This window comes from Dermochelys coriacea, chromosome 5 (assembly GCF_009764565.3).
Source record: "Dermochelys coriacea isolate rDerCor1 chromosome 5, rDerCor1.pri.v4, whole genome shotgun sequence".
NCBI lineage: Eukaryota > Metazoa > Chordata > Testudines > Dermochelyidae > Dermochelys > Dermochelys coriacea.
In genome coordinates this window covers 128032384-128176047 of record NC_050072.1, presented here as the reverse complement: position 1 = coordinate 128176047, position 143664 = coordinate 128032384, and the positions used below count along the sequence as shown (strand labels likewise).

Here is a 143664-nt window from a genome sequence, read left to right as displayed (position 1 = left end):
TGCCCACACTGGCACTGGGGCTTATAATGATCACCCCCTCCTGGGTCGGAGGGAGAGACATTAAGCCTCCCTCCGTATTACTCGGTCCTCTACCATCAAGGGTCCATACACCAAATCCAAAGCCCCATCCCGGGCAGAGCGAGAAACCCTAAGTTCTCCTCCTATGCTCAGTCTTACTATGACTGAGGGTGTAGGAACCGAGGATTATTCCTTCCGCTTGGAGCAAGGGTCTCTAAGCCCTCCTCCGATTACCCGGCACCTCTATGGCCGGAGGTGGACCCACCTGCACCCTTCCCCTGCTGACTGGGGTGGAGAGAGGAATGCTAAACCTCCCTCCAGTTCTCTGTCATGCTACGACTGAGAGTGTGGCACATTTTTAAGCATAAAATCCTCAACAGGTAATACCATCAGTGCCAGACAAAGCAACCATGAAATGCCAAGGGCAGAACAGTTGGTGCACTCCACAGGGCTCCCCCCTCTGCAATTCTCCACCAAAACTGTGACAGATTTCTGTCACCAATCTGCCTGAGGCATCAGGTGATCAGGTTGAGGCCACAGGATCATTGGGGGAGGAGATGACGGAGCACACCAAATAATTGAGTTTTAAAGCTTTATTGATAAAATAATAAAAAAACAGTGGGGAGTGCTGGGGGGTGGTCTCCATGTCACTCAGAGGAAGGAAGTGTTAGTGCCCCAAGCCTTAACCGACTTTCATACTCACACCCACACTACCTGAGCCTGGCCAAGCCTGGGTGTAACATCAGAAGAAGAGGGAAAGGGGTGGATGGGAGTTCTTGTCATGTGCATGGATCGTCCAGGGTCCACTGTTGATCTCTGATTTGCCTCAGCTCCCAGGAGGGTTTTAAGTCCCTGGGGGGGCATCTCCTTCTGGGACCTTTGCTCCCCAAGCTCTGTATACCAGTTCAAACCGGCCAGCCCTGTCTTCTTCAGCTTTCCCAAAACACACCAGCTTCAGGGCCATGAGACACTTATTTTTCTCTCACTGACCTTGTTGGGGGGGGAGCCTTCTTGTAACAAGAGACCCAGGTTCAAGCCTCTATCCTGCCATTCTCCAGCCTCTGAGGGGAGTGCCCCAACCTCCAGTCTATTGCCCGTTCAGGAGTGGGGCTCTCTCAATTCTCTGAAGTCAGAGCATTTCAGCCCCACACTCCAAGATGCTGCCTGCACTGTGAGGTGGAACATCTCTTGGTTGAAGACCAAGGTCTAGAACCTTGGAGCTGGACCATCAGAGCCCCCAGTGCAGGTTTTGAGTACCATGGAGAGCGCTGGTGCATTCACCTGCCTAGGCCGCAAGCAGCGTTCAAACAGTCAAAGTGAACCAGGTGTCCTCTGAGGTCTCACTGCCTTGCGCGTGAAGTCCGTGTCTCACTTATGGGCGAAAAAACATCTTTGCACTGAGACAAAGTTCAGGATCTCTCAGCCCTGTGCACTCCTTGTATTCCTCTATGGGTCAGAATCCTGAACCCTCCCACAGGCAGACATGCAGTGGCTAGAGACACTCCATATGTGGTTTGACCGTGTGAAATGTCACACTCTCACACAGCTCTGGTCTCCCATCAATAGCTCATTGCGTTCCAAAGCAGAGTTGCAGTCTCTCCAGCCATGTCACCACCATGGACAAAACCACCCAGCACCCAGTGCTCTCAAACTCTCCATGGACACGTAAGATGGTGTATGCCCTGACCCTCCCAGGCACCACCCTAAAGATTCGTGGGTTCGCAGGATTGAGCCAGATATGGGAACTGCAAGGCCAGCACCCGTGGTCACTCTGGCTGATGCAGTAATACTCCGTAGACTATGGGAGTGTGATGATGATCTCTTTAATCTCTCCTATTGGGACTGTTCCATTTTGTATTCATAACTGGTCATTGGAGCTTGGTTCAGGCAGTGATGTGAGAGGCCCAGAGTCAAGCCCTGGCTCTGAATCAGGGACTTGGGTCTCCCACATCCCCCTAAGCCCAAGGCTGTTCTGGGGTCAGTCTCTCTCTCTCTCTCTCTCTGGTGCCCTGACAGAAAGTCCACCCTCAGAGAGCTTCCTGGGGGAAGTTTTGTCTAAACTGATACTTCCTGCAAAAAGTTTCCTTTCAACAAGTTGGGGTTTTTTCCAACTGTATAAGGGGGTCCTGGCCCTTTCAGACCAGAGAAGGTAGGTACCTTGTTCCATGGGTTCAGGGGAAGCGGATAAAAGCAGTGGGCCCAGTCACTGGGAGGGAGGAATTTGATGACCGGGAGCAGTCGGTGCCTGGGACAGGGATGGTACAGGCCATTCCTCTTTTAAGGGCCTGAGACCAGGAGCCTTGTAGAGTGGGCACGGCAGGGCTCTCCTCTTTCCCAGCCAGTGTAGGCACGTGTTTAGGGTTACTAGAGCCACCGTGAGAAGATCAAGAGATTGACTGACTGGTGGCTAGTCGTGTGACACAGAAGGAGGCTCCAAGGCCAGGCCAATGAAGGGAAGCTGCTACTGAGGGAGCAACTGAGAGCCCAGAGCCCCAGGGTGTGGAATGCAGCCCACAACCTGAGGGGAGAGGCTATGGCAGCTGAAGGATATTTAATAAACTAGCCATGAGAGCAGGGAAGCATTGTTTTAAGGACTCTGGGTGTTCATTATTTTTGGAGCCTCTGAGGAAAGCTGAGGCAGGGTGACTGAAGGGCCATGCCAGGCCATGACGGGGGCGCCCTGGGATGACACCTGTCCACACCAACAAAAAAAATTTGGTTGAAAATTTCTCAACTAACTCTAGTCTAACGGCAGAAATACAGCTGTTAATTGTTAGCGACTCCTGGAAGGTGTCAAGATGGTGGAGAGGATGGAGGAAAATGGACAGTTAGAGAGAGTTGAAAAACAGAACTGGAAAAGAAGTGAATATTTTTGTCAACTTTTTTGTTGTCATGTTTCATCACAATTTGAAATTTGAATGAAAAACTTCAGCCTCATTTGACAATGTTCACCCAGCTCTATGGCTGGATCCTAAAAAGATGCAATACATCACGAAAATGTCAATTATTTTCCTTTTTTTTTTTTTCATTTAAAGTCAGTATTTCAATGACAGGTTTCAGAGTAGCCGCCGTGTTAGTCTGTATTCGCAAAAAAGAAAAGGAGTACTTGTGGCACCTTAGAGACTAACAAATTTATTTAGCTGCTCACGCAAGCTTATGCTCAAATAAATTTGTTGGTCTCTAAGGTGCCACAAGTACTCCTTTTCTTTATTTCAATGACGTTTTTCATGGACATTTTGGAATTTTAAAATCTGAGCTGCTCAGAAAAGCTTTTGCAAAAAAGAGATTAAAGTGCGTCCTAATCGCTGAAAAGTGTTTTTGTGAGAGAGGCTCAGTCACTTAGCCCGTGGCTGCTTCATGGTCAGACTTTTTAGCTCACAGGCGGGACATGCCTATAGCCAGCAGTATTAACAAACCGGATCCTGCCCCATTAACAGCCAGTGAAAGTGCTGATACTGAGGAGAGCAGAATTTGGCCCCATCCTGGAAATGTATCAGCCAATCCTAGCACAGGAACCGACTTTCTAATGTGCCGGGGAGGTGCTCCCCACCCCCGGCTCCGCCCAGGCCCTGTCCTACTCTACTCCTTCCCCCAAGACTGCACTCCTGCCCCACCTCTTCCCGCCCCATTCTTCCCCCTTCCCCTCAGCACCTTCTGCACACTGTGGAACAGCTGATCGCGGTGGGAGGGAGGCACTGGGAGGGAGAGGGAGGAGCTGATAATGGGGGCTGCAGGTGGGTGCTCAACACCTACCATTTTTTCCCATGGGTGCTCCAGCCCTGGAGCACCCACGGAGTCAGCGCATATGCGTCCTAGCACAAAACCCTGCTTGCCTTGCTTCCCTGAGCAGAATTTGGCCCTTATAACATTGTGGCTATGTTTACACCACAAACGCAGAGTGACTGTAGTGCAGGTAGGCACACCCCCTGCAAGCGTTCATCTAGCTAGTGTAGCTAACAATAGCAGGGAAGAGTTTGAAGGAGAATGTGTTCATTTTGCAGCTGTTGATGGGGAACCTCTCAAGTGCGGGAGCTAGCCCAGGAGAAAGCACAAAGGCATTTGTTTGAAAACGTAACAAGCGGGTGATGGAGGCCTGGCATTGTGGGCTGATTGGAGGCTGGAGCTGACATCTCGGTGGTGAATGGGATGAGAGGAAGGGTGGGGTTTGACTGTGAAGGGCCTTGAAAGTGAAGATGTGTTTGCAATAGAGGAGGGGGACCTCATGAAGGGACGCAAAGAGAGGCGTGTCCGTGGTCAAAGCAAGGGGCTAGGGAAATGATCTGAATGGGGGCAGGGTTGCATTAGTCAAGGCTAGAAAGAAGGATGCTGCAGTAGTCGAGATATGAAATGACGAGAGCTGGGACAAGAGTTTTAGCTATGTGGACAGAGAGGAAAGGCCATATCTCAGACGTTGTGCAGAAAGAATTGGAAAGACTTAGATGTAGCTTGGATTTGAGAACCTAGAGAGAGGTCTAGTCCCATGCTGCCTGTGTGGAACATGCACATGTCTCACAGAGAAATAAACAGAGCACTATCTGCAGCTGTCACTACTAACTACATGGTTAATGGTCACTCTGCCGCAGCCAGGACAAACTGAACTATGTTATGGCAGCAGTAAGCACTTGCTTTGGACCACTTTCCCCGTGGAGGTTTGCAAAGCAACCATGATTTACAGCTCTGGATGCATCATTACAAACTGCAGCTGCTTTAGCATACTGTCATATGCTCAGGACTCTAAATTTGGCTTGGCTTATTTTAGTAGAGCCATTTCCTAGGTACATGCCCTGGTCACATCCTCAGGTCACATCCCCCAGACTAGCTCTTTTTTTGTGTTTGGTATTAGGTTTTTTTTGGTACAGTGACATGCTGGGGCGGGGGCTCCGGTGTTTGTTTGCCTCTCTGCCTGGTGACCACCAGGGCTCACGGCCAAGTCTGTATTCTCAAAGTTTTATCTTTGGAGGGCGCCAGCTAGGGAAAGGTTGAGTTATTGCTCAATGTGGTTTGGGGATACTTTGAGTGCGGTGTTTGGTACATCGGTGTTTTTGAAATACTGTAATAAACATGCCAAGAGAAATGGATGGATCGATTGTATAAACCAAAAGGAAAAAAACAACATGAGACTCCAGCAGCTTAGGGATCATACCCTTGTTGGATATTAGGAAAGAAATGCTGTACTTCCATTAAAGGCCATTGGGGGTCAGCGCTGTTCCACAGAACTAGGTACCAGCACATTAATCTGGCTGTAAATAAGGTGATGTTAAAGGTTGAGGGCTCACCTGGGCAGTTTGGAATATTAGGGCAGCAAACATACGCTTCTGCAGCTAGTAGAATTAGAGGGTTTTCAATGGAGGCCCCATTGTGCTTGGCACTGTACAAACACACTGATAATGGTCCCTACCCCAAGCAGCTTGCAGTCTAAATGGACAAGACAGAGGGAAGTGACTTGTCCAAGGACACATCTGGCAGGTCAGTGTCAGAGCCAGGAATAGCATCCTGGTGTCCTGAGTGCTAGCCCAGTGCCCTAGTCACTAGACCATGATTGTAGTTGTTCAACTTTAACAAGGTAGACTTAAGTGTCTTCTATTGTTAGTTCATTCTGTCACTGTTAGTAAAAAGCCATCATTCTGTGTGTTTGTTTCCTTGGTTTGTTGTTTCTTATCATGTGCACCATAGTATTATTCAACAATCTCTTGTCACCTTCCTTTAAAAAAAATACGGTACCTCCTGAATCCAACTCTTTGCAAAATGTTTCCACCCAACACATGCAGTCCTGCACCATACCACCCCAAACACAGTGATCAGCAGTAGGATGAATGCCCTGCATCCTCTCCTAGGAGACTGTGAGAGGTTAGAGTTAATGGGAATATCTCGTGGCACAGATTGCATAGATGCTGAAAACAATGCAACTCACATGATCTAACCCAGGCAGATCAGCAGCATCCCCAGAGGGGCTGCCACTCTCTCCATCCAACTAGTAAGCACGACCCTGTGGGTACAAGGCCAGTTCATTAACGAGGGCAAATGCACGTTACGGACACAACTGTGTAACATACACTATGGGGAAAAATTGCAAAGCCCTCCAAATTAATAGATTGGGTAACTTTAATAGAGCAGAACAGTAATAAAGCTTATAATGAATCATTAGCCAGCCAAACAAGTCTGTGGGGAAGCTTGTTTAGAGCAGAAGTGCTCAACATGATTTTAACCAAAAGGTGGGGGGCAGGGGTTTCTTGAAATCTGCAGATTCATCAAAAATTAACACCTTGACCAACCTGCCCCACACCCCCCCAAAAAAGAAAAATCAAAACAAGACTTTATTCCCTTTTTAAACTGGAGTTTCTCCTTCAGCTTGGTCTTCAAAAACCAAAATGAAACAAAAGTTTCATTTTGAATTTTTAGTTTAAAAAAAAAAAGTTAAATGAAAATTTTTAATTAAAATTTGCCACAGCAATAAAGTTGGATTTCTCAGACAGTTCCAGTGTTGAGATTTAGTTTTGCCACCTCTGACTTGCTCGTGAATCATCAGCCCATCCACCTCTACTCGCAGCACTGGTAATCCCAAAAGGTAACCTTCAAAAGCAAAATCTCCCAAAGGGTTTAGTCAGAGTAGTCAGTTTAGCACTTTCTTTGGCTAAAGGAATTTGCCAGAATCCACCTGAGGCATCCAGTTTGGGCAAAATTGTCACTCCTTTCACTTTGGGGAGGAAGTCATCCGGTGTTGGGAGAATAGATTTTTCTCTCCCAACTGCTTCACTGAGTCTTTTAAGATCCACACAGATTTTCTTGATGATGCCAAGCCATTCATTCCCTTTAACTCCTTTTCCACTTTATGAAGAAACTGATAGGAATCCCACCACAGGCACCGACTTTTCAAACTGCCGGGAGGTGCTCGACCCCTGGCTCTGCCCTAGGCCCCACGCCCACTCCACCCCAAGGCCTCACCCCTGCCCTGCCTCTTCCTGCCCAGTTCCACCCCCTCCCCTGAGCACGGTGTCCCCGTTTCTCCTCCCTCCCAGCCTCCCTGTATGCCGTGAAACAGCTGTTCGTGGCAGGCAGGAGGCGCTGATCCACAGGGCCACTGGTGGACAGGAGGCGCCCGGGAGGTGACAGAAGCTGATGGGGGGGCGAGGGTCTGCCGGTGGGTGCTCTGCACCCACCATTTTTTCCCCATGGGTTCTCCAGCCCCAAAGCACCCATGGAGTTGGCACTTATGAATCCTGTAATGTGTATACACATGATATGAAGAAAAGGAGTACTTGTGGCACCTTAGAGACTAACAAATTTATTAGAGCATAAGCTTTCGTGAGCTACAGCTCACTTCATCGGATGCATTTGGTGGAAAAAAAAAAAGTTTTTCCACCAAATGCATCCGATGAAGTGAGCTGTAGCTCACGAAAGCTTATGCTCTAATAAATTTGTTAGTCTCTAAGGTGCCACAAGTACTCCTTTTCTTTTTGCGAATACAGACTAACACGGCTGCTACTCTGAAACCTGTCATACATGATATGGTTCAGCACTGTCTCTTAAGGTTATTTGTACTGGGTTTCCTTTCAAAAGTCCATCTAGTTTTTCCACCTTTCTCACTCGGCCCATCATGGTTACCACACTGTGGCAAACAGTTGGTGGTCTTTGATCCTTTGATTGCATGCACTCTGAATGCAAAGCTTTTGCCTTTGTAAGTTGTTTCTGTGGTGAACTGGCCCATGCAGTGCAGAATCCCTCCAGTGCTAGTCACAGGTGTGTCATGTGACTTCAGCTCTGGGAGGAGTGACGGTGATTTGTAAATTCCTTCTGAGATGACTGTGACATCAGCTCCTGAGTCAATTTTAAAGTCAATAGTCTTGCAAGGAATATTCAATTTCACTCTCCCAGGCCGGCTCTGTGTCATCACAAGTGAGAGGTCCCAGAAACAGTAGCTCTTGGTTGTCTGTAATATGAGTTGATTGCTTTGGCATGGCAAACAGTTGCAAAATGTCCAGATTTCATGCATGTATTACACCATGTGCCTCTGGCTGGACATGTGTCCTATCTTGGGATGTGACTTTTTCCACACCTTGAGCATGTAGGTTGGAGTTTGTCTCTCTGAGCTTGGGAGTTCTCTCTTCTCACCTCGGGGGTTTTACGATATTGATCTTTAACATTGGTTATAGCTTCAAAACTAGTTTCAGGTTTTTTCGACTTGTCCCTACCATTTGTTCTGTCGTTTGACGAATGCTGATTGCTTTGCGCTCTGCATAACAGTGGCTACGGTTAAATCTCTCATCTGTGGTAGCTGCTGTTAATCCAATAACCAGCCTGTCTCTGATATTTTCCTGTTTTGCTTCCCAAAATCAGTTTTCAGCCGATATATGCAGAGCTCTTATAAAACATTCAACATTTTCTCCTGGTTCTTGAAGTCTCTGGTTCCATGGCTCCTCTTATACATAAGCACCCCCATGGCAGCTCTGTGTACTCCTGTCCTCCCCATGCCCCCCCTCCTTTCCTCTGTATGTGGAACACAGGCCTGGGCTAATTGGGTTAAGTTTGCACTTGCGCATCCATTCATGCTGCACACAGAAGGCCAGCAGCACACTGAGAAATCATTGGCTTGGTGCCGTGCAGGAGTATCTGCTTCCTTTTTCTCCTGGGCCTGACGTCCCTTTGCCAGACCTTTCAGTCGGATATGGGTGACTGTAGCCCCACCCCCTTCACTTCTTATGGCCAGAGCATTGGTTTTGGTGGGCTGGGATCCTGTGGATGGCTTCTTTCTGGTCCCAGTCATATCGGGCCTAGCATGGAGATAGCACATAGCAATTTCCATACAACCTTTCACCAGCATTCTACAAACAAATCTCAAGGACCACATCCATTGCCTTTAAACTCCTGGATGAGCAGAGCTGAACATTTGTCCCCTCTAGTATCAGCCCAGTAATTAATCCTTCACGTATATTTTTATTGCAATAACTGTGTGTTCCTTATCATGCTCCTCTTTGCTCAGAAACAGCTCCCCGGTTTTATTGGCAGTAAGTATCTCATGATTTATTTTAGCCATTAAGTGCGATACAGCTACAGTAACCGTGGGCTGACATGTCTGCTGGGGCCCACTCAGCCTGGTGTTGGGGGTGTATAAACCCTACATGGTAACACCCGCTAAGAGATTAACAAACAGAGACGCTCTTCCAGACCTGCGGCCGGTCAACTGACCAGCAACAGTTGGGCCGAAAGGCTGCAGCTGGCAGAGGGAGAAAGATGCCTCAGCAGTGGGCTGGCAAAGAGCAGCCCAAAGAATGGAACCACAGGGCCCCTGGGGTGAAATTGCAAAGAAGAGCAAAGCAGGTAAGTCCTGCTGCACGAGTGGGTGGGGAGGAGGACTGGACTTCTCAGGGCCTCTGGAAGATTACAGCATAGATGTTAAAGACTAGCCAGCATAGTCCAGCAAGCTCTCAGTGTACCATCAGTGGGGCTGGGACAAATCCTGTGCACAAGCCTGACCCCACACAGAATAGGATGGGATCACACCACTGCTCCCATTAACTGTCACCTTCCAGGGTCATTTTAACCACCGTGGCCTCCTGGCAATATGACCAGTTAGCCAGAGGATTCACTCCTCAAGAGCCTCATCAAGCTGCTTCAAGAGACGGGGAGCGCTGCGGGCACAGATGTGTCTTGGATGGCCCTTTCTGGAGTGGGGAGGACGGGCTCCAGAGCAGCATTTTTTCTCCACCCAGTGGTACAACCCAAAACTGGGTCCCACGAGTGTCGGAAAGTCCATGAACAAACTTTCAACATAGATCATATTTTGCATGCAATTATTTTTAAATAAATCCTGCTTGTGCTTCACGGTATGTGTGTAACCCCCATGGTCCTGGGGCTAGGTCCCTGTGGCTCTGTGTTCAGGTAGCTCAGGGAGGGGCACTGTCCCTGGTACGAAGCAGGAGCCAAGGACAGACTCAGAGTCTATTCGGTAGGGTGACCAGATGTCCCAATTTTATAGGGACAGTCCCGATATTCAGGGCTTTTTCTTTTATAGGCTCCTATTACCCCCCCCAACCCCTCTGTCCTGTTTTTTCACACTTGCTATCGTGTCACCCTAGAGGGCGAGAGGAGAGACACTCTGCAGAACCACAGGGACCACTGGTGGTCTGGGGAAGGATGGCAAGCGTGCCACCTCGGAGGAGGGGGCAGAATCAAATGATTGACAAGAAAAAAGGCGGGAAGAGCTGGCCTGACCAATAGGGAGTGCGATGCCCTCCCCTGGGAGCCCTGGAGGGGGAGAAGCCATGTGGGGGTCATCTGGAGCCAGCTGCAGAAAGGGCAGGACTAGCTGTGTGGGTGCCCAGAAGAACCCAGGCTTGTCCATCCAAACTCGTAAGGAGACTGGCACTAGAGGAGGTACCCGGGGGGATAGGGGGCATTACATGCTAATACGGTGCCTACCAATAAAGCTATCTGAACATGCAGATGCCGCGGATTAGCCAATCAGATGCAATGTGCAAAGGGTTATGGGAAAGATTGCTCTGGGGTGCAGGAGTCTCGCATCCCAGCCCCGCCCCCCAGCTGACTGCCTCAGGAAGGGATGCAGTGGAAACTACTGGGCCACCCGCCTATTTCTGCCATGTGCGTGGTTACTTGACGCTTACAGAGCTGCCTAGGGCATTTTGGATGCTCAGTTCTCATTCATTTTAAGGGGACCTGGATGGCTTGGAAGATCTTAGTCTTATAGAGTCATTTGGGCTGCTGTGTACAAGCTAGAGGGAAGCAAAATGTAAATCTCCATCTCAGGAGGTTTGCACATATTCCTCTTTAGAATTTTCACATGAAAAGCTCTGTGGCCCTGCTCCTCATTGTAGCAACATATCCTATATGAATTAGTTCTCACCTGGGGAGAATCTTGGTAGCTCATGAAGCAGAAAGTGCCCGGAGTCTGGTAAGTTTCCATTCTTGCCTCTTGGGTCAGGAGGTGCACATCTCCATGGTCGACGAGATGCCAGGAGTTAAAAAAAAAAGAAATCCCAGGCATTGCTTGAGTGTGACAAGAATGTCCTTTGAAGAGTACAAAATGACAGTCAGATTTTGGTACCACCTGCGGAACAATAGGGACAGCTTATGTTGCAACCGCAGGGGACTGCGGCAGGGTTGCCTCTAGAAGAGCAGAGCAGTCTGTTTATGCAGAAAACAGAGCAAGTGGGTGAGTGCCACGCCCTGGCAGAGATTGTAGTCTGAGTGTAAGCTGGGCTAGCTGGGAGGGCCTAGTGTTCAGCAGCAGGGTATACTCCGCTCACCTTCGGATCACTACCAAGATGAGACTGTTGCATCTGGATGTCTCTGCAGTCGATCTGGAATACCACCTGAATGAGGCCTGTCAGCAAGGGGTCTCCTTCCACAGGCCGTGCAGTACACAGAGGGCTGGTGCTCCACTCTGAGGCCCAGGCAAGGAGCCACTGAGCAGGGAGGATCTTTGGTCCCTTCCCCCTTGCAGGTCCAGGGAAAAGAGCACTGGAAGGAGCTTCAGCTGAGCAATGGGATGCCCTCTGGGCCCCTTGAAGGAGAGCCCCATGGGGAGCAATGACCATGGAGCAGCCCTTCCCCAAGCTGAGGTCTGGCACCTGACTGAGCTACCCTGACTGGTGTCAGAAAGGGGCCCTCATCCTTCCCCATGAAGTCCAAGGAGGAGAGCCCCAGGAGAAGCTGCAGTCGGTGGGGAGGGAGAACCTGGGATTCTGGTTGTGAGATCACTCCAAATGGTGTGATCGCATTGACCAGCAGCCGTGCTGAGTGGGTGGAGTCATCAATGGGGTGTCATAATGCTGATCACCTCATCTCTCCACGACCAATCCCAGCCACTCAGTATCAGGGCATGGCAAAGAAATGGGTGGCCAAGGGCAACTCAGTATTTTTCACACCATAGAGAAGCCTCTTTCCCAGCAACGGCCAGGCTTCCCCAGCCAGAACCTATTGCTAGGGATTTATATAGCTGTGTTGGTAAGACAGCAAGGAGAATTAGTCTCATTCTCTGGGGTTTTACCCAGTTGCTACAGGGGTCAGGAAGGACTTTTTTCCCCCATGCATAATTGGACTGGTGCATTATTGGTGTTCCCCCCTCCCCTGCTTTTGAAGCACTGGGCCACGTGGACAATGCCACTTGGACTGTAACCTGAGGTGCCTCATGATTCTTTGCTGCTGTAGCTCCCAGCCTGGGCTCCTTACAAACAGCATGCAGGTCACACCCTGAGTGTCTGGGTGTAGCTTCAGTCCTGGGACCCCAGCAGCATACCAGCCATCCTCTGGCTTCCTCCAGCCTTGGTTCTCACTTGCAGGGTGACCTCAACACACTCCCCATCCCAGATTTCCCCCAACAAACAGATATTCTGCACTGTCCAGCCCATACCTCAACAGTCCAGCTATATTAGGTCTGTTGCACATCTAAGGGGATCAATATACAACAGCCTGCTACCTTAAATAGAATTGCCCAAACAATTCATAATACTAGATTAGTTTTAATTAAAGAATAAAACAAGTGTATTTACTTACAAAGAGATAGATGTTGAGTAGAAGTAATGTGGCATTAAAGTCAGAAATGGTTACAAGAAAAATAAACATGAACGTCTTTCTAAATTTAAAAAGCTAGACTGAGTTCACTGTAAAGTCCTTTACCACATGTTTCCAGTAACATTGCTGACCAAACTCTCAAGCCAGGATCTGCTCCCAAAGTCCAACAGCTGTTTCTTTTTTCTTCATAGGTGAAAAGAGAGAGATGGGTAGGGAGAGAGAACCTGGGGTGTTTTTGCCCCTCACTTTTATAGTCCAGTCCCCTTTTGAGATGCATTTTCCCTGAAGGTTATCCCTCAAAACTAAGTTTATTCAAACAGTAAAGATGGCCATGTAATGTCTACTCATGAAAGAGGCTGCATGCTGTTTCTTCTCACTGCTGTTTGCTGACATGCAGATTTTCCTTGGCTCCTATCTGCCCCCTCTCGCTATCTGAGGACTCTGTTTACAACATATATGCAAATTGAGATAAGCACACATTCCTTTGTTTAAGACCTGCTTGACCAGTTCTGCCTAACTGGAGCTACATGGGTTTGAACATGTGCCACCAACATCATTTGGGGAATTTATAAATTTATAACTTTGTATATAATGTTGCTACAAATATTTTCTCCCCCCTCCCCACCCCCGATATTATTGACCAGCAAGTTATTAGTTTTCAGATGACTCCTCACAAGGCATATTATGCACAAAGATTATTACAATGGTGCGTAGGGTGTGAATACAGGGGCGCATTCAGTCACAATATTTTAGTCACCATCCCTGAAAAGGGCTCATGGCGTTTCCTCTGCACAAACAGTAGAAAGGGTGAGGATTTATTATTATTTAATACTTATATTGTGGTCATGCCTAGGAGCTGGCTAGACCAAGGCCCCATTGTGCTAGGCACTGTATAATCATACAGCAGGATGGCCCCTATTGCAAAGCGCTTATAACCTCCCAAGAAAGCACTGGTCCCTGAACAAAGGTGTGAAACATAGAGCCTCAGATTGAAAGTCTGATGTTCTACCCACAGGGCTACTCAGGGTCCTAATGAAAGGGGATGCTGCACAGCAATGTTGTGGGGAAACTGAAGGCTGTCCAATACAGAGCAGTTTGTGAGGATGGTGAGAATCTAAGCATGCATCTAACCAAGGGGCTGGCCAGCTGGCAGAGTGGTACAAGCAGCCATTGGGTCCTGGAAGGCATGAAGAACATAGGGGCATACGGGGGCAGCAATATGCCAGTAGGGGCAGCAATATGCCAATATGCCAACACAGGGGAAGCAATATGCGAATAGGGCCACAGCCCAGACCATGAGCCACCTCATGAACACGTAGCAGAGATCAGACATGGGCAAATACTTGCCCAGCCCAGAAGCAAAGGGGCAGCTGGCAAGGTCTAAAACGGGCCTTGCAGGGAATTCAGAGCCCTCCATACCCCCATCCCCAAACCAAGGAACATCTGTAGCTGGTACCTGCTAACAGGAATGGAGCACCTCCTGATGCTCCAGTTCTTCTAGCCCGCTGCAGCACACCAGCATGGAGTGTAGCTTTCTGCCAGTGCCTCATGGAAGCTGAGCCACAGTCCCACTTCTCCCCGTCTCTTTTTGGGGAAGCAGCTAGGGAGCAGTCCCTGCAACCCACTGAAGGCAGGACTGGAATTCTGATGGGTTTCCACATGGGCCAAGTAACCGGGTGGGTGCCCCATGTCCTTCCATGCTGTGGACAGCCAGGAAAAGCCAGGCAAAATCTCACCAAGACCAGATCTGAAACCCCTTGAAATCAACAAGCCTTTCCCAATTGGCTTCAATGGGCTTTGGATCAGGCCAAGACAAATAAAAACAAAGATGTGTTTTTAAAACATCCCCTCCCATTGCAAACAGACACCATCTATGTTTACAGGGATTGGCAATCCGGGACAGGGCAATCTCTCATTCTCTGTGTTAATGTCTAAATGAATATTTGCACAAGGCCAATAACCTTAAAACAGCAGCAGGTTTATGGCCATAAGGAGGAAATTTGCAACTCTGGGATTGCAGGAAAGGAAAAGCTATCTCTGAATCATTCATTATTTTTAATTTTTCGGGTTAAATAGTACACTGGTCTGTGTTATCGCCTAAGGGAGCAGGAATCCATATCAGTAACAGCAATCACAGTCATTAGCAGCAGCAGCTCAGAGTAGTGGTATGAGCTTGTGACTCAGAGGATCCAAGGTCTGTTCCCAGCTGCTTGCTGCATGTGACCTTGAGCAAGTCTGAAAGCTCTTTGATGCAGGGACTGTTTCCACAGTGCATTTGATGGTCTGCGGATGCTATTTTAACCCAATTAATTGCCTACAAGTCATTATTGTCTTATACAGATAAGATGAGACGTCCATTTTTCTGCCAGTTGCCTCACCTTCCAGCACCCTCATTGCTTATCAGACAGGCCACAACAGGTGCAAAAGACACTGTCTAGGGCAGGAATTGTCATCTTTGTTATTGCTAGTGAAGCACCTAGCCCAATAGGACACTGAATGAGTGAATGAGTGGCACCCCCATAATACAAATATATAAGAATAATACACAGGACTGACGATACACAAAACATTTAGCTTTGTGTGAGAGATGGAGTGTAGGGGAAAAACAGTGCAGAAAAAAATGCAGACAACTCGCTATCACAAAAGCAGTAATAAAAATAAGCTTTGTAAAGTGGGTAAAGATTAAGGCTGCAATACAGCAACACCATTAAGCACATGCATAATTTCAGACATGTGAATAGATGCATTGATTTCAAGGAGAATAGTTGAATGCGTAAGCATATGCTGAATTTTAAGTGTTTTGCAGGATCTGGGCTTAAATGCAAATGTTCCATTCGTTAAAGATAAACAAATTCTCATTCCTACATAAAAAAAGCCATTTTTACTGTCACTATCTGCAGAGAAATAATAGTAGCAGTCATGCAGGCAGCCCACTATGCCTACCCTGATCCATTGCTAGATTTCTTCCTATATTTAGCCTCTTTGGGGAGCATATGTTTTGTGTCCTTTCCATTTCCTTCTCAGATACTTTTAAGGGTGCATTTATTACCCTTTCCTGAATGTAGGATGATGTTTTTGTCATACAATTAGAGCCCAACCCTTTGCCCAGCTCTAAATGGTATGCATTTAGAATTACTAGCTACAGACTAAATTAGCTTGGGAGTCAATATGAAATTAAAGCCACTTTCCCAGTAAAAAATGGGAGTGAATTTTGGACTCCTGAAACATGCCAGCTTGAGGACTTTCACCCTCTTATCTACCTGCAGAACAAATGCACCAGCTGTGATGTAGGTGGTTCCCTGATATGGAAATCTGACCTTTAGGAACAGGACTGTGACCAATAATTCATTTTCTATGGGCCAGTGATTTTCAGCCATGATGGACCCAAACCCAATCAGTGACCTAGAGGTGAAAGGAAGCTGTATTGTCATTCCAGTTATGAATCCCCTGAGCCCCTGAGTTCTGAAAATTAACCTGTTCTAAGAGATTTGGAACCTCAGGGTGGAATTTGTCTAAGTTACCAAAACAGTGCAGGTTTCAGAGTAGCAGCCGTGTTAGTCTGTATTCGCAAAAAGAAAGGGAGTACTTGTGGCACCTTAGAGACTAACAAATTTATTAGAGCATAAGCTTTCGTGAGCTACAGCTCACTTCATCGGATGCATTTGGTGGATAAATCTCTCCTCTGTTTTTTCCACCAAATGCATCCGATGAAGTGAGCTGTAGCTCACGAAAGCTTATGCTCTAATAAATTTTTTAGTCTCTAAGGTGCCACAAGTACTCCTTTTCTTTTTGCAAAACAGTGCAATGACTCATTCTGTTGCTATTGAATCTTTTCCATGTGACTAATACAGATTTATACTAGGAAAATCAAACAGCATTTGCATGAGATTCTTGAGAAGAAATGATTCAAGCTGAGGTGGAGCCCTAAATGACTGCTGCCTTGAAGTCTATGAAGGGTACCTGCAGGGCAGGACTGGCTACAATGTGTGGGTGAGGAACTCCTTAGCAATCAAAACCATTTAGACCCAGTGCTAAAATAGGAATGTGACTGCAGAGGCAATGCTATGGCCAGGGCCATATAGACAGTCCAATAGTGTTCCTTGACCCTTTACTGACTTCCTGGGTAATCTTGGCACGTTGAAGCCACACAGGAAGACTGCTGCAGTCCTTCTCTGTGCAGAGATGAGCACTAGGGGCCCCGATTCTGAATGGCACTTAAGCACATTCTTAAAACCAACCACATGCTTAACTCCAATTGACACCTGATGAAGTGCTTTCCTCAATTGGAGCCTTAGACTATAAGCATCTTGGGGTGGGGCCGGCCTGTGATGGTCTGTTTGCACCAAGGCTCTGGTCCTGACTGGAATCCCAATACTGCTGGCAGAACTCAGCTGGCGGGAGCTCCTGTCCTCTAGTCCATGCGGTACAACAGGTAGAGGAAGATGCTCCTTGGAGGAAGGAGATCCTCTTGCTGCCCTCTATTTCCGGGAGAACAGCACTCTAAAAGCTAACAGACCATGGGTCAGAGCTGAGCTGAGGGGCCCACTGGTCTTCAAAACCCTGTGCAGCCTGAGGGAACTGCATGCTAGATCGCTGCCATGGGAGATCCTATGCCATTGCGCTGGTAGAAACCATGGGCGGGGGGTGGGGAGGTGGGAATACTGTGGAAAAACAATCCAGACTCCAGACCCTCCATCTCCCTTCAGCCCTATTTACAATTCGCTCCATGCCCAGCAAGGAATTTCCCTAGCCCCTGAGCAGAGCCCCCTGCAAGATACCATTAGATTGCATCTGTTCCTATTGTGCATGTAAGCAGAGTCAGGATGAGCTCTACCCTGACATCTGGTGGCGAGTCATGGTGGGTTGTGGAAAAGAACTTCAGGGGCTGATCTCATTTGCATAGGCACACCCACCCTGCCTAGATGGTCACTTTGGCAGCTGTAGGAGCCCCAGTTTCTCTGTTATTGGGGCAGGAATAAACTGTTATTATCCTGATTATGTGAATCAAGGACAGTGGAACTATGCTCGGCCTTTTGTTATGATGGAGGGACTCACCATCAACTAAGCAGCACTCGCTAGGCAAGGGTCATGGGTTCCAACGCCCAGTGAACGGAAAGAGGTTAGGGATAGGTATTAATATTTGGTGGTATGGGTTCCTTGGTGAGGGCCTTTACATGCTAATTACACTTCCTCCTCTCCACTGTGGAATATCAGATTTTGAAAATTAGAATTAATTTTGATTCTATTAGGAGTCTAGTTACAGGCTGTTAAGCTGAATTCACTTTAGGCTAATGGTGCACTAGCACTGAGGTGCCCTTACTACAAGCTGGAATCACAAAAGAACTAAACTTACTAAGAGCTGAAATCACTGAGTGTTGTGTAGTGGGAGAGCCTGAAGCTATATGGCGGAGCAGTTTGTGGGATGGTGAGCAGAGCAGAGCGGCTGGTGGAGCAGAGCAGTTTGCGGGACGGTGAGCAGAGCAGAGCAGCTGGTGGAGCAGAGCAGTTTGTCGGGTGCCTGGAGCAGCTCATAGGGGCAGCTGGCAGAGCGGAACCCTGTGGAGAGGTGGGGCAATAAGCTTTGGACCACGTAAGGTGCCCCTTAACCATCTCCACCCAGATTGGGAGGTAAAACTCTGCAGATAAACTTTTGAACTCTGGGGCTGCCCTGACCAGGGACAGAGACTTTTGGGTTGTTGGACTTTTGGGACTTTGGGTGATTTTGGGTTGCTGGACTCTAGAACCAAAGGGAAACGACATGCCCCAATTTGCTTAGGGTGGGTTTTTGCTCATGGGTTGTGTTATGAATCCTGTTGGTGGTGTTTCCCCAACATAATGCCACATTGTTTCTCTCTGTTATTAAAAGGCTTTTTGCTACACTCAGACTATGTGCTTGCGAGAGGGGAAGTATTGCCTCTTGGAAGCACCCAGAGGGGGTGGTATATATTTGTCCCAGGTCACTGGGTGGGGGCTCGAGCCGGGTTTGCATTGTGTTATTGGAATGGAACCCCTAGATACTGAACCCGACCCTTGTTGCTGCCAATTCTGACGGGCCGAAGGGTTACATACAGATGTAGCAGCGTGAGGTGGGTGAAAGCTGCTGGGCGGGCAGATAAAGAGAGCGGTTTCAGAACAATGCTGCCTTGTGTCAATTTTCAGCAAGCCACCCCCTTGTTTAATTTAATAAACAGATTTTGAATCGCTTCCTGACAACCAGCGCTGCTTGTTACTTTAGAAACCAATCCCTGGTATCTGAGGTTGGAGTTGGCCTGTGAGCTGTTCTTGTTGGTTTCTGGACTAGACTGGGTTTTGTAGGATTCCTTTCATAGCTGAGATGTCTATCTCAGAGCCCTGAAGGGGAAAGGCTGTGCAGGTAAATGGCCCAGTGATTTGCACTTTTCAATAGCTCCCACTTCTTCTTGGACATTAGTACTTGCTTTATTGGCCAGGGGATGGGCGCTTGACCTAGGGATGGCGTTGCCAACCCCAGGCATTCAAAAATGAGTCAGGCTCCCAGAAATTAAGACATTGGTTTAAAAATTGTGAAATGTTCTAAAGTGGCTTTTGGAGCTCTTAATTTATCTCCTGGTGTGAGAGTACTTTTAATTTTAAAAAATCAAAGCCGAGAGTCTCACTTAATCACAGGATTCCATAAGAACGGCCATACTGGGTCAGATCAATCCATCTATCCTGTCTTCCAACAGTGGCCAATGCCAGGTGCTTCAGAGGAAATGAACATAACTGGGCAATTCTTGAGTGATGAATCTCCTGTCACCCATTTCCAGCCTCTGGTAGTCAGAGGTTTAGGGATACCCAGAGCATGAGTTTCAGAGTAGCAGCCGTGTTAGTCTGTATTCGCAAAAAGAAAAGGAGGACTTGTGGCACCTTAGAGACTAACAAATTTATTAGAGCATAAGCTTTCGTGAGCTACAGCTCACTTCATCGGATGCATTTGGTGGAAAAAACAGAGGAGAGATTTATATACACACACACAGAGAACATGAAACAATGGGTTTATCATACACACTGTAAGGAGAGTGATCACTTAAGATAAGCCATCACCAGCAGCAGGGGGGGGGGGGGAAGGAGGAAAACCTTTCATGGTGACAAGCAAGGTAGGCTAATTCCAGCAGTTAACAAGAATATCAGAGGAACAGTGGGGGGTGGGGTGGGAGGGAGAAATACCATGGGGAAATAGTTTTACTTTGTGTAATGACTCATCCATTCCCAGTCTCTATTCAAGCCTAAGTTAATTGTATCCAGTTTGCAAATTAATTCCAATTCAGCAGTCTCTCGTTGGAGTCTGTTTTTGAAGCTTTTTTGTTGAAGTATAGCCACTCTTAGGTCTTGCATCCGATGAAGTGAGCTGTAGCTCACGAAAGCTTATGCTCTAATAAATTTGTTAGTCTCTAAGGTGCCACAAGTACTCCTTTTCTTTTTGCGAATACAGACTAACACGGCTGCTACTCTGAAACTCTTAGGTCTGTGATCGAGTATGAGGTTGCATCTCTGACCATCTTAGCTAATAGCCATATGGACCTATGCTCCCTCAACTTACCTAATTCCTTTTTGAACCCAGTTATATTTTTGCTCTTCACAACATCCCCGGCAATGAGTTCCACAGCTTGACTGTGTGTTGTGTGAAGAAGTACTTCTTTTGGTTTATTTGAAACCTGCTGCCTACTAATTTCATCAGGTCATGTATTTGTGTATTATGTGACGGGGTAAATAACACTCCCTTATTTACTTTCTCCACATCAGTCATGATTTTATAGACCTCTCTCATAATCCCCCTCAGTCGTCTCTTTTCCAAACTGAAAAGTCCCAGTCATTTTAATCTTTCCTCATATGCAAGCTGTTCCATACCGCTTATCATTTTTGTTGCCTTTCTCTGTGCCTTTTCCATTTCTAATCTATCTTTTTTGAGATGGGGCGACCAGAACTGCATGCAGTATTCAAGCTGTCGACATACTATGGATTTACATAATGGCATTATGATATTTACTGTCTTTTATCTATCCCTTTCCAAATGGTTCCTAACATATTGTTTGCTTTTTTGACCGCTGCTGCACATCGAGCAGATGTTTTCAGAGAACTATCCACAAAGATTCCAAGATCTTTCTTGAGTGATAACAGCTAATTTAGACCCCCATCATTTTGTCTGTATAGTTGGGATTATGTTTTCCAATGTACATTACTTTGCATTTATCAACACTGAATTTCATCTGCCATTTTGTTTCCCAGTCATCCAGTTTTGTGAGATCCCATTGTGTTAAAATGTGATTGTGTGTTATTGTGGAATTGTGTGTAACCCCTCTAGAGGGAGGCGGGTGGTAATGTAATTCATCCAGTTATCAGTTCTGTGAAGCCACCCCCTGGAGAGGTATGCATACACTAATTGAAATTGGATTCACCAGGGCCCAACTGACAAAGAAAGGATATTTGGATAAATAGCCTGTTTTTAAACAGGCTCAGAGCCTTCTTCCTGATCCAGAAAACTGACAGGATTTCTGGGTCCACGGAAGGCCCCAATCATTAGGGAAGGGTTGGAAGGACTGGGCCTATGGAGGGCCCATAAGACTATGTGCTAGTTCTGAGATGAAGCTGTGAAGAACTTGAAACCACAAGGAAACCATTATGGTGGGGTATGGAAAGATGGCTCCTGCCAGAGCCTATGTTAAGGTTTGGGTGATCTCTGGTAAGCTTATTAGTACACGTGTAGGTTCCTTTATTTTAATATGTTTTCTCTGTAGTGCTTTTACCTTAAGAAAAACACAGGCTTGCATGAAAAGAGCTGTGTGGTGTCTGTCACTGGGGGCAGGCGCACTGTTAACTGTCCCTGAAGAGAAAGCAAGCCAGTATGCTTGGGCAGCCTGTCTCTGCTGAGAATAACACAGGGAACTGTGCAGCCTCGAGATGCCCCAGTCAGGGGGGAGTGGGAATCTCCACCCAAGAAAGTAAATGGCTGGGGAGCTGGAAGACTGACCTTGGGTGCCCTTGCTGGACCACTGAGGGGAAATACAGGTGCAATTGCCCTGAACTTTGATGAACATTTCCCTGCTTTCTTAGCAAGCTGGCCCCCCAATAGCATATTACACCTTTGCTCTGCATTCACCACTGGCTGCCAGTCACCTTCTGGGTGAAATCTCAGGTGTTCATGGCTGTCTACAAAGCTCACAACAGACCTAGATCCTGGGTACTCCAGAGACTATCTCTCTCCCTGTAACCCAGCATGCAGTTTGTCTAAAACCAACCAGTTTCAGTGACCCAGCTCCTTGGAGCAGATGGCAGGGTATTCCCATTCCCTTCCCTCGCCCAGAAATATAATAATCCAAAGCCTGGCCCAGTTCAGGAAATGCTGTAAGAACAGATCTCTTTGACCAGGTGTTTGGCTACTGGCTAGATGGGGAATTCTGCTGTATACATTTTCAGTCTAGGCCCACGGATTATGGAGTATTTGCTCCCTATGCTTGGGGAAACTTTTTTTTTAACACATGTCCAGATATTATAGGGATGGGCACATTATGAATGAGGGGGAGAGAAAAGGAAGGGGAAAGAAATAAGAGGAGGAAACTCATTTTATCTCTTTCTCAACAGAGGGGAGGGAGGGTTGTGAGAGGTAAATTTTAGGGTTTTTTTCCTAGAGAAAATCCTTCCCACACTATAGAAGAGGACAGAACATTAGGATGCTTCTTCATTAAGGCTGCGGGAGTAGCAATCAAGCCAGTGTAATAGACAAGAGTCAAAAAACCCACACAAAGCAGGACTGTAGGTGTCATAATAAATGTTACTAACTGAAAACAACAGTGAGAGAAAAGTGGATCTCTACTGGGGAAGAAAACTAACTGGACTTCAACATAGAGTGCTTCCGCCGATGTGCACGGGCTGAAATTGTGGAAAAGCAGCATCACTTGCCCCATAACCTCAGCCGTGCAGAACACAATGCCATCCACAGCCTCGGAAACAACTCTGACATCATAATCAAAAAGGCTGACAAAGGAGGTGCTGTCGTCATCATGAATAGGTCGGAGTATGAACAAGAGGCTACTAGGCAGCTCTCCAACACTACTTTCTACAAGCCATTACCCTCTGATCCCACTGAGAGTTACCAAAAGAAACTACAGCATTTGCTCAAGAAATTCCCTGAAAAAGCACAAGAACAAATCCGCACAGACACACCCCTAGAACCCCGACCTGGGGTATTCTATCTGCTACCCAAGATCCATAAACCTGGAAATCCTGGATGCCCCATCATCTCAGGCATTGGCACCCTGACAGCAGGATTGTCTGGCTATGTAGACTCCCTCCTCAGGCCCTACGTTACCAGCACTCCCAGCTATCTTCGAGACACCACTGACTTCCTGAGGAAACTACAATCCATTGGTGATCTTCCTAAAAACACCATGCTAGCCACTATGGATGTAGAAGCCTCTACACCAACATTCCACACAAAGATGGGTTACAAGCCATCAGGAACAGTATCCCCGATAATGTCACGGCTAACCTGGTGGCTGACCTTTGACTTTGTCCTCACCCATAACTATTTCACATTTGGGGACAATGTATACCTTCAAATCAGCAGCACTGCGATGGGTACCCGCATGGCACCACAGTATGCCAACATTTTTATGGCTGACTTAGAACAACGCTTCCTCAGCTCTCATCCCCTAATGCCCCTACTCTACTTGCGCTACATTGATGACATCTTCATCATCTGGACCCATGGAAAAGAAGCCCTTGAGGAATTCCACCATGATTTCAACAATTTCCATCCCACCATCAACCTCAGCCTGGACCAGTCCACACAAGAGATCCACTTCCTGGACACTACGGTGCTAATACGTGATGGTCACATAAACACCACCCTATATCGGAAACCTACTGACCGCTATTCCTACCTACATGCCTCTAGCTTTCATCCAGATCATACCACACGATCCATTGTCTACAGCCAAGCTCTACGATATAACCGCATTTGCTCCAACCCCTCAGACAGAGACAAACACCTACAAGATCTCTATCATGCTTTCTTACAACTACAATACCCACCTGCTGAAGTGAAGAAACAGATTGACAGAGCCAGAAGTCACCTACTACAGGACAGGCCCAACAAAGAAAATAACAGAACGCCACTAGCCATCACCTTCAGCCCCCAACTAAAACCTCTCCAACGCATCATCAAGGATCTACAACCTATCCTGAAGGACGACCCATCACTCTCACAGATCTTGGGAGACAGGCCAGTCCTTGCTTACAGACAGCCCCCCAATCTGAAGCAAATACTCACCAGCAACCACACAACAGAACCACTAACCCAGGAACCTATCCTTGCAACAAAGCCCGTTGCCAACTGTGTCCACATGTCTATTCAGGGGACACCATCATAGGGCCTAATCACATCAGCCACACTATCAGAGGCTCGTTCACCTGTGCATCTACCAATGTGATATATGCCATCATGTGCCAGCAATGCCCCTCTGCCATGTACATTGGTCAAACTGGACAGTCTCTACGTAAAAGAATGAATGGACACAAATCAGACGTCAAGAATTATAACATTCAAAAACCAGTTGGAGAACACTTCAATCTCTCTGGTCACTCGATTACAGACCTGAGGGTGGCTATCCTTCAACAAAAAGCTTCAAAAACAGACTCCAATGAGAGACTGCTGAATTGGAATTAATTTGCAAACTGGATACAATTAACTTAGGCTTGAATAGAGACTGGGAATGGATGAGTCATTACACAAAGTAAAACTATTTCCCCATGTTATTTCTCCCCCCCCACCCCACCCCCCACTGTTCCTCAGATGTTCTTGTTAACTGCTGGAAATAGCCTACCTTGCTTGTCACCATGAAAGGTTTTCCTCCTTCCCCCCTCCCCCGCTGCTGGTGATGGCTCATCTTAAGTGATCACTCTCCTTACAGTGTGTATGATAAAACCCATTGTTTCATGTTCTCTGTGTGTGTATATAAATCTCCCCTCTGTATTTTCCAGCAAATGCATCCGATGAAGTGTACTGTAGCTCACGAAAGCTTATACTCAAATAAATTTGTTAGTCTAAGGTGCCACAATTACTCCTTTTCTTTTTGCAAATACAGACTAACACGGCTGCTACTCTGAAACCTTCCTCTGTTAATGCCTGTGGAGCTAACACAGGTTTGGGATCTGGAAATCAGGAGACGGAAAAAACAAATGGAAGATGTGTTTCTCTATTATCCGCTTCTGTTGAAACAGAGTGACGAATCTTACAAATGCTAAAACACAAAAATCCGCGAAGGTTGAACCCCTCTCCGGCCCGATGTCTTCAATGGGAGTTTAGCCTGTTGAAATACAGCACGGTTGGGCCCTGTATAGTTAAATAATTTGGAACTATAAAATAGATAGAATTATATATTTTATACCTGACACTGCCATAATCTGAGGTTAGCAATTTTACAGAACTATATTCCTCTTCTATAAAAAGATAAAGCTTTGTGACTACAGGAGATGAATGATTCACCTTCCGCTTTGTAATGTGTCTGTGTTTTCTTTCTGACAATCATGAAAAGGTTCTGATTAGATAATGTTTATGGTGTTAGGCAAGCCCTGAGAAGAAGAAAGTGTGGAAGTTAGGTTGCAGGTCCGGGATTACCTCCCCCCTTTTCTCATGCTGCTGTGAAAATAAAAAAATATACAGGGGAATGAACAGGGCTGAGAAATAGCCCAGGTTAGGCTCATAAGCATTAAGGCACATGCTTTAACCCCATTGATTTCAACTGGACTTAATTCCAGGTTTCAGAGTAGCAGCTGTGTTAGTCTGTATTCGCAAAAAGAAAAGGAGTACTTGTGGCACCTTAGAGACTAACAAATTTATTTGAGCATAAGCTTTCATGAGCTACAGCTCACTTCATCAGATGCATTCCTTTTCTTTTTGCGAACTGGACTTAAGTACCTGCTTAAAGTTAACCATGTGCTTACGTGCCTTGTTGAATCCGGGTGTAAAGGGATGTTCACCCCACACCACCCAGGGGTTAAAATGTCACCAGAATAGGTGACACCTGGGTGAGGTGGCTATCCAGCCCTAATTGAATGTGAAGCCCAGATGGGCTTGTATAAAGCTAGGGAGAGGCACCCAGCGAGGGGCTGCTGCAGGGGGAGATTGTTGGCTAACCCTGGATTGAGAGACGGGGATAGGAACAAGCCTAGGCAAAACAGCAGCAAGGGTGAGACCCCATGGACCTTGGCTGCTGATTGTAGGGTCCCTAGGCTGGAACCTGATGTAGCAGACAGGCCTGGGTTCCCCTTCCAGCCACTGGGCGAGTGGCACGCACAGGGCAGTGGACTTTGCAGGCTGCCTGAGGCAGGGTGTTTGATACCCTGATGGGAGGGAGGCTGGGGGGCCAAGCCACAAAGAAGAAGCACTGCACAGCTCATGGAGTGTGAGAGAGGCCACCAAGTGAAAGATTGGGGCAAGGGGCAGAGAAACCACAGGAGGAGGCAGCCAATCAGCAGCAAGCTAATCCCCAGATGAGCCACCAGGAGATGCCACAGCAGTGAGTGAAGCCCCTGACACAGGCCCGAGTACTAAGGCAGAGTTATTTGTGCGCGTTAAGTTGGGTCCTTTGCGTTTGCTCTGTGTCTCTTTTGCTTGACTGGGGGCAGGAGGAGGCTAGCAGTGTTTTGTTAAAAACTGCAGTATATACCAATGGCCTAAGCAGTTAGCTGATATTTTCATTGCACGTTATGAAAGATCCCACCCTGACATGAGCTCAGCCCCCTGGCTTGCGCAAGTCAAGACAGACTGTCACTACCCCACCACACAGTGCCACAATCCAAAATGCTGCAGCCACAGTTCTGGCGGAAGGGTTCAGGCTGGAGGCTGTGCTGTGTCCCCTGAGAGGTGCAGCCCAAGTCAGAGGATGTGGGAATGGTGGCTCCCTGTCATGCATGCTCCTGACAAGATGCTGGGTTGCTCCAGGGCTGCCTGTGGCCTAAACCAGAACCCAGACCCCCCCCCCCCCCCCGTAGCACTCAGGGTGACATACCAGCCTGTTCTCACCGGCAGCCTGCTCTCAGCTCAACCCCTGCTTATGCTGGCCCTATGCTGTTTCTTTACTGAAGGGAAATCTTCCCCCCGGGCTTGCAAGCCCCCATGTGGTCCCTACATGCCACCACAGTTGCATATAAGGGTCAGAAGCAATATTTTCACTTCTTTCCATTTCTGGTATTGGCCAAATAGCATGCACTGGTTGTTTGCTCAATGTCATGCAATCATGTTCTGTGTTGTAACCGTTTGCACAAGAGGGTGGGTAGAATTAGGGTCGCTATGGGAACCTTAACTATTCATAAAAACAACTGCATGCTGGGGTGTCTGTACTAAAACTGTAGCGACATCACTTCAAATGCTCCACAACCCTGGCCCTTACATATCGCCTTATAGCCTGGAATGCAGACATGACAAATAAGATTAGTGCCTATAGCAATTTACAAACATACTATAGAATCTAAACACTAAATACATTCTTATAAGAGTAATACCTATTTTGAGCAACACTAAGAAATAAGTGAACTAGCCTGCTCTCCAGCTATGAGTTTGTCAGTTCTTAGCTAATGCCTACAGCCTTGACCAGAGCCAGCATCACACACATCAACCAAAGCAAACCCCTAATGCAGACATGTTACACCTGTGTAAGGCAGCCTTCATACCCGGGAAGCTCACTCCCATAGAGTTACACCAGTCCATCATCTCCCGTGGAGATGGGGCCTAGAAAAAGACATCACAAGCTGTGTCTCCCTCAGCAAAGACACTTCCTCCTCGTGAAACACACACATCTTACTTCATTGCCATGCCATTAGTGACTCTTAGTCTGATTGAAAAGCTGGGTCTGGCTCTGCAGAGCCCATGGGCTCAGAAAAGAGAGCAAACAGAAGAAAACGGTCACTTTTTCTGGAAGAATAGGGGGGACCTGGCACCTCTGAGCAGCCTGCCACATGGCCCCTGAAAAATCCTGATCCTACAACAATAGTGGCTCTTCCAGAAAGCTATAAAGGGCTCTGTTCTGGGCAAGCATGTGCCCCCCCAGGTGGAAGGGGAACTCCACCTAGATCGCATGTGCTCTATTCCCTTCAGGGCCCTAATCCTAGATCTGTTGCTGACTTGCCTTCTGACCATAAGCAATCCCTATAAGGCTGATATTTGCAAACCTGGGCACCTAAAGTTAGGCTCCTAGATCAGTAATTTGGCAACCTACATAGAAATGGTCTGATTTTCAGAAGTGTTGAGAGAACCCACAAATCCCACTGAAGTTATCAGACCTCTTGAAAATCACACCCCTTCTATTCAGATGCCTAAATATAGTTCAGAGTCAAAGCATAGGTAGCTGGCTTTGAAGTAACTGACCATCCCCTCAGTGCCTTCATTTACCCTATAAAATGCATAATACTGATTACCTAGCTCTGAGGAGTGTATGAGGTTTAATTACTCCTTGTAGAAGGCTCAGAGTCCTTCCAATAACAGAGCCTATTGAAGTTCAAGGCGTTATTGTGATATGGCAAGTGTATGTGCATTGTGACAGGCTGTAGTAGTAGTATAGCTGCTATGCTGCATATCAAGACTCTTGCACAAAGTTTTTAGTTTTTCGTGGGCATGTAAATTTTTCCCCCACTTGCCAGGTATTTTCAGAAGTGGAAATAGTCATGGACTTCCTCAAAACAGAGGCGAGAGCAGGATTGGTATGTGGGCATCAAAGCGGTAGGATAGAATCTTCTCCTGCTGGAGGTTATCAAAGCCAGATATCACAAGGGACCTTCAAAGACAGACTATGTCCTGCCAGTGTCAGGTAAGGACTCCCGGCATTGTCTTTTGGCCCCAGCTAAAGTGAAAGGAGCTGATACCTTGAGAGCAATAGGAATTTGTGCTGTTTCATCCTGCCTTCTGCAGTCTCATCTAAAGAACTGAAAAGATCACGAATCTGAGGTGGCTGGAGTGAGCAATAAGACCTTGGCTGGATCCTCTGCTGTGTCAGAACAGCATCCAGCACAGGTGATGTAGGGATAGGGTGCCGAAGTTGCTGTATATTACCTTCCTTCCCTGCACCAGACCTGATTCTGGAATTAGCTGAGGCCCCATTAAAGTTACCTTGTGCCATCTTGGTTGCAGCTGAAAGTTATAAGAGCTCTTACTATTCTGCAGGCTCTTTAAACGATCACTTGCAAGTGTGTCTGATCGTCTGACTTGCCTTACAGTACTGGGTTAGTCAGACCTCATGATTGCTGCATGCAGTCACATGCTCTCGGAGAGCAATTTACCACTGGCATTACTTTCTTTGGGCTAAGCACTTATCTCTATCCACATATTTCTCATTCCTGTTTGCCTTTATCTAGCATCAAAGAAACAGCATAGCTGTAAGATACTGTCTATTGGAGTTATGCTGTGTTCAAAAGTACTATTTTTCAATAAACAAATGATGTTTTTTTTTAATAAAGCACCGAACTCTATTGAATCCTGTGAAGATAACTCCTGAGCAATCCTCTCATCCATGCTGCTTCCTTACTATAATATATATCTGTACAAATGCAGCATTTTTCACTTCCTTGCTGCTTTGGTGTATGCGATGAAGTCCAGCTCAGGCTGTGTAAGCCCTGGGAACCCCTCGTGAATGCGGTTTACTCAGGTACCTCTAGGTATCCTACAGGTTCAGATAGGGCCTAAAGCTTTTCAAATTAGTCACACAAGTTTAGTGACTCCTCTTTCTGGCACCACGCAACTTGTGTGGTAAACTAGCAGCATACATCGCTCTGGCAAAAATAATTGTGTATACACATTAAAAGGGCCTGATCCAAAGCCCATGTGAGTCAGTGGTAGGATTCAACTTCTGTGGGCTTTGGATCAGTGCCTATAGAATGCCTGGCTATTCTCAGTAGATCTAAAAGCGCTTTACAAAGGAGACCAGTGTCATTCTCCCCATTTTACAAATGGGGAAACTGAGGCACGGGGCAGTGACTTGGCCAAGATCACCCAGCAGGCCAGTGGTAAAGCTGGGAACAGACTCCAGGTCTCCCAAGTCCTAGTCCATGACCCAAATAATCTGATTCATGATGTAACCTGAGGGTGATTTCTCATTTTGACACAGATGTTTGTTAGCCAGGCTAATCGGTCCTGTCAGCTGTTAGAGGTTTTTAAGTATTTATTCTGAGACCTAAAAATCCTAGCATTTCTTCAGCTGTTTGAGGCCAACACAAGGCAAAAATGGGGTTGTAACCGGGTGTAAGCCAGGGCACAACTGAGCCCCACAGACCTTTCAGTGCCTTTACACTGAGTGACTAAGGTCTGGCCGTAGGCACCAGAGAGAACACTTCTAAAATACAGCAGCTTTCAAAGTAGGACCACAGAATGTGGGCTGTACTTACAGGACTCTACCCTGGGAAATAGTGACTCAGAAAAAGATTTGGGGGGGTAGATAATCTGTGGAACAGGAGCTCCCAGTGTGAGGCTGTGACCAATCCTGGGGTGCACAAACAGGGGAATCTTGAGTAGGAATGGAGAGGTTATTTTACCTCTGGATTTGGCCCTGTGAAACCGCTGCTGACCGGTTTTGGTGCCCACAATTCAAGAAGGATGTTGATAAGTTGAAGAGGGTTCAAAGAAGAGAATGATTAAAGGATTAGAAAACCTGCCTTATTGAGAGACTTAAGGAGCTCGATCTATTTAGTTTACCAAAACGAAGGTTAAGGGGTGACTTAATTAGTCTGTATGCACCTACATAGGGAACAAATATTTAATAATGGGCTCTTCAATCTAGCAGAGAAAGGTGTAACAAGGTACAATGGCTGGAAGTTTAACTCAGACAAATTCAGACTGGAAATAAGGTGTAAATTTGTAACAGTGATAGTAAATAACCATTGGCAGAACTTTCCAAGGGTCAGTGATGGAGAATCCTCCACAACAATTTTAAAACCAAGATTGGATATTTTATCTAATAGATCTGTCCTAGGAATTGTTTTGGGGCAGTTCTCTGGCCGGTGTTATATAGGAGGTCAGACTAGATCAAAATTGTCCCTTCTGGCCTGAGTATCTATGAATCGAAGTAGGGGGGGATTACTCAAATGAGTACAGGGCAAAATTAGAATGACTTGGGTCGGCCTTCACTGCAGCGCTAACTTGAGTTATCTTCACTCAAGTTACTCCTCTTGAGTTAGCCTAGCTCAAGTGAGAGTGGTCACACTTTAAATAATACTCAAGCTGCTGTGTTCACACTGGGGCTACATTCACTCAGATGCGGCGCAAAGACTTCAGAGGTGTACAGCCCCCAGTTCTTTGTGTTCCACTAAGCTGCACCACTCTAATTCTTTCTCAGTGAATTGTGGGAGAACTTGTCTGGGCACGCTGCAGTGTGGACACAGGCTAGATCCATAACTCCCGAGTGGTCATTTTAAAAGAGCTCCTTATGTAACTGTAGAACAGGGGTGGAGAACCTACGGTCCACAGGCCAGATCTGGCCTGCTGCTTCATTTCATCTGACCCGCAGCAAGTCTCTGCGCTGCAGGCCAAAAGCCCCAAGTCTTGGCTTCCCCTCCCCCCAAGCCCGCTGCCGGGCTGGAGCCGTGAGTGCTGGCTCGCCCCACTGCAGGGGGAAACTAGGGTTGCCAGGCCATTAAAAGTCCAGTCAGCTCTGCGCAGCTCCTGGAAGCAACCGGGGCATGTCTCTGTGGCCTCTAGGAGCAGGAGTGATCGGGGAAGCGCTGCACGCTGTCCCTGCCCCCAGTGCCAGCTCCACAGCTCCCATTGGCTGGGAACTGCAGCCAATGGGAGATGCAGGGGCACTACCTGTGGGTGCGGGCAGTGCACACTGCACAGAGCCCCCTGGCCCCTCCGTCTAGGGGCCAGACATGCCTGCCGCTTCTGGGAGCTGCACGGAGCCAGGGCAGGCAGGGAGCCTGCCTTAGCCCCACTGTGCCGCTGACTGGGAGCCGCCCGAGGTAAGCACCGCCAGTCCGGAGCCAGCACCCTGAACGCCCTGCCCCAGGTCGGACCCCCTTCTGCACCCTAACTCTCTCCCAGACCCCGCACCCTCACCCCCACCCCAAACCTCTGCCCCAGCCCTGAGCCCCCTCCCATGCCCAAACTCCCTCCAGGAGCCCGCACCCCGAACCTCCTCCCGCACCCCAAACCCTTTGGCCCCAGCCCGGAGCCCCCTCCTGCACTCCAAACTCCTCATCCCCAACCCCAGCCCAGAACCCACACCCCCAGCCGGAGCCCTCACCCCCTCCCACATCCCAACCCCCTGCCCCAGCCTGGAGCCCCCTCCCATACCCTGAACCCCTCATTTCTGGCCCCATCCCAGAGCCAAGGAGAAGCCCCACGCCTCCATGCCCTCTTCTCCCCCCCCACCCCGCCCTGCGTGGGGCTGTGTGTAGCCTGAGACTGATTTTTTTCTGTGGGTCAATGGCCCCGATAGAAAAAAAGTTCCCCACCCCTGCTGTAGAACATCTCTGTGGGGTTATACCCAGGCTAGTCTAACAAATGGCTTGAAGTAAATGGAAAGGCCTCCTGATTCAAATTACCGCAGTTGTATAAAAGAGAAGAGAACATAAGAATGACCATACTGAGTCAGACCAAAGGTCCATCCAGCCCAGTATTCTGACTACTGACAGTGGCCAATGCCAGGTGCCCTAGAGGGAGTGAACCCTCTGACAAACAGAGGTTAGGGACACCATTCCTTACCCATCCTGGCTAATAGCCATTAATGGACTTAACCTCCATGAATTTATCCAGTTCTCTTTTAAACCCTGTTATAGTCCTAGCCTTCACAACCTCCTCAGGCAAGGAGTTCCACAGGTTGACTGTGTGCTGAGTGAAGAAGAACTTCCTTTTATTTATTTTAAACCTGCTACCCATTAATTTAATTTGGTGGCCCCTAGTTCCTATATTATGGGAACAAGTAAATAACTTTTCCTTATTCACTTCCTCCACACCACTCATGATTTTATATACCTCTATCATATCCCCGCCCCCCTAGTCTCCTCTTTTCCAAGCTGAAAAGAAGGAGCTGGTCATAATCCAAATGTGCGACAGGAGTCAACCACAGCTTAGTGTCAGAGCAACAGAATCTGATTGAATCCAGTGCTTGGATGTTTTTCAGATGTATTAATACAGTGGCCACTATTAAAAGGTGAACATTTACAAACAGCTTTCCCCACAGAGGTCTTGGAATCTCCTATTTTACACACAGGGGAAAATGTATGGTGTTCCACATATCACCTCGTATGGGAACTGATTGCAAATGTTGGCTTTTAATGTCCTCATGGACTAAAGTCATTATTACAAATGTCTAAATTGTTCTCTTCAATAGACTCTATGGGGTTTTTTTCTCTCTATTAAAATATATTCCAAGCATAAAGGACCAAATGTAACTGCACTTCAGCTCATGGATCAGAAAAAGGCAAATGTCAAAATAATTTAAACAAATTGTCCTACAGTGGCAGTGACTCTTAGCTTAGAACTTACTGAACTTTTGTTAAAAATGCCTACGTCATTTTTAAAATGCAGTGTCACGGACCAAGAGAAATGGGCTCTCACAGGCCAAAGTGTGAGAGGAAAAGACAGGAAGAAAGAGCAAGGTTAATCGCAGACAGGACAAACTGGTGTTACAAGAAATGTGCTATCAACCCCTCACCTCTGACGTATATGCATAGTGAGTCAATGGAAAAGCAGGTTCTGGTGCTTCTTGCCGCAAAGCAAAGAGGTGTGCTGGTGTGGGGAAGCTGGCCCTGAGTGCTCACGCTGCACCATTTGCTGGCTAAATAGAAGGCTACATTCTCCAGGCCCACCCATCTAACACCATTCATGGGCAGTAAATAGACACCACGTGTGTCCCTTAAAGAGCAACACTGATATGAAGTGATGGCTTATCTTAAGTGATCACTCTCCTTACAGTGTGTATGATAAACCCATTGTTTCATGTTCTCTGTGTATGTATATCAATCTCCCCTCTGTATTTTCCACCAAATGCATCCGATGAAGTGAGCTGTAGCTCACGAAAGCTTATGCTCTAATAAATTTGTTAGTCTCTAAGGTGCCACAAGTACTCCTTTTCTTTTTGCGAAGACAGACTAACACGGCTGCTACTCTGAAAACTGATATGAAGCTAAGGAAAGGAACACTGAAAAGCAACAGCCCAGCTGTCGCACTGAAAACAAGAAAAGACACAGAACAGATGCTGGGACAGGTAGGCATCACCTGCAGACACACGGATTTGCTTTGAATCATTGAATTGTGCCTCCAACATTTGTATGTACTTATCTTTGTGTGCACAACAGGGGGCACTGCATGTGTAAACAGGTATTAAAGTGTTCAATTACCCAATCTGCATATACCAAGATGAGGCTGGGACATAGAAACACATGGCTGTGCCTGGTACGTTTTGCAAAAGCATTTTTTTATGCCTGTTCGAATCGCTGTTTGACTGGTTTTGTTCGATGTAAACCTGAGCACATTGAGAAAGAGACTCAAACCATGATCTGTGCCCTTTGACTTTCCTTCCTGTGAGTTCTGCCTTTCTTGGATCTTTGCACAGTCGTTCCTCTGACTCAAAGAACTGGAGGAGGCCTTCTCCAGGTGAGCTCAGGCTAATATGGCACTACTTCAAGGATCAAGGGCTGGGTCCCTGGCAGACTTACAGGGCAGAGTACACGAAACAAGCATTCGAGACAGATGAAAGAATTTACATTGAGGTAGTAACTTGAGACTGACGTAAAACTCCTGTAGGAGACAAATCATTGGAATGGCTGGAACTGCAGTTCCCATTATGTCAGATGAACTTTCAGTGGCCTTTGGAGAATAAGAGTCTTAACTCTGAGCCAGAGTGGGAAAGTATGTTGGTAAATTAGAGAGAATGGGTTTGTTTGTTCCTGTAATGCTCTGCTGGAAAACCTTAGCTTCAGAAGTCCTGCAGTTACTAGAATGATTAAATCATCCTCATGGTCGAACTGTAAAGGAAATTTTTTACCAAAAATCCACACTTTTTAATAGACTGTTTATTATGAGTCTGGGTCCAAATGCAGCTCTAAGTCTATTACACACAAAAAAATTTTTTTTAAATTACATAAATGTTAAAATACACACGTGTGCCTATGTATATGTGATGGGAGGAAAAAAACAGGGGTCCTGGACTTGGAGGTGGTGACCCCTAGGAGAGTTACAGACAGCTGACAGGGGTCATGAACCCCCTGCCCTTCCCATATTGCTAAATGGGAGGGCAATCCTGGCTACGTCCAGATAGGAAAGGGTCCTGTTATAGAAAAGAGGTTTGTGGTATAGAATAAACTGAGAACCACTAAACCTCCCCCAAACATAGGTGCTGGAACTAGGGGTACTGGGGGTGCTGCCGCACCCCCTGGCATGAAGTGGTTTCCATTATATCCAGGGTTTACAGTTTGATTCAATGGCTCTCAGTACCCCCACCATACAACTGTTCAGAGCCCCTGCCTCCAAATCATCCTCCTACAAATCAAAAACTTTCTCTCTTTATGCGGGAGATCCTGGCTGCTAGGTGCAGTTTTACAAAGGCTGTTCTACTCGGGGCCAAACTAGCTTTTGCTCATAGGTGAAAGAAGTCTTGGGCCCCAATTGAAATAAAGGGGAGTTTTGCCATTGACTTCAATAGGGCCAGGATTTCACACACTGTTGGCAAGAGATCCCCATTGCCTGTTGGTTGGTGGTTGTTTTTTGAGGAACATATTTAAGAATGCTGAGCAAAGTACCTTTTTTAATGTACACAGTATATTATGGTCTGCCTTCTTAATTTACATAATTAGGTGTGTATTAGTAGGTACTCTTCATATGGGGTGAAATTCACTGGGCAGAGAGCCCATTCATGTGCACTTAAGCCCCTTTTTTGTGTGGGCTTTAGTATTTAAATGGTGCACTGTATATAGTATTCATTGCACTACTGACCTTTTCATGATACGTATTTGTTCATATAGTATGAATGATTGTGTCTGTGTTTTATTAAGACCATTAAAAACAAGTGAACAAAGTTAAAGTTTCTTTCTAGCACTTCTTATGAATCTAGATCCTTCCGAGAGGTGGGGAACAGGGTTTGAGACATTGGAACAGATCACTCGACCAGTAAATCTGGGATCCTGCCTGGCCTGGTACACTGATACCTCAAAGGAAGAAGATTAAAAAATAATCAGCAAGATCCCAACTCTCACTCAGGTGCATAGTGAGGGAAGGTGATTTCCTATTCATTAGCCTGCGCCAAAAGGGCTTGCCAAGGTAACAGCTGGAAGGACATGTGTAGTTCACATAAGTACAAGTTATTTCTTCTTTGCCACAAGAAAGGAAATCGGTATGCTCTGCACTATGGCAATGAAGATGTTGAGATTGTCAAACGGTTGAACGTTCTGTGGCCGGAAATGTTACCAGGTTGTAAGGGGCCTAACCTGGGTTGCACTAGTTGAAGACAAGTTGAGTGAGGCTAGGCTGTGTTGGTATGAGCATATCCAGTGGAGACCGGAGAGTTCTATCAGTAGGATGGTTCTTGCAATGACTCAACAGAAGATGAGCAGAGGGACACTAAAGACTTGGTACATGGACTGGATATCCAATGTGCACGACAGCCTGGCATATGAGCATGAGTTTTGGAAGAAGGCTATAAAAGTCCCTGACCTCGACTGGGGAAGTGGCAAGAAAGAAGAAGACGTATATTGTAGCATCTAGGAGCTGTAATCATGGACCTATACTATGTGCTGTACAAACACAGAACAAAAAGTCCATGTGATTAATAGTCATAAAAATAACCCAGAGACAGAAGTAATAAAGCCCCAGCAAACTGTTCCGTTAGACTTGGACTGGCTCAAAAGACCATAGAACAGCCAATCCAATTCCAGTTCAAAGCTCTCTCTAGTCCACAACAATAACTATTGTTGTCTATCTCCTGTCAGCGCACAGATCCAAATCTTGGTCCTTTGCACAAAGCTCTGAGTAACACGAATGGGACCATAGCAAGGCATGGGGTTGGGAATGGGTCTGAGCCCAGACTTATCAAAATGACTGTCAATCCACCCATTTAAGAAGTGTTTGAACACATACAGCATCTCAGCACTGTCCAACTTAGAAGCTCTTAGGAAGAGGAAACAGCTCAGACAATGATACTAAAAATACCATTTAGCATCCTGATCAATGGCATTTTGAATTCCTTTTAATGAAGGAAAGAGGAAGCAAGACTAGCGCCCTGTGTTATGATCTCACAGTCCTGTCTCCTACTACGGGAGTTGGGAACCTGGGTGTCTCTATCATTCTGAACATAGTGCCCTGTCTAGAGCATCTCTAATCAGCAGTTATTGAGAACAGTGGTGGAGCTGAACTGCTAACAATGTTGGGCATGTCTCATAAACATTTCCCCCAGGTGCACGTCGTCAAAAACATCCTGGATTTCCCTTCACAACTCCTTCAGCTTTTCCTGTCGCACCACAACCAATGACCTGGTCTCTGCATTTGTTGAAAATGTTTGCACAATGTTTGTAGCTTTGGGTGACTCTACGTCCTGTTTTGGCCTGGGCAGTCCCTTTTTTAAGCTCTGTCCCAGCTGTCCCGACTTTTTTGGCAAAAGTGGGCCTTTGTCCCATTTGCTCTTGCTGACTTGATCCATTGGCAAGAGCAAACGGGACAAACGCCCACTATGGTGTAAAAAAAAAAAAAGTGGTATGAGGTGCGGGAGAGCAGAGACACCAACTCCTTGAAGGAGGGAGGCCGGGTTCTGGCGTGGGGGAGGCAGGGTTCCAGTGACAGCCTCTTGTGGGGGGCAGGCAGAGTTCCAGCCACGCCTGGAATGGGGGGGGGCCTCAGGCCAACCACACGGCAGGTTTGGGCCAGCCAGGTCCGGTATCCCATTTTCCCTTTGGGAAATATGGTCACCCTATAGCTGTGTGCACACAGGGTAGCTGTGCATTCAAATGGCCAGTTAAACATCTAGGTGCCCCTTTACTGCATTTGCCTGGTTGGCGTACCATTCCTGGCTCTGAAGGCACAAGTGTAGTCATGTACCTACACGTGGAGTGTTGTCTGCAGACCCGCATGCACACATCCTCCATTTTTGAAAATGGGGCATTTCAGATTTCATTGTCCTCAACTGAGACAGCCTTGCCTCAAAGGGAGAGACGCTGTTGCCGAGTGGATAGTGCACTGGACTGGGACTCGGGAAACCTGGGTTCTGTTACTAAGCTACTGTGTGACCTTAGATCGCTTGCTGATTCCCTGTTCTGTTCATTCCCTCTGGGGCACCTGGCACTGGCCACTGTTGGAAGACAGGAGACTGGGCAAGATGGAGCTTGGTCTGACCCAGTAGGGCCATTCTTACATTGAGGGAGTCACTTCTCCTCCCTGGGCCTCAGTTACCCGTCTGTAAAATGGGGACAGTGACCTCTCCTTTGTAAAGTGCTTTGAGATCAATGGATAAAAAGTGCTCTATAAGAACTAGGTGGTATTATGGTGTCCTGATGCCCAGCAGAGCATTGTTTTCTCTAGGTTTTTAGACGATTGGAAGCACTGCTGAAGGTTCAACGTGCCAAGGAAAAGCTCTGGCCCAGATCGGGCTGCAAATCTACAAACCAGGCTTGCTCAGCCAGCCAGCTCTCAGGAAAAGACCGCCTGGCATTCGCTGCTCCTTGGCAGATCCAGGCAGCTGAGGAGACGGCCATGACTTCAGTGGAAAAGTAAAATCGGCACGTGTGGGTGTGTGTGTTTCCTCCCTCCCCAGGACTGGCAGGGGGAAGAAGCGGCTCGGCCGCTGTCCAGCTGGCATGTGTGAGTGGCTCAGAGCCCCGGGCTGACTGGCAGAGGGGTGGGGCTTCTGGGCCGGGATGGACTCCAGGTGCCTCGCTCCAGCTCCACGCTGGCAGCTGGCGGCGGGGAGCCAGCAGCGGCTCTGCTCGTCGAGCCGGGACGCGGCAGGATGGGCTCGAACCTGGAGCCTCGCAGGCAGCTGGGCGTCGGAGGGCCGCACGTAAGTGAGAGCCCGCAGGCGAAGGGGGTCCCGGGGGAGGAGGGACGCAGGCTAACTGAACGTCTGCTTTAAACGTGGCTTCTCTGGCTTGTGTGGGCGGTGGAGCATCCTGCCTTTCTCAGCTGGCGCGGGGAAGCAAGGGCTGGTATTTGCATTTCTCCAATGGAGGCGGAACATGCATGAAGGGTTTGTGGGTTTTTCCTTCTGTTTGCTGCTACAATGGCAAGCCATGAATGGAGCGGGCTTTGTCTTCCTCACTTTCCTCTTCTCGGCCATGTGAGGCAGGTCTATTTCCAAACAAAGAAGCAATGGCCAGGAATGTATGTACCTATATACTAAAGGAGTGCATCTGAAGAAGTGGGGTTTTTACCCACGAAGGCTTATGCCCAAATAAATCTGTTAGTCTTTAAGGTGCCACCGGACTCCTTGTGGCTACAGACTAACATGGCTACCCCTCTGATACTTAAAGTAGTGAGGTCGCTTTTTTAAAAAAAAAAATACAGTCTAATTTGACGTGCTTGTTAAGTTATGTGGCTTCCTTAAGACCCTGGTGTCCTTGCTTCTTTAACTGAGAAAATCTGACACAGGTCACTGGAGTAAATTAATCCCCAGGCTGCAGAAAGGGGAAGCTCTGCCTTGTGCTTTGTGCTGATTTGTGCTGGGAGTTGTTTTTTTTCCATGAGTTTTATTATAATCTGTGGAAAGCGGGCGACTTGTGAAAGTCGCCTGTTTTTGTTACAAGCCATTTCCATGCAGCAACCACAACAAAGTCACAAGCACAAAAAATGCAGAGTGTTGCTATTGTGTGATCTGTCACTCAGGGAGATAAATCTTGTGAAAATATTAGAGGAGGAAGGATAGTCCTGTGCTTAAAACACCGACCTGAGAGCCGGAAGAAACACCAGCCCTGCTGAATTAAATGAGTGTTCCCATTGACTTCCATAGGGCCAGGATTCTTTCTTGCCCCTCCTTCCTCTCCCCCCCCCCCGCTCCCCCCAGCTCCTATCAGACTTCATGTGTCACCTTGGACAAGTCACTTGGCCTCGGTTTCTTCACTTGTCAAATGGTGACAGTGATTAGCTGCTGTGAGGTTTGGTTTGTAAAGCACATTGAAATTCTTGGATGAAAGGCACTGTACATATGCAAAGTAGTAGTCTTTTTATACAGCATCTATTTCCATCCATTTTCGTCTATAGCCAGATGTTGGGACATCTGGCAACTTCCTAAAGCTGACGTTTTATTTCTTATCAAGTTATTTCCCCACCCCACCCCCACTCCCCCACCTCTGTACTCCTTGGGTGGAAAATATTTCAGTTATGCTGCTCTGTTGATAGCACTTGGAGTTTAGGAGACTCAGATTCCAAGCGTGGTGTTAATAATAATTTAATAATAAATAGTGATGATGTTTGTTATGACAGTGCCTGAGGCAGAATGGAACCCCATTGTCCTAGGCGCTGTACAATAGTAGATGGTCTCTGCCTGGAAAGTTTACAATCAAATTCAACCAGACAGCCAGGGTGGGGAAGGGGTAGACAAATAGTGTAAGCTATATTAATTCCACAATTTATTTGGGGGGAGGGTTAGTTAGGAGGAGATCAGTTAAATGGGAAGGGAAGCAGGGTGAAGGGGACAGAGGAGAGGAGAAGAAGGTAAGAGAGGCAGGAGTGAAGTCAGGCTGAGATGAAGAGACTGGGGGAAAGAAAGAGTTGGAGCCAATAGCCAGTCAGCAGAGGGCAGGAGTCTAGGCTGTTCAAGACTACAGGAGGCGTTGCTGTGCCTTCCCTGAGTTGGAGATGCTAGCTGTAACACCCGGATACTGCTCTGTGCCACGTTGTGAACTGTACTGTCCCACTGAACAAACACTGATGGGCCTACGCTCAGCGTACTGAGGATGACGTTCCCTCCACCCATGTAGAGCCTGTGGGCCAGATCCTCAGCTGGTGTAAATTGGCATAGCTTCCCTGATACATCCGTGAAGCTACACCAATTTACACCAGCTGAGGATCTGACTCTGAGCATTCAGGATCTGTGTGGGGAGGTCAGGGAAGTGACATTCACACCCCCACCTGTCCTCCCAGAATCTGAATGTTTTGTCACTTAACCTGGAATCACCCCTCTCCATTCGCCGGTGATTCCCGCAGAAACATGCTTTGCTGCCTTCCCCCTCCCACCTCCCCAGCCAGCCTGGCCAGATTTGACCTCAGCTCTAGCATCCACTGGGTTAGCAATGTTCAGTTGTGTCGCAAAATGCAGATTCTGGAGGCTCCTTCTCCACTGGTGTTTGTTCACAGCTGCTCCCTCGAGTGACACTAGCATTGATTAGCCTCGGAGGAGATCATGGCTACAAATTCACCCCGGGTGTCCAGTCTGAAGAGAGTGCAATCTAAAAGAGGTTTTAGAGGTTCAGGAGAGGAAGATGTTTTTTCTAGCATGAATGCACAGGGAACCCTTCAGGTCAACCTTGGTGCCACGGCTCCAGCAACAATGGCCTTTGTATTCAATAAACACCTTGATCCCGCAGTTGGATCCATGTAAGCAGACAGAGAACCACTTCCACGATGCAGGCCTTAATTTATACCCCAAATTAGGGTTTGCAGAAAAAGCCTTCTAATGTCAGTGAAACTATTTCTGTGACACTTTTTTTTTTTTTAAACAATAATTCCAATGAAAACAACATGAAGTGCGAGTGGTAGCTTATATGATCTTCCCTGGTGTAGCCACTGTGGATGAAACTCAAGCCAAGCCTCTGCTCCATTGCATTAAGAGCATTTTCAGCTCCTATAGTGTCTGGCAATAGCGTTGGGGATTTAAACTAAGACAGCTCGTTTGATTTAGATGTTATATATCAGCCTCTGGCTAGTGCATAGAGCAATATTTAGGTCCTCAGGAGAGCTAGATCCATCCCTTTTCATCTGCAAGCAGGACAACAATAATATTTAGCATTTTAGGCCTGTTGTAGGGAGGAGGCCCAGGGATTCCCAACCCTCCATGAGAAACAAATGCCACCACTTGAAACATGACACGTGTTCTAACATAAACAACTCGTGTCTATGGTCCAGGCTCCCACATCAGAGCCTGTACAGCTGTGGATTTCCACTATAGTAATACTAGCCCACTGGAGGATCAGGGCTTATCATAGGACAGTAGTAAGTCAGGTGGGGGCGTCTGCTAAATACCTGCCATTACAATAATTCTAGTTAAGATCTAAACAAAAGCCAATCTTCCTTTAAAAAACAAACAAACAGAAAGGCCTGTTTAACTTGATACAGGCTTTGATGCAAAGGGCTTCAGCATGGTATCTGTCATTCAGGGCTTAATTTGTGCCAGCACCTCTAGGCTTGGCAGTTCTGAGACCCGGCACCTCTGGGCTTACTGCATCAGTTACGAATGAAAAAAAAATTGTTTAACCGTGGCACCTAATGGTGTGAACCCCAGCACCTCTTTCATTACAAATTAAGCACTGCTGTCATAGTTTATAAAACCAGTGTGATCTAGCAACACCTTTGGGATTTGAAAGTGATATGAAATTGGTTTCCTTCATAAATGATGTTCTCCAATAATAAACATTGGTTTATTATCATGACTTTGTTCAGAGAGGGGATAAAACACATCCTTACCCTAACAGTCCATTAAGGACCTAATCCAGCTTCCATGGACTTCAATGGAGAGACTCCCATTGATTTCAATCACAGCTGGATTATACCCTACTGGCCAGACTGTGGCAGTGAATTCCTGGCCTTGTTAGGAGCAATCTGAAGCCAGCATGCCCCACAGGGAGTCCCATGTTGCACACAGAGAGAGACACAATGTCTCCTAGAGCTCTCTGCACTATGCAGGGGGTACCTCCCATTGTGTCCAGCCAGCCATTAGAAATATGCAGCATGCACTACTCTTTGCAACCATTTTAGGTTGCCTAAGGAAATCCGGGGACTCAGAAGCAAAAGAGACATATGGGCAAAATGAAGATCTTCATGTTTTTGTGCATAGCCCTTTAAAAAAACAGGGTGTCTTCCACGCAAATTAAAGAGAGGCACGCATGTATTGCACTGTTTTGTTAATCGGTATGTTTGGAGAAAATCTTATAACCAGAGTAGGACTGGCAATATAGTTACTGACCTGGGGAAAGAAAATGAATACTCATAACTTTTAAGAAATTAATATAGCCAAGTAGACTCCTAATCCTGCTCTATCAACTGTGAATATATAATAACCAGCACTGGTTTTAAAATGTTCAGTGGGGGCCGGGGGGAAATTACCTTTAAAACTGGTTTCTTACTGGTCAAATTTGCTATTGACTGATCTTCTCTGATGTCTGCTAAATTATTATTATTACTATTTGTATATGAGAGTGTCAAGAGGCCCCAAGTCCACTGTGCCAGGTGCAGCACAAACAAATAGAGAAGTCCTGATCCTATTGAAGGCAAAGTCCCATTGACTTCAGTGGAGCCAGGACTGTGAGAAACAGTCCCTGCCCTGAAGAACTTATACGGTGTAAGTAGACACAACTGACAAAGGGTGGGAGGGGACGTGACTTACCCAAGGTCGTCTGGCAGGCCAATGGCAGAGTGAGAAATAGAACACAGGTCTCCTGAGTCCCAGTCCAGTGCTGCATGCACTAGGTCACATTGCCTCTCAGAATTGAACTACAGTTCACCAGGGTCCTTGGATCTGGGTTAAAAATGTGAAATATAAAATAGGGCAGCAAGACGCAGTATGATGCTGCATTTCTTATTATCAGCTTGTATTACCAGTAAGATCATTTCTTTTTCATGATTACTTGACAATTTAAACTGAAAAAAATAATGAAGAACTATCAATAGACGATCAGTTTCAGTTCTTCCCCCCTCAAGCAAATATGTGCAGTAATATCTGTCCTCAGAGCCTACTTTATTTAACATAGAGTATTTCCCGCTAGAAGCATCACCAGCCTCTGTTGTTTTGTTGATATTGAGAAATGTATTACTGTTGCTTCATGCTTTATACTGCAGCTGGACCTAGACTGCTCACAATGTTAGATTCCTGCGTGACTGGCAGCATGCTTAAAAGATAACACCAAGGTCATGAGCACCAGAGAAGATAAGTACAATTTCACAGAAAAAAGCTCTAACATGGATTTAAGGTCTGTGATGTCTTGTAGCATTCCTATTGTTTTCAACATAAAATAAGATTTAATTTTTGAAAAAAGGTTCTTGACTTCTATTTGTAAAAACTGAACTTCAGTGGGAGTACACTAATGCTTAAGTGGTGTGCCGGATAGGGGTCCAAATAAAGAGATAAAGGGTAGGAATGAGATACAACAAAAAGAATATTATTTATTAGGCACAGATCAAGAGCTGCAATCATGGACCTTTCGCTGATGCTGTACAAGCAAAGAACAAAAGCAGTGAAATTGAACTGCTGCTTATTAATTCACAGTAGAAATAACTTTTCTTTTTAATGTTCATTTTATGCGAGAGGTAATTTTTAACTCAGTGGAACTATCACATCCATAAAGCTACTCGTTATTAAGTTTTTGCCAGATCAAGGCCTTAGGATACAAATAGTTCTTTATAAAGCATAAGGTAGTGATTTTAATATGTTTTTGAGTTAATTTGTTTTTAAAAAGTCCTGCAGCCTTTCCCCAAGTTCCCATAGAATCTGGAGCAGAAATTCCATACGACCTGCTCCATCTGAAATCAGTGGCACCAATGGATGGAAGATTAGGCCCATTGACTGCAGTCTCAATGCTTTTTAAAAAATAAACACACTTATTTCTCTATTTTTAACATGCTGATGTTTTAACCCAAGTCCAAGGACCCTGGTGTCAGACTTCAGGGTGGGTAGCAGAGCACTTAAACATATAATGTCGTTCATTTTGAGAGACAGTGTGGATGATGTAGTGTAGTGTTCAAGATGGCATCAACTGAAAGCAATGAAAGAAAAATATTTCTGTTTTTCAGTTCTCTTTCCAAGTTTGACAGCACTCTGTATTGTTAGTTTCACTGTTTCTCCTTAGCTGTCAGTTTCCTTTGTTGTGTGACAGACCCTTACATACAGCCAGGCCCTGTAACCCACTCTTTTTTTAAAAAAAAAAAAAAAACTGACTAGATTCCAACCTGTTCAGTATTGGCTGAAGCACTCCTGCAAGAGACAACCAGTTCAGCACAAAGTGGAATTAATCACCTGTTTACAAAAGTAACTTCAAACCCTACTGCTGAGCTCAAAAACTAGAGCTGGAACCAATCCCCTGCTTGGATCTGATCTGTACACAAATCCAGCAATTTGCTCAGGTCCATATTCACACAAAAGTCATCTGAAAACAAGGGTTGATGATGGCCACTGCCATGAGGTGACAGCCAATGTTAAGTATGGTCCAGTTCTGCCCACCACCCCCTCACCTGCACAGCCTGCTTCCTGCACCCCAACTCCTAGCACTCATCTCCCACCCACACTTAGCACGCATGTTCCGACCTGCTCCATTTCAGTAACCAGATTAATTTGCTTAGAGAGACAGCATAGATAGCATGATAGACTGGAACTTAAGAGACGGGGGTTCTATTCCCAGCTCTTCTGCTGGGTGACCTGGGGCAAATCACTTCACATCATCTCTTCCCTCCATCATTTGTCTGTCTTGTGTATTTAGACTGTAATCTTTTGAGGGCATGGACTATCTCTGTGTACAGCCCCTAGCACAATGGGGCTAGGAATCCAGTTAGGGCCTCTAGGTGCTATTAGAAGCCCTGATTCAGGAAAGTGTATGCTTACATTTATCTCTATTCAGCAAAGCACATGCTTAATTTTAAGCATGTGTGCTTTGCTGAATAGAGATGGACGTAAGCCTATGCTTAAGTGCTTTGTTGAATAAGAATGACATCCTAAACGGTCACAATACAGATAATAATTCTCTTCACTGATAGATACAGAGGTCTGATATTTGGAATTTGGTAAAGATGATTATCCTACCCCTACTGCATGGACAAGGTCTTGTTTGGTTGGTTTTTTTGCGGGGGGGGGGAAAGAGGCACAATCTTAGTGCCAGAGTCCAGGCTACATTATGGGTTTTGTGCAGGATGTAATCATGTCAGTTTCTCAATATCAAGCTGTATCAGAATAGAGCTCTTATTTGGCTTTTGTCCATTGCATACATGCTTTGAGTAAGGACAAGTAGCTCCGTTCGTTCCTGTGCGGCTACAACTAAAGATTTATTTTGCATTATTTTCAGCATTAATCATAGTTTGAACAATGTAAACAAGCAGGAAGTTTCCCTAAGTCAACTGCAGGGTGACATTCTTGTAGGAGTATATCCTGGTTTGTTAGCCAGATTTCCGTTAGCTGTTCCATTCAGGACTGAGCCAGGGTTGTGGATTTTGACTCATATGTTTACCAAGTTTATTGAAGCTAATGAAAATTAAGGCTCTAAGAATATTGGTGTGGGTCAGGCAGCGTGCAAGAGGGTGCTGTACATCCGTTCTCACACAGCAGTGCTAATTCACCTCAATAAGTGCGACACACTGGCAGGGCGGCTCTACAGCACCTCTTGAGCAGATTGCCAGTTGTGTCCAGGTGGGTTTTTGATGTGCACAAATGAGGACAAGACAAGACCATCATATCCATCTTCACTTGTAACTAAATGAGCCTAGGGCTTCCGAGCTACATGCCTTAAGTGCAGGGGGACAGGACTAGATGACTATTGAGGTCCCTTCTAGTCCTACACTTCTGTGATTATGGGCCTGATCCAAAGCGCAATGGGAGCCTATTGGCTTCAATGGACTTTGGATCAGGTCACTATCTGACTCTTCCACCCATGTTAACCCCCACAATGGGGGTTGCTTTTTCTTTTTGTCCGAATCAAGATGTCACTCTACAGCAGGGGTGGGCAAACTTTTTGGCCTGAGGTATGTATCAGGTTTCGAAAATTGTATGGAGGGCTGGTTAAGGGAGAGGGGCGTGGCCTGGCCCCACCCCCTATCTGTCCCCCCCGCTTCTCGCCCCCTGACAGACCCCCCCGGGACTCCTGCCCCATCCAACCCACCCCGTTCCCTGACGGCCCCCCCCGGGACCCCTGCCCCATCCAGCCACCCCTTGTCTCTGTCCCCTGACCGCCCCCGGAACCCTTGCCCCTGACTGCCCCCCCCACCCCATCCAACCCCCACTTTCCTTCCTTACTGCCTCCCCGGGACCCCTGCCCCATCCAACCACCCTTCTCCCTGTTCCCTGACTGTCCCCCACCACCCCATCCAACCCCTCCCGCCTTCCTGACTGCTCTAATATTTTTCTTTGATGCTTATAACAAGTAGTACTTGTTGTTTGGTACTGTTATAGTAAATTCACACAGGACAGGGGTGGGCAAACTTTTTGGCCCGAGGGCCACATCAGGATGCGAAACTGTATGGAGGGCCGGCTATGGAAGGCTGTGCCTCCCCACACAGCCTGGCCCTCGCTCCCTATCCGCCACTTCCCACCCCCTGACTGCCCCCCCTCAGAGCCCCTGACCCATCCAACCCTTCCCCACTGCTCCCTGTCCCCTGGCTGCCCCCCCAAACCTCTATTCACACCCCCACCCCCTGACAGGCCCTCTGGGACCCCACCCCCTATCCAACTGCCCCCTGTCCCGACTGCCCCCCGAGACCTCCTGCCCCTTATCCAACCCCCCCGCTCCACGCCACCTTATCATGCAGCTGAGAGCAGGAGGAGCTCGCAGCTCCGCCACCCAGCTGGAGCCAGCTGCAGTGCCGGCATGGCTGCAGGGGAGGGGGGACAGCAGGGGAGGTACTGGGGGCTAGCCTCCCTGGCCAGGAGCTCAAGAGCTGGGCAGGACGGTCCCGCGGTACATTCATTACTGAGGTAATTCACATTGACTGTGCCCTAGGGACAAGACTTTCAAAAGTGACTAGTGATTTGGGTGCCCAACTTTAGATACCTTGCAGGGGCCTGATTCTTAGACAGTGCTGAGCGGCTGTCCTTTAAAGTTCAGACCCTTGTTAAGGTGATTTAAGTTTGGCTGCCTCATCTTTGCTGTGCCCAACATTGCGAGTTGCTTTTAAAAATCTTGGCCTGAATTTTCACATCCCTGTCGTTAGTTAGGTCCCAGTTTCAGTATAAATACACTTAATGCAAATGAAGAGTTAATTATACAAAGGAACGCGAAGTAGCTCCACCTTAGACGCAGTACATGCTGACAACTGGCTAGTCTTAGGCATGTTACTTTGGCAAAACTCCCATGCAAAGAAACGCAGCATCAGAGTCCCATAGTGTAAATGAAATATATGTTAAAATCACTTTTGTAATATGGTATTTGGCTAGTACAATGGTCTCCATAGCCATGAATTAGTGACTATTACACTGGTAATACTGTATGTAGGTCAGTTGTGGTACCCCCTTAGATGTTTGCTAACATGCTGAGTGCAGCACACGCGCTGAGGCACTAGAGTTGTCCATTTTTTGGGGACATATTCCTGAAGGTTTCATCACAGGACATAATCTTTAATTACATATTAATCTTTAATTCCTGGAGATTCCATGACGATCCTAGAGGCACATGCCATTGTAGGTACTCCAACCGCCAGGACTTTCGGGCTCTGGCCCTCAGTGGGTGCCCATACTCACTCCCAGATGCTGATGTTTAACAAAGGAGGCTTTTCTAGGGCTGCTGGAAATAAATACCGCAACTTCCCCAGGTACCACTGCTTTCGGTTACCAACAAAAAATGATACAACCCATAACAGGCCCCAGCCCAGCCCCTAAGAGCACTCCAGTCCAGTGGGATGAAGGTGGGGGTCTACCAGCCCAGTGCTAGGGATGCTCAATCCAGGCCACCCCTTGCTCTGGAGTCAATCATGCACCAGCCTGCAGCTCCTTTGGACAGAATCCAGTCCTTTTATCCCACGTATGTAGCCTCATTCTGGCCCATCCACACAGATCTCTATTTGTAGACCATTAGGTTATCCACCAGCTGCAGCTATCATGGGCCCCCTTGACAGCAAAAGCCTGCATCCTATTCTCAGCCCGTCAGTCCCAGCTCCTGAACTGCCTGGCTTTGTCACTGCTGCTTCCGCTCCCTCTGGTGCTAAATTCCACTAACTTCCCTTTCCCGGACCAGAGCAATGAGGGAGCCTTCTGCTAACTGGATGTCGCATGGGAAGGTTAGCGCAGTACCCAGTAAGGAGCCAGCAGTGTTTCATTCACAAAGAGGGTAGCTGAATGTAAGTTAAGTAGAAGTGTAACTTTATTAAGCCCTGTGATGTGATTTGCCACCTGGGAGATGCAAACCAATGGGACATCCGGGATGATCCTGAACCCCTAAAACTGGACAGCTGGCCATGTGCACTGAGCACCCATTCAGAGGTCCCAGGATGGCTACCTCAAACAGGATGATCCCAGGACAACCTGGACAGGTGAGTGTCCCACCTGTGGACTGCCCTGTCCATGTGGCTGAGTTGCTGCCAGCCTAATTTCCCAGGTTCCCTGTTCCACTGGTGTCCTGTCCATAACAGTCCCTCCAGGGAACACTGGCCCTCTTGACTCCAGTTCCACTGAACATGATACAAGCAGGTTCATTACGATACTTTTCATGTCATCTTCTACTATTGCTTGCATTTACAAGGTCAGAGAGAGTATTCACTGCAAAAAAATTGTTGCTAGGAAAGCTAGCATTAGATGGACAGGAGCACTCTCCAGGAGAAATTAGCCAATGCCTTTTATCAGTAACATGACAATGTTTTAGGATATTAAACTTATTGAATGATGCAAAAATACTGTAGTTGTGTTGGTTCTGCCATGTGCCAATTGTATTATTTTCAGACCACCTTGGTAGACCTCTTGATTCTCTCTCTCATACTATGGGCTCTTGATACTTTCTGCTGCACTACCCACAGCCTCCATGGGCTACAGGTCATTGATATTGGACCTGCAGTAAATTAAAGAGAGGATTGCTCACTCTGTAATATCAAAACCCCTCTGAGCGACTGGGGGATGCAAATCAAGAACTGGAGAGAAGTGTTGTGTAAATAAGGTCCCCACCTCTTGCACTTTGCTATTCCTGTCCAGAATCTGTCCCTCTTCCCACAACCTCACACTGGGGCTGCAAGGGTTACTACAGCTTTGCATAGGTACAAGAGGGGAGGAAAAGTCCAACTGTTCTTTGTCATCCCTGAGGCCCCAATCCGGCAGGGAGCCCTGTGTTGGCCCCATTGCAGTCAATTGGGCTCTGCATGGGCACAGGGGTTCATCTTCACAGAGATCATTACAGATTTGGAGTGACCAAGGCTTGCTGAAGCAGGGCAGGGTAGAGTGTTGCCTCTGACACTGCCTAGTCTTCAGTGGTAATAGTGGGGTCAGCAGGGGCCTGCTCTCAAATGCTGCAGGGATATGGAGAGAGTTCCCTCAGTCTTTGAAGTAGGAGAGGATGCCTTGGTCCACATACCTGATGATGTGAGGGGGGTGGGAAGGGTGGCAAAGCAAGAGGGCAAGTGTTCATCCTTATAGGTCTCTTTCTTCTTTCTGGTTTCAGAGTAGCAGCCGTGTTAGTCTGTATTCGCAAAAAGAAAAGGAGTACTTGTGGCACCTTAGAGACTAACAAATTTATTAGAGCATAAGCTTTCGTGAGCTACAGCTCACTTCATCGGATGCATTTAGTCTGTTTTTTCCACCAAATGCATCCGATGAAGTGAGCTGTAGCTCACGAAAGCTTATGCTCTAATAAATTTGTTAGTCTCTAAGGTGCCACAAGTACTCCTTTTCTTTTCTTCTTTCTGTTTTAGAAAAGATTGAACTGTGGGCTGCTGGATACACCATTATAGTATAATACCTCTGCAGACAGTTGATTAAAAGGCTAAGGATTCTGCATAAATAAAGCCCTGCAAATCCGCACATGTCTGTGGACTGTTTTTGCGGCGTGCGGATCGGATGCAGATACAAATGTTATATCCATGCAGGGCTCTATACATAAAGGATCATTAATCCCCAACACACTTAAATCCAAGTTTGTATTTCTTGTGCAGCCATGAGAAACATTCAAAATACATCTTTTTTAAAAAGGCTAATTAACTCTGAAAGATAATTCAAACTTTTCATTCCAGTGAATGCATTTTCATGTACTATTAAATAAATCATATCAGGGACCAAAGAAATGTGCAAAGGACACAGTGCACTAATCTATAGTGACATTTTTAAACATGCACAGAGTTTTAAGCAATGTGCACAATATACATAAATATTCACTGATGTGCAAAAAATTATGAAAACAGTTTTAAATCTGCCAGGAATTCAGTCCAGGGTCCCTCCCAGCTGCTGCTTCTACCTCCGATCAGCATTTCAAATTAGGATCCTCACAGTTGTAATGGTAATCTGAGAAGAAGGCATAGTGCAATTATGTATAAGTCACTGGCGCTTTGAAAGGCCATGACTCACTGGTGCAGCACAGCCCATGTTGGGGACTTACTGTATGTCCTACAGTTAATTCTTTTGCTTTCCACAAAACTCAGTGAAGTGAGATGCTGGAATTTTTCTGAAGACAAACCCTGCAGTCGTTATTCAAGACTGACTCAGGCAAAACTCCCCTTCAAGTAAATAAAGTTAACTAAATAAACACTTAATATTTGTCCCGTTAAAGTCTTTATGTTCACTAATGCGGCTGCTACTCTGAAAGCTGCTAAAAAGTGCACCTGAAAAAGGGTATGCTCTTTCCTCCAAAGAAAAGTGTTCTCCAGTCCACATGCTCTCCATTTACACATGCGTCTGCCGTCTTCTAGATACATCAAGCAGCAGGAGCAGAAATTAGGGCTAATATGCTTGTGATGAAAGAAAAGGAGGACTTGTGGCACCTTAGAGACTAACAAATTTATTAGAGCATAAGCTTTCGTGAGCTACAGCATCCGATGAAGTGAGCTGTAGCTCACGAAAGCTTATGCTCTAATAAATTTGTTAGTCTCTAAGGTGCCACAAGTACTCCTTTTCTTTTTGCGAATACAGACTAACACGGCTGCTACTCTGAAACCTATGCTTGTGATGGAAAGAGACAAAAGTGTAAGGGGCACAGAGCCCCTCCACTTGCTATACTGATGTGTGTTCATCGATGCAATTTTACTTGAGAAAATAACCCAAAATGCGAGTACTTGATGCCCACATGCTAGACAGGATTGATATTTCGTTAGGACCGGCTGATTTGCCAAGCAAAGCAGACTCTCGGCTCACCTCTCCAGCGCAGGAGCTAGCCTTTGGTACAGGCCTATACGTGATCCATCAAAGGAAGATTCACAGTCATAAATACTAATCCTAGCCAACCACCTATTCTTCATACCAGCAACCTGAGGATGTTCATGGAGGTTGTCCCCAAAGCAGAACGGTGCAGGACATCGATTATCAGGGGATGAGAGGCTGGGGAGGAGGCGTGAAGGGGAGGGGCTATGAAGGGTGCCCTCCCGCCCCCCCCCGCATCTGGATCTGTGAGGGGAGGGGCTATGAAGGGTGCCCTCCCCCCCGCATCTGGATCTGTGAGGGGAGGGGCTATGAAGGGTACCCTCCCCCCCGCATCTGGATCTGTGAGGGGAGGGGCTATGAAGGGTGCCCTCCCCCCCCGCATCTGGATCTGTGAGGGGAGGGGCTATGAAGGGTGCCCTCCCCCCCGCATCTGGATCTGTGAGGGGAGGGGCTATGAAGGGTGCCCTCCCCCCCGCATCTGGATCTGTGAGGGGAGGGGCTATGAAGGGTGCCCTCCCGCCCGCATCTGGATCTGTGAGGGGAGGGGCTATGAAGGGTGCCCTCCCCCCCGCATCTGGATCTGTGAGGGGAAGGGCCGCGCGCCCAGGGGTTGTGGGCGGGGCTAAGCTGCCCCATGCTGGGGGCTGTGAGGGGCGGGGCTCTCTGACGAGCCGTCTGCCCCCCCTCCCCCGGCGGGTCGATGATTCGGCGCTCGCTGCGCGCGTGGCCCGAGCCGGTGCCTGAACTTGCCGAGCGCCTCCATCGCGGCCGGCTCGGAGCGGAGGTGAGGCGCGGCCGCGGGATGCCGGGGGCTGTGGCGCCATCTTCCCGGGGGCAGGGCCCCTCCCCGGCCACAGCGCGTCACAGCCCCGGGCGGGGGCAGGGCGAGACCCCCATAGGCGGTGGGGAGAGGGATCCCAGCCCCTGCTGTCGGGGGTGGGGTACATGGGAATGACCCCCCCTCCCCCCGGCCTACACAGGATGGGGGAGGGGACTCAGCCCCGGCTCTCCGTAGGGGAGCGGGCAGACCAGGGGACCCCCCCCCCACAGGCACCCTCGGGATTTGGGGCGGGGACTGCTGTTTCTCCGGGGCCCCGTTTCGGGTTGTCTCAGTTCCCTGCCCATCGAGCGCTTGCCCCGTTTCCTCCCTGGCTGAAAAAGCCACCTGCGTCGCCGGTGCCCTGGATCCCGGGCAGGGCGCAGGGGCTGTCACTTGCCTGTTTGGAAAACATTAACAAGGGTGGGATCTTTCCCTTCCTTCTGACGGCCAACAGGCCCAGACGGGCGGCGGCCAAGGTGGGCTGAGCTGATTTCTCGAGGCGAGCGCTGTCTGACTAGCTCCCCCCCTAGATTTAAAAGAGAGGGCTCCATTGATCGCCGCCTGGAGAGAGAAGCGGTGGTTCAGATATGAAAATCCCAAAAGCACTGACGACTACATAGCCCAAAACCAGCCCCTTGCCTCCCACTGTCGTTAATTCCTTCTGAAAGATGTGATACCCTGAGTGTCCGCTCCTCTACTTGGCTTATGTGGAAGTTGAGGTTACAGGGGGACTTTTCGGCATTGGGCATTTAAGGCCTGTTTAATTTCGTGGCTGTCTTTCCATTGGTTTCAGTGCTGCAGAATAGGCATACGTGAAAGGTAGGTAATGTGAAGTATAAACAAGTTCTACAGTTTTCATCGATGCATCCCCTGCCAAAATGGGTCTACGTTCTGTGGCAGAGGTGGCTCCCTTTTAATAGTAGGACAGGGAGCTGCTTCAGAGCACAGTGTAAGGAAACAGCGAAAAAGGTTTTTGCCTATATCGTCTCTGCCAAAAAAAGGGGTGTGTTTGTTTCTTTTACAGAAAGAGAGCTAAGGCACCTTAGTTATCTTGCTGTAAAATCCTAATAGAGACAAGTTTTTACTGTGGTGGAGCTAGGTGAGGTCAAACCCAGGTAGGGGTTATTGTATTGACTTTGGCAAGCTACATCACAGTAGAAATTTCCTGGGAGAACGTCAAACACACAGAAATCAGATCTCAACTCTCATCTCTTTTGAGCCTATAAGGGAGAATAACTTCTGTCTGTGCTCTTAAATTGCTTCTTGCAATGTGGCATCCAGTTGAAAGAGTCTATTTCTTTCGAACTCAGAATCCAAGTACCAGGCCACCCCTGAGGGCTTGTGTATAGACAAGCTTTAACTATACTGACACAGCTGAAGTGGTGCAGCTCATCTAGTATCATTGTACCAATAACTGCCCACACAAGGGTTTGTACTGATAAAAGTGTATGGGTTAAAAATAATCATACCCCTACCTGAAACAGTTATATCAGGACAAAAAACTGTTCAGATCAGTCCTAATTATTGTTGTAGTTTCATTGTTGAATCCAAACGTTACAGAGGTTAAACTCAAAACTAAAAATAAGGCTGCTGCGGGTTGATTGAAACTTATTAGCATTAAATATAACTGAAATGGTCTTCTATGGTACGAATTGCTTTTGTTTCTAGCCAACTCAGAGCAGGTGTCATAACAATCTGCCTTTGATTTCTGCTGATACTTCACAAGCTAGTTGTAAGAGGCCATTGTTATAGCAGGCAGTAGCTGATCATGAAGTTTAAAATGTGTTGCTATGCAGATGTGCAATCTGTCTTCTTAATTTTCTACAGATTGGTCATTATTGTGTGTCTCAAGAGATTCTTTGACTTCTGGCATCCTCAGGGTGAATTCTTTCCTCATCTAGGGTGGGTGATCTTATCTAGATCTTAGATGAATGGCCTTAGAATATTTAAATAAGAGTTTTTTCCAGAGGGGCCTGGAATGACAGAATATTTAATTGAATGGAAAGCTAGAATACTTAATTGAACCAATACTACTTTTTAAGCCTATTTGCATAAATAAGCAGATAAAAATCCTGCCTCAAGGGAGATGGGGTGTCTGATGTTTAGCGCACATAACTTGGAATAAGGAGACCTGGGATCTGTTCATGACTTTGTCACTCCTTCTCTCTGTATCCTTGGAAAAGTCAGTTCACATCTTTGTGCCTCAATTTCTCCAACTGTAAATAGGGGAATATGTATTCACTTTTATAAATCACTGTGAGATCACTGTTTGAAAGGTTCTATGTATTTGAAATGTATTAGTTAGACCAGAGGTTCTCAACCTTTTTCTTTCTGAGGTTATTGGAGGTATTGATGATAGTGTAGTTTGGAGAAGATGGAAAGAAGACTGGAAGGGATCCAGGATGGAGTTGAAGAAGAGGGATTTAAGGCAAAAGTTGTAGATGGAGGAATGCAGGGAAGTGGGGGGCGGAGGGTTCCATGAGTTTGGATTTGAAGGGAGATAAGGCAGTAGTTGGAGTCAATGGGATAGCCTTTTTGAGGATGAGAACACTCCAGGACCCTGTAAATTCCCAAATTGCAGGATTTGCTATGGAATCTGCACCTTGCGATAGTGTTGTAGTCCTGAATCTTAACTTTTATTTAAATGAAATGTTTCTTTCCTCATATTTACAAAGATATACTTGGATCATGTTTTCAAGGTTAAGTCACTAGAGCGTTGCCTGTCTAAGCATGCACGTGGCTTGAAATGATATCTGAGAGTTACGAACTGCTCGATTCCTCTAAGTGGAGCAGCGTTTCATCGGAAACCTAATGACAATTTAGTGTTAGCACTATTTCATTGCTGATCATTTTTGCACAAAGATCTAGATGATGTGCTTATCACAATCCCAGATGGCCTCTTTCAACTCTATAGTTGCTAAAAGCCCCAGCTATTTCTTATTCATTCTCCTTTGACAACTTCTATGATGGAATTATGCATTGTCAGTAGAAATATCTGCAGCACATTGAAAATGCGGGGATGGCATAAACTAAATTGAATTTAGGATCATGGTTTATAAAAGGGACTACTTCGCTGTGTCTATTCATGTATATATTTCCTTCCTGTTTTAAAAAGGGGAATATTTAATAATGAATTGCCACAAACTTTGCAGTCAGCTGCAGAACTTAAATGTAGTTTGCTACAGGTACCTGGGGCCTTTGGGAAGACCAGACCAGACTTCTGTTTTGAGAGGAAAGAACCAGAGGGAGTAGAGAGGCTAAGGAGGGGTTAAGAATGAGGTCATGGAATAGGAGGGGAAGGGGACTCTGGAGCAGGTGACAGGGCTAGGGGAGAAACCTTGCTGTTAGTGATGAGTCCTCTGAGTAGTAGGATTACTAAACTCAACTAATCAGCTGTAGAAGATAGAAATAATGTTCATCTGAGAAGATAATAGTCTACTGCTGCTTTAGAAATAGTGGAAATAGCTGTGACTTTAAGTGGTCCATTTTAGTATTGCTTTGCTTGCTCAAAACTTGGGGCAAACTTTTCCATCCCTTCCATTGGGGCTCATCTGACTTACTCTTGACTTATGCAGTCTTAGCTAGGGCCATTATCTGCTTCTTCAGAATATAGCTCCAGCAGTAGTCTCAATATTAGCTCTCCCACAAACCTCAGTTGTAGAGGAAATGTATAAAGGTTAAAAAAACCAAAAAGCAAAACAAAAAAACCCAGGAGATTAAATCTGGTGCAGTATGCCCGTTAGATGAGACATTAAAGACAATCCATTATAATGTAATGAGGTGTATTGTACCCTTGACATAACTTGGCCCACAGAGTACTGGAGGTTAGCTCTTTGTTTTATTAGGTATTATGCTGTTTTAGCTGAGGAGTTAGAAACCAGTCTGTGCAGTGATTCAGGAGTTAAACATGATTTACAGTTTCTTAAAAAAAATGAGCGGGGGTTGAAATTAGCCAGTGGTAGGAGAGCTGCTGCTTATACATTAATATTTAATCCTCTTTTACCTTCACTACAGTTTGTGTAGAGGAAGCGAAAAGTCAGTGGAATTAGGCAGTGGAAGATAGCATAGCTTCTTTTTTCATATATATTAATATTTAATCCTTTTTACCTTCACTGCAGTTTGCGTAGAGGAAAGCGAAAGGTAAGGTTTCTATCTGTATAAAAGAGAAAATAGATTTGTCATGCTGGAGACATAATTACATGGATAGCAGTGGTAACCCCTTCCTGACAGAGGGGAAGTAGAGCTTCTGTTCTGGGGCTCAATTAACCAGATCAGGTCTCTTACCCCATAACTAGTTTGAAGTCTTAAGTTTAAAACACTGAAACGCTTGAAGGAAATGCATCCGATGAAGTGAGCTGTAGCTCACGAAAGCTTATGCTCTAATAAATTTGTTAGTCTCTAAGGTGCCACAAGTACTCCTTTTCTTTTTGCGAATACAGACTAACACGGCTGCTACTCTGAAACCTAGTTCCTGACTGATAGTGTCTTGCAGCCCGTATAGCCAGAGCCCCTACATGTCAATGTGTTTTCTCCAGGGGAAACTAGGTGCAATTGCTCTATAAAATTCTCAAACTGGAAATGTTTCTGAGAAACAGATTAAGAAAAGTCAGCTAATTGAACTGGACTGTTGTGTTTTGCTTAAACTTAAAAGGATAGGTTTAAAAATAAATCCTAGATTTGGTAGCCTGGTGTGTTCTGGCTTTTTCCATTACCCTTTTAATAAAAGGAACTGACTTTATTGCCAAGTAAATGATATAATGTCTACCCCTGACAGCCTTTGTTGTAAAAGTTGCTCAGTGCATTTTTATTTTTCTAGTTCATGTTTGTTTAAATGTGATAGCTTTTCATATGTGTCTTTGAATAGTCAAACTTTGTAAACACAGAAAACTTTTCCAGCTGCACTTGAAATTGGGCAATCTAATTCTTAAGACTCTAAAGAATTTCAGAAGGATAGTAAAAGTCTACTTTGAAGGATGGCATAGTGCTAGCTTATTGTACCAACCTGCCAAATGGAGGGTCAGAGTTTGAATCCCAGGGCCTTTCATTTAATTAATTAGGGAGTGGTGGTAACATTCTTAACTCTTGTGGATAGTGCTTTGTGCTACTGACATGGCAGCCTCTACGCAATGCTCTGGAGGGCCTGAAATTCTTGCCATTGCATAATTAAGAGAAGGGAGAAGGGCTGGTGCTTGTGCCCAGATAGATAACAGAGATATTCGGTTTGGCAGAAGGAAGCAGTCTTTCAAAATGACAGGTTTCAGAGTAGCAGCTGTGTTGGTCTGAATTCGCAAAAAGAAAAGGAGTACTTGTGGCACCTTAGCGACTAACAAATTTATTTGAGCATAAGCTTTCGTGAGCTACAGCTCACTTCATCGGATGCATTCGATGAAGTGAGCTGTAGCTCACGAAAGCTTATGCTCAAATAAATTTGTTAGTCTCTACGGTGCCACAAGTCTTTCAAAAGGGAGTGTGAAATCAGTCCTGCTCTGGTGCAGTGAGATTAAAGGCTCTGTCCTGCCTGGGAACTCACTGCCTGGCTCTTAAAAGGGCCCAACCATAGGGATAGTAGTATGTGTGAGAGAAGCCACAGAAGGAAGTTAATTGGCATACCTGTATAGCTGTACATGCTCAGTTGTTCACCTATTTACAAAACAGAACAAAAATGTTTTTAAAAATGTATTCTGTTCATTTGATTCAATTGGAGTTGAACAGTCCTGCTTCTGGATCATTCTGGAAAAGTGAAACCTTTTGTTTAACATGTTATTACACAAAAATGAAACACTGAGAAATATTGTAGGAGATTTTCAGTTCCTAGTTTTCATAACTTGTCAAAAGGACATTATTATCATTTTAAAAGCTGTCCTGTTTCAAGAAGTGTGTTTAAAAGTAGCTTACAGGTAGTGCACCTGCTACCAAGTTTCCCCTGCCTATTTTTGTGTTTTCACAACCTCAGTTTTCTATTTCTACAAATTTCAGAGTAGCAGCCATGTTAGTCTGTATCTGCAAAAAGAAAAGGAGGACTTGTGGCATCTTGGAGACATTTATTTAAGCATAATACTCCTTTTCTTTTTATTTCTATAAAGTATGTCTCCTCTGTAATACCCACACAAACAGCAGGGTAAACTGACCAATGAACTCTTATGAGGAAACCGTGAAACCAAGACTGTGTCTGCACTCCCACTTTTGTTGGTATAACTTATATCGCTCAAAGGTGTGAAAAACACTTTTTTGAGGACACGAGTTACACGAACAGAAGCGTCAGTGTGGTCAGTGCTATATCTGCGACAGAGCATTTCCCACCGACAAAGCTACTGCTGCTTGTTGGGGGTGGTTTAATTATGTCAAGGGGAGAGCCTACTCCTATCTGCATAGAGCGACTACACAAGAGATCTTACAATGGCGCAGCTGCAACAGTACAGCTGTGCTTCTGTAAGAACTCTAGTGTAGACGTGCAAAAATATTTTTCTCTAATCTTTCAAGTATAGTAATCCTAAGTGTTACTTGTAAGAACAATAACTACAGAAGATTTTGAAAAGAGGTGTGGCTTTTAAATTGACAGGTTCACTTTTAAAATACAACCCACATTATTCCACTGAACTGCATGATAGTTTTTTTAAAATAATCTTTGATTCATTTCCAAAAAGTGATATAAAAATATCTGATTCAAAAAGAGAATGTGGTGTTCAGATTGTTGTAATGTTATATTACTGTAACCTTGATGCGTTTTGACCTATAAAGTGATATGCATTGGCAGTATGGAATTTGACCACATTTACAAAGAGCCGCCTCACAGTAACTGAAATCTAAACTCTTCATTCAGGATTTTAGGAAACTGTAGTGACTCAAACTAAAGTTGGGAAAAGTTAACGAGGCAGACAAGATGGTCTGCCAGTGAAGATAAACTTTAGAAGACAGCAATTTCAGATCAAGACATGGCTTTGCTAGAAGCAAGTCTGCTGATCTTAGCAAGAACTCAGTTTCTATCAGTGTTCTAATCTAATTAGCTTGATGTTATACTGTGAGTGTTCATGAACTATCAGGACTCAAGTTAACAGAAGCAGGATTTGCTATTGAGCAGTGAGAAAAAGAGGTCTGTGACGCCTCGGGAAGGCATAATAGAAGGAAGCATTTACCTAATATATTAATATGAAGCCAGGAAAACTGAGTCACTTCTGTAGGAGGATATAACTTCCTTATTTGACTATTAGTTAGCAGGAGATTGAAACAATGCAAGTGTTTCTGGGGAAGAGGATATTTATTGTGCAATGTGTACAATATGACAGACTTCCCAATATTTGTTCTGTGTAGCTTACCTGTTTGGAAGTGGCAAGTGACCTTTTGACAACAAGAGACTAATGGTGTGTAGGTGGGGGCAAAAAACATTCAGGGCCTGATCCCACAGCCCTTTAACTCCTTGTTAACTTTTCAGGCCCTTGGTAAGCATTTAATTAAATGTACATGCATATTACAAGTTGACTCCTTTAAAGCACTCGTGGCATAGGAGGCCAGGTACACTGTGTGCAGAGATGTGAATTCAAGTATCTTGTGGTAGATTTCTCCTTTTTTGACTTCTAGCGTTATGCCTTTATTTTTCTCCTCTGTGCCAGCACTTCTACACCAAACTGTGAGCCGGCACCTTTCTCAGCCCTGTTCTACAGACATTCACTGAAGGTTCCTGCCTCAGGACTGCTCAGCCTTTACCTCTTCCCAGAGGCCACTCCTGCCTCCTTTATATCCAGGTTGGGGTAACAAGAGTCTTCAGTGGATTTGACTAACACACTGAACCCTTTCCCAGCAGGCTCAACACCTGCTAACAAGGTGAGGGGTGTTAGGTAAACCCTACCAGCCTCTTACAAACTTGTGTGTGAAACTGAAAACTCAGATTTCCCTCACTGAGTTTCCTGTGGATGGCTTTCCCATGGAATGAAAAGGAAGTTCAGCCCCTAAACCCAACAGAGCCCCAAGATCTGACTTCTACATTGTCTTTGGAGCCTCTGGCCCACTCCTGTTCACTCCAGTCTCCACAGCAGTACAGCTCTAATGGAGAATGAAAGGAAAATGCTTGTCACCTTTTGCTCACCCTCATGGATCTGTGGAAGCCCACTGTGGAGATCCAGTTCCGCAGACTCCCATGGAATGGGGAGTAAGTGTTTCCTTGCCCCAGTCCAGAAGTTCATTGTGTTTTCATCCCCTGATCTATGAAGATCTCTGAACTGAACCCCTGTCAATGAGCTGATACTTAACTGATCTTCCTTTTCTGTTGAAGGGAAGGTTCAGAGTAGGAAAATGAGTAGTACAAAATTTGTCTTGTTTTGTGAAGCTTGTCATTTAAACTCATAAAATACTCCATTACAACATTAAACCAATATAAGGAATAATCTGATCATTCTTTTTACTTTGTCTTGTTCGTGAAGCTTGAACATCTGTTTAAAAAAAGATCCGATGTAATGCCAGTTTATTATATACAGGTACATTAAAATTAGGAGACTGTGTCCTGTTCTTGCATGTGTGTGTGAGGGGAAATAGGAGAGAACTGAGTATCTAGTAGTAGCTGAAGAGTGATAAGAATTATGTTTTAGAGCCTGATTCTAATCCCAAGCTGGTTTTACACTGGTGTAATTGCATTGACTGCAGTGGAATTACTCCTAACTTACATCAGTGCAAATAAGATCACAATCAGGGTTATAGTTACAAGCCTGATTTAGTGGCAACCCATCACTTGCATAGTGTTTCTGCATTGCTGATAAAGGAGTTGATGCCTAATTTTTAGGAACTACTTTCTTCTGGTGGTCACATAATGTCTTTGTTAGTGTAGCCCTGGGCATCTCCCAACAGTCCTCCCCATGATGGGGTTTTGGGATATGACTGTCATCCAGGAAAAGAGTATTAACTTTGCACTTAATCTGATCATTTCAGAGCATTTTGCAGGTTTTTAATTACAGTTGAACCTCACAATGTGTTTGCATTATTATCTCCATTTTAAAGTCAGGTAAACTAAGGCTCAAAGGTGTAAAAACTTACATTTTTCACAAGTGTCCACAACTTTTGGATGCCTCAATTTTTGAATGCGTAACTTGAGACTTTTTGGGCCTGATATTCAACAGAACTGAGCATCCACAGCTCCCATTTTAAGTCAGGATAACTCAACATCTCTGAAAATCAGACTTTGCATCACTCAAATTGGGCATCCAAAATTAGTGGATATTTTTGAAAATTTAGGCCTTTGTGACTTTCCTAAGGTGACACAGCAAGTCTGTGTCAGAGCTAGGAATAGAACCCAAGAGTCCTGACATCCAGCCCCTTGCTTTAATCATAGAATATCTGAGTTGGAAGGGACCTTAGGAGATCATCTAGTCCAACCCCCTGCTCAAAGCAGGACCAATCCCCAATGTCCCTGGGGGAGGGATAGCTCTGTGGTTTGAGCATTGGCCTATTAAACCCAGGGTTGTGAGTTCAGTCCTTGAGGGGGCCATTTAGGGATCTGGGGCAAAAATTGGGGATTAGTCCTAGACTAGATGACCTTCTGAGGTCCCTTCCAGCCCTGATATTCTAAGATTCCAATCACTAACAACTGTTTTCTTCATGAAAGCACATATGTGCATGCATTTACACACTTAGAATCTTAGATGATACCTATAATTGGAAGCATGTTTTTCCCAGCAAGGTACCTGTTATCTAAATGGTAATCTTTTGATCAGTTAGCACTTGTCCAAATTTCCACACTGGAATAGCATAGCATTCTATTGCATGTCTTTCATTATTTAAGCATGCAATTTTATGGCTGTACAGAAAAATACTAATCCTTGCTTTTTGTTGTTTCAGGAACTGTATTTCAAGAATCTTTCAAAACAAAAACAAATCATGGAGAAGAATGGGAACAACCGAAAACTTCGGGTTTGCGTTGCTACTTGCAACCGAGCTGATTATTCAAAATTAGCTCCTATTATGTTTGGCATTAAGGCGGAACCACAATTCTTTGAGCTTGATGTAGTGGTGCTTGGCTCCCATCTGATTGATGACTATGGGTAAGATGGAAACTTGCATCTCTGCCATTTTGTTAGTGGCAAATCCTTTTCAACTTGAGATCCTGTATAAAGAATGGTACGTTAGTTATCTCTTAGAAAAGCAGGAAAAGTTCATCCTTAGGACTGGATTTTGGGACCCACATATGTTCAACCAGATATTGTTTCAGATCTGATACATTAGATCGTGTTATCTGTTAACATTCAGTAAAGGGGAAAATGTCCTTGTTAGGTTGCTCATTCCTCTTTCAAATCAATCATGTAATAATACCAAACTTAGTACTTACTTAGCGCCTCCTAACCGAGGATCTGAGTACTTTGGCCAGGTTTTTCCAAGGTGATTGAAAGTCCCTGGGAATTGAGCCCAACTCTCTCAGGCTACAGCTACACTACAGCACTTACACTGGTGCCAGTGCAGCTGCACCGATGTGGCTGCACCGCTGTAGAGCTTGTGTGGTGACATTCTAAGCCGACAGGAGACAGTTCTCCTGTTGGCTTAATAACTCCTTCCTCCACGAGAGGCAGGAGAGCTTTTCCTGCCAGCGTAGCGCTGTCCACACTGGCACTTAGATTGGTGCAACTTGTGTCGCTCAGGGGTGTGGATTTATTCACATCCCTGAGCAACAGAAGTTATAACGAAGTAACCTGCAGTGTAGACAAAGTTGTAGGGCTTGACTGCACTTGCAGGTGTAGAGCGCTGGGAGCTAAACCAGCCTTTGGAGACTGCAGCAGGGAAAACACTGCCATGTGTTTACACTGTCAGCTGCAAGCGCACTTGCATGGCCACCTTAGGAGCTCTTGCAACGGCACAGAGAGCAGTGCATTGTGGTAGCTATCCCAGTGTGCGAGTGGCTGCAGCATGCTTTTCAAATGGGGGAAGGGGGGGGTGGAGTGTGATGTGTGTATGTGGGGGGAGAGACTGTGTTTTGGGGGGCAGAGTGCCTGTCAGCGTGCTGTCTTATAAGTTCAGACAGCAGCAGACACCCTTCCCCTCCCCTCGCCTCTCACTCTCACACACACTCACAGCAGCAGCATTCCACAGTAGTGGTTGCTTTGTTCCAGAGCAGATAAGCAGCCAGCTGTCAGAAACCGAGCTTTGAAAGGGGATTTCCGCGTGCCTACAGCTGAGTTCAAAACAATGACAAGAGTGGCCACTTCAGGGGATTATGGGACATTTCTGGAGGCCAGTCACAGCGCAGCAATGCAACATGTCATCCACATTGACACCTGGGCTTTTCATCTGGGGTGCAGCAAGCTTTATGCTTCTCGTGGAAGTGGATTACCAGGGGCGCTACAGCTGCAGAGTCCAGGTGCTCTATGTGCCTTGTCATTGTGGATGGGTCGTGAGTTAGGGTGCTCAGGGCTGATTTAATGTGCTCTAACTTGCAAGTGTAGCCAAGCCCTTAGGCTGCTATGAAAATCCCAGCCTGAATAAATATAAATTAATTAAAATTACTCATCTTCCTAGAAATGATTTGCCTTATGTTGTAACAAGTAAAAGTTATGGTTGCTGTAATATTGTTCTCTATCTTTTCCAGTTTATTTTGAGCATGTTGTATCCCTTTTATCAGTTTCTAAGCTAACAGAGCTAGAGCCATGCAAACACTCTTGAGTACACATCAGTCCTAAAACCCATTTTCAAAAGTTACTTAGGCATGATGGAGACTAAATTCCATCAACTTTCAGTCTGACATAGGCTCCCAGGTGCCTAAACCACATTTGAAAATAGGACTTTGGCTCCCAAGTCACTTAAGTACTTTGGAAATCTTTACCCAAAGTCTGTTAGAAAACAGTAATTTTGTCTGAGAAAGTTAACTTTGTCCAAACAGTCTACATCTATTTCTGATGGCAGTCCCATGTTCTTGTATTCATCTGGTGGCAGGAAGGGTTAATCCAATGGACTGGGCACCCTGAGGAGCGAGAGGAGTCTGTAGGGTATATGGCCTTTCCTGCACAACCAATTAGGAAGGCTTCTTCCAAACAAAGACATTCTTGTAGATTAGAGACTAACAAATTTATTAGAGCATAATGCTCTAATAAATTTGTTAGTCTCTAAGGTGCCACAAGTACTCCTTTTCTTTTCTTTTTGCGAATACAGACTAACACGGCTGCTACTCTGAAACCTCTGATTCTTGTAGATTGAAACACTAAAAACTAGGGCTGTCAAACAATTTTAAAAAATCACAATTGATTATGAAATTTAAAAAAGTCATAATTAATCAGTTTTAATCGCACTGTTAAACAATAATAGAATACCAATTTACATTTATTTTAAATATTTTTGCATGTTTTTCTACATTTTCAAATATACTGATTTCAGTTACAACACGGAATACAAAGTGTACAGTGTTCACTTTATATTATTTCTGATTACAAAGATTTGCACTTTATAAAAGATAAACAAAAAATAGTATCTTTCAATTTACCTCATACAAGTACTGTAGTGAAATCTTTTATCATGAAAGTGCAACTTACAAATTTTTGTTTACATAACTGCACTCAAAAACAAAACAATGTAAAACTTTAGAGCCTATAAGTCAGAGCATGAAGGAGCATATGAATGTTTAGCACATCTGGCATGTGAATACCTTGCAACATCGGTTACAACAGCACCATGATGCCTGTTCTCACTTTCAGGTGACACTGTAAAAAAGCAGGCAACATTATCCCCCATAAATATAAACAACTTGTTTGTCTCAGAGATTAGCTGAACAAGAAGGAGGACTTGTATGAAGTGAATTGAAAAATACTATTTCTTTTGTTTAATTTTTTTTTATCTGCTCCCAGGAAAGTCAGTGGACCTGTTTACACTCTCATTGAAATAAACGAGAGCCTTGCCTTTGATTTCCATGGGAGCATGATTGGGCTTGCTGACTCTTGTGACTAAGCAGCAGACAGTTAGTTAGCAGCAGGCTGCCGCTGCAGAGTAAGTCTCTAACAGATTCCCCTTCACAGGGTTACCATCATTCCTGCATTGCTCAAAGTGTAGGGGGACTTTGGGCATTGAACCATGAAAAAGACTGCAGCCACCACCATTGCTGCTGCTGATTGTTAGGTATCAGTGAGGAAGGCACTCACAGAATGTCCTAAAGCTATTGAATATGAGGATGCAGTGGTGAGAAGAGGGTAGTTGTAAAAAGAGCCAAAAACATAATGCAGAGGAAACTATTTAAAGTGAGGAGGTTGAAAGACAGTTTTTCGGGAATAGTATCAGCTCTGAACAAATCATGTAAGAGATCACTGGCCAAGATTTATCCTGCATGCACTTGCAGTAAGAAGAATTTAGGAGTGGCAAGAGTGGCTCTTTGGAGCTCAACAGAAGAAATTATTTCCTCCCCTGCTGAGGCTGAGCTCCTTGCCGTGCTTGTAACCATTGCTCTGCCACCACACTTGCCAGCCACAATTTTTAACTTGCAACATACAAGTGGATTCACCAAGCGTTAAATCTGACAAAATCCTACCGGGAAGTTTGCTCCTTTCCACTAAGGAGGGTGAATGGATCAGTTCTCTTAAGGAAAAGAATTAGAACCCTTTTGATTTCTCATCTCTCATTCCAACCAGAGTCTGGAACATTTATACGGTCAGGTATAATGAATATGGTATGCAAGTGCATCACTGTACACTTGTAATCAGAACAGCCGTCTTTTCTCCTATTATCATGCCTCTTGTCCTTCACCCCATTATAGATTATAAGTGTGTTTGTGCAGGTGATGATGACTCGAACATATCAGAAATATTACAGCTTTCCCATTGTGGGTTTAAGCTGCTATTAGTACTTGTCATCTCAGCAGCATAAAATGAACCCTCTCTCTGTCGCATTGCTGCGCCTCCTGTGGCAACTATTCAAGGTCTTATAACTGTCTTCATTTGGTCCTGGACTTAGTTTGCTTTCTGTTAGTTTTAATATAATTCCTAACCTACTCTAGAAGGCTGAGGAACTGCTTGGTCAGGCAGTAAATTGGAATTATTATATTGATAGTAGTGGCTCAGCTGAATAGCAATGGGAAAAATACTGTACAAGGGAGAAAAATGCAAACAGCCTTACAGCTGCTGCCCCTAGTGTATATACAATACTCGGGTTTGCATGCTAGCTATCAGTGGTCCTGATGCGTGGTAGCCTACTTGAAGCCTTTCACATGTAATTTAAACGACAGAGATGTGATGGGGAAGTCTAACTAAACTTGCTTTTAAGCCCCGCACACCCTCGAACTCTACTCTGTGAAAGAAGCTCAACCTTTTCCTCTGCTACCCAGCCTGTGTAACAACTTGGTTCAAGTATATTGGAAAAAAGACTTTGGTAGAGTTGTGCTAACTAAATGTCTGCTGGTGACGTTTAAAGTAAATAGCTTATGGTTAAAGAGTCTTTACTTTTTCTGGGCTTGTGATATTTAATACAGGCTTTAAAATATGTGAAGTCTAGTAAATATTTAAAAAAATAGATTCCTAGAAGTGCCATGTGCTTACAGTCTTTGTGTGACTCCTTTTTAAAAATCTGGTTTCTTGGATTACTTTTTTTTTTTTTTTCCCAAATACAAACTAACACAGCTGCTACTCTGTAACCTTCTCTTTTTTTGTAATCTGTAAGGTACTACTTTAATTGCATGCTGTAGAAAGTAGGTCACTGCTTTGAAATTAGGCTGCTTAAAGTTAGGCTCCTAAATCAAAATGGACTTGTTTTCAGAGGTGCTAAGTAGCCACAGTTTCCACTGAGGTCAGCAGGAGCTGCGGGTGCTCAAGCACACTGCAAATCAGGCACATCTATGCTGCTGCACAAGCATAGCATCAAGTACTATTTTAGGCACCCTAGTTGGAAAATGTTGGCCTCCATGAACAAGGATCATTACAAATTTGAAAAGGTGTCTCCCACAGAGGGAGAGAATCTAGCTGCTTCCTCAGAGTTAGTTAATGGGCAAATTGGTAATTAAATGCTTGTGTGCGATTCTGCTGTCATAAGATACGTCAGTGTGAAAGCAAGCAGTATTGCAGTTTGAGCATTTATTTTCTTTCGCTCCTCTCTTCAGTAACACCTACCGTATGATTGAACAAGACGACTTTGACATTCACACGAGGTTGCACACCATAGTGAGAGGCGAGGATGAGGCAGCCATGGTGGAGTCGGTAGGCCTTGCATTAGTAAAGCTACCAGATGTCCTCAACCGTCTGAAACCTGACATAGTGATCGTTCATGGGGACAGATTTGATGCTCTGGCACTGGCCACATCTGCAGCTTTGATGAATATTCGGATTCTTCATATTGAAGGCGGGGAAGTCAGTGGGACCATAGATGACTCAATCAGACATGCCATAACCAAACTGGCTCATTTCCATGTGTGTTGCACAAGGAGTGCAGAACAGCATTTGATATCCATGTGCGAAGATCATGATCGCATCCTCTTGGCTGGCTGTCCCTCATATGACAAGCTTCTCTCCTCCAAAAATAAAGACTATATGAGTATTATACGTATGTGGATAGGTGTGTATTGCACTTCTGTTCAAAGTTCATAAGATTTCTGTAACAGGCAGACATGCGTTTTTGTTGGCATTCCCATGAAGATATGAGAGGATTTTATGAAGGGTACAAGCACATTTCAACAATGCTATTCTATCCTCTGTCTCCCACCATAGAAAAACATACAGACGTAACTGAAAACCTTAGTATGCTGGTTTTCATAAAATGCTTTTCCCCAGCTCTTTTTAAAGCAAAATGCCCATATGCTCTGCCCTTCATACTTTAAGGAAATGTGCATATTATTTTGAGAACAAAAGCTCTTGGTAAACCAAAGGGAGGAAAAACAACATAAAACTTTCAAATGTTATCATACCACAATAGTCTGTTTCCAGGGCAAGATTAATAACAAGGCCAATTAGTCTGTAGCCTGGAAGACTGAGAAATAGGAGCTCCAACCTTACATATTATTTAACATAATTACATCCCATCAAATATCAGATGTAATGCTTAAATATTCAGGAGCCCCTTCCTCTCTAGAGACCCAAATGTCACATTTTGACTGTGATGGTTTCTTCAAGAAACTCCTTCATTTCTACAATTTCCATTCTTATATTTGTAATCATGAGAAAGTACTACATGACCGAAAAAAGAGATTGTCTTTAACATCTAAAACCCTATTGCTGAGTCAAAAAACAAGAGTCAAATTTGCTGAGTTCTTTGTTAAAAAATAAATTAGAACTCAGAGCTATTTCTTTGATACACAGAGGTTCAGAATCTTGTTCATATCCTTTATAACCAGATATCAGGGAGCAGGTCTGACCTAATAATGTTAGAAATTGTGCATGGAGCTAATTTGAAGAAAATCAAGGGAATTTACATGCTGTACATTGTTTCCTGCACAGTACAATACAGTAGCATGATCTGTTTCAGAGACTTGTGTTGTATGTCATCCATTTATTTTCAGATCATTCCATAAAAATCAGCATATCTTGTTGGTATTTAACAGGAAAAATTGTTCAGTCCCTGTCAATTGGGAACTGAGTTCTTGTTAGTTCAATAGTTTAGTCATTTTCAGAATAAAGTAAAGTGAACCTGCTCCTCTTTATAACAAGTGAAGTAAAGTATTTATGGTAGTCACTCTCTCATTTCTTTTAAGCAAATGGTGAAAAATCCATCCCTTGAAGCCCAGAAGACTATCAGGAAACCTGAATAGACAAATGGATTGAAAGGAATCACAATGAAAATCTCTATCAGATCTGCCTGTTTGCTGTTGTGCCACAGCCTCAGGGTCCAATTCTGCTCTCATTTACAATAGTGTAAATCCAGAATTCATTAATTGGCTTCAACTGAGTTAATCCAGTTTTATGCTGGTGTAACTAGGGGCCTCGGTCTATGCTCAAAGTACTCTTGTAAAGTTTTAGGACCCAGTATTGCAGTTGACCCTGTGCTGGGGCCTTAGACAATAACAATTGTTCAGAGTCTTACTTACAGTGATAAACTTCAAACCCATATTCTCCTGTCACTCCCTTATGTTCTCGTGTAGTATTGGAACTCATTGTACTAGAAATCAGATTTTGCTGTCTAGAACTTTAGGAGGTTTTTTGTTTCAATGGCTTCAGAATCGTTCTCCCACCACAGCCACCATGCTGCTAATAAAACAGTCTCTTTTGGGCTCCCTTTAAACAGGTGAAGATGTAAAACCTAGAGATTACATAGTCGCTCTGCAGCACCCTGTGACCACAGATATTAAACATTCCATAAAGATGTTTGAACTAACGTTGGATGCACTCATCTCCTTTAACAAAAGGACACTAGTTCTGTTCCCAAACATTGATGCAGGTGAGTGAAACAGGTACTTTTTATAAGTGGTTTGGTTTTTGTTTTTGTTTTTTTAAACTGGTGAAGAATTGCCCTCCAGGTTTTCAGAACTCTCTATGGAGTCACTTCACCCTCTGTCTCACTCATAGACCTCTTAATCCACCTGCATCCATCCCTGTTCACTTCAGCCCTCCCATCTGACTTCCTCTTTCCTCTCTGCATCTTCACTTGTGCTACTTCATCTACCCACATGGAGGTAGCTTAGTGATGTAGGTATAATGTTTGAACTCACTGGAACCATGTGCTGAATGCAGGATCACCTTCGCCCTTCAATCTTCTGAGGAAGGTAAAGGGAAAGCATTGCAATTTTGGGGGACAGACAAGCTATTCTGCTCACCCACGGGCTCTAAAATGTTTAAAAATATAATAGTAATGAAGTGTTTCCACATTGGATCTCAGACTCATAGCTGAAACCCTATGCTCAATGACACAACTGTGAAGAGTCCTGTGGAGGGCAGGTGTGCAGAGAGTGTTTGGGAACATGTACATGGAACGGGTGGGGGCAGTCCTAGGAATACCAGCCTTGCTGCTTTCGCAGTACGTAGGTGTTAGCGCCAATGACAGGTACTAACATGTAATTACAGTGTATACAGTAGCCCCTTCAGTAGCCACAGTGAAAATTCAACTATCGGTTAACATTTTGTTCTCAATTGTTGGCTTTTTCTACAGGAAGCAAAGAGATGGTTCGGGTGATGAGGAAGAAGGGCATTGAGCATCATCCCAATTTTCGAGCAGTCAAGCATGTTCCATTTGAGCAGTTCATCCAGTTAGTGGCACATGCTGGCTGTGTGATTGGTAACAGCAGCTGTGGTGTTCGAGAGGTGGGAGCGTTTGGAACCCCTGTCATCAATCTGGGAACACGTCAAATAGGCAGAGAAACAGGTATGTGTTTGCTGCTAAGTTCTCTGCTGAATTAACTTCCTGGGTGTTGGGTACGGTCATTGGTTGCATCATTACAGAAGGTAAAATCTGAGTTTAACAAGCATGTCAATTTTATTTTTAATGGACATTATCACAGCAGGGCAATTTTGACCTATCTTAATAACTTCATTGATCTGTTCCTTCTGTCCTGATTATTTTTGTAGAAAAGCTTTTTATCTATAGTCCAACTAAAATAAATATATGAAATGGCTTCCACCTGCCAGAATAAACCACTGCACGTTTTCTTTATGGGTGCAGGTACATGTGACAGGCATAAAACTATGCACTTTGGTATGATTCTGAAATTTTAATATACACGTACACCACAACCAGCAATAGGTATAAAAAGCAAATGTATAGTTTTTCTTCACAATCACACAGGTGCCTCAGATAAGACATAAACAACAGTTTACCCTCCTGTTCTTCTCTCTGTTGTTCTTACATGTGCGAATTACACTGGAGTTAATAAAGAATTCTGTTCTCTAAGTGCTTTGCAGGTAGGATACTGTACCATGACAATTTTGCTATTGACTTCAGTGGGAGCAGGTCCTAACAGAGCAATGTCAGCGTAGCATCTTCATGTACGAAGATGACATATACAGAAGTAGGGGCATTGTGTGCACATAGCTCATGTTCCTTTTGAGTAGGTGTGAGGTCTTAACACATTTTGCCAGGACACACAAGTAATTGCTTGTCCATTTCAAATTCTGTTCTCTGTTCTCTTCTCCCCCTCCCCCTCTTCCAATTATCAAGTAGCTGGCATGCACTAGAATGACATTGTATTTTTGATTATCTAGGTGAAAATGTTCTTCATGTTCGTGATGCTGACACACAGGACAAAATACTACAAGCTTTGCATCTTCAGTTTGGAAAACAGTATCCTTGGTAAGTATATATATCTGCCCACTGCACTTCAGGGGACCAGAGATAAGTCCCTTAGTACTGGGGTGGAGAATAGACTTCACCATATTTATCCAAGGTTAGCTCACCACTCTAGGAAGAAATAATCATCTTAGATATCTTACTACATACAAAGGAAAGCAGTCTGTGAATCTCAGAATCATTGTACAGCCTTGACAGCTTGGAACTCATACAGCAAAGCTCTTCTGCAAATGACTTGATATCTAGGATTCAGTATCAACATCTAGAATTCTTTACAAAAAAACCAAATAATGCTGTAACCTTATGGAACATGGTTAAATGAGAGCCCAGGGCAAAAAATTATGGTAATTCCACACTTGTGCTACCTGTAGTTGGATCACCCTCAACCCACTTCTGATTGTTAAAGCATCCAACACATCCTGTGGCACACTCACAGAGACTTGAAATGCATTATTGTCATGGCAGATAACGTTATAGTTATTAATAACCTTTGAGATGTGAAATATTGTGGCCTTCTATTTTATAAGTGCTTTACATACTTGCTGTTTTGCTTACACTATAATTAGTGCTTTTTTATATTACAGCTCAAAAATATACGGGGACGGTAATGCTGTTCCAAGAATTCTGAAGTTCCTCAAATCTATTGACCTCAAAGAGCCACTGCAGAAGAAGTTCTGCTTCCCTCCTGTAAAGGAGAACATCTCACAAGATATTGACCATATCCTAGAAACTCAGAGTGCCTTGGCTGTGGATCTAGGCGGAACAAATCTCCGGGTAGCAATAGTCAGTATGAAGGTAAGTACTATACCATGCCTTTATACATGTCTGTAGACACCACTGTATTCTATGGGAAAGCACTGCATTGGGGATAATGCAATGCAGCTGTGTCCCAGGGTGAGGTCCCACGTGAGCTGATGAAGCGTGCCTGCTGCTGCGTTCCTTTATGGACTGTGCAGCTGGCCAGGTCTGCCGGCCAATGTGGAGCTAGGCAAAGCCATGATCCCACTGGCTCCTTCTGTCTGAGGAGCCATGCGCTCGCAGGGGAATAGACAGGGAGCAATTCCTGCGCTTCCCTGAGCACAGGGACTGCAGTTCAGCTCGTGCCTTTTATAAAGCCCTCACACAAGGGGAGAGACTCCTGGTGCCATTTTCCTTGCTTCCCACACCACCCCCTCATATGCCTTTGTAATGGACATGCAGAATATCTGAAAAAAAGAAGTAAACTAGACTCCAAGGATGTTACTGAAGAGGAATGGATGGCTCAGGTCATGTGATAGGGAGTTTTTCACCTCTGTCAACAGTGAAAACACAGCTAGGCCAAAAGTTGTTACTTTCTGATGGCTGTTGGACCAACAGTAGGTGATAGTTGTTCTCCATTTGATACCTGAGAACAGGAGCCCAGCACTCTAAACCATCATCAGAATAGAAGGTAATTGGCACCCAGGCTGGAATTCTCAGAGAAACCCAGGATGCGTAAGCCTGAAGACTAACCTACCCCTTTCTCTCCTAAAAGTTATTGCTCCAGAACAGGTTAGGGCATATTGTGGGACAGTGTGGGGAAACGTGCACCATCACAGCCTGCATGGTAGATGTTCTGTGAATAAAATACTTCAGTCTTCAGGGCTGTCAGCCCATCATCTTTCATCACCAAAGAATTTATGGAGCATAGAACATTTTTCTTTGGTCTAGAGTTGTAGGCTTGTACAAAGCTAGCTCATTTAAGTGACGTTTCCGAGTGGGTGGTATGCCTCTGGGGCTGGCATGAAGAACTAGCCAGGGAAGCACAAATAGGCCTTTCAGTTGTTTCCCAGAAACTTTAGCATTAATTTAAAAAAAAAAAGTGCCTTGCTGTTCTGATTGTGAAGAAAACCTTGAAAATATGATCCAGGCATAACTGATGAAGAGTGCAAAAAGCACTTCCGAGCTCTTGTTTCAGGCTAACTACCTCATTCAATTGACTGGTACAACTCAGGCACCAATAATGATCCTTTAAATTTTGTCACCATTGTTAATGATTTCACCACTCAAAACATCTAAGACAGAAGAGTGTGTGTTATAGTGCGAAGATCTACACAGTCTACTCTGATCTACTGTACGGGTATGTCTAAGCTAAGGAGACCACACTAGCGTAGCTAGGTCCCTGTAGCTACAGCAGCATAACCCTATCCTGTGGATGCAGCCTACACAGACAGAATGAGTTTTTCCATTAGTGTTGGAACACCACCTCCCTGAGCGATGGTGGCTACGTCAACTCCTCTATCCTCCTCTATTTACCCTGGGGTAGGTTGGCATCACTACAGTGCTCAGGAGTGTGTGGTTTGGTTTGGGTTTTTTCGCACACCTGGCAGATGTAGCTATGTTGATCTAGCCCTAAAGGTAGACCAGGCCTGAGTGGCACCCTGTTTTTGAGTATGCATTTAACAACATATGGCAGTGCTGAAGGTGCAGTTGGTTTAATTTCCCTGAAGGGTGGGACTCAGTTGCTGAAAGTTTGGAAAACATTGCTTTCAAAGAGCTTTCAAGATCTTCTGGCAAAACCAGAACAAAGAGATTACCTCTAAAAACTGTCTCTAGTTACTTTTTTTATTTGTTCCTGAAAAAACAAAAACTGGTGGAGGAAACTAAATGAAGATTAAAGGAAAATAAAACACCATCATTGATCTAATGCTGACATTTGAGTGCAAACCAGCACTCAAATGTTGGGAAATTCCCAAAGCTGAAGTTGCTTTGGTAACATTAAGCCAGTCACATGGTATATATGCAGCATGGTCTATTTCTTTTCCCCTTGTAAACCACAGTGTAATATTCTGTTACCAGAAAATACACAGGATGTGCTTTGTGACAGAGGTAACATCACCAGGGCATACTTTCATTTTTGAAATGTATTCACTTCTTAGTGGTTGATCTTGCAAGCTTACCATTGCATTAACATTTGTTTTCCCCCTGCACCCACACCTAATGAATGCTTTCATTGTTTTAAGGAGTGTTAAATTATAAAAATCCTCCCCTCCTTCATCCCCCACACACACACACGTCAGAGATTACATTACTGCAAAAAATGTTTCAAAGACTGACATTCAGAGTCAGCATTGCTGTATAAGAAACAATATTTATAACAGATGCCCTTTAAACTCTCTTAACAAGTTTGATAAGACCAATTCCTGCCTCTGAATTCCAAGTATTTGTCTACTTAAGTTTTCTGTTGCCAGTAAAATAGCAATATTTATGACACCAAACAAACTTTTGTTTTATCATATTTAAAACTAAAAAACACTTCCTTTTTAATCCAATCATTGATCGTAAAGCTATTTGAGTTGTCCCTTCCTCCCTTTCAATTCTGGGACAGAGCGAAACCAGATTGCACATGGGTGCAAGGGGCCTGCCCACACAGATAATCTTGCAGGGTCAGGGTCTAAGACTTGTATCTTTTTTTTTTCTCTCCAGTTGGAGGTAGAGCTGTGTCCCTTTGAAAATATAAAATTGTTTTTAAAGCTGATGGGTCTGTAATCTAAATAGAAGAGAAGTCATTCATTTTGCAGGGCATCTATATAAGAGGACAAGCCTGACTGTTTTTCCCTCTTAGGGTGAAATAGTGAAGAAATATACCCAGCTCAATCCTAAAACCTATGAGGACAGAATAGAATTGATTCTCAAGATGTGTATGGAGGCTGCATCAGAAGCTGTAAATCTGAACTGTAGAATTTTGGGAGTGGGTAAGTTTAATGAATATTGACTTTTTCTTCCAAGACTTTAAACACTAAATGAGATTGTTCCAGTTGTGTTAAAAAATTGATCCCTTGTATTTTCACAGCTTTTATATTGACAGTTTTATTCCTTTATTTAGTGAGTATGATAACGGATGCTTTTTAAATGCATGTGAAAATGAGGGGCTGAAAACACAGCCTAGAGTCAGCTCTCTCTGAGTAGGAACTGTGAAAGCTATTCACAAAGTTATGCCAATGCACCTCAGTCCCAACCTACACCACCACAGTATTTCCAGAACTGGTCATTTCATAAGAACAACTTTTCATTCATGCTCATTTCTGTGGCTTTTGATTCTAGGGTCATGATTCTGAACAGCACTGCCTGACTGGTGTTGCTGAGGAGATACAGCCCTCAGGGTCGTGGGTCTCAAAGGTTGTTTTTTAACCTACCTTGACACGGGGGCCCAGCACCAGAATTTGAAGAGCATAAGTTAGAGTAGCCCCTGAAACTGCCATCGCTGACAGACACTTCCTACAGTTGCTTGTGGCGAATAACTTGAGTGCCAAGCACCTTGACTCACCAGAGCAGCATAAAGAGGCCAAAACAAAGTCCTGAAGTGATGCTTATGTCCGTAGAGCTGGAAGGCAAAATAGCTTTTCATTTGCTATTTCAATTTCACTGTAGCAGAAACCCATTTTAAATTATTTTGTTTATACTGTAAATGATCCAAGCTTTATTCCTCTTAATGACTGACTAAAAGCTTTGATCTGAAACATTTAGTTTAGTGGAAAGGATTCTGTTTAACCAGAATATTAGAACCTCATTCCATTTTGGCCAAAGACAAGTTTTGCTCTAAAACTGAAATTCTGATTTAAATCACATGGTCGAAAAATATTACTGTCAACTCTTGAAAATTCGTAATGAGCCTGGAAAAACTTCAATGGTGAGTACAAAAGAGCAAAAGAAGCAATGTACATGTGTGTGATCCAAATCCCTGAACTGAAGGATTACAAAAAGGCAATTGATAAATTCTTTATTGCCAGAGAGAACTTTTTTGAGAAAATTGTGTCTTAAATTATTATGTAACTACATTAAATAACAGGTTTCAGAGTAGCAGCCGTGTTAGTCTCGAAAGCTTATGCTCAAATAAATTTGTTAGTCTCTAAGGTGCCACAAGTCCTCCTTTTCTTTTTACATTAAATAACAGAATCTTTCAGAATAATGTCAGTGAACAAAAGGTCTTGTTTGACATCTGATGTTTCATTTGGACTAAAAGTTTTCTGTACTTGGCCTCAGAGGATTCATTTGTGCTGAAGAATTCACTTTAATATAAAACAGTTGAGGAGTCATTGAGAAGTCGTCATTCTTAAGAAAATAAAATGCTATTTTTCTACACATGACACAATCTCAAAGAAAAAGATGTATTTTGTACTTCAGTTCAGTACTTTGTTTCCAGTCATCAAGTTCAAATGAGCCTTGATGTAACTTTGGAGCTGTTGTAATTTTAAAGATTATTTTTGTTGTTTTGTCACTATTAAAATAAAATTGGAAATAATAAAGAAATTCAAATAACTTGTTAGATGTTGACGTGAAATTGAAAGAATTATAGAACACCTGCAAGGATGTTTTTGGAATGTTCTGACTTCTACTTAAACAAGTGGCAAAGGGACGTTAGGGTTATTTTTCAGGTTATGGGGTGCACGCTTCTGAGTTCACCTCAATAATTCAAGTAATAACGCATGCCACCTACAGCAGTAAGTTACAGTGCAAGGCCTCTTCTGCTTCTGGTATTGCAAAGTGTTTTCAGAGTTCTTATTAGATCTTCTCTTATAATCTACACGATATAAATATCATCAGTCACTTAAAAAAATAAATGCACAGTGGGCTAATTCCTGCGCAGTTACAGCTGTGTATCCTTCACTGAACTTGGCCTGGTTGCATAGATGGTAACTGAGTGTAGAACTCTTTGCAATGTTGGAAAAACAGGACTTACCTGACAGGTATCCTCCAGCGATATTTGTGGTTGATGTGATGTCACCAGAACAATGCCTGCTGGGCCATCAAGCCAAGATGGCTGGCCATTTGCGAATGTGAAAAACGGTAATTTGTTTAAATGCCGTAAAGGGAATCATAACTTTTTTCAGAACGTATTTGCGAATCACCTTTCTGGCAGACATTGTGAACCAAATTCTGGGCTGATTTACTCCCCGTGCACTGGGAGTTCATGTGGCTATAAGTCCATGTAGAATTTACCCCTGTATCTATAACTCCTTATTTTGTACTTAAATACTGCAGTGCAAAAGATCACACATTAAGTGAGACTATCCCAGACACAGCCAGATTCAGCCCTGCTGTGATCTTACTGATGTTTGACATTAGGGATGAATTTGGTCCAGCAGGACAAACAGAGACCAGGAGTAAATTGGTCCAGGACCTCTGGAAGTCTCCTGGCCAAATTCAGCAGTGACTTAAACAGTGGCAAACTTCGGACGTTGAGTGTAAGGTGGTCAGATATTAGGTGTAAGTGACCAAATGGTGCGATTTGCATGGGTGTGGCATTCAGTGGGTGTGCAAGAGGCATGTAACTTACATGCTGAAAGGGAGGAGAGATGTTAGAAATAATATAAGATAAAAGGGTTAATTTCTCCAGTGCTGTGCGCCTTGTCACCATGCACACCCGTGCAGTGTGTGTGTCACCTGCTACCAGATCAGAGTGGTATTGTGGTACATCCACTTCATTCAGGTGCAAATGATGACCCAAGGTGACCCAAAGACTGTGGGCCTGATTCTTCTCTTCCACTTGTGGTTGGCTTTGTGTGCCTGAGGGGCTGTTTTATTTTATCTCTTCCTGTTAGTTGCATTTCCTGTTACATTTCTCTTTCCTCCTCCTTATGCAGGTTGTACTCATTTTTGCACAACTACTGAATATTAACCCAGTGCAAGCTGCACTATGTACACTTATTTTTTTGTGATGAGACTTGCACAGCTGCTTATGTCACTGCTGAATTGGACCCAGAATCATAGCTGTAATGCTGAATTTAGTTGACTTGTCGTGGCTTTTTGTAACTTTTTTTTATAGTTATTGGACTGATTTTTCAGAAGTGCTCAACAATCATACCACATGTTAATTTGTGGAATTTGTAATTCTGGTCTGTGGATTTCTGGACGATACCATTTTTGGAGTGTTCTAATTAATCAAAATCAAATGACCCCTTACAGTAATAGAAAGCTGTCCTTTCCCTTTTCATCCTACAACTCTCAGTAGAGGGACTGTTGGAAAGGGTAGTGTGGACCCTGATCATAGAATAGAATCATAGAATATCAGGGTTAGAAGGGACCTCAGGAGATCATCTAGTCTAACCCCCTGCTCAAAGCAGGACCAATCCCCAATTAAACATCCATATCCCTAAATGGCCCCCTCAGGGATTGAACTCACAACCCTGGGTTTAGCAGGCCAGTACTCAAACCACTGAGCTATAGGGTTCACCCTGGAAGTGAGCACTCCAGTGTTTAACAAAATCTTTGGATATTTTCCCCAAGTAGGAACTATTTAAACAAACCTGTTGGGCCTGATTCTGATGTAACTCCATTGGTTTCTCTGGGTCACTCCAGACTTACATTGGTGAGAGATCAAAATCAGGCCCATTAAACTTTTAAGTGGCAATTTAAATAATATCTACCAAAGACCCTATTGTCCTTGCACAAATTAACTATCATAGTGAGTTTTCTTTGCTCAATATCTGACTAACGACTTTCTGATGAACGTTACTTTTCTGTACAATGCATGAATTTATACCCGTGACTTAACTCTTAATCCTTTTATCCAGTAGTTCCTGCTACGTTACATGTGGGAATGGATTCTGCACTGATTAAAAAATGGATTTTCTGTGCCAAGCAAATCTGTTTTCTGAAAATATATTCCAGGGTAATCAAGTTAACTGGCTAACGTAACCCCACCAAAATAGGAGCCTTAGTGTGGGTTTACAAAACAGGATATCATAAATTAATGCAGGTGCTAAACATAATTACAATTTAATAATATAAAAATAGTTTGCATTATTCTAGTATTATCTAGACCACCCCTGACAGGGGTTTGTCTAACCTGCTCTTAAAAGTCTCCTATGATGGAGATATCTCAACCTCCCTAGGGAATTTATTCCAGTGCTTAACCACCGTGACAGTTAGGAAGTTTTTCCTTATGTCCACCCTAAAACATCTTTGCTGCAATTTAAACCCATTATTTCTGGTCCTATCCTCAGAGATTAAGGAGAACGATTTTTCTCCCTCCTCCTTGTAACAGCCTTTTATATTCTTGAAAACTGTTATCACGTCCTCTCTGTCTTCTTGTCTTCAGACTAAACAAACCTAATTTTTTCAGTCTTCCATCATATGTCATGTTTTCTAGACTTTTAATAATTTTTGTTGCTCTTCTCTGGACTTTCTCCAGTTTGCCCACATCTTTCCTGAAATGTAGTGGCCAGAACTGGACATAATACTCCAGTTGAGACCTAATCAGCGCAGAGTAGAGTAAAATAATTTTTTCTCATTTCTTGCTTACAATACTCTCGACAGTACATCCCAAAATGATGTTTGCTTTTTTTTTTGTTCCAGTAGTGTTATACTCTTGACTCATATTTAGCTCGTGATTCACTATGACCCCCAGATCGCTTTCTGCAGTACTCCTTCCTAGGCAGTCATTTCCAATTTTGTATATGTGCAACTGATTGTTCCTTCCTGGATGGAGGTACTTTGCATTTGTCCTTATTGAATTTCATCCCTTTGACTTCAGACCTGTTCTCCAGTTTGTCCAGATCTTTTTGAATTTTAATCCTATACTCCAAAGTACTTGCAACCCCTCCCAGTTTGGTATCGTCCGTACACTTTATAAGTGTACTCTCTATGCCATTATCTAAATCATTGATGAAGATACTGAACAGAACCAGAACTGATGCTTACGGGACCCAACTTATTATGTCCTTCCAGCTTGACTGTGAACCACTAATAACTACTCTCTGGGAATGGTTTTTCCAACCAGTTTTGCACTCACCTTATAGTAGCTCCATCTAGGTTGTATTTCTCTAGTTTGTTTATGAGAAGCTCATGTGAGACAGTATCAAAAGTCTTACTAAAGTCAATACTATACTATAGCTACCACTTCTCCCCTATCCACAAGGCTTGTTATCCTGTCAAAGAAAGCTATCAGGTTGGTTTGACACGATTTGTTCTTGACAAATTCATGCTGACTGTTACTTATCACCGTATTATCTTCTAGGTGTTTGCAAATTGATTGCTTAATTATTTGCTTCATTATCTTTGCGGGTACTGAAGTTAAGCTGACTGATCTGTAATTCCCCGGGTTGTCCTTTTTTCCCTCTTTTAGATTGGCACTCTGTTGCCCTTTTCCGGTCCTCTGGAATCTCTCCCATTTTCCATGACTTTTCAAAGATAATTGCTAATGGCTCATATTTCCACAGTCACCTCCTTGAATATTCATCAGGCCCTGGTGACTTGAAGACATCTAACTTGTCTAAGGCTTTGTCTACATTACCACTTTTGTGGATAAAACTTCTGTCAGGATTGTGAAAAAAACAAACCCCTGACTCATATAAGTTTCACCAGCACAAGTGCTGGTGTGGACAGTGCTATGTCGGCAGGAGAGGCTTTCCTGCCAACGTAGCTAGCACTGCTTATTGGGGGTGATTTAATTATGCTGGCAGGAGAGCTCTCACATGGGAGACCTTAACAGCGGCCTAGCTGTAGTGATAAAGCGGTGCTGCTGCAAAGTCCATAATATACACATAGCCTAAATAATTTTTAACTTGTTCTTTCCCTATTTTAGTCTCTGATCATGCCTCATTTTCACTGGCATTCACTATGTTAGACGTCCAGTTGCTACGAACCTTTCTGGTGAAAACTGAAACAAAAAAAGTCATTTAGCACTTTTGCCATTTCCACATTTTCTATTATTGTTTCCCCCCATCATTGAGTAAAGGGCCTTCCCTCTCCTTGGTCTTCCTCTTGCATCTCATGTATTTGTAGAATGTTTTCTTGTTACCCTTTATGTCTCTAGCTAGTTAAACCTTGTTTTGTGTCTTGGCCTTTCTGATTTTGTCTCTGCATATTTGTATTATTTGTTGATATTCATCCTTTGTAATTTGACCTTGTTTCCACTTTTTGTAGGACTCTCTTTAGTTTCAGATTATTGGCGATCTCCTGGTTAAGCCAGGGTGGTCTCTTGCCATACTGCTTATCTTTCCTTCGCAGTGGGATAGTTTCCTCTTGTGACCTTAATAATGTCTCTTTGAAAAACTGCCAACTCTCTTGAATTGTTTTTCCCCCTAGGCATGCTTCCGATGGGATCTTTTCTACCAACTCCCTGAGTTTGCTAAAGTCTGCCTTTTTGAAATCCATTATCTTTATTTTGCTGTTTTCCCTCCTACCATTCGTTAGAATCATGAACTCTTCCATTTCATAGTCTTTCACCTAAGCTGCCTTCCACATTCAAATTCTCAGCCACTTCCTTCCTGTTTGTCAAAATTAAATCTAGAACAGCCTCTCCCCTAGTAGCTTTCTCCACCTTCTGAAATAAAAAATTGTTTACAATGCATTCCAAGAACTTGTTGGATAATCTGTGCCCTGCATTGTTGTGTTTCCAACAAATGTCTGAGTAGTTGAAGTCCCCTATCACCACCAAGTCCTGTGTTTTGTTAATTGTTTAAAAAAAGCCTCATCCACCTCTTCTTCCTGGTTGGGTGGTCTGTTGTAGACCCCCTACCGTGACATCACCCATGCTTTTTACCCCTTTTATCCTTATCCAGAGAGTTTCAACAAGTCTGGGGTGCTTGACACTTCTTTAAGATGGACAACTCCTTGGTATTATACAGGTTTTTTTATATATGGCTAAGGAGAGGAACAGAAGGGTTAAGCAACTTACCCAACACCGCCTAAAATAAGAAATTGAATTTTCAGCTGCTAATGATAACACCTCCCAGCTGGTTAGCTGGGACACTGAGCATATATTGATAAGGATGGTAGAATTCTGTTAGTTCTCATTTCATATCATAACTGATGTAATATATTGCAAAAAGAAAAGGAGTACTTGTGGCACCTTAAAGACTAACAAATTTATTAGAGCATAAGCTTTCGTGAGCTACAGCTCACTTCATCGGATGTGAGCTGTAGCTCACGAAAGCTTATGCTCTAATAAATTTGTTAGTCTCTAAGGTGCCACAAGTACTCCTTTTCTTTTTGCGAATACAGACTAACACGGCTGCTACTCTGAAACCTGTCAATATATTGCAAGTGAGACTTAGGACTGTTTTTGTTTAGATTCAGAAATATATCATTTAGTGTTTAAAAATAAAAATCCTTTTCCTCCCAAGGAGCAAATAGATAGTCATTCCAGAGTTATTTAGCCTTAGCCTTGATTTTTCTCTTGTGTGTTTTGGGGCTCAGGTATTTCTACAGGTGGACGGGTGAATCCCCGAGAAGGAATTGTGCTTCATTCCACAAAGCTCATTCAGGAGTGGAGTTCTGTTGATCTGAGAACCCCGATATCTGATGTTCTGCACTTGCCAGTCTGGGTGGACAATGATGGCAACTGTGCTGCTCTGGCAGAGAGGAAATTTGGGCATGGAAAAGGAGTGGAAAATTTTGTAACGCTAATCACTGGTACAGGTAAGTGTGAACACACGGAAATGAAAGCACTGAATTCCTGCTGTCTTTATGTCACAGAACAGCTGCATTAGTGAGGGCCTTCCTCCAGTTCCAACATTGTAATATAATTCCCTTCCAGCTGCAGAAAATGTAGGTCCGATCTGGAGCCATATGTAGTAGCTGAATGAGGAGCTCAGCTTGACACATCATCCTAGTAGCACATTGTGACACTTGGACGGTGGGTCTCACACACTTGTTTGGTTAAAAAGATATGGACCATTTACACGTGTGTCAGTCATCTCCGCTGAAGAATCCTCACTTGTTAAAAAAACAAAAAAACTAACCCAAACCAGTCTTGCATATGCATGGCTAGTATGTCTCTACTAGTGTAGACTAGGTGTTAACAGATGTAATCTGGGTTGATCTTGAGCTAAGGAACCTGACTTCGCACATCCAGTATCACCACCGCTGCATTGTGCAACCTAGGCCTGCCCACTGCCATCTGAATTAGTCAGGGAAGAATGCTAATGAGCAATAAACAATCCTTTGTAATGCAAATCACAATTTTATACTAGATCTAGGACAAGAATTCTAGATGCACCACATCTGTAGGATGTGATTGACTTCTACTTCTTTAGTATTTACAAGTTTTGATAAGATTTTGCTGCTTAAGGGTGATTTAAATATTTGTTTCATGCATAAAGAATTTAGGACTACTGTCAAGGTTCCTTCCCCACTCTGAACTTTAGGGTACAGATGTGGGGACCTGCATGAAAGACCCCCTAAGCTTATTCTTACCAGCTTAGGTTAAACACTGCCACCACCAAAGTGCTACACAGAGAACAGGGGAAGTGCCCACTTGGAAACTACTCCCCCCCAAAATATCCCCCCAAGCACTACACCCCCCTTTCCTGGGGAAGGCTTGATAAAAATCCTCACCAATTTGCATAGGTGAACACAGACCGAAACCCTTGGATCTTAAGAACAATGAAAAGCAATCAGGTTCTTAAAAGAAGAATTTTAATTAAAGAAAAAGTGAAAGAATCACCTCCTGTAAAATCAGGATGGTAAATACCTTACAGGGTAATCAGATTCAAAATATAGAGAATCCCTCTAGGCAAAACCTTAAGTTACAAAAAGATACAAAAACAGGAATATACATTCCATTCAGCACAACTTATTTTATCAGCCATTTAAACAAAACCGAATCTAACGCATATCTAACTAGATTGCTTACTGACTTTTTGCAGGAGTTCTGACCTGCATTCCTGCTCTGATCTCAGCAAAAGCATCACACAGACAGAGAGAACCCTTTGTTTCTCCCCCCTTCAGCTTTGAAAGTATCTTGTCTCCTGATTGGTCATTTTGGTCAAGTGCCAGCGAGGTTATCTTAGCTTCTTAACCCTTTACAGGTGAAAGGGTTTTTCCTCTAGCCAGGAGGGATTTAAAGGGGTTTACCCTTCCCTTTATATTTATGACAATTGCTATGACAGGAGTTATCAACTCACAGGCTGAGACATAATGTCTACATGTGCCCCTCAATAACCCTCTTTGGCTAAATAACTCATAAACAAATTATACCATGACATGACCAATGAACATTATAGGTGTAAGTTCATCTTGCCATCCAGGGGCAGGAGAGACTTGTGTATGTACTTGCACCAAGTGCATTAAGCAGAGAAGAGATTTATAATGATTACAATGATGCACAGATACATATATTTAACCCCTTCCCTTTTAAGATAGGGATATGTAAGTGCCCTGCTGAATCCAGGCCATTACATGACTGTTCTTTTACTGTCAGAAATTTGTATATGCTTATAGGAATTGGAGGTGGAATCATTCATCAACATGAATTGATCCATGGAAGTTCCTTTTGTGCTGCTGAACTTGGACACATTGTGGTGTCTTTAGAAGGACCAGAGTGCCTGTGTGGGAGCCATGGATGTATAGAAGCATATGCCTCTGGAATAGCCTTGCAGAGAGAAGCTAAAAAACTACATGATGGTAGGTGTATTTTATACCCTCTTTTTAATGTAGTTGTTCAATCTTCTATGATGCTGCTGGCAAATGCAAAGAGCGTCCAGCCTAAAATGGCATTTTAGGCATGCCACTGGGACAGCTATTTTTAACAAGCATTCTGAAGGAGCTTCAGTAATGGTAAAATTGGATCATAGGTTTAATAAGTGTGAACCTCAGTAGAGAGAGAAAGCATGTAGGGTGGAATTTTGGAAAGTGCTGCATTGGCCTAATTCTGCTCCTATTGAAGTCAAAACCTTTAACTTGTATGTATTGTGTTGAATTTAAAATATTCCTTAGAATTGTTTTTCCTAGTTTCAGGGTTAGTAACTTCCCCCCCAGCAATTAATGCTTACAGCAGCGAGAGCATTAAAGTAATATATTGTGATACTTTTAAAGACAATTTTCAGAGTAGCAGCCGTGTTAGTCTGTATTCGCAAAAAGAAAAGAAGTACTTGTGGCACCTTAGAGACTAACAAATTTATTAGAGCATAAGCTTTCGTGAGCTACAGCTCATAGCTCACGAAAGCTTATGCTCTAATAAATTTGTTAGTCTCTAAGGTGCCACAAGTACTCCTTTTCTTTTTAAAGACAATGTTACATGTGAGCTTTGGAAAATTATATTTCTCTGGACTAACACACCTTTGTACATCTTGGATTTTAGATCTCTCAGTGGCATGTTATTTCTACTACTGCAAATACTTACCCTTCTTACTAGCCACTTGGCTGTTTCGGCTATGTCCTGTTGATGAGCTCAGTTGTTTGTTCCTTGTGGAATTGGAACCTCTCATCAACAGCTCCCCAGTCTTGAATAAAATGTGGACAGTTTCTGCTCTTAATTATATTTTACATCTATATTTGGAGTGATTGATTTGTAAAACAAACCAGTTTGCTATCACAATGGAACTGTCATAATTAAGGCCCTGATCCATCAAACAGTTACACGCATGAATAACTAGGCACCTGACTAGCCCTGTTGAGTTCAGTGGCACCACTCACATGTATATTTGCAGCATCAGGGCCTAAGTGTGTAAATAAAACTTTTTAAAAGTTACCTTCCTTTTTACAGATGAATAACATAGATACATACAACCTGTTATTCCAACTGCAGATTTGTTATTAATGTTTCCTTCTGGGCTTTCTCTTCACCCCAAACAGAGGATCTGTTGTTAGTGGGCGGAATGTCAGTGAAGATGGAAGAGACCATTAGTGCTGTGCATCTCATTCAGGCAGCTAAACTTGGGAATGCAAAGGCTGAGAGCATTCTCAGAACAGGTAAGAACCTAGACCTAGGGTGGTAAGCCCTCTTAGAATGAGAGAGAAATTCTCAAAAGTGTAGAATTGGTATTTCACCACAGCAGGCCAAATCCTTGGTGCACTTCAGTGATAGGCCAATAGATATATATGCTAGACAACCAAAATGAAACCGTTTCTATGAAGCATTGTTCCAGTTTATACAATACTTTATATACTTGAGTGAGGGATCTGGCCCTTTAGGCATGGCAATCATGGATAGGACTGGTACCAATGGCTGGTGGGGAATTGTGAAGAGAATGGGCTAGTGATCCTGTTCTGTCTCCAACAAACTGTTATCTGGGACAGTGTTAGAGATTTGGTTAAACAGATTACAAATTGCATGGTCATGGGACCCTTCGCTATTTCTTTTGGGATTTCCTGCTCCAGGGGATTAGAATATTAACACATCATGCTTTTCCTTTTCTTGTGGCAAGCAAAATAGCTCTGGCTTCACTGGGGAAAAAAAAGGACAGGTTCTGATCATTCAGTTTTGGTATGGGAAATTATGAGACACTTCAGTGACAGGACAATAAATATATATGCTAGGCAACCAAAATGAAACCGTTTCTATGAAGCGTTGTTCCAGTTTATACAATACTTTACAATGCAGTTTTTCTGAGTTTTCAAAACAAGCATTTAATGTAACCAGTTTCCTTATGTGTAACTAATATAGCAGACAGAGGTATTTTCTTTCCTTTGTTCCCCAAGCACAGCAATATGTGTTGACTTACCTCTCTCATCTATATCATGGTATAACATTACCCAGCTATAAACAATTGAATTTTTCTTTTACTCTTGAAAGAAAAGAGGATGATGAGCACAAGTGTCCTAGCTAGCTGTCCTAGTATTATACACTAACACTTTCTCTCAAGAAAAGGAATACATTCTGTTGTAATTCTGGTGTTCTGGACAGAAAAATCATAAATGTCTGCCATATGGAATTAAAAGCTTCCCTGACTACAGTATTAATTACTCCTGAGGGAATTCTACACTAAAAAAGTTAAAAATTCTGCTCACAATATTTTTAAATTCTTCAAATTTCATTTGTCAATAAATAAATGTGGAGGCTCCAGCATGGCCCTCCCACCCCCACCTCCTTGGGACATGGACTTGGCAGTAAGGCTGCACCTGATTCTGAGACAGCACAAGGGCTGGGCCTGGCTCAGAAACACCCCGGGGCCCTGCCCCTCTGTGCCAGGCACACCAGGATCCAAGTGTGGAGGGGCTTAGTGTGGGGGGGATCCAGGTTTCTGTGTGGCCCAATCTCAATGCACGGGCTCATTGGGGTGTTACTTTCACTTTCATAGACTATCAGGGTTGGAAGGGACCTCAGGAGGTCATCTAGTACAACCCCCTGCTCAAAGCTGCACCAATCCCCAATTTTTGCCCCAGATCCCTAAATGGCCCCCTCAAGGATTGAACTCACAACCCTGGGTTTAGCAGGCTAATGCTCAAACCACTGAGCTATCCCTCCCCCAGGTGCAGGGGCAATGGGACTCTGCAGTGGGGTCCAGGTAAATGTGATTGGGACTCAGCAGGTTTGGTCTAGGTGTGGGGGGATGGGGCTCTGAAGGCAGGGTCTGGGTGTAAGGGGCTCAGTGTGGGGGTTGGGTGCTGGGGGAGTAGGGCTTAGTGGGATTTGGGTCCAGGTACCGCTGTTTGGGGCTCAATGTGGTGCAGGTTTGGATGCAGGGGGCTCATCAGGGTGTGGGGTGGTCTGGGTGCAGGGGTGGGGGTCCTGATGCAAGGGATGAGGCTTGGTGGTATGGGGGTTCAGGTGTAGGGGTAGGGTGACCAGATAGCAAGTGTGAAAAATCGGGAGGGGGTGGGGGGTAATAGGCACCAATAAGAAAAAGACCCGAATCTCAGGACTGTCCCTATAAAATTGGGACATCTGGTCACCTTATGTAGGGGACTCATGGGGGCGTGTCTTGGTGCAGAGGGGGTGATACTCGTCAGGGAGGTCTGGGTATGGGGGGAGTCTGGATGCACCAGGGTTGGGTGGACCAGGGAGCAGCTCCCCATACAGTGACCCCTCCCACTGTGGCTGACAAGTGATGGGGGCGGGAAGCAGGGGTAGGGGGTGTGGAGCTTCCTGCAGCCTGGGGAGGTTTCTGGGGGTGGGTCCTTGCAAGGAAAGAGAAGCTGAGACTGGCCCAGCATAGTAGCCCCCAGCCGAGGTGACCCTAGCTCTGCTTCTGCCCCCACTCCCTCTCCTGCAGTGATATACCTCACCACAGGCACCCGAAACAACATGCCTGCACTGCTGGAGAGGGGTGCATGACTGTTCCTGCAGTTTCCCTTTGCTTCCCTATCAGAAAGTTATTTTTCTGCGGGGAAGCAAAGAAATCTGTGGGGGACATGAATTCTGTGCGCATGCAGTGGCACAGAATTCTCCCAGGAGTAATTAGTGTGTTTAGAGACATTAGGTCAGATCCTGATGATCAGATTCTTCTGTGATATTGTCTTTTTGCTGTAATGTCTCTTTCCTTTGTTTTCACAGCTGGCACGGCTCTAGGTCTTGGAGTGGTGAATATCCTGCATACCATGAACCCCTCTCTGGTGATCCTTTCTGGAGTTTTAGCAGGCCATTACATTAACATCGTCAAAGACGTGATCCGTCGGCAGGCTTTGTTCTCTGCTGAGACAGTGGATGTGGTTGTCTCAAATCTGGCAGACCCTGCTCTGCTTGGAGCTGCTAGCCTGGTGCTAGATTACAGTACACGCCGAATATACTAGATACCTGGGGAAATTACAGAAATGGACAGTCCAGCTGTATAACTGTTCTGAGGGGGAAAAATACTGTGCCCAAAGTACTTCCTGCTGACCATCAGCTTTATCTTCTGTAGTAAAGCAGACTAGTGTTTTAGGTAGTTAGTTACTACTTCAGTATTTCCTTATTGTAGTAATACCTCTTTGTATTTTTTTTCTACGTTTTAGCCAAGTTCAGATGAAGTAATGTGCATTTCCATTTTTTTGTTCACCTCTGTAGCTTGGGAGCTCAGGTGTTGCTTAAGCAATGCTAGAAAGACTTATCCATAAGCACATTCCAGTGTTCTCCCGGGATATATTTGGTGAGGTGTGCCAAGTTCTAGACAACCCTTGGGGACCCTGGTCCTATCTCGTAACTATGTAAAACTAGAAAAGCTTGCAGACAAGTACTGGTTTGATCTGACTCAGCTTTGAATTTCCTCGCCTTCACGCACAAGTGGATGTGCTGCAATCCTAACCCATAGGGTGTCATCCCGCTGGGTGGAAACAACACAGAGGTTGCCTCTCAGGAGGCAACCGTGGCAGCCAGAGCTCCACTCGGAGAAAGATTCTTTTTGTTATTTATTTGTATTGTTGGTGACTAGGGGTCCCAGTCAGGGATCGGGGCCCTGTTTGTGCAAAAGGAAGGACTGTCCCTGTCCACATAAGCTTACAAGATGCAACATGTGGCCAGACGAACTGGGGAGTGTGGGAACAAGGTAGCAGAATGTCATCTGTGCCTCCTCAGCAATTGCTTTTGGCAGTGACCAGCAGTGAGTTATTTGAATTTGACCTGTTCCACTAATTTGGATGTAGGTTAGGGAGGATTTCAGTTTCTCCGAGTTGCTGGTCTGCCACAGTACGAGTCTGTCCCATGTTAGCATGGCAGGATTATTCATGCCTTCATTGCCTGTCAGCTGGACTACCGCAGTGCAATAGCCCTGAGCATGAAGCCAACAGCACTCAGGAAACTCCAGCTGGTACAGAATACTGCAGCACATCTCCTTGGAAACCCAGGCTACCACAAGCACATCAGACCTGCCCTGCCCTAAACCAGCTTCCCAGTATGGAATACTCGGTCATGTTCAAGGTCATGGCTCTTACCTTCAGCCCAAGGTATCTAAAAGACTGCCTAAAGTTCTGGTATGAAGATCATGATTGACAACTGCGCTCCTCTGGCACAATGAAACTTTCTACCCTACATGTCAAGCTTATCTGAGCAGGAGAGAGAGCCTTCTCGTGAGCCGGCCTGAGACTGGAACAGACTCTCCAAGAAATGAGACTATCACAAAGCTCCCCACCTTCCGCTCAGAGGCATTTCTTGGACCATGTCTTCTCTAGCATACACATGCACCTCCTCCCTTTCCAGTATATCTATGTGTATGCTAGTATAAAACGTCCAGAACAAAACATACTTCTCTGCATCGAGGGGGAATGAGAAAACCGCCATGTGACGGAGATATTGCTTAATGCGCTGCTGGAAAGTGCGCAGATATTATGGAGCTGAGCGCCCATATAGAACAGGCTAGCTGACGAGACTGTAGCTCCTCATTCAGGGTGGAGAGCTTTCAGCTCCCTGTATGGCTCTGTCCTGTTATGAGGATAACATGCAATCTCCCCTCCAGCTTGCTCCTGAATGAGCAATCCTGCGTCCTCTGTCATCTTCCGCCACCAAAACTGCCTGCAAATGGACAGGATCCCTCCTCCATTCTAGTCTGCAAGGATGCTGCTGCAGCTCTCAATGGAATGATGTTGCTCAAAGCCAGCACCAAGAACCAGCCCATTTCCCAGCCCCATGGGAAGTTTTTAATCATCTCAGAGAAAGGATTCTCTTGCCTCAGGAAAACTTCCCTTGTGGGGACCTTGCAGTGTGTCTTTCCTTGATCCCTCCTGAAATCTTCAGCAGGGAGCCTCCTTGATATGTGAGCTTGCATCTCTTCTCCAGGGCCCCTTCATCCCAGCCGCATAGTACCCTGACCAGCTTTCATCCTGTTTCTCCAGACATTGAAAAAGCCAGAAACACTCTAGCTAGGACTCAGGAAATAGTCAAGGAAGTGACAGGGCCCCTTCCCTCCTACTCCACTAGCTCAGAACCTTAAACACACTGGAGAGCCCTGGGGCTCTAAGCGGCGCCTCTGTGTTTAATCCTGAGAGCTGGAACTCTCGAGCAGCTAGGCCCTATCTGCTTGGAGCCACTGTGTCCTCCATGCAGGGCCCTCAGCTATGGAATTGGCTTCCCCGAGCTCCCTGAGACTTTGTTGCCCTTTAGGCTGCCTGAAAGGCTGGAGGGGCTAGTTTTCTTTTGTGTCACGCTAACATGTTAATGGAGAGTGCTCTTTGGCAGACGGGAGTTAAATATTATTTCAGGTGTCCCTGGAGAACCTGCACCTAGTGCTCAGTATAAACTGGACAATAAATGTAAGCCCACGCCTCTGCATCCCTAAGAGTGGTCTGAAAAACATCTCCAGGGTGCTCACTGACACCATACCAGGGAGAGCACCCCAGCAGAGGACAGACCTCAGAAGAGGCAGTCCAACATGATGGCATCTGTTCTCTGACTGCCAGTATCTATCCCAGAATAACTGCACCAGGGATGGTCACTGTTCTCTGTGAAGGAAACAATCAAGATTCTACTTGCAGGGCCCAGTGTGGCCTCCAAACCTGATGGGGTTCTTCCCCCCCCCCTTTTTTTTTAAGAGAAAGAGGACACTTTCTCTTTAAAAAAAAAAAAAAAAAAAAAAAAGAGGATGGGGGATATGCTGAACAGTTCCCTAGGAGCATCCCCTTGACACACAGCGGTGGTCTGAACAGGGTAGGAATGACTGCATGTGAGATCCTGTCTGCTCTTCAGCAAAGTCTCCTCTCAGCTGCAGCTTTATGGGCACAGGGGGCTCAGCGTCACTCAGCGCTATGTGGTCCAAGGTACACACCTGTACTAAACAAGTGAGAGGGCTTGGCTTCCCTTGAGGCAGGGTTAGCCCAGGCTGTTGCAGATCAGAACCTCAATGAAGAACTTGTTCAGAGTAAGGTCCCTCCCACCATGGGTGGTTTCACTGCTGCTTGCTTCCATTACTCAGGCTTGCTGCATATCTAGCTGGGTGAGGCAGGGCGTAGAACACACCAGAACTAACCCAAGGATGAGGCCATAGAGTTTAGTGATTGCATGGGACCAAAAAAAAGAAAACTGGAATGGGGGGGAGGGTGGACAATAGGGTAAAACCAGGGCATGGGTTGGGAACACTGAGCAGAGAACCTTGTGTGGGCCCCACCTCTCTGCAAAGGAGTCCAAAGTGTCAGGGGACACTGTGCTGAGGTATGGGATAGACTGACTCCATAGTCACAGAGAACATCCCTGGTGAGCTCCCTCCTCCTATGTTGGTGGATGGCCAGCTGGGCCAGTGGCAGGAAGGTAACAAGAAGGCCTTGTGCCTGTAAGATGGTGTGCACTGGTAAGGAGAGGTGGGGAGAAGTGCAGCCAGAACCTCAGCAGGAGGACAGTGTTTGGCCTCAGTGAGCCACACCAATGCCATGTCTGGCCTCATGGCTCCAAGAAGGAGCTGCTGATTTATGACCCAGGCAGGTGGAAAGACAGCACTTAATGATTGGCCCTGCACTAGCCAAACAGGTTAACCTGGAGCACAGGCCACCCTATCATCCTTAAACCAGCCCTGCAAACATGGTCCAAAGCACAAAGTGGCCTTACCTGCCCTCTGCTCAGGAATGGGGAAGTGGCCAAGACTGTACCCTCCTGTCCAACTGGTGACTCTCAGGGGTGTGGAAGGTAGGCATTGCAAGGCTGCTTTAAGCATTCAGTCAGGCCCTTTGTTAGCTTGAGTGCAAGTTCTGGGTCCAGTTGTAACATACTAGGCTGCAGTGTTGGTATCCCCATGCATGAAGGACAGAGACCAATGGTGCTCCATAGTGCCACTTGCTGCTGGGCCAGGAGTAGCAGCAAAAGGAGAAGATATTTCATAAATGGGTAGGAGAAATGAGGTCTGAGGGAAAGTTTGATCAGACCTGGGATTTCATGACCATCCTTGCCCCTGCAAGTTTCTTCCCTTTTGGTGAACCTATGGAAGGGGCATTGTGGTACAGCACTAGGGGTTACACACAGTGGCCTGCTAGTAAAGGTCCAACATCTCAAAAGTGCCTAAATCCCATTGATTTCAATACTAGTGAGGGGGGCCTAGGTGCTTTAGAAAATTTCACCTGCTGTCTATCTGGCTCTTCAGGCACCTAAATACCTTTAAAAATCTGGCCCCAAATGACGTGGGTACTTTCAAAAATGGGACTTAGATGCCTTTGAAACTTACTATGTTAATTGGGTCCCTAGCACCTGCTACAACCATTCTCCCAGGATTTTCCCTTCAGAAATCAGTGATGTTGCACAAAAAAAAGTCTCTTCAATTAAGTAATTGGGTGGGACTTTGCTATAACAAGTTGGTTCAGCTTTTGAAGGGTCTTAAAGCACTTTCCAATGAATTGGCAGTCTAGTGTGCCTGAATTACAGCAAAGCAGAGGGTATTGTTGCACTTGAATAAAAAAAACACACAAAAAAGGTGTAAAGTTCACAATGCTGGGAAAGTAACGTGGGGACATTTGATTTTTGTTCTATTGTGACATGAGAGCTGTATGTCCTGTCTGTTGTGTGGGATGCTGGGGAGTAGTCTGTGCATTGTTTGTGACAGTGGCAGACTATCTACATGTATTGATTGCATATCTTCATGGAACACATGCAACTGCTTGAAAAAAGTCCTTGGTCAACAATGTTCTGTAGTACTATTGATGCTACACTGAACTTATATGAGGAATGTTCCTTTTTTAGGCAAGCACCAGCATTGTGTAGTAAAAATGTTAGAAGCTTCAGTGAAAACACTGAAGACAAACAAGGTCCTTGTCTATTTTGAGCTGTTTTAAACAGGTAAGCCATCTGTAACTTAATTGGTAATGAGAATCTAATGGTAGGAGCATGTACCTGTCCTTGCAGATTTTGGTACTTTTACTACACTGTTTCTATATAGCAAATCAGTTGAAAACTGGTTTAGGAGGATTACTCACTCATACTGAGCAAGATGAGTCGATTTTCTCTCATTCACACCAGTTATCTTCCTACTACTTACTCTACAATTTCTGGGTACTTGTTAAACTTTCAGTTGTCTGGATAGTTCACTTTTTAATTGTAATGTTGCATGAACTGTACTTTGTAATAGACAGTTCAACATGAAGTTTTAAACACATGGACTTTAGGTTTTTTTTTTTTAAATTGCTTAATGAAGAGATTAAGCATTATCCCTTTCTTGTATCTCACTTTTTCCTGCCCCAAGAACTTCCCTTCTCCTAACATAATAGAGTTGATTGAATGCACGTGTACTCAACTACCACCACCTAGTTCACTTGCCTTGCGGCTATTGTATGAGGTAGTGGAAAGAACTAGCTCTAGGTAATCACTTATACATAAGAAAACTAACATGGTTGGCAGTTGCAGTATATCCATACATCCTTGCTGCAAAAGAAAATTGTATGTTTCAGGTGAATGAGATTTTTCACCCTTCCCATTTTATCATTTACATTTGGACACTTGGGGAGCAATTGAAAATATTGGGAATTTGTCTCCAAAAGACAAATAAGAGGGGACTTGATGCAGTTATGAGCTCTTGCTCTACCTATCTCACACAAAGTAGGGGCACTCAAAACTTACAAGTGGCAGATTCAAGATTGATAAAGAGCTTTCACATAGATCCTTATTCTCCCCACCCCCACAGTACCTGACTACTTTAATGCCTTATCCTACCACTCCCCTGTGATGTCACTCCCTTTCCTCTCAGCCACCCCAGCTGGGCTTAAAGGACACAGAAGCACGCCTACCAGCCTGCCCCTTTCTTATTGCTGACAAGCAGCTCTCTGAATGAGCAGGAAGGGAAAATAAGCAGGGGCCTTCAATATGTTAGATCAGCAGATTGACTGTGGGCAGCATGGCTCTATAGCTGCTCCTTTCCCCCAGAGCTTCCATCTGGCATGCTAGTTAGCTAAGATAGCCAGGATGGAGCTAATGTTCCCAAGTCAGTTTCAACTGGTGGTTGCAGAGAGGTGCTTAACTGCTTGAGATTAGAGCCACAGGGGGCTCTAAAGGTGTGGTCATTGCCATCAGGCAGCGAGGTAGATGTCTTCTTACCCAGCAGTCTGTCACCTCACTATAATGCCACACACAGTGGGTGAGGCCAGTGCTTTAAAACTTCTTTGGGAAAGTTGAACTGCCGCTATAATGAGTCTAGAAGTTTGCTCCTGGACACTATCTGAATTGATCATTTCCCCTTTAGAAGGGGAGGTGGGGCAGCTACCTCTGTCTATGAAAGAGGACAGACACGTAACTCTTTAACAGACCTTTAATACCAGTACAGTTGAAAGTGACATCTCAGTGCACAAGAGTACAGAGAGACTACAGTTCTGGAGGTTCTCTCCTCCCATTTGGGACAGAGGAAGGAAACATGAGGAAGAACATGCAATCACAAACAATGATCAACTCTAGATACTTCATGAGGTTTGGTCCAAAAAACACATTTAAACATAATTAATCCAATTACTGCAAACACAGCTTCTCTGAGTAAGGTTAAGATATTGCATTTGTAGTGTTTTCATTGTGCTTTTCCTTCAGCGAACCAGTGGAACCTGCTTGAGTGAAATAAGGATGGAGCGCATGCGGGACACATCTTTTGCCTGCTTACTAGACTTGGGATTAAAGTCACAGAGCCGAGCCACACGTTCCCACTCAGTGCCTGGGGAAGTTTCTTCCACATCATTCACAAAGGCTTCTTCAGCTGCCCTAGAAGCAATCCAATATTAAATGTTAATGGTGGATCTGTATGCCTCCTGGAAGCCACTCCTTTCCCTCCATAGAATAGGATGCAGTTTTACATGTTTCATAGGAAAAAATGTAACCTGACAGCTGCTTGAGAACATTAAGGCTTGTTAAGCTCCCCGACCCCAACCTTGGAGATGAACAGGTTGCAGTAATCTGCTATGCACAAGCAGTGCAGAAAATTGCTGTGTAAAATGTTGGAATACAGGTGTTTGGTTTAAGAGCAGTTATGCAATCTTTGCTTAAGTAGGCACATAAGTAGTAAAAGTTTAAGGCACTCTGACAGGCATTTAATTTAAAGCAGTGCCTTGGTACATTAAATATTGTTTAAGCCTTCAACTTTTATCAGTTTGCTTTGGACATCTACTGAACATTGGACATTAGATCTACTGAAGTGCAAGATTGAGGAATAACTTCCATTTGGTTTACAGATACTCCAAGGCGTGCAGGCCATCGTAAAACTGTGTGCTGATGGTTCCCAATGGTGTAGAGAAGCAGCGTGGATTGAAGAGGAATTTAAGTCATAGCTCCCATGCTTGCATCTGCTATAGACTTACGAGGCATGTTTCAGCAAAGGGGAGGGTTACACTGAGTTCAGCTAAAAGGATAACGTTTCCCCTTCTTTTATCCCAAATGTACTCACTGAAGTCTTTTCAAGATGTAGGTTAGCAAATGATAAGCAGTGTTATCCTTTTGGCATCCCTGTGCTACTAGCAGCATTGCTCCAAGGCACGTGTAACCCTTTGATGCCTAGATTAAGCAAATTGTAGGTCCCTGGTAGCCGCATAAGGGCTAAAGCAGTAAGCACTTTGAGAGAAATCAAACCAAATCCATCTACTCCAACAAGCAGTACAGAGAAAGCAATGACAGTGATCATCCTATGGAAGGGAAGGGGCAGCACTGGGCACAGATGATTTGAGTACAAACACCACTGAAGACAAGGGTCACTACAAACACTGCTACTTCATGTGACAAGACACTTAAGGGGGGCAGTGAAGATTTTTACTTAACTGTTCTAGGCTGTAGCAAGGATGGTTTATGTTTGTGCTTAAAGGTGAAGAGAAGAAAAGAAACAAGGAGAGAAAGTTTAAGTCAGATATAGAAAATGAAAATGAGCTTAATGCAGATGATAAGCTAGCTGGACATGCACTAGTAGCTCAGTCTACATTCAGGAAACATGCTGCCAGTTTTAGTCTGCAGCCGTTACACGGCACATTTCCTTTTGCATTGGCTACATGGAGACTGGTACAGGAAACAAGTGTTTTAATTCCACATCTTTCAGTGGAAACTTCGACTTCAGAACAAGATCAAACACCACCTGTAAATCCAGCATTTCACAAGTCTTGGCTTACATCCACCTACAGTTAGGCCATCAATTCCACACTGGAACTTCAATCTTAATTCACTCAGACAAAGCCATACTACTGTTCTCACCAGTACACCTTTAAAAGGAGCTTTAGTATCTGAAATGGTCATCTTTGAATTCAAGTCTATAAATGTAAGGGAAGAAATTAAAGCATATGAACAAACCAAAAAAAGCCACATTGTAATCCTTAAACTCGTTAATGAAAATACCCATCATTCTTTGGGGGTTGGAGACCAAGGCTTAGAAAAAGTAGAGCTAGACTGAAAGGCCCATGGGCTTACTTGTCTGTCTGCACACACAGCATTGCTCTCCAATGTTCTGGCTGTCTGGTTTCATATGCTGCATGTAATGGTGCTTTCACCACTCTATCCTTTGGGAGATTACCCAAATGGGAATAATACTCAGATGAAACTGGGCAAACAAACAATCTTAACTTCCTCTCCACCACCCCGATTGCCTATTAAGGCCTACTTTTCCCACAATTGACTGCACAGAGTTAAGTGCTAAATAACAGGCTTGATTTTCAGAGGTGCTGAGCACTGGACATGCTCGCTGACTTCAAAACACAAGCTTTAAGTGCTCAGCACCTCTGACAGTCAAGTTAAATCCTGTTAGACCTCCCTCAAATCAAGCCTTCCAGCCTCAAGTGTGTTTGTTTGTAGGAAAGTGTTGCTTTTCTATTTAAGATCTTGTCTGTAGAGGTGGCTAGGGCCAAAAAGCAGCATCTGGGTGAGAAAGTACCAACACCGGAGAGGTTTGTTACCTCCATGCTCATAATACACCTTAGCGTGCAACCAAGCTTCCATTGGCCTGGAAGCAGGAGTTTAGTCTTGCTGTCATTTAGCCATTTTATTATTGGTGGTATGCATGCTGCATGAGTTAGTACAAGTGATATCCAGTATGTTTCAGCTGACCCTTTACAGATCAAGGGGACATTTCACTCTTCAGTATTGCAGCTCAAATACCATGCTGTATTGTAGGAAGAACTGCTATATGTACACTGATCAGCCTTTGATGCTGAACTCCAAATACACAGTTTAATGTAGTCACCAGATATGTTAATTGTCTCTGAAGGATAACTAACAGGATCAGACAGATAATTAGTAGTTAGGCAACATACACATAACCAATCACGTCAGCGAAGGGTTGTTTGTAGAAAGCTTCATCTGCCACCCTAGGCAGCAAGTAGTCCAAGAGGAAGGCAAGCAGGCAGGAGAAAAGAGAGAAGAATGAGAAGCAGAGAATATAGTGGAAGACAGGTTAGGTAGAACAAGAGAACTGCATTAAACTATATACCCCAAATCAGAGTGAATCTGTAGTTAGAGTCAATATGCTGAGCTGGAAAGTGACTAATATTTAGTTGCATGTTCTGCATCAAGTTTTCCCCATGGAAGAACAGCTCGACAAACTGAGATATCTAGCTGTAGGCAGGAGACTCTGGACTAGTTCAGGGAGTACCGATTTAAACCAGAGCCGTTTAAAATCACTGATTTTACAGCAAGGAGGAAACCTTGATTTAAATGAATTTGTTTTCATTTGTACTTTTTATTTATTTTCATAGAATCCTAGAAATGTAGGGCTCGAAGTGACCTTGAGGGGTCATCTAGTCTAACTCCCTACACTGAGGGAAGACCACGTAAACATGGACCATCCCTGACAGATGTTTGTCCAATCTGTTCTTAAAACCTCCAATATGGGGATGGGAATTCCCTTGGAGCCAATTCCAATACTTAGTTAACTTAAATCTCCCTTGCAGCTGATTAAGCGTATTACTTTTTGTCCTACCTTTGGAAAACATGGAGAACTGATCACCATCCTCTTTGTAACAGTCCTTAACATATTTGAGAACTACTATTAGGTTCTCTCCCACCCAAAAAGTCTTTTCTCAAGACTAAACATGACTTTTTTTTGGCCTTCCCCCACAGGTTAGACTTTCTAAAAGTTTTATTTTTTTGTTGCTCTTGTTGATTCCCAAAGGTTGATGGTTATTAAAACATTCTGATGGTTAGATATCGCCTTTACATTAGATTTGGTGCTTGCTTTGGCAAGCAACTATATAGCTTAACATACATTTAAAAAAAAAATCACTGATCATGTACTAGATTAAGAAAATTACTTGTGATGTGTCAAGTTCTATCTAGATGGAAATTCAAAAATTATTAAAAGTGCACTAAAACATAAGAACAACATCAAGAAGTCTATCAAAACATTTGCATTTCAAACCCATTTATTATCAGGAGGTATTTGTAGTTTGTGAACTGATTTCTAGTTACCATGCCCTTTGAGATTTTAGAGCTAGTAGATTCTCGCATATCTAGTTTTTAATTCATAGATTAGAAGATGAAAACAAGCTTTCCTGCTTTTTCAATTCTCAGCTGGTTTCTTAACTTTGAATGAACTAGTCATTGCACTGAATCATTTCAGTTTATTCTAGTCAAATAAATATTCTCTGCACCTGCAAGGGAGAACTGCTAATGCAGCACTTCAACAGATTCAACCAGTGACTTCCACCAGTTCAGTGATTTGACTCTTTAAAACCTGGAAAAAGTGTTCTAGATTTCTGTATTTAAATTATTTCAATAGGTCTATGTTAGGGCCTATGCTTTGTTTGTTTATTTTTAATAAACCTGTAATTTAAAAAAACTTTTTAAACCAGATTTTTAACCACTCCATGCTTCAGCGTGTATGTCCACTGTATTGGAGACCTATTTAGTAACTTTGGATGATCCCACTTTTTTCAGCTGGAAGTCTTACAGAAGAGCCATCCGAAGGGCTGTAAAGATGGTCAATCACACCCATTTGGGCCTATGCTCTCCCAAGTTCCCCATTACCACAATGGAGGAGGGGAATGAACCCCTCTTCTTACACTCTGAGCTCATCCCCCAGTTACAAGTTCACATCAGTTATCTCAGGGTTTACAGTACCTGAACTCCAGGACTGAGCTAAAGGAGAGGTTTTGATGACATTCTGAACTTCACTGTCAGTCTACCCAGCAATGTGTTACTCAGACCATCAGCAGGAAGATGTGAGCAGTGTGGAAATTTCATTTGCATGAGAAAAAAAGAGTAGGGGGTGTGTGCTAGAGTTCAGAGGGGAAGCCCTCCATTGGATTATTACAAAATATTACTCTTCTCAACCCCATGGGAGCTTCAGCTCCTCTTCCACCTCACCAAAGAGCCAGGCCTGCCTCTCTTGCTCCCATTATGCAGAGGCTTCTCACCTGGGAGCAATGGTTAGATGAGGGAGAGATAAGGAGTTAGACTGACCCCTTCCAATGAGGGAGTTGCCCCAGGAAACTCTCAATTTTAAAGAGACAAAGTGGACCATTTGACAAGTCTCTGTACTTCCAACATAGTTTTGCTATCTAGTGGGCAAACCATTGACTGGTATGAGGAGTTTATTCTTAAGAACCTGACTTCTATATCCATTTTAAAAATTAAGACCATAGTAATGACTTTATATAGCATTGTTCAGCAGCTGAGAAGGGGGTATGAATCAGTGCTCATGTCACATTCCCTGTCAGTATCTGGCCCAAGCCAGGGAAGCTAGTGATGAATCCTGGTCACGTGCCACCTGAGGCACGCTGTGCATATGCAGAGAGAAACAGAGGTTAAGAATTCTTGGCCAGGTTTACAGCAAGCCAGTGCCAGAGCTGGGAGCAGAATCCAAGACTCATCTCCCTGCTCCAGCCATTAGAACATGGCTACAAATTCAAGGAGGTCAGAATTATAATCAGAGAGTCAGATTTTGGGTCAAAGTCTGCCACACCACCATGCATCCCGTCACTAGAATATTAGTATAGGAGGTCACACCTCACTGGGGTATTGATACCTTCCAATCAATCAAGTCTCTACCCACCCAGTTGGCAGAACAAGATGATTTATTGTTAGGATTTGTTTAAACTTGCCCCGTGGGGGTGCTGAAGTATTGAGAGGTTATTGTGGGAAAGCCAAAAAAATATGTTCTTGCCAGCTAGGCTGAGCAGGCCGGTCACAGAATATCAGAAGTGGAAGGGACCGCAGGAGGTCATCTAGTCCAACCACCTGCTCAAAGCAGGACCAGTCCCCCACTAAATCATCCAGTCAGCACAAATTAAAAAAGTCTTACCTTTGCTAATTGTGCTGGCTCTAACTACACTGACATGCTAGGCCACATTAAGCAAGGTCACATCTCCAGGTACCAAGAACATCTTCATGGAACAGACCACAAGATGAAGAAACCCACTTACAACCAAGAAACCCTTTCACCAATTAAAATCTTACCGCCAGTTCCCCTGGAGGTCCAAAAGCACCAGTGTATCTTTAGTCAGACAATGGACAGAGACAAGTATACAAGATGCCAACTGCACTCTGGCTACATTTCATTCTTTCCACAACCAACCATTCCAAAGAGCTGCAGAAAATTCTTACCTGTTGTTGGCTTTTGTTTTCTGTAGCTGTTCATCTTGCCTTGCATACCATTCTTCCAACTCCTTTATCGCCTTCTCTTTCCATTCTGCTTCCTGCTTTCGAGAGTTAGCATCTGCAGATTTAAGAGACACTGTAACACGGCTTGTAAGCCAACGCCATGCATTTTGGGGCTCTTCAGTGTTTGAGACCTCAGACAGGAACCCCACGTCATGATTAAAATGGTGCACAAGTTAAGCAGTACTGTGACCCAAACTGATCAGACAAAGGAAGTGTAAAAAGAGGTTAGGCATCTGCCTTGACATCTCCACACCACAGAACCCTTCAAGGAAGGAGTACCAGCAGCTATCGCTTTATGCTGAAGACATTTATTTCCTGCTGAAATTTTCCTCATACAAGAGGCAAAATGTAACCACTTCAAGGTTACCTCTTCTTTGAGGATAGGCAAAACGTGCTACTGAGCCTGGCTGGTTAAGGCTTGCTGCAAAAGTGGCCACATGCGATAGCCTTATGTTAATCCTATTAGCAGACTAGCTAAACTATTCCCCAAACTCCCAACAAGTCTACTCATACATAGCTACTACAGAGCAAATCTGAAGCAGGATGCAGTTTGACTGATTTAAAAAAGTAAATGCAGTAATCACTTATTTCCCCAAAGGGTATAAAGTGATGCAGTTGTCTTGCCTAATGTATTTCCCTAACTGTACAGCAGCTGTACCAACACCAGAATGGTACTTATTGGGCACCAGTGAAGCAGAAGCTGGCCACTACAGATCTTTGTGGGACTTTGAATTTAGAAGAACAAGTTCAGTAAACATGCGAGGGGCTTTCATCTGGTCTGTATCTACTGGACAGCAATCCCATTAGCAGGCCACTTTAAAAACAAGATGGTACTTGTCACTTTCCTCAACTAGGTTCTCAAAAGCCTGGCTGCTTGCCAGAAGTATGGCTAGCAACCAAGGCAGAGAAGGAGAACAGTGCCAGTCAGGCAGTAAGGTGGTGATCGCCTTGGATAGCTCTGTGCTGCTAACAGCGTTCCTTAAGTCAAATACCTCTTCAGTGCCTAGTGAAGCAAACTGTGGGGGCCTGGTTGCAGGAAGCCTAAAAGAGGCACACACACACTTATCTTTCAGATAAGGCCAACTCCGCCCACTCCAACAAGTAGGGCAGAAAAAGCAAGGATATTATCCCGCTGAAGGCAGGGGTTGGTACAACACTGCAACTTCATGATATACCAGGAAAGCTACTGAAGTACAACACATTCTCCCCTGCCTGAAGCGAGAAGCTGGCCAGGTTGACCTGCTGGTAGACTCTAGGTGATTCCTTCCAAGCAATGTGAATGCTTGGAAGGAATTCCTCAGTCAGTTGACAGGTCACTAGTTTTGAACAGTTTTAACCAACCGCTAAGACGGAGGTGGGCAAACTATGGCCTGGGGGCCACATCTGGCCCTCCAGACATTTTAATCTGGACCTCAAGCTCCCACCAGGAAGCAGGGTCTGGGGCTTACCCTGCTCCCGTGCTCCAGCCAGGGAGCGGGGTTGGGGTCTTGCCCCACTACGCACATCTCCCAGAAGCAGCAGCATGTCCCCTCTCCAGCTTCTATGCGCAGGGGCAGCTGGGGGTTCTGCATGTTATCCCCACCTCAAGTACCGCCCCCGCAGCTCCCATTGGCCAGGAACCACAGCCAACAGGAGCTGTAGGGGCAGCGCCTGCAGACAGTGCAGCGTGCAGAGCCCCCTGGCTGCACCTCCTCATAGGAGCCAGAGAGGGGACATGCTGCTGTTTCTGGGAGCTGCTTGAGGTAAGCGCTGCCTGGAGCCTGTTCCCTTGATCCTCTCCTGGGCCCCAAACCTCTGCCCCAGCCCTGATCTCCCTCCCACCCTCCAAACTCCTCAGTCCCAGCTTAGAGCACCCTCCTGCACCCCAACCCCCAATTCTGGGAGCATTCATGGCCTGCCATATAGTTTCCATACCCAGATGTGGCCTTGGGCCAAAAAATTTGCCCACCCCTGTGCTAAGAGATCCTTTTGGTAATAAATGACTTCAATGCCCTATTAAAGACTGTGCAAATGCAGTAACGAGAGGCAACAGGCTTACACATGGACTGGCACTATGCTCCCCTCCATTTCTTGCTGGCAGAAGGGAGGCTGGGTTTGTTTTCCTTTTGACACCCATTAAAACACGAGGCAGGTCACTCAGATTTGCTAGCTTCAGCTGAATGCCTTATGAAATTTGATCCGGTAGCAACAGACCCCAGAAGAGACAGCAAGGGGATGGTCCATGTTTAGCTAACCTGTATAAGCCACATTTACACAATACTCAGTATTTAGAGGCAAGGCCTTTGTCTTCCCATTGCTGCTGGACACGGCTGAAGTCTTAAAGCAGATCCTGTCACCCCAGAGGTTCTGGCACATAGCAGTGCTGAAACCCCTTCCAGGCAGGCTGCAGAAAGAGGTTGAGTAGAAGTACCCTCTGCTTTGTATTTTCCTTTTAGTAGGGCTCTCTCCATGACAGGTTTCAGGCAGAAGGGTGCTGCTGTGTGCAAGACACCGTTCAAGTCTCCAGATGCCAATATGAAGGTCGCTATTGGTTAAGGAGGAGCAATTTTGTAATGGCCTGAGATTTCCAACTCTGTTTTTTAAAAGCTGGAAATCTCAGATGCTCAAGCAACTAGGAGATTTCCCCCTCCAGTGGGCAGCATCAAGCCAACTCCCCATTAACAAGGAGTCTGATTGGGAAGTGTGCTGGTCAACAAGAATGAGGGTTAAGAATTTAAGATGGCAGATAGGCAAGTGAAAATTAAAAATTCAACTCTTGTATGAAGGAATCAAGGTAGAATTTGAACAGCAAGCCCTACAAAGAGAGACAGAAACCTCATGCTTTTCCTTACCAAGGACTTCTAGGCGTTCCTTTTGCTCCTCTCTCCATTTACGGATACTCTCTGGTTCTGACTGCAGTCGATCCACATGTGAAATAGCGGCATAGCAGTCTGTTGGCCCATTGCTCTCCTTAAAAATGGAAAACAATTGGAAAGTCTCATACAAGACTATAAACGCTATTTTAAATACCCTAAGCACAAATGTAACGTGTTCCTTAGAAACGCCCAATAGCCTTCTCAAGTGCTAACAGGGCATGCCAGCAACAGATACTTATAGTAGATTATGAACAAGGGTAACTAGCAAGGAGAGGTTTGCAGTAAGATTAGTGCTTTACTGGAGAAAGCATCTAGAATCTTAGGCTAGGGAGCAGATATTTGTACAGACAGTTGCAAGATTACAGTGGACAAGGTCTATTGACTGCTTTGATAAAAATGGAGTTTGGACAAGAGGTTGGGTTTGCACGGGGGGGGGGGGGGGAATGAAGAGGAAAAACAAGCAATTAGTGAAATTTTCTTGCCCGCTTTTCTTTCTAAGAGAAGTTAATTAACATGTTCAAAGCACTGCAAATACCATTCATCCTCTATACCTGGGTGTTGTTCCCATTGTACACAAGGGGGGGGGAAGTTCCTTCCAAGGGTACAGTGAGTGAGAATGCTAGAATTAGAACTCAAGAGATCTCATTTTGCATCTCAGCCATGTTGCACAAAAAGGCCTGTTAGTATTTTAGCTTTCCCACTGCCAGTCACAATAAAAAGTCCACAGAGATCAATTCTACATTTGCTTTGGAGCCTAAAGCAACATTGAGAAATGAAATGTTCACTTAGGATGCAAGTGGCAGAAATTCAAGTGGCTAGACCAAAGGCGAACCACTCATATGAATAGGGTCATCTAATGAATCCTTTGCGCCAGGACGGAACAGCATCAACAACTTGGACATTTGAAATTAACCACCAAGACAATTTTAGGTTACAATGAAGGTGAAGTATACTTAGATCATCAAACCTATGACAGACTTTTTAAAGCTGTTTGTGGAGTGGTTTAGCCAGCCATATACACTACTGTCCCTATTTAGGAGAGTCTTAGCAATATCTGTTCTACTTTGCCACTTGATAAAAGCAGTGTCCATTATAATTCTGTCATACTGGACAGTAATGGACTATTTGGCTAGTGGTTCAGAACTCTGACCACAGCTTTCACCCAAGCTATTTTAAAGCATAGTAAACACAATGAGTTTGGATCTGATAATGCAGGGAGCACAGGATACAGACTGGGTTTTATGTTATAAGGAACTGTTTAATGTTAGGATACATGTCTTAGTCAAGTGTTCTCTAGGCTTAGAAGGACTGGATTTTTAACAAAAATATTGGTAAACAGAGATATACATCTCTCTATCTCTCCACACACACACAAATTTTTCCATTGATAACTGAAGTTAATAGATGGACAAAGAAAACGTTACTTGAGAACTTAGTTTGGATTTAAGGATATTTACTTTGCATATTTGGATGTGTGATGTCAGTGTTTTAATGGTGATAAAGCTTTAATTTTGAATCTCAACATCTACTAAAAGAAAAGGTGTACTTGTGGCACTAGTCTCTAAGGTGCCACAAATACCCCTTTTCTTTTTGTAGATACAGACTTAACACGACTGCTACTCTGAAACTCAACATCTGCTGTCATTAAATTGTTGTGACACCCCCCCATAAGTCTCCACAACTGTGAAAATTTGTTTTATAACTTAAACGCTTAAACACCAAGTTCTGCCAAAATGAATTCTCCCCTGCTCTTTATGGAACACCACAGAATCTTTAGCTTGTGCTTAGTCAATGCTGACTGAGTAAACTTGTTAGTCAAAGCATAGCACCTCTAGTAATGTAGTGCCAGCTCTAGGTACCAACTCACGTCCCAACGTGGGACCTGAGTACATGGCAGTCTTCCCAGAGGAAGGCATGTTACCAGTTAAAATAGGATGTCAACATGGATTTTTGCTGTAATTAGTCTTCCACCTGAAGATGGAGTGTACTCAAATTGCTCAGCAGCTATGGAATCTCAGAGTATTACAAGATTAGAGACTGGATTAGTTTTTTCCCTTCATTAACAAGTCAGGAGATTTAAGCGTAGGAAAAAAGCAAACAGTGGGAAACATTTCTATTTAGATTAAGAAAGCTAGTTTAAGCTTTAGTTTAAGGCTAAAAACTGCTTTTGAGAAGTCACTTAGAATATCTCCTAAATGTTAATTTCACCCAACAGGTTTTAATTGTTTGAGAGAGATCTCCTTTCAGTTTACCTGATAGAGCTCTCCATTCATCACCCCATCGACAGCATCTGTAAGGTAATGGTGACTGCAATTAGACAGGTCTTAGAGAAAACATTAAAAATCACAATACCAAAGCCTTAATATGATTAGGCGTATTAATTGTAACATTTGCAGACAATACAAAATTACTCGAGATAATGAAGTCCAAAGCTGACTACAATGAGTTACAAAGGGATCTCACAAAACTGGGTGACAGGGCAACAAAATGGCAGATGCAATCCAGCGTGATAAATTCAAAGTAATGTACATTGCAAAATGTACTCCCAACTCGAAAATAATGCAGTCTAAATTAGTGATTGCCACTCAGGAAAGAGATGTTGGAGTCATCGTGGATAGTTCTCTGTAAACATCTGCTCAGTCAAAAAAAGCTAACAATGTTAGGAACCATTAGGAAAGGGACAGATAAGACAGAAAATTGCCTCTATATCCATCTATGGTACATCCACACCTTGAATGCAGTCCTTGTAGCCTCATCTCCAAAGAGATATTAGAATTGGAAAAGGTACCAAGGATAAACAAAAATGATGAGAGGGATGGAACAGCTTCCAGATGGAGGAGAGATTAAAAAGACTGGGACAGTTCAGTTTAGAAGAAAAGACTAGTGAGAGGTCTATAAAGTCATGACTGTGTGGAGAAATTGAAGGAAGCATTATTTATCCCTTCACATAACACAAATTAATTCCAGGAATGAATCCCAATGGAATTAACAGGCAGGTTTAAAAAACAAAGAAATATTTCTTCACTCAACCTGTGGAACTCTGTGCCAGGGGATGGTGTAAAAGCCAAAATATATAACTAAATAATTCACGGAGGATAGGTCTAATCAATGACTATTAGCCAAGATGGTCAGGGACACAACCCCATGCTCTGGTTGTCCCTAAACCTCCGACTGCCAGATACTGGAACTGGATCAGTCGATAAATTGCCCTGTTCATTCCTTCTCAAGCATCTAGCACCAACCACCATTTGAAGACAGTATACTGGGCTAGATGGACAATGGGAGAGACCCAGCACAGCCACTCTTATGTTCTTAGAGATTATAAAGCAGGTAAGGAGTTGCTTAAAGTTCTGGTATATAGTGTTGCTGAAATGTGTGCAGTGATTCATACAATCCTATGCAAGTTTTGCAAGGAATTTCTGTTCTCAATAGCTAACATTCAGTGAGCTAACAAGGCAGGGTTGTGTGGAACATGTGATCATGTAATTACATATGCATGAGCGCATCAATTGAGGTTGCACAATCAACCTTAAATCTGGAGTTTAACTTTTGAATGCTCAACTTTGAAATTCTAGCAAAGTTCAGTTTTCATGTATAATTATACCGCTGTAGAAACATGGCCTCTGTAGATGAATTTCAATACTATATATTAGTTAATATTGCTGACTACAACTATGAACAGAATGTCTCCAAGGAGGAGGATATACATGCCTTTGCATGTTAGGACTACTTTTGTGTCTAGACATTGTAAAGCAATTCTCTTAATATTAGAGAGCAGTAAAGACAGAAGAAAGCAGTGAAAGTGGTGGTAAGTTCCTTTCTGCATGTTAGTTCTTTGAGCTTCTCAAAAAATTTGCAACTGGAATAAAGTCAGCATACTGATCCCATCTCATCCAGGCACACCATTACCTCTTCTGTATACAGTACCAATATTCACCACAAGCCAACACAAAAGCACGAAAATAGGAGCAGTACCAGAAGCCAAGCATTCTCTTATTGCAACTTTATTCAGGTACAGTGTTTGCATAATTCAGTAACAGCGGTCTGGAATAACTGTCTGCTTGCCAGCCTTGGGCCCAGTACAAATAATGCCGAGTTGTGCAGCAGCCAGACTTTGCTCTGGAAACATGGAGCGTCTGTCTGCTTTCCTTAGGAGAAAAACTTAAATATTGCCTGCCTGGGAGCTTTTCCATCAGCCAACAATACCAAAGCTGCTCAGTGTGGCTTTGGAGCCAGTGGCAGATTTAGACAGGCTACAAGAACTGCCTGTGCCATTGCATCCTGAATTCCCTCCAGTAACCAATCCTGTTGTGCATGCTGGCACTTTGAGGGACCTAATCGCCTTCCTGTAACAATCTCAGCTTGGGGGACCTAATCGCCTTCCTGTAACAATCTCAGGGAGAGGAGATCTGACACTCTGGTATGCAATGCATTTTGAGATGTAACAAATGAACCCCAGAGTCAATTAAATGTTAGTGGATCTGGGCTGCAGAAGACAGTAGCAAAGTCTGAAGAAAAACACTTGAAGCTGAAGCTCTGAGAGGCTGGAGTTAGGGAGGGAGAGAACTTTCCCAGTGTGTGTGTGGGGGGGGGGGAGGAGGGGAGAGAGTGGGGGGGAAATGAGTTTTAAGAGCCCTGAAGAATTTCCTCTGCACATTTCAGAGGTCTGCAGCATAAGCTAGGAGGGAGACAAAGGCCAGATGAAAATATAGGGCTAGCTTAAAGAGGGGAGGAAAGAGGTCCTGAAAGAGGACTAGTGAGAAAATATTTTAATTCAGATTGCAATAAAGAGGCATTTAGAAGAGCAAAAGAAAAGCAAGGAAATGTGTCTAATGTTTGATATCCCAGCCTGGCCTTTGGGGCAACTCTCAAATGTACAAATCAGATTTGTGAGCTAAGGCTATGTCTTCACATGGAGCAGTTTAAAAGAGCCAAAGGCTCTTTATCTAGGGCACCAGATACTCAAGGTAAGGCCCAATTGGTAATCAAGGATCTCTTCATGGACAACAGTTCAGAACCAATTTCATCATGTTTCTCTTTAGTAAGACATGCTGCTCAGTTACCAACACAACACCACATACTGTTAACACGAAAGGCCACGCCAGTTATTGCTATCAACTTCCACTCAGCCTTGTCATGCCCTAGTGACCATTAGGTATTTAATCCAATTGCTTCCAAAGTGTTCAGTGCAGTGCTCTTAATTTAGCCCATCCCTTACTAATCAGAATGGTTTTCCACAGCACTGTCCAATGTGGTTTTTCAGTTCATTTTCTAATATGTCAGACCCTATACTCAAGACTTCACACATTAAGCTCAGATTCAGCAATTTTTCCAACTTGTTCCATTACTCTTAGTTGCAGCCGCCTTGAATACTCTTTCCTTGAGGGTTTACTCTTGAATACCAGTTCTAATCCCCATTCCAATCTCTTGGTCTATTAAACCAAGTGTTCCCCTTCATTACACAGAAAAGCCCCACAGCATGTGGAAGTGATTCTGTGGTATGCTCTCCTAGCAAGAGGATGATTAAGTCCTTTCATATGAAAGCTGCTCAACTAGGTCTCTACACATTCAGGAAGGGAAGAGTACTACAGCCACCCACAGTCCTGAAAAAGGGACAGGGTTACCTACATCAGCAAGCTGTCCTATTTCCCCCTCCCCGGGCTTGCTGCCAATCTAGGAAGCCAGTTCCTGCAGGGACCATGACAATGCAGCCAGGAACCCAGGACGACATACAGTAGTTCTGTAGATGGCCATGGCTTCTAACAGGTGTTCACAAGATCTGCATAGAACCCAAGATTTCTACAAATGTAGGGATTTGAAACCCCACCTGAACTGAGAAAGCCCACTCAAGAAAGGGGCAGGTGAGGAGACTAGGCAGCAACTTCAAGTTTCCTGTCCTTTAAACAGGTTAGTCTTCTACCCTATTTTTCTGAGTAACACATTTTACAGTTACCTGAACCTTCCTTTCTAGTGTACTCCTAAAAGAGTTCCCCGAACTAGATTTCACAGATGACCCTACCATTTCGTAAGAGTGGTCTCTATGTGTATCAGGAAAAAAAACAAAAAAACCTAGTGGAATTTGGAAATAGAAGACACTTCTTGCCTAAATGTTAAATCATTAATTTAAACAGAAGCAGCAGAACAAGGGTTTCATTTTCGGATCAATTACTTAAAGAAACCTGAAATAGACCTGGCTGTTAAAAAAAAAAAAAAAAGAGCCAAGAGAAGTCACCACCATGTTACCCTAAGTGTAACTGGCAGAATTTAAGCAACTGTGTTAGGAATACATGAGACCTGCTTTCCTACTCAAGCTGTATGAAAGAGCTAGAGCTCATCTCCCCTACATAGCTAGCTAAGAAGCTCCGTTTAATGACAACATATCATTTCCCCTTCTGAGATGTATTAGTTTGATTGTGAAACTTGACACTATTTATAGGACCAGAATTCCTTTAAAGGGCTATAATGGAACATACACCTATATGAGACCAGGGGTCAGCAACCTTTCAAAAGTGGCGTGCCAACTCTTCATTTATTCACTCTAATTTAAGGTTTCACATGCCAGTAATACATGAATGTTTTTTAGAAGGTCTCTCTCTATAAACCTAAACTATTGCTGTATGTAAAGTAAACAAGGTTTTCAAAATGTTTAAGCAGCTTCATTTAAAAAAAAAAATTAAATTAAAATGCTGATCTGACACTGCCGCCCCGCTCAGCCTGCTGCCAGCCTGGGGTTCTGTTCACCTAGGCTGGCCCCAGACTGACAGCCCAGGTCCTGGTGACGGCCTTGCCCAGCCCACTGCCAGTCTGGGATCCTGGCCCTGCCCACAGAGTGGGTACCTACCTTCTCCCTGTTTCTAACCCATTCTCTTCCTCTCTCTCTGCACTGAGCTGAGGGTGGGAGTGCACTGAGTACAGGGCTGGGGGTGAAGGTGCAGGCTGGGGTGTAAGGTCTGGCCAGGAGCTAGAATGAGGGAGGGGGCTCAGGGTTGGGGCAGGAGATTTGGGTGTCGAGTGCTTACCTGGGCAGCTCCCATTTGGTGTGAGGGTGCAGGTGGGAATGTGGGGGGGGGGTGGGAGCTCCCGTTTGGTGCTCAGGGTGGGAATGTGGGGTGTGCAAGAGTCAGGGCATGGGGGGGTTGGGTGTGTGGGGGTGCAGGAGTCAGGGCAGAGGGCTGGGGGCATGTGAGGGGGATGCTGGAGTCAGGGCTGGGGTTGTGAGGGGTGCAGGGCAGAGGGCTGGGGGTGTGGGCTAGGGTCATGGGGGTGCTCCCAGCCCCCTGCCCAGAGCAGCTTACAGCAGGGGGCTGGAGGGGATATGCCCCGATTCCACCCCCCTTCCTCAAGGCCCTGTCCCCACCTCTTCTCCGACTCTGCCTCCTCCCTGGAGCAGCGAGCGCTCCGCTTCTCCCCCTCCTCGCAAGGGCCATCAGCTGAAGGAACCCAGCACACTGGGGGAAAGAGGCAGCAGAGGGGGGAGCTTGCCTGCCTTGCAGCAGCAGCTGCCAGGACCAAGCTTCTTCACCCTGCTCCCACCAGGACTGGTGTGCCATTAAAAAAAAAAAAAAAAAGAATCCACTCGCGTGCCATCTTTGGCACGCATACCATAGGTTGCTGACCCCTGTGTTAGTTCTCTGTGCAGCCATGCTGTCAGACTAATCTGTCTATTAACTGGTTGGCTCCCAGGAGTGTGCATTGCTGGGTAAATTATCTGCAGTTAGGATGTTATCCTCACTACAGGAAGTCAAAGCAAGGGCTGACTAGTCAAAGGACAGACAACACTGAACTTTTGGAGATGGGCCTTTCTACCTTGTCAATGTCCCATTTAAAATTATTATCTAATTAACGTGGTTGAACTGTTTTTCCTTCCTTGCAAGTTACACTAGTTAATAGAACAAACAAGCTTACTCAAATGTGATGGACATTAAACTGTAACCCAATGCCCAGTAAACCTGCAAATACTAACTTTTAAAGAGGTATTCAAGAAAAGGTCAACTCAGCAAATACCCTGAGAATCTTGCATCCTGACACCTTTGCATTAACCCCAGATGGGAGAACAACATCAGCTTCATCATCATCATCACAGGGAAAAAAGTTAGTAAATGCACTTGAAAAATATGCTCTCTTAGGAACACTTGATTTTTGTTTTATTCCACTCCTCTCTCCCAGCTTCATTTCAGTCAGCATTGATGGGGTGCAGTAGCAGAAGAGCAAACAAGCCAGACAACAGCCCAAATCAAGACTATCCCACCTCACCCCCTACAAAAGCTTCCACAACCTCATCCATTGCTTGGACGGATCCAACTTAATACCCACAAGATTCTCTCCTGCGGAAGAGATAATGAAGAGAAGACTCAAGTATCCCAGTCAGTCAGTTATTTAGGAGGGAGCCCACCTGAAACCTTCTGCTTTCTCCAACCCCACAAACCTCCAATTTCTATTATGCCTTTTTGTCCTGCTGCTAAAGAGAACCGCAAGCAGAGGTTCTACAAAGTAGATTCCAGACCCTGCTCTCTCCTCAGAGAACAGCGAGTTACCCTTCAGCACCCATTAACTCTTACCAGGTTTTCAATACAACCCCTATCTCATAAGAGGGCAGCTGGAACTCTACTGCTGCCCCCCTTCTTTTCCAGATGTTTGCAGAGCGAGGTTACACAGACACTCCAAAAAAAACATTTGTATGGGGGCTCTTATAGTATATTAAAGTTAGGGCTAGTCTACACTGGCAATGCTAAAGCACTGTTGCATCAGCGCTTTAACGTGGCTTGTGTGGTCGCAGCAGAGTGCTGGGAGAGAGCTCTCCCAGCACTCAAAAAAAAAAAAAAAAAAAACCAAAAAAAACACCCACCCCACACACCCCAAACAAAAATCCACCTCCAGCGCTGGTGCACTGTCTACACTGGCACTTTACAGCACTAAAACTTTCTTGCTCAGGGTGCGAAAAAACATCCCCCTGAATACAGCAAGTTTCAGTGCTGTAAAGTGCCAGTGTAGACAAGCCCTTAAACTACAGCATGCACAACTGCAAAAGGTAGGTCTGAGTTCAGAAAAACCCAGTCTAAAGCATTATTTGCAGAAGCAACTGCAGACCAAAAATGCAACACTCCCAGAATAGTCACTTCCCACTAAAAGAACAATAATGGGGTAGTCAGACTCCCTGTGAAAACTGGGAAAGTGACTGAAAAGAAAATTAGCAACCAAAGAGTGCCCACAGTTTTTTTTAGACACCACCGACATCCACAGTAGGGCACACCAGTAAGCAGTTTGCCCAGGTCTGCCAGTAATCATGTTATATTTACTATTCTCCCGTTAACTGAGTTGCAACTGTTTTGGAACATACGATACATGAATAAGGCTAAGATTCTGTCACGAATATTTTTAGTAAAAATGATGGACAGGTCATGGGCAATAATGAAAAAAAATTCACAGAAGCCTGTGACCTGCCCCTGACTTTTACTAAAAATATCCATGACAAAATGCAGAGCCTGGGCATCTGCCGTGGGCTGGGAGCTACAGGGGACCCCAGCACACGAGGGGCCAGAACTACAGGGTCCCCCTCCTACAGCAGCTCCCAGCTGCAGGGGCCCCCCAGCCACCCAGGGGCTCCCAACACCTGAGGTGGCCGAGGTACCCCACAGCTCCCTGCCTCCACAGGCAGCACGGGACCCTGCAGCTCCCAGCTGAGGCTGGCTGAAGTCACAGAGGGCTTTGGAAGTCATGGATTCCATGACTAAATCGCAGCCGTATGCATGAGCCACCAATATAGTTTAGTGTGGTGTTGGTTTCCACAGTGCTTCTTATGGAAAGAAAAAACATGCTGACATGTTGATGCAGTTTTCTTGCTATAGAAGTTAAGATCAATATCCAGGCAGTTTATTTTCATAACCTGATCTGCAACACACACACACACACACACACACACAAAACCACCAACAAAAAAAACCCACACCCACCAGGTCTTTACCCTTTGTTCTACCAGAAGATCTTTGCAACCTTGGATGAATAGTAGCTTGCTCTATGGAAAACTAAAGGTTAATTCTAGCTGGAGCTCTCCAGATAACCAGGCAGTTACTGCAGTTCAGCTGCCAGTGCTCAAATGGATAACAGTGAATCCTTTTGTTGTTTTAACCCTTTCCCTGTTATGTTCCTATGGCAGAGGAAGTCTAAAGCAGGGACCAACACCCAGTTGGCCCCGCTGTGGGAACAACTAGTAGATGGGGATGCGGTGATCTGGGGAACCAAGGAAAGAGTGTGTGGATTGTGGGATTCCACAGAAAAATAGGCACGGGCCCATCACTGGGGAAGGGGTGCCTAACGGGAGACATAGTGAGGGTCAAAATTGGTCAGAAGTTTGATATGGCTCCATTTTTACACTTGTCCTGTGTCTTGAGAAATCTTGTAATGTTCCACCTTCCCATTGGTTTGATTTTTAACTGAGCAAGTGGAATTTCTTTTATATGCCCAAGCAGCCATCTGAACACTGCGCTATTTTTTATTTAAAAAGCACACTTACAAGCTGCTCCAGCATACTCTTTCACAAACATCCAAGCTGAAGCTGGTGATTACTTTTCACTGCATAATTTCATTTTTTACATTGTAATTAGTTATTTCCAATGGAGGTACCTATAATCTCATTTCATGACTACTGTATGAAGTCAGATTTTACTCTGGTAGTACAGTGTCTTACATATAACTCAACCTATTTGGTATTCTCTGTAAATAAGGCAGTTAAATAGTTAAAGTTAAAAAAAGTAAATCCACAAATCCCCTGCTGCTGCGCTTAAGTATTTAAAATTAACAGGGTGCAAAAAGCAGTTTGCTTGCAGTTAGCTAATTACTTGTATTGTGCAAAACTATTACATCTCACCAAGAAGAATTGGACAGCTGTCCTGATACACTTTTGTTGCAACCTTTAGCAGTTTTATAGTCAGAGGTGGAACTAAGGATTCTGAATAGCCTCAACTCCCAGAGAAGCAGGTCAGTAGGAAGGTTCAAATTCTTGGAGTCATGAACTAAATTACAGCAGCTCAAACTGAAAGTCAGCCTTCTGTACTGGATTTTCGGGAAAGAACACCCATTAAATTTTAATTCAAGTGGAACTGAATGACTGATCTTCCCAACTAAAATATCAAAGTTCTATTTTATAATCTTCTCCTACTCATTTGTTCTAGAATCTATTAGAAACAGGATTTTGTCTTTTCTACAAGGATGTCAGAAGTGTGACACTGTCATTTAAAAAAGACAAGCTTACTAAAAAATTAGAGTTTTTCATGTCAAGCCAAATTAGTTTTGGAAGGTTCACCAGGGTTCTCTGTATTAGAGAAGGATTCATAACAGTGAGATAGCCACACTATGGATGTGGAGCAAAGGCTGACTTTAGACCAATTTATTTCAGAGTTGCTCTGCTGGAGAAAGGAAAAATTGTAGGGGACATGAGGAAGCTCCCCATAGGGGAAGTACTTCTCTGTGAAAATGAAAAAATTGTTTCTTGCTTTTTAAACAGTCACTTAGGCTGGAAAGAAGTTATAGCTGTATGTCATTTAGAGACCTACTCATTCTAAGAGATTAAAATCTATGCTTACATCAATTAGGTTACCAAAGACTTCATGATAAAAAACAAGGTGCTTGCTCCTTATAAGTTCATCTGCTGCTTATTCCTAGTTTAAGTCAGAGTGCTCTGTGAAGTCGCTCATCTATACAGGCACGAATTGCTATCAGAGCAGGATGGACTTGGGGCAGGAAACAGAAAACAGGACCAAACACCAGAGCTCAGGAAATGACTTCCATGTAAACATCCCTAGTAGAAAGTTGTTAGAATACGCTGCACAGAAGGTTTTATGCTCCATTATGAATACCGACAAAGAAGGGCTACACCCGTGACTAGTTTAGAAGTAGCCCTTAACGGAATAGTAAGCACCATGGAAGCTTTATGTCTGGAAGTCTCATGCTCTTCCAGTCAACCTAGTCATCCCACCTAGACTCTAGAGAGTAGAGGTATTCAGTTAAGGGACTATACGAGATACGAAAAAAAGCAAACTCGATCATCCAGTAAATCTCCAACTTCAAAGCTATACAGAAAGAGGATTTTTTTTTTAAATATTTGAGATGTTGTAATCCATCAAGTACTTAAAAAAATTACATTATTCAACTTAAAATATGGAAACAAGTAGCAAGTGTAGCAGAGTTTGAGTACCCATAAAAATGTAATGGAGAAAAATAGACACAAGGTGGGTAAGGTAATATCTTTTATTGGACCAACATCTGTTGGTGAGAAAGAGGTCACCTGAAGAACTGTATATCAAAGGCTTGTCTCTCTCACCAATAGATGTTGGTCCAATAAAAGATATCACCTCACCCACATTGTCTCTAATATTCTGACAGCGCTACACTATACATGGAGAAGTATGCAAGACCAACATACTCAATATAACTAATATGTCAACAAATTTTAGCTTGTTGAGAAATACAAAGAGCACCTTTCCTTTGAAGAAAAAGCAGCATGTATTATGCAAAGGTAATTTTTCTAAGTTAGAAAGAGGTACAAAGGTTACTAAGAAACAATAACTGAAGGCTACATAAATTAAACATTAGCCTAGTGGCTAAAAAACACTATACCGAAAGAGGCGATCACAAATGCTTCAGAGCTTAGCGTGTCCTTGGTGGAAATAATATAAGGTATAGTATATACTGGATCAGTCAGTCTCGTCTATATTTTTTCAGACAAGCTCAACATCAGCTTCTGTTTGTGCACCTAAATGAAAGGGCCCGATTCTCATAAGTGCTCAACATTCTCAATAGGAACTGCTCTTTTCTACATCTGGTTCCAAGCCTCCACTTCTCATCTAAAGAAGAATGTTTAACTAAACCTGGAGAATGCAACTCCAGTATTGGGGGTAATACTGGAGCTTGTCATTGTATCAAAGCTTCCTCTGTTAAATCTTTTCAACTTTATAGAACATACTAATTTAGTGACATCAAGTCTGTGCTTCTATGCATCCTTCAGCTAATCTCAGTGTTCCAATATCCATGGTACATTGGTCTATTTTTGTCTCAGGAATCCTGACCAGTTCAGAGCAAAGCTAAAGATTCTGAAAATTAAGACCGAAATGTTAAAATACAATACAGGACCATCGTGCTGTTTTAAGCAGCACTATTTTGGTTTGCAAGTCCATAAACTGACGCTAATAAGGGTTCTTTCAAACCAATCACAAATAGATGGGGAAAGTACTGTTCCTAAGCTATAGGTCTACAGGACCGAAGAATCTGTTTTGCAAGATGCAAGGAAAGTATGTAAGATATTCTTAAAATATTAAACAGAATTCACTATTCATTTTAAAGCAATATTAATACTAGCAAACCAGAGATTCTACAAGTTTAATTTAGTTGATTTAGTTGGGGATTGGTCCTGCTTTGAGCAGGGGGTTGGACTAGATGACCTCCTCAGGTCCCTTCCAACCCTGATAGCCTAGGATTTGAAATGGCTAGACTTCATTGATTTAGTAATTTTAAAAAAGGTACTATTTTCAAAACACTTGCAGGAGAAATGATCATGTCATGCACTGATATGGGAGGCTTAAACAGTGTCACACACTGAAGCGAAGGCTAAACAGACTTTTCAGGACAGCACAGCTGCCTACAGACTATTTCTGCCTGGGGAATTCTGCTTTAGAAAAAAGATGCCTATTCACGTAGTTTCAGAGTAGCAGCCGTGTTAGTCTGTATTCGCAAAAAGAAAAGGAGGACTTGTGGCACCTTAGAGACTAACAAATTTATTAGAGCATAAGCTTTCGTGAGCTACAGCTCACTTCATCCGGCTGCTACTCTGAAACCTGTGATTATGCAAGGCACTGAATTTAGCCGTATAGAGTGGAAATCTGTCTGTTTTTTCCACCAAATGCATCCGATGAAGTGAGCTGTAGCTCACGAAAGCTTATGCTCTAATAAATTTGTTAGTCTCTAAGGTGCCACAAGTACTGCTTTTCTATTCACGTAGTGTACAGCCACTCCCCAAAGCCAGACCTGTTGCGACGGCTGCCACTCTAATAAGGGGAGTGATGTTATTGGCCAAAAACAAGTTTTATCGGTTCAGCTACAGGATTCTAGGGAGAATTGGGAAGCTCAGGCAGGAGCCAGAGAGGCTGAACAATGGTTACCCCTGCTTCTGTACACGGCTACTCAAACGGAACTGCACTCAGGGGCTACCACAGAAAAGATCAAGGACTCGAGATGTCAGACAGAGCCCCTGCTCCGGGAGAGGCCAAAGCCACACGTACTGCGCCACCGTCACTTGGCCAGTGGGTTGGTCTGGGCAGGTCCCGACTCCCGGGGTGACAGCGGCGGCTCTGGACGTGCCACGTCTCAAGCGTGGCTACAGAGCAGTTCGGGAGCGGCCCGTCCGATGGCTGGGGAGTGGGAACACCGACGGCAGCGGAGCCGCTGCGCCCGGCCAGACAGGGCGCCCCCGGCCCCGCCGCCAGGCTCGGCCCAGCCTCGCCGGAGCCCCGCGAGCCGCCCAGCACCGAGGCCCCCCGGCCGAGCGCAGAGGCGGCCCCCCCCCCCCGCGGCGCCGGAAGAGGGGCCCTACCCGGCGAGGGCCCGCCGTGGCCCTGCAGCCCCGCCGGCACCTCGCCGCTCTCCAGGATGCTGAAGCCCTCGTCGTTCTCGATGCCCGCGATCTCGCTCTCCTGCTGGGCCAGGAAGGCGGCGGCCGGGTCCTCCTCGCCGCCGCTCAGCGCCCCGTTGCCCACGCCCGGGCTGTCTCCCGCCAGCGGCTGGGCGGGCGGCGCGCCGAACAGATCGAACTCGGCCATGGCAGCAACGGACACGGAGCGCGACGGGCAACGGCCGGAGCGCGAGCGAGGACAACTTCCGGCCCGAGACCAACGCTTCCCCTTCGCTCCCCCGGAAATCTGACGCCGCGGAGGGCCCGGCGGGGACTGAGGACGCCACTCACCAATGAGCTGAGAGCACAGAGGAAACACTTAGCCAATCAGCGAGAGGCAGGGCGGGGAGGATAAACCCGTCCGTGACGCTAGCGCCGGCCTCAGCCGGGACGTGCGTGGGGGCTGGGACCAATCAGCGTCCCCTCCTCCATTCCACGCCTCGCTCCGCTAGGAGTAGGGGCGGGGGAGCGCGCTACGGTGTGTGTGGCGCTGCGTGTGCTGGTGTGCACCCACGGGCATTGCACGACTGTCTCGTGTATACACGTGTCCTCTATGGGGCTCACACGGTCTGTATTCCGCGTGGCTCTGTGTAAATGTGCGTGCGCACTCCGCTTCAATACGCGTGTGAAACGCTGTGCGTCGGTTACGTTGTGCATTAGAGCCAGAGGCGTTGGAGGGCCGGCTCGCCAGCTGTGTACGGCGCCGATGCTGTTCCAGACTCCCCGTGCAGGGACAGTCACAGTCAGTTAAAAACAAAACAGTGGAAGCAGGTAGCCTGCCTCCCTTGTGAGTTTGTTAAAATGGAACAAGCGGTGTGGTGTGATGTCATCACCCACCCAAAAGAAATGCAGATTTACCACTCCCTCCTGCTTCAGATGTGTTTCATTATGAAATAAGCGAGTAAACACTGGGCCTGTAGGGCAGAAGAGTTTTTCCCAAAAGTGGAATAAAAGAGCATTTCAGGCAGGGGTTCTCAAACTAGGTGTCAGGACCCCTCAGGGGCTCACGAGATTATTACATGGGGGGGGGGGGTCACAAACTGTCAGTCTCAACCCTAAACCCTGCTTTGCCTCCAGCATTTATAAGGGTGTTAAATGTACAAAAAAGCGTTTTAATTTATAAGGTGGGTCGCACTCAGAGGCTTTCTGTGTGAAAGGTGTCACCAGTACAAAAGTTTGAGAACCACTGATTTAGGGGAAAGTCAGAGACCCCAAAGCAAGATGCTGAATTTGCTGGAGGTTTTGCACTTCAACTCCAACATGAAGTCAGAGCAACGATGCATTTATTTTAAAAAATAATCTTGTGAAGACAATAAAATAAAAATAATAATTCCTATTTCTTATATAATGACAGGTTTCAGAGTAGCAGCCGTGTTAGTCTGTATTCGCAAAAAGAAAAGGAGGACTTGTGGCACCATAGAGACTAACAAATTTATTAGAGCATAAGCTTTCGTGAGCTACAGCTCACTTCATCGGATGCATTTGGTGGAAAAAACAGAGGGGAGATTGATACACACACACAGAGAACATGAAACAATGGGTTTATCATACACACTGTAAAGAGAGTGATCACTTAAGATAAGCCATCACCAGCAGCGGGGGGGGGAGGAAAACCTTTCATGGTGACAAGCAAGGTAGGCTATTTCCAGCAGTTAACAAGAATATCTGAGGAACAGTGGGGGGTAGGGTGGGGTGGAGGGGAGAAATAACATGGGGAAATAGTTTTACTTTGTGTAATGACTCATCCATTCCCAGTCTCTATTCAAGCCTAAATTAATTGTATCCAGTTTGCAAATTAATTCCAATTCAGCAGTCTCTCGTTGGAGTCTGTTTTTGAAGCTTTTTCGTTGAAGAATTGCCACTCTTAGGTCTGTAATCGAGTGACCAGAGAGACTGAAGTGTTCTCCAACTGGTTTTTGAATGTTGTAATTCTTGACGTCTGATTTGTGTCCATTCGTTCTTTTAGGTAGAGACTGTCCAGTTTGACCAATGTACATGGCAGAGGGGCATTGCTGGCACATATCACATTGGTAGATGCGCTGGTGGTGATAAGGCCCTATCATGGTGTCCCCTGAATAGATATGTGGACAGAGTTGGCAACGGGCTTTGTTGCAAGGATAGGTTCCTGGGTTGGTGGTTCTGTTGTGTGGTGTGTGGTTGCTGGTGAGTATTTGCTTCAGATTGGGAGGCTATCTGTAAGCAAGGACTGGTCTCCCAAGATCTGTGAGAGTGATGGGTCGTCCTTCAGGATAGGTTGTAGATCCTTGATGATGCGTTGGAGAGGTTTTAGTTGGGGGCTGAAGGTGATGGCTAGTGGCGTTCTGTTATTTTCTTTGTTGGGCCTGTCCTGTAGTAGGTGACTTCTGGGTACTCTTCTGGCTCTGTCAATCTGTTTCTTCACTTCAGCAGGTGGGTATTGTAGTTGTAGGAATGCATGATAGAGATCTTGTAGGTGTTTGTCTCTGTCTGAGGGGTTGGAGCAAATACAGCTATATCGTAGAGCTTGGCTGTAGACAATGGATCATGTGGTATGATCTGGATGAAAGCTAGAGGCATGTAGGTAGGAATAGCGGTCAGTAGGTTTCCGATATAGGGTGGTGTTTATGTGACCATCGCTTATTAGCACCGTAGTGTCCAGGAAGTGGATCTCTTGTGTGGACTGATCCAGGCTGTTAGGTATGTTAGCAACAAGAAGAAAGCCAAGGAAAGTGTGGGCCCCTTACTGAATGAGGGAGGCAACCTAGTGACAGAGGATGTGGAAAAAGCTAATGGACTCAATGCTTTTTTTGCTTCTGTCGTCACGAACAAGGTCGGCTCCCCAGACTTCTGCACTGGGCAGTACAGCATGGGGAGGAGGTGACAAGCCCTCTGTGAAGAAAAAAAAAGTGGTTCGGGACTATTTAGAAAAGCTGGATGAAGACAAGTCCATGGGGCCGGATGCGCTGCATCCGAGAGTGCTAAAGGAGTTGGCGGATGTGATTGCAGAGACATTGGCCATTATCTTTGAAAACTCATGGTGATTGGGGGAGGTCCCGGATGACTGGAAAAAAGGCTAATGTAGTGCCCATCTTTAAAAAAGGGAAGAAGGAGGATCCTGGGAACTACAGGCCAGTCAGCCTCACCTCAGTCCCTGGAAAAATCATGCAGCAGGTCCTCAAGGAATCAATTCTGAAGCACTCAGAGGAGAGGAAAGTGATCAGGAACAGTCAGCATGGATTCACCAAGGCAAGTCATGCTTGACTAATCTAATTGCCTTCTATGACGAGATAATTGGCTCTGTGGATGAGGGGAAAGCAGTGGACGTGTTGTTCCTTGACTTTAGCAAAGCTTTTGACATGGTCTCCCACAGTATTCTTGCCAGTAAGTTAAAGAAGTATGGGCTGGATGAATGGACGATAAGGTGGATAGAAAGCTGGCTAGATTGTCTGGCTCAACGGGTAGTGATCAATGGCTCCATGTCTAGTTGGCAGCCGGTATTAAGTGGAGTGCCCCAAGGGTCGGTCCTCGGGCCGGTTTTGTTCAATATCTTCCTTAATGATCTGGAGGATGGTGTGGATTGCACCCTCAGCAAGTTTGCAGATAACACTAAACTGGGAGGAGAGGTAGATACCCTTGAGGGTAGGGATAGGATACAGAGGGACTCAGACAAATTAGAGGATTGGGCCAAAAGAAATCTGATGCGGTTCAACGAGGACCAGTGCAGAGTCCTGCATTTAGGATGGAAGAATCCCATGCACCGCTACAGACTAGGGACCAAAAGGCTCAGCAGCCGTTCTGCAGAAAAGGACCTAGGGCGAGTAGACGAGAAGCTGGATATGAGTCAACAGTGTGCCCTTGTTGCCAAGAAGGCCAATGGTATTTTGGGATGTATAAGTAGGGGCATTGCCAGCAGATCAAGAGACATGATCGTTCCCCTCTATTCGAAATTGGTGAGGCCTCATCTGGAGTACCGTGTCCAGTTTTGGGCCCCACACTACAAGAAGGATGTGGAAAAATTGGAAAACGTCCAGCGGAGGACAACAAAAATGATTAGGGGACTGGAACACATGACTTATGAGGAGAGGCTGAGGGAACTGGGATTGTTTAGTCTGCGGAAGAGAAGAATGAGGGGGGACTGGATAGCTGCTTTCAACTACCTGAAAGGGAGTTCCAAAGAGGATGGATCTAGACTGTTCTTAGTGGTAGCAGATGACAGAACAAGGAGTAATGGTCTCAAGTTGCAGTGGGGGAGGTTTAGGTTGGATATTAGGAAAAACTTTTTCACTTGGAGGGTGACGAAACACTGGAATGTGTTACCTAGGGAGGTGGTGAAATCTCCTTCCTTAGAAGTTTTTAAGGTCAGGCTTGACAAAGCCCTGGCTGGGATGATTTAGTTGGGGATTGGTCCTGCTTTGAGCAGGGGGTTGGACTAGATGACCTCCTGAGGTCCTTTCCAACCCTGATATTCTATGATTCTATGACATGGGCCAGGGCTGAAGGATGTAAGTGGAAACATCTCTAATTCAGGTGCACCTTGAAATATTTTTTGCATCATCCTAACAACAAACTTCTGCTTTTGCTGCCCTGAAGACAAGTGATTTGGGAGGTGCAGCCCATCTCCACTGCTGAAAGTTGGGCCCCCCTTCTTCTTACATCCATCTATATTTTACACTCACAGGTAAAGCTTTGTACAGGGAGGTTAAATGAGTAACTCTCAATAATATAAATAGTAATTGAGCAACTTCAGGCATCTCTGAGAATGTGGGATTTGTAAACATGTGCCCACTATCACTAGAAAGACATTGTGCCAATGAAGTCTTTACTTAATGTTTCTGGAGGCTATTTCAGAAATGATTCATTTAATAGAGTATGTCTTTTTCAGATTATTGTAGGGGATTTTAAAACCAACCCTTACAAGCTGTCTAAAATTCTTCAGGCATGTAAATGAGACAGGCTTCCTAAAACCAGAGGTGAAAGTGGGCTGGTACGGTGTACCAGTAAGAAGTGGCTGTCAGTACCAGCCCATCCATACACAGTTGACGTTAAAGCGCGGCCACAGCAGCGCTTTAACGTCACTGCCCTTTTGCCCCCTCCCCAGGGCTGCCAATGGGTAGACACCCTACCAGCAGGGTCGCCGCCGCCGAGCGGGGCAAAAGGGGCAGCTGCCCCAGGGCCTGGCAATTTAAAAGGGCCCGGGGATCCTGGCCACTGTTACTGCAGGAGTGGCCAGAGCCCCGGGCCCCTTAAATTGCCACTGGAGCCCCTGTCGGCGCAGGCCAAGCAGCATGGAAGGGCTGGCTGGGGAAGGTTGACCCCCAGTCCCACCCCTTCCACCCAAGGCCCCTGTACTGGTAACTAATTTATCTTACTTTCACCCCTGCCTATCACTGGCATTTATCTAGAAAATGACTGGCATTCACAGAACTTTAATGCACAAGAGCTGGGGTGGTACAGAAATCAAAAACTGATGACAGTTAACATTAAGTGGGTGTAGGTGACTAGGGTCTGATCCACAGCCCACTGAAGTCAATGGAAAGATTCCTACTGACTTCCACGGACTATAAATCATACTCCTAATCCTCATCTTTCATAAAATCTGTGACAACTAATTTGCATATATTCTCCAATTTAGCTAGAGCCATTTGATACATACTTTGAAAAAGATGAGACTCTTTGTTTATATCAGTTTTTTTTAAACTTTTTATTAAAGCATAGAAACAATTAATGTTAACATACTACATCATATATTCCTTATTACTTATTCAGAATCAGGTATTAATATTCAATGAACCTTCTCTGAGTACACTAAAGAGAGTGACCAAATTTCTAAATACCTATCCTCTTTTTGGCACGTCTCTTATGTATGTACTTGCTGTGAAAGCTTTTCTGTTACAAGGACAGTCCATATTTTACTTACCATACAATTCCTTTATATCCATTTCATTTAGGGTGACCACATAGCAAGGGTGAAAAATTGGGATAGGAGGTGGGGGGTAATTGGCACGAATATAAGACAAAGCCTCAAATATCAGGACTGTCCCTATAAAATTGGGACATTTGGTCACGCTAGTTTTTTTCCACTACAATTCCCCTCCCCACTCCAGTGGACCTGGATATGACTCAACTCTTCAGATAAATTTGTCATCTTGAGAGTTAATTAAATGTAGATGACCAGGGTGAAGTGAGGAGAAGGGTGTGTCTAAACCTCTCAGTCACTATTCTCTGTTTCTCCCAATGCTAATCACTTTAGGGTACTAATCACTTTCCAAAGATAAAAGGCACAGTTCCTACTCAAAAGAATTCACATGGATGGAAGGTTGAAAAAGGGTAACATACAAACAAGTAAAGGAGCTTTATGGTCATAAACAACATTTTGATAGTACTAAGTGATCCAGGGTGGGGGTATAGTCTTTCTTTTTGGCATAGACATGTAGACTATCCCAAATAACTCTGTACCCTTGCTGTTGTTATAAACTGGTTAGGTTTTGGTAGTGGTTACAGTAACAGTGGGTTTTCAGGAGGTATGCAAATTAGGAGAAGGAAGTGGCTCTGTAGAGGAGCTCAGAAAGGGCATTCCATGCATGAGGGGTGGGGTGGAAAAAAGCAGAGATAAGCAGTCAAATGGCACCAGCAGCAACAGGGAGGGAAGGGGGGCGATGTGAAAAGAGGCCAGAGAGAATAAGTAAAGAGGGTTTTGAAGGCAAGGACAAGAAGCTTGAAGTAATGGAATGGAGGCAGGGAAGCTAGGGGATGAGTCACAGAGGGAGTGACATTGTGTCTTTGCCTGGTAGTCTCACAATCTTAACAGCTGTTCTATGACTGGACTGGAAGAGGCCAATCTGAGTGTTTGGGAGTGCAGAGCGAGTTACAGTAACCAAGGCAGCAGATGATGAGGGCCTGGTTGAGAGCTTTGGCTGAAGGGATAGAAAGAAATGGGTGGATTTTAGAGATGTTTCTGGACAAAGAAGTAGTGAGATGTGATTCCGTCTTGGATGTGTGGGGCAATCGCATGTTCTCATGATCATTTATTTACAGCAGTGCTCATAGGCGCTGGGCAAACATTCAGGAAGGGACAACACATGCATGGAGGAATTCACAGTCTAAGGACAGCCAGCACAGGAGGCAGAGGATACGGATAAAGAAAAAGTAGTGTTAGGCTCAGCAGGTTTCCTCAGAATATCAAAAAAAGTCACCAAACTGGCAATCTCCCTGGATTTTCGATTGATTCTCTTTGAGGTATTTGCTTCTCAGCAAGAATAATGCAGAATCAAGGAAATGAAGAAAGAAAACTCATTCTCACAGCATTTCCTAATGCTGTAAAGATTTTTTTTCCCATCACCATGCAATAATTGGGGAGAGCTATCAGAGATGCTTATACAGCATGAGAACAGATGCTAAAGAGACCAGCAGGCAGCAATTTCAACTCTCTACAAAATGCTATCAGCTTGAAATAAATATCTATACTAAGAAACAAGAGCAAGTTACCTGTTTGCAGCATACCTGAAGCACTTTTTCAAGTAACTGAATGATCTCTTCCTCAGGGGAAAGGCTGCATTATAAAGAATAAAAGTACTACAACATAGAGGAACTCCACTGGGGAATGTAAGCAACTTCAAATTCCCATCTAAATAGACTTACTTTATTCCCAACCCCACAATAAGAAAGAATGCACAACACCAGTGAATCTAGATATAGACAGTGACATGGAAATACTTCCTTAATAACAAGTTAGTGAATTAAATCTGGAAAAGGTAACACTAAGGCCCCATTCAGCAAAGCACTTACATACATGCTTATCTTCACACACGTGAGTAGTCCTACTGATATTAGTGACCTGAGTAACAACAGTGAAGACTGAAGTTCTCCAGCTAAAGGCTGGCCTGCCAACTTACTTTAACCTTGACCTGAGTGGAAGAGCAATTCATTCTCCATAGCGTTCGGTTCTTGGGGTCCCTGCTGAAGCTGCTAAGGACAGTGCTGGTGGTTTCTGATGTAAGCACCTATCTACTAGTAACAGGACTGATGCCTCAACTCATGTCACGTAATCCAGTGCCCAACCGGGAGACAGTAAAGAATAAAACTCCATCTACACTGGGAAACTGGCCCATTCCTGCCAAAACTTGTCCACAATGGAACCCTCTGAACTGGTGATGAAAAAGGTTTTACTTCTAGTGTAGGCAGGATAAGAGCAATTTCAGCACCACTGTAAATAACTGAATCTTGCTTTATTTGCATCTCTTTATTTTATATGCCTTCAAGGGAGCTGGAGGCGTAATTTCCAGCTCGAGGAGACATACCAGCTAAAACAGAAGTGTAGCCACAGCAGCAGGAGGAACTAGCCACCTTACATACCTAGGGTCTCAGATGGGATTGTACTTGGGACTGCTACACTTCTATTTTTAGCGCATTAGCTTGATCAGACCTAGCATGGGTAGTCTCCTCAAGCTGGAAATTACATGCCCTTAGTTTCAGCCTTATGTTCCCCTCAATAATGTTATCAAAAATCCTCATCAATCCACCTACCATGCTCCTTCTAGGCCTCTAAGATAATTCCTGAGTCCATCAAGGCCTCAAATATTCTTGGTAAGTCTCAATCACACTTTCTGTAACTGTGAGGAAAACAGTTCTGTACCATCGACACTAGCCATGAAAGCATTATCAACATCCATTCAGGAAGATCCATTGCTGGCAGCCACCATCACTTTGTAGCATAGACGAGGCTCTTGAGTCACTTCAGGACCCTGGGTCAAGATAATGACACACTCTATATCCCCTTACCACTCTCCGGCCACCACTGTATTTTTTAAACTCCGAGTTTTCCCTGACTACCCACTCATATCAACTAAATATATCTCCTTTGAATATTAACATATCTTCTAACCCCCAACCTGATCTTACTTCCATGTAATTCAATGACTAAGCATAAGAACATAAGAACGGCCATATTGGGTCAGACCAAAGGTCCATCTAGCCAAGTATCCTGTCTTCTGACAGTGGCCAATGCCCCAAAGGGAATGAACAGAACAAGTAATCATCAAGTGATACATTCCCTGTTGCCCATTCCCACCTTCTGGCAAACAGGGTAGGAACACCATCCCTGCTCATCCTGGCTAATAGCCATTGATGGACCTATCCTCCATTAATTTATCTACTTCTTTTTTGAAGCAACTATTGACTTCCATGCGAACAAGAGCAGGCCCTTGATTCGTAAATAGATGTAGATATCCTTTGTTGCACAGCATTCTTTTGAACCTGGCCAGACCCAAATATGGAATGCAACATGTGACTGAGACCCAAAATGAGGGGCACCCCAAAAATATTAATGCATGAAATTTAAAACACTGTCAGACTCCTTTCAGTTTAAGAACGCTTTCTATAATCTCGGGCCCATGATTCTCTGTTGGTGAAATAAAGAATCTTCAAAGTGAAGGAACATCAAATTTGTAATTTTGGGATACAAATAAGCGACTATTCCTTGGAATGAGGAACCACACTGATGGGCATGCTAAATAGTAACATCCACTGGAATCTGCTATGACATAAAGAAACAAAGTGAATTCATAATGTATTATTTGTTTGTATCAGCGATTCAATTTATTGCTAGGAATTGTATTTGTTTTTTCCAAATTAACTTATTACAATTTTTTGGAGAATCTTGCAAGGTAGTTTAACTGTACAGCAAGCTGGGCAATCCAGAGCTTCCAGAGGATCAGACAAAACTTTCCATTCCCCTGTCTTTTGGTCTAACAAGTAGGCATTTGGATTGACAGAATAATCTTCAGAACGCTTGTCACCTGCACAAATGATGCCTCCACACACGAACACCTTGTTGTCACCAATAGAACATACCGCATGAGACAAATCCAAAGTATAGTTATTTGGCAAGAGAGGCACAGTGTTCATGGACTTGTTGGCTTTAATCTTCTGCAGGTTTATGTTCAGACTTTGTTTGTGGCTTTGTACGCTCAGGATGTTGTCCTGTTGAAAAGACAACAGAGGTTTGTGATTGAATTCAATGGGAAAGGTGAGGTACTGTACCACTTCCCCTGTCTGAGTGTCAAAACAATCCACCATCCCTACTCGGGAGAAACGCCCATTGACCAGGCATCTTCCCGTCACAATATAAATAGACTTGTCTTCCTTTGTGATCAATGCAGTTGCATCCATAGGAATGCTCATCTTCCCAGCCAGTGTCCACTTCTCTTTCCTCTCGTCATACTTGTAGATGTTAGAGACATATTTTCTTGGGGCTGTGCTGCCTCCTACAGAGTACACCACTCCCCCACATGTCACCATGGTATGGAAGACCAAACCTATGGGCAGATCAGGCAATTTAGTCCAAGAGTTGTTATCTATATCATACCTCCAGGCAGTCTTTAAGCCAGATATCTGCTCTGTTGTTCCTCCAGAGACGTAGATGTACCTCCCGACTGAAGTTGCACTGAGAGCGGCTGCTTTATATGGCATCTCCGTTAGTTTTAGCCACATGTTCTCCTCAATAATGTAAGCAAAAACCCCATCATTGAATCTACCATGCTTTTTCTGGCCTCCTAAAATCACCACTGAGTCCATTAAGGCCCCCTTTCTTTGGAAAAGCAGCAGACTTTGAGGACTTTCTTGCTTTCTGTCACTCAAAATGGTCTCCATCTGAGCCAGGGGGACAGAGTGACTCTCAAACAGCAGCACTTCGTGGCTGGCAGCCAGCAACGTCTTGGTTGAGACACCAGTTAAATGAATATAGGGGAAGAACTTTTTGAAATACTTATCTCTTTCTCCCCTTTTGTGTTTCACCCATTGGAGCAGGGCAAGGAAGGCTTGATCCTCATTCTGCACATGAAGGTTCTCATCCCTTAGCAGCTTGCCAAAGATCTGGTGGGGGCAGCGCAGGAGGTCTGAAATTCCCTCTGGGCCCGACCAGTAGTGGAAGTTGTCACGGATACCAGCATAGGCACTGTTTGCCACCTCTTTCAGCTCATAAGTGTTGGCTAGGAACAGGTAGCACAGGCAGTTGTTCTTCTTGAGGGACCTAAGGAGGAAGTCAGAGCAGTGGGCTCTTAGAGACTCTGAGTTGAAGTAGTTAGCCCCCTTCAGCAACTCCTCCACATTCTTCTCAGACACCAGCACCTTACCAGTGTAGAAATAGTCCAGCAGCTGCTCCACCAAGGTAGGGTTCAGGAAATTAGCATCGATGATGATAAAGAGCTCATCACCTATCTTCATGTCATTGCTTGAGATCAGATTCTTCACGTGGGTAGACACAGCTGCCAAAACATTGAGGTGGGCAGAGAAGACCTGCTGGTCCACACTGAGTACCACGTCGCAGAATTCCCTATTCTTTCTCTGCTTGTTGAGGGCCTGCAAGACCAAGCTGTTGTGGTTCTTTTCTGTGAACTGCATCCTCATGTTCTTAGTATGGTTAGGCAAGAAACAGGGATGAGAGTGCAAGCTATAGGAGGACTACTTGTCAGGTGTTATGAAAGCCCCACTCGGTGACAGAGGAGTGATGTCATCAAGTATAGCAGCCAGGTCACAATTCAACACCTGTGACATGTAGAAAAAGAGTCTTTTAACAATCTGGCTAGCTGTGGTATATAGAAAGTATGAATTGCTGTAGTAACCAGGCATGGAGATAGTAAAATAAGAGAGGCACAAGACAAACCAGGCTGGGCTCTTCTCTCACCTACCTGGGGTAAGAGCTATATATGTATTTATATAAAATTATTTTTGCCCCATCACTATGGCTAGGTTAGGCATTTGCAGGAACATACATTTTGCACTGAGCTTTCAAGGAGGTGAATCTGGAATGCATTCTAGTCTCCCCTGGTAGATTATTTCACTGTGTAGGGTCCAGTATCCAATTCACCCTGCCTTCAGCTGCCAATATTCTTACTCTAGGAGCATCCGTGTCCCCAAGGAGAACTGTGGTCTTATGAGCAGCTAACCTGGCCACAGCCCATTAAAGATTTTGCGGTTTAGGACCGGATATTGAACTGGGCGCATTCCCAGAAGGGGAGTGTGGAACTCTGGTGTCGTGTGTTCCTTGCAACTCAGTAAGAGGCTGCTGCCAGATGAAGAAGCTGGAGTTTTGGGTTGGCCCTCATTGATCACCCAAGTGGAGGGAATTACAGTCACCCAATCTAGAGGTGACAAACATGGATTGTGAGATCTTTGTCTGATCCAAAGAGGTGAAGTCTCCTGGATCCGCAGAGGTGGAAGAAGGCATTCCTGGTATTGTTGTTACCTGGTTCCCAAGAAGCAGGGATGAGTCTTGCAGTACTCCAATGCTTCATGTTACCTGGGCAATCTTGACAGGTGCCTTTGATGGAGGGCAGGGTCATATTTTTTTAAGATCCTCAGATCATTTACCTCTTCCTACCAGCTTTCACTTCCGTCTTACCCGGATTGAGCTTCAGTCAGATGCTTGTCTCCTATAGGTATTGTTATGTCTGTGTCTTATCTGTGGGCTTATCTCACATAGGCTTTGTGACACCACCACTGCTGAGAATGAGCTGTAAAGCCTGTTGGTGACATCAGCACATTGACAGCCCTGGAGTCCATGATGCCTAATGATTTTTCCTAGGGTTGTTGAAAAGGAGAGGACAGGACTGATCCCTGTGTGAGGGCTTGGAGACAAGGAGCTGTTGCCCATCCCTACTCTCTGATCTGTAGGAGAGAAGCGACTTTGAATTATGCTGATCACTCAGACAGGTGATGAAAGCAGGTCAGTAAGACCTTGCAGCTGATGCCTGTGACTCAGTCAAGAAGTATGAGCATAGAGGTTTCAGTTCTGTCCACCACAACAAGGAGACCATAAGTGTGACGAAAGCCATTTCTGTACTGTGGCCTGCTCTGAACCCTGCTTGTGAAGGTTCTTGGATACTGGCAAATGTACATTCTATTGGAGTCACATCATTGATAATGTTTGTATGATTTTACTTAGGTAGGGCAGGTGGTGAGCTGTGAGCTATTGTTGTCCAAAGATGGTTTCTGGAAAATTCGCTGGGCTATTAGATGCTACAGGGATGTGGGCAGATGGCCTTCCCTGTTAAAATTTTGGACTTAGCTAGTTTTTGCTGGATTTCACCAGCCATGATGAGTAGGGATATGATTTCTGGAAGTCTTTCAGAGCCTCTAGCGTTACCAGGGTCCAGAGCGCTTGCTATCCCAGCATAGTTCTATTAACTTCAGTAGGATTACACTCCATAGTAAGCACTAGGCCTTGGAGTAAGTAGTTGTGGGACTGGGCCCTAATTTTGTCCATTCAGATTTGGAATCAACGAGTCTACTTACATGAGAACGGTGAGCAGGACATGTCCCAGTCTCTGTCATGAGGCTTCATACCTGCTGGAGAAGCTCATACGATTCATTGCTGTGTCTCTACAAAATCGTGGCTATTTTTAAAATAAGAGATCCATAGATTAATGGATTTACAAAATAGATCAGGGGTGGCCAACCTGTAGCTCCAGAGCCACATGCGGCCCTTCAGAAGTTAATATGCGGTTCCTTGTATAGGCACTGGCTCCGGGGCTGGAGCTACAGGTGCCAACTTTCCAATGCGCCAGGAGGTGCTCACTGCTCAACCCCTGGCTCTGCCCCATGCCCTGCCCCCACTCTACCCCTTCCCGTCCCCTCCCCTGAGCCTGCCATGCCCTCACTCCTCCCTCTTCCCCCCCCAGAGCCTCCTGCACACCACGAAACAGCTGATCAGGAGGTGCGGGGAGGCACTGATTGGCAGGGCTGCCAGTGGGCGGGAGGTGCTGGGAGTGGGGGGGGGACTCATGGGGGGTTGCTTACATATTACTGTGGCTCTTTGGCAATGTACATTGGTAAATTCTGTCTTCTTCTCAGGCTCAGGTTGGCCACCCCTGAAATAGATAGATAGATAGATAATTTAAAATTCCCCTCTGCTTTATTTTTCTTTTTCCAGGATCTGGTCTCTTTCACACGTGATCTCTCTCTCTCTTCTTTCTCTGTTTTTGCCCCACCTCTTTCTTTCTTGGCTCTTCTTCCATGATAAAATGCCTACAGTTTTGAAATTCTAGAAAGTATGATCTAGCTTGAGCATGCTGAGTGCGGATGGAATTTTCAGAGAATTTGGCTTTTAAAATCTAAATCTGTAAAGAGCATGTGCAAACTGTGATTTTTCAAAGGCCACATTTGAGCAGATTTTCACAGGGGAAGCACAAGTCACATCCCAGACACAAAGGCCACCTCTCTGTCAAATTTCAATTTCCTTCTCCAAAACATGGTGGCACCAGATCATTTCAAAGGAAAGGTCCCCCAAAACTTTTAACGTAGGCTAAACATTATATTTTTCCCTAGCCTCAGTCTCAGAAACATCTGAACTATTTTGGCTAAAATTTTCCAAAAAAATTCAGCCTGAGGCAGACACCCAGCATGGAAAATTTCTGCCCAAATGGTTGAAATTTGGTAAAGTTATAAGTACCTGAAAACAGTCTTTGAATGGGAAGTGGCAGAGAAGCTGAATAGCAGGTGCCCTACCTAGACTTTCTAATGGGAGAAGGGAAGAAGGTCCAGGGATTAGGGTGCTAACCTAGGATTCAGAAGAAATGGGGTCAAGTCCACAGGTTCCTTTATGTGACCTTGGCCAAATCACTTTGTGTGTCTGCCTCAGTTACCCATCTGTAACATAGCACCTGCCTAGGCACAGGGCTTTGTAAAGATAAATACACTATAGGATGTGAGGCACTCAGATTCTATGGCAATGGAGGCTTAGAATGTCTTGTTTTCCATTAAGTCTTAGGCTGTTGCTTAAAGAATTTCAAACAGACTGTCTGGGTGAGGTGAAATCACCACCAGCTTCTAACAAGGGGGAAGAAAGGATTTATGGAACCTAATCAAAACTCAGGATTCTTGGCCTGACCACCACAGATGAGGAAGTCCTCTCCCCTGAGATGTGAGCTTGCAGGGCTGCAGTCTGATGGACTTAAGGGAAACACCTATGGATGTCAGACCTGAGCCGAATATGAGGGGAAAAAGAAGACTGAGGATGGGGGAAATGAGTCCCAGGTACAGCTGTGCTGCTAGTGGTGTCAGGTAGGAAGCTAAATCCAAGACAGCTGCCTTGATCCTAGGCAATGATTCTCTGAGGCAATGTTCAAACAGGCTTTTGCAATAGGAGGGAAAAAAAGTCAAACTGGCCTCACACTTTCTCCTCTAAGCAGTCAGAAAAGATTTTGCAACTCCCATGAGACTGCAAAAGCCTGCACCTAACCATGTGCATCCATCAAAGGCTCTAGGAATCTTTGAATTGCTAGGAAGTATTAAGCTTTAAAAGAGTTCCATTATTTGACTTGCAGTCAATCTGTACTAATAGAAGTGCACAAAGTGAAACATGGACATTCTCATAGTGTCAAGTCACTCATTGGCAGAATTTGGGTTGGATCTAATGACAGGGACAATTTCCAGCTATAACATGAAGGGGCAATATTGCCTGTGATTCTTGCACTGTTATCACTAAAGGTAAAGGCTTAAAAGTATATGTGTGTTCTTATTGTACAAAAAAAATAGGCAATATTGAGTGAAAACCTGGCCCACCTGAAATCAATGGCAAAATTCCCATTGACTTCAATGGGGCCAGGATTTCACCCATTACATATAGCGTTCATCAAAAAGCAATTGCACAATTGCTATTGCAAAGTACTTATTAGGGATTCTATGACTTGGAAGAGTTGAAAACTACTGGTTCCGGAGCTCTGTAATTAATAGAAATCAGGAATTCATGTTCTCGAGGCATCTTTTACTTACTTACTTTACTGACAGGGTTGGGCAGGAAACTTGCCTCAAGCACAGGGTGTACGTTAGTTCAGTGGAGGTGTGAAGAACTTGGTGTGTCTGTGTGGGAAGAACTTGGCATGTCTAATGATCCTCTAGGAAAGGAGGTACAGCATCCCCAGCCTGCCAAAGCCTTCCTGTCATGCAGTAGCACACAGATGGAATTGATTGCTAAGGTGCCACGCAGTCGTCAATGTCCTTGAAGGCTGATGGCTGCACATCTGTCAAGACACAATGAAGTCTTGCAATGCACAATGCACATCTGTCAAGACACAATTCATGGTGTATTAAAACTATGAAGTTGATACATATAGATTAGCTGTAGTGAGGACCAGTGGTAGTTTTTATATGATGGAACCTGAACAAGAGACTAACCGTATCAGACTTCTTTGAGAAACTGCTCCAAATATCACAATGTTTAGAGCACGGTTCTGCTCCATCTTTATTAAATGGTGTTTAATAAAGGTGCTTTAATTAGAATCATAGAATATCAGAGTTGGAAGGGACCTCAGGAGATCATCTAGTCCAACCACCTGCTCAAAGCAGGGCCAATCCCCAATTTTTGCCCCAGATCCCTAAATGGCCCCCTCAAGGATTGAACTCACAACCCTGGGTTTAGCAGGCCAATGCTTAAACCACTGAGCTATCCCTTCCCCTATTAGTTGCTCTGTTAATCAATTAATTTGTGTTGAGTCCCTCACTGTAATTATTTACATAGTTCCAAGCATACTTTGTATTAAGTTTACATTTATAAATGGTTTCTATAGAATTAAATGATTAAAAGATGTTTTAATAAATGGTTAATCAATTGTTATAGAGTCAAACACATCAATAGGTTGCTTATAACCATCTATAATCCTTTCAAATGATGGTCTTATAACCATTTATATAATACATATTACTCACATCTGTAACATGCTTAAAACATCTATTAATATTTTACTAACTCTCTATGAACTATTTATAAATGTAACCTTAATATACAGTTTTCAGAGTAGCAGCCGTGTTAGTCTGTATCCGGAAAAAGAAAAGGAGGACTTGTGGCACTTTAGAGACTAACAAATTTATTTGAGCATAAGCTTTCGTGAGCTACAGTTCACTTCATGGGATGCATTCAGTGGAAAATACAATGGGGAGATTTATATACACAGAGAACATAAAACAATAGGTGTTACCATACACACTGTAACAAGAGTGATCAGGTAAGGTGAGCTATTACCAGCAGGAGAGCGGAGGGGAAAAAAACTTTTTGTAGTAATAATCAAGGTGGGCCATTTCCAGCAGTTGACAAGAATGTCTGAGGAACAGCAGGGGGAGGAGGGGAGTGGGGGAATAAACATGGGGAAATAGGTTTACTTTGTGTAATGACACACCCACTCCCAGTCTTTATTCAAGACTAAGTTAATTGTATCCAGTTTGCAAATTAATTCCAATTCATCAGTCTCTCATTGGAGTCTGTTTTTGAAGGTTTTTTGTTGAAGGATAGCCACCCTCTGGTCTGTAATCGAGTTACCGGAGAGATTGAAGTGTTCTCCAACTGGTTTTTGAATGTTACAATTCTTGACGTCTGATTTGTGTCCATTTATTCTTTTACGTAGAGACTGTTTGGCCAACGTACATGGCAGAGGGGCATTACTGGCACATGATGGCATATATCACATTGGTAGATGTGCAGGTGAACAAGCCTCTGATAGTGTGGCTGATGTGATTAGGCCTATGATGGTGTCCTCTGAATAGATATGTGGACACAGTTGGGAACGGGCTTTGTTACAAGGATAGGTTCCTGGGTTAGTGGTTCTGTTGTGTGGTGTGTGGTTGCTGGTGAGTATTTGCTTCAGGTTGGGGGGCTGTCTGTAAGCAAGGACTGGCCCGTCTCCCAAGATCTGTGAGAATGATAGGTCCTTCAGGATAGATTGTAGATCCTTGATGATGCGTTGGAGGGGTTTTAGTTAGGGGCTGAAGGTGATGGCTAGTGGCGTTCTGTTATTTTCTTTGTTGGGCCTGTCCTGTAGTAGGTGACTTCTGGGTACTCTTCTGGCTCTGTCAATCTGTTTCTTCACTTCAGCAGGTGGGTATTGTAGTTGTAAGAACACTTGATAGAGATCTTGTAGGTGTTTGTCTCTGTCTGAGGGGTTGGAACAAATGCGGTTGTATCATAGAGCTTGGCTGTAGACAATGGATCGTGTGGTGTGTCTGTATGAAAGCTGGAGGTATATAGATAGGCATAGTGGTCAGTAGGTTTCTGGTATAGGGTGTTGTTTATGTGACCATTGCTTATTAGCAGTGTGGAGTCCAGAAAGTGGATCTCTTGTGTGGACTGGTCCAGGCTGAGGTTGATGGTGGGATGGAAATTGTTGAAATCATGGTGGAATTCCTCAAGGGCTTCTTTTCCATGGGTCCAGATGATGAAGATGTCATCAGTGTAGCGCAAGTAAAGTAGGGGCATTAGGGGATGAGAGCTGAGGAAGCATTGTTCTAAGTCAGCCATAAAAATGTTGGCATACTGTGGGGCCATGCGAGTACCCATAGCAGTACCGCTGATTTGAAGGTATACATTGTCCCCAAATGTGAAATAGTTATGGGTGAGGACAAAGTCACAAAAGTTCAGCCACCAGGTTTGCCGTGACATTATCAGGGATACTGTTCCTGACGGCTTGTAGTCCATCTTTGTGTGGAATGTTGGTGTAGAGGGCTTCTACATCCATAGTGGCTAGGATGGTGTTTTCAGGAAGATCACCGATGTATTGTAGTTTCCTCAGGAAGTCAGTGGTGTCTCGAAGATAGCTGGGAGTGCTGGTAGCGTAGGGCCTGAGGAGGGAGTCTACATAGCCAGACAATCCTGCTGTCAGGGTGCCGATGCCTGAGATGATGGGGTGTCCAGGATTTCCAGGTTTATGGATCTTGGGTAGCAGATAGAATACCCCTGGTCAGGGTTCCAGGGGTGTGTCTATGCGGATTTGTTCTTGTGCTTTTTCAGGGAGTTTCTTGAGCAAATGCTGTAGTTTCTTTTGGTAACTAGATGCTGTAGTTTCTTTTGCCATCAGTGGGATCAGAGGGTAATGGCTTGTAGAAACTGGTGTTGGAGAGCTGCCTAGCAGCCTCTTGTTCATATTCCGACCTATTCATGATGACGACAGCACCTCCTTTGTCAGCCTTTTTGATTATGATGTCAGAGTTGTTTCTGAGGCTGTGGATGGCATTGTGTTCTGCACGGCTGAGGTCATGGGGCAAGTGATGCTGCTTTTCCACAATTTCAGCCTGTGCACGTCAGTGGAAGCACTCTATGTAGAAGTCCAGTCTGTTGTTTCGACCTTCAGGAGGAGTCCACCCAGAATCCTTCTCTTTGTAGTCTTGGTAGGAAGGTCTCTGTGGGTTAGTATGTTGTTCAGAGGTGTGCTGGAAATATTCCTTGAGTCGGAGACGTCAAAAATAGGATTCTAGGTCAGCACAGAACTGTATCATGTTCGTGGGGGTGGAGGGGCAGAAGGAGATGCCCAGAGATAGAACAGATTCTACTGCTGGGTTAAGAGTATAGATAGATTGGATAGATTAACAATATTGCTGGGTGGGTTAAGGGAACCACTGTTGTGGCCACTTGTGGCATGTAGTAGTTTAGATAGTTTAATGTCCTTTTTCTTTTGTAGAGAAGCAAAGTGTGTGTTATAAATGGCTTGTCTAGTTTTTGTAAAGTCCAGCCACAAAGAAGTTTGTGTGGAAGGTTGTTTTTTTATGAGAGTATCCAGTTTTGAGAGCTCATTCTTAATCTTTCCCTGTTTGCTGTAGAGGATGTTGATCAGGTGGTTCCGCAGTTTCTTTGAGAGTATGTGGCACAATCTGTGAGCACAGTCTGTATGGTATGTAGATTGTAATGGATTTTTTACCTTCAGTCCTTTTGGTATGATGTCCATCTGTTTGCATTTGGAAAGGAAGATGATGTCTGTCTGTATCTGTACGAGTTTTTTCATGAAGTTGATAGATTTCCACTCCATATGGCTAAATTCAGTGCCTTGCATAATGACAGGTTTCAGAGTAGCAACTGTGTTAGTCTGTATCCGCAAAAAGAAAAGGAGGACTTGTGGCACCTTAGAAACTAACAAATTTATTTCAGCATAAGTTTTTGTGAGCTACTTCATCAGATGCATTCAGTGGAAAATACAGCCCAACAAAGAAAATAACAGAACACCACTAGCCATCACCTTCAGCCCCCAACTAAAACCTCTTCAACGCATCATCATGGATGGGTCATTACACAAAGTAAAACTATTTCCCCATGTTTATTCCCCCACTCCCCCCCACTCTTCCTCAGACGTTCTTGTCAACTGCTGGAAATGGCCCACCTTGATTATCACTACAAAAGGTTCCCCCCCATACCCCGCTCTCCTGCTGGTAATAGCTCACCTTACCTGATCACTCTCATTACAGCGTCTCTAAGGTGCCACAAGTCCTCCTTTTCTTAATATACAGTGTAACCATTCCTCCTATATACAAAAGGGCCAGATTCTCAAGCAGATGTCAACTCAGCGTCTCTTTCTGAAGTGGCAGTTCTGCACCCACAAATAACTATGTCTTCTTTTGTTCCCACACCCTTTTCCAGGCACAACTAATGATAGTTTTGATGTCTAACTACTTGACTTATCAGCAAAAACAAGTAGTATGTGGCTAATTACCCAGGAATTGTCATGGGCACAAAATAGCATGCCCAAATCACTAACAAATTAGACCCAGAAAGTGTGTGCTTCTATAATAGGTGTATGTACAGAGATATTCCTATTTTTACACATTTGCAGGCTTCTTTACTTAGTATGTATTAAGTATTAGAGACAGCACTAAACTTATCTTTTAATTTCCCCTTGTCTTGTGACTTGGGGTCGGGAAGGAATTTTCCTCCAGGGCAGATTGGAGAGGCCCTGGAGGTTTTTCGCCTTCCTCTGTAGCATGGGGCATGGTTGACTTGAGGGAGGCTTCTCCGCTCCTTGAAGTCTTTGAACCATGATTTAAGGACTTCAATAGCTCAGACATGGGTGAGGTTTTTCATAGGAGTGGGTGGGTGAGATTCTGTGGCCTGCGCTGTGCAGGAGGTCGGACTAGATGATCAGAATGGTCCCTTCTGACCTTAGTATCTATGAGTCTATGAATCTATGACTGATTATTCACAGTTTCAAGAGATTATAAACAAGAGGCTTTTAGTCTAATAATATGACCCTTAAGACAATACTCTGGTACATCTAATATAGAAGGCTTATGGAAATAACCATCTGTTCTGCATAGCTTATACAAACAAATCAAATAATAATAATACTTAGCATCTGTACCATGTTTTCCATCACCCATAGATCATTTTGGTGCATTACAAAGTTTGGAAGCCATTATTATCTTCAGTTGGGGAATGGAGCCACAGTGTTCCATTATGGTAAGGGTATCTGCAGTTTATAAAACATACCTAAAGTATTTCTTAGGCCTTGTCTTTTGTACCAGTAGAACTATTTCGGTTAGGGGGGTGATTTCTCTAATGATATAATTACACGAGTACATCTTCTAGTGTGACTACAGTCATATTGGTAAAAAGGTGCTGTATGGTAATACAGCTTATTCCCCTCCCCTCTGGGTTTTGCTCTATTGGCATAAGGCACCATAACATTAAGGGTATGTCTACACTACGAAATTACTCCGATTTTACAGAAGTTGATTTTTGTGAACAGATTGTATAAAGTTGAGTGCATATGTCCACACTAAGCACATTAATTCGGCAGTGTGCGTCCACAGTACCATGGCAAGCGTTGACATTCCGAGCGGTACACTGTGGGTAGCTATCCCACAGTTCCCGCTACCCATTGGAATTCTGGGCTGAGCTGCCAATGTCTGATAGGGTCAAAAATTTGTTGCGGGTGGTTATGGATAAATGTCGTCAGTCAACCCTCCCTCTGTGAAAGCAATGGCAGACAATCATTTTGCGCCCTTTTCCCTGGATTGCCCGAGCAGACGCCATAGCGTGGCAAGCATAGAGCCCGTTCAGCTCACCGCAGCAATTATGACCATTGTAAACACCTCGCACATTATGATGCAGTTTATGCAGAACCAGAACCTGAAAAACCAGGCAAGGAGGCGATGGCAGCACGGTGATGAGAGTGATGAGGACATGGACACAGATTTCTCTAAAACTGTGGTCTCCGGCAATTTGGAGATTATGGTGTTAATGGGACAGGCTCATGCCGTAGAATGCCGATTCTGGGCCTGGGAAACAAGCACAGATTGGTGGGACAGCATAGTGTTGCAGGTTTGGGATGATTCCCAGTGGCTCCGAAACTTTCACATGCGTAACGGCACTTTCATGGGACTTTGTGACTTGCTTTCCCCTGCCCTGAAGCGCAAGAATACCAAGATGAGAGCAGCCCTCACAGTTCAGAAGCAAATGGAAATAGCCCTGTGGAAGTTTGCAATGCCAGACAGTTACCGATTAGTCAGTAATCAATTTGGAGTGGGCAAATCTACTGTGGGGGTTGCTGTGATGCAAGTAGCCAACGCAATCATTGAGCTGCTGCTATCAAAGGTAGTGACTCTGGGAAATATGTATGTCATACTAGATGGCTTTGCTGCAATGGGATTCCCTAACTGTGATGGGGCTATAGATGGATCGCATATCCCTATTTTGGGACCAGGTCAGCAAGGCAGCCAGTACATAAACCGCAAAAGGTACTTTTTAATGGAGCTGCAAGCACTGATAGATCACAAGGGACATTTCATCAACATCAAGGTTCATGATGCTCGCGCCTTCAGGAATGCTGGTCTATTTAAATGGCTGCAGGATGGGATTTACTTCCCAGACCAGAAAATAACTGTTGGGGATGTTAAAATGCCTATAGTTATCTTTGGGGACCCAGCCTACCCCTTAATGCCCTGGCTCATGAAGCCATACACAGGCACCCTGGACAGTAGTAAGGAGCTGTTCAACTATAGGCTGAGCAAGTGCAGAATGGTGGTAGAGTGTGCATTTGGATGTTTAAAGGGTCGCTGGCGCAGTTTATTGACTCGCTCAGACCTCAGCGAAACCAATATTCTCATCGTTATTGCTGCTTGCTGTGTGCTCCACAATCTCTGTGAGAGTAAGGGGGAGACGTTTATGGCGGGGTGGGAGGTTGAGGCAAATCGCCTGGCCGCTGAATATGTGCAGCCAGACATCAGGGCGATTAGAAGAGCACAGCAGGAAGCGCTGAGCATCAGAAAAGCTTTGAAAACCAGTTTCATGACTAGCCAGGGTACCGTGTAACACTTCTGGTTATTTCTCCTTGATGAAAACCCACCCCCTTGGTAGACTCTAATTCCCTGTATGCCACCCGCCCTTCCCCCTTCGATCACAGCTTGCTTGCAAAGGAAATAAAGTCACTATCATTTAAAAATTGTGTATTCTTTATTAATTGATTATAAAAATAGAGAAATAACTCACAAGGTAGCCCACGTGCGGAGTGGGAAGAGGGTAGGAGGGAAGGAAAAGGACACTTCAAAACTTGTTGAATGACAGCCTTCTGTTGCTTGGGCTGTCCACTGGGGTGGAGTGGTTAAGTGCCTGGAGCCTTCCCCCCCGCCCCGTGTTCTTGGGCATCTGGGAGAGGAGTCTATGGAACTTGGGGAGGAGGGAGGGTGGTTAAACAGGGGCTGCAGCGGCAGTCTGTGATCCTGCTGCTGTTCCTGAACCTCCACCAGATGCTGGAGCATGTCCGTTTGATCCCGCAGTAGCCCCAGTGTTGCATCTTGCCTCCTCTGATCTTCCTGCCGCCACCTCTCATCTCGATCGTCCCTCCTGTCCTCACATTCATTGGCCACTTTCCTGTACTGTGCTACTGTGTTCCTCTACACATTCTGATGAGCTCTGTCAGTGCTGGACGACGGCATGAGCTCAGAGAACATTTCATCATGCGTGCGTTTTTTTGGCAGCCTTATCTGAGATAGTCTTTGGGACAGAGGAGGGAGTCTTGAAACATTTACAGCTGTGGGAGGGAAAAAAGGGAGTGATGTATTTAAAAAAAACATACATTTTACAGAACAATGGCTACACTCTTTCACGGTGAACAATACTATTCACATTACATAGCACATGTGATTTTTGGTACAAGGTCACATTTTGCATCTTATATTGAGTGCCTGCGGCTTTGGTGTTAGAGATCACACACGCAGTGCTGGATAACAGAATTCGGCTTGCAGGCGGCCATGGTAAGCCACAGTCTTTCGGTTTCTGCAACCTTCATAACAGCAGTGCCCTCCTTTCCCATACCAAGCAAAGCCTGTTGAGTTGGCCATTTAGTGCTGCGGTTTTCGTGTTAACATGCAGCAGCAGAAACCAAACTAAACCCCCACCCCCCGCCATCCAATTCTCTGGGATGGTCGCTTTACTCCTCCCCCCCACCACGTGGCTGGTATCAGGGAAGATCCGCTAGCCAAACGCGAACAGCTCAGCGCCAATGCTCTCCCCCACTGCGTGGCTAACTGCGGGGAGGATTTCTTTTCAGCCACAGGCAAACAGCCCAGTAGGAACGGCCACCTCTGACTGTCCCCTTAATTAAATTTCCGTATTTCAACCAGGTTAC

The 143664-nt window shown here is 44.6% G+C and overlaps 3 protein-coding genes and 1 long non-coding RNA gene across 12 annotated transcripts; 1 reads left to right on the top strand and 3 right to left on the bottom strand.

Annotated features, from left to right (window-relative positions):
• Positions 1–38214: 38214 nt before the first annotated feature.
• On the top strand, positions 38215–91813 carry GNE (glucosamine (UDP-N-acetyl)-2-epimerase/N-acetylmannosamine kinase). Of its 6 annotated transcripts, none has more exons than XM_038401464.2 (13): positions 52382–52494; positions 60138–60348; positions 62353–62555; positions 67574–68025; positions 69688–69840; positions 70549–70761; positions 71598–71685; positions 72267–72477; positions 75266–75395; positions 82843–83064; positions 84868–85050; positions 86221–86337; positions 88862–91813. In XM_038401464.2, exons 3-13 carry the CDS (start codon positions 62392–62394, stop codon positions 89095–89097), a joined length of 2169 nt encoding a protein of 722 aa, XP_038257392.1. In that variant the 5' UTR covers positions 52382–52494; positions 60138–60348; positions 62353–62391; the 3' UTR covers positions 89098–91813. The 6 variants fall into 6 exon arrangements, with proteins under 6 accessions (XP_038257391.1, XP_038257390.1, XP_038257392.1 ...); XM_038401467.2 differs by lacking the exon at positions 52382–52494 and adding an exon at positions 52982–53349; XM_038401463.2 differs by lacking the exons at positions 52382–52494; positions 60138–60348 and adding an exon at positions 38215–38534.
• On the bottom strand, positions 43401–51935 carry LOC122460481. 2 transcript variants are annotated; one of them, XR_006281797.1, is made up of 2 exons: positions 51626–51935; positions 43401–44436 (listed from the first exon to the last, which is right to left on the bottom strand). It is a non-coding gene; the product is annotated as an uncharacterized LOC122460481 (long non-coding RNA). The 2 variants fall into 2 exon arrangements; XR_006281796.1 differs by lacking the exon at positions 43401–44436 and adding an exon at positions 50479–50858 and having other exon boundaries at positions 51626–51927.
• Positions 91814–95474: 3661 nt separating the features above from the next.
• On the bottom strand, positions 95475–119732 carry CLTA (clathrin light chain A). 3 transcript variants are annotated; one of them, XM_038401474.2, is made up of 7 exons: positions 119234–119617; positions 106905–106942; positions 104629–104746; positions 101741–101852; positions 98452–98505; positions 96977–97012; positions 95475–95929 (listed from the first exon to the last, which is right to left on the bottom strand). In XM_038401474.2, exons 1-7 carry the CDS (start codon positions 119457–119459, stop codon positions 95758–95760), a joined length of 756 nt encoding a protein of 251 aa, XP_038257402.1. In that variant the 5' UTR covers positions 119460–119617; the 3' UTR covers positions 95475–95757. The 3 variants fall into 3 exon arrangements, with proteins under 3 accessions (XP_038257402.1, XP_038257400.1, XP_038257401.1); XM_038401472.2 differs by lacking the exon at positions 96977–97012 and having other exon boundaries at positions 119234–119567; XM_038401473.2 differs by lacking the exons at positions 96977–97012; positions 98452–98505 and having other exon boundaries at positions 119234–119732.
• Positions 119733–128878: 9146 nt separating this feature from the next.
• On the bottom strand, positions 128879–131393 carry CCIN (calicin). Its single transcript, XM_038403275.2, has one exon. The coding sequence runs from the start codon at positions 130691–130693 to the stop codon at positions 128918–128920; it is 1776 nt and encodes a 591-aa protein (XP_038259203.1). The 5' UTR covers positions 130694–131393; the 3' UTR covers positions 128879–128917.
• Between the last annotated feature and the right edge of the window lie 12271 nt (positions 131394–143664).

Bases quoted from the DNA above. Each gene is read 5' to 3' on its own strand.
- GNE (XM_043515583.1), top strand. From the start codon at position 60,578: ATGAAAGGAAAATGCTTGTCACCTTTTGCTCACCCTCATGGATCTGTG. The intron at 71,686-72,266 runs GTAAGTATATAT...TTTATATTACAG, and splicing joins TTTGGAAAACAGTATCCTTG to CTCAAAAATATACGGGGACG. The intron at 75,396-82,842 runs GTAAGTTTAATG...TTTGGGGCTCAG, and splicing joins CTGTAGAATTTTGGGAGTGG to GTATTTCTACAGGTGGACGG.
- CLTA (XM_038401474.2), bottom strand. From the start codon at position 119,459: ATGGCCGAGTTCGATCTGTTCGGCGCGCCGCCCGCCCAGCCGCTGGCG. The intron at 106,943-119,233 runs GTAGGGCCCCTC...ATTACCTTACAG, and splicing joins CCACGGCGGGCCCTCGCCGG to ATGCTGTCGATGGGGTGATG. The intron at 95,930-96,976 runs GTTAAGTAAAAA...GATTGCTTCTAG, and splicing joins CCTTGCTACAGCCTAGAACA to GGCAGCTGAAGAAGCCTTTG.
- CCIN (XM_038403275.2), bottom strand. From the start codon at position 130,693: ATGAGGATGCAGTTCACAGAAAAGAACCACAACAGCTTGGTCTTGCAG.